We start from the raw sequence: 132504 nt of genomic DNA on the forward strand, positions 1-132504 counted from the left end.
TGCTTTCAATCTTTCCCAGCATCAGGGTCCTTTCCAATGAGTCAGTACTTCCCATCAACTGGCCAAAGTATTGGAGTTTCAGCTTCAGTGACCTCCTTGGGTAATTTGTGCTCACAGTCTCCCAACTTTAGGTCCTGTGACTCTACAGAGTCTAAAATGTAGACTGGGGAGGGACCTTTCCACCAGAGGACACAGCCAGAATCCCATTAAATTTAGAGGCACATCTGCCGCCTGGTCACTTGGGTCTCCTGCTGCCAATAGACCAGCAGGCAACAAAAGGACATGCCATACTGTTGCAGGAAGGGGGACACCTTCCAGGACCCAAGAGTGGGCTCTTGTCTGACATTCGGGAATGAGTTGTCTAAGGAGACGCACGAGCTGAAAGAGTGACAGACTGTATTGGGAAGGGGCACCGGGCAGAGAGCAGAAGTTCAAGAGTACCCCGAAGAATGGATCTACCATGTGGCTCCCAGTGTGAGTTTTATGGTGATGGAATTAGTTGCCAGATTTTCTTTGGCCAATCTTTCTGGTTCAGCCTCCTTCCTGGTAGTGCAGGTATGGCTCAGCCAAGATGGAAGCCAGTAAGAAGGATTCTGGGAGGTGGTAGAATGCATGGCATCTCCTTCTGACCTTTCCTGAACTCTTCCGGCTGGTGATGGCTTCTGAGTTCCACTTTCCTTTCTAGGACTTCCTACTGAAGAAGAACTCACGCCAATGGTTACTATGGTGTCTGGCTAGGGTAGGCGATTTTGGTCAGTGTGCTTCCCCTAACAACATGGATGGGCAGAGGGTAAGAGACTATGGTCAGAACAGGGAGCAGGACCACCGCCATGTACTGGGGGACAGCAGGAATGTGCTTAGCATTCAGGTGATCCACTGGAATATCTCCAGCTACCCATGCTGAGGGTTTTTTTTTTTTTTAACAATTGTATTTATTTATTACTATGTGTTATTTCTGGCTGTGCTAGGTCTTCATTGCTGTGTAGGGGCTTTCTCTAGTTTCAGAGAGCTGGGGCTATTTTCCTGTTGGGGTCTGTGGGCTTCTCATGCGGGGCTTCTCTTGTTGCAGAGCACAGGCTCTTGGTGTACAGGCTTCAGTGCTGGCTGCCCATGGACTCCGTAGTTGTGGCTCTCAGACTTAGGTGCTCCGAGGCATGTGGGATCTTCCCGGACCAGGGATCGAACTGGTCTCCCCTGCATTGCCAATAGATTCTTAACCACTAGACCACCAGGGAAGCCCCCATGCTAAGTTTAATTGTAAGTGAGCAAGTGCCATTGGCACGGGCTCATAAAGCATGCTAACTGGGGACTCAGACCCTTCAGAACTGAGGGCCAGGCTCCATCCCCAGACAAAGTGTAGAGAGCAGCAGAAACACTAGCTGAAGCCAGGAGCAGAAGGGAAGGGGTGGGCTAGAATGAGTGGATGTAGGGGAAAGAGCTGAGAGAGATCAGTTGTGTCTCTAGAACTAATCTTCCTTTCCTAAGTTTACCCAGAAATTGTGATCAAGCAGAATCCTGGGGAAGTTGTACTGTGATGAAGAGAACTTAACAGGAGAAGCAAGTATATCTGAACAGTGCATAAGTGGACTGTAGGACATTGTTGGTGCCCCACCAGACTCTTTTTCCAACGGTACACCCATCCCCCATGTCCCCCACCTCTGGAGAACTGCCCAGCACCTCTCCTCCTGGAAGAATTTGGCCAGTGGTGAAATTAACGTGGTGATACAGTTTTGGCTCCAGAACTTTCTTTAGATCAAATGTGGTCAGTTGAGACCACATTCTTGCTCAGCTTTCTATCACTGACGTACCTTGATAACCCTATTCTCCTTCTGAGAACATTTCCCCAGTCACTTGATCCAGAATTTCCATCTTGGCCTACATCAAACTCAAAATCTTCTGCATGGCAGAAGAAATAATTAACAAAATGAAAAGACAGCCTATGGAAAGGAAGGAAAAAGTTTGAAAAGCAAATATCAACGGGGATTAATATCTTAAAATGTAAAGATCTTAGTCAACCTAATAGCAACAGGAACAACAAAAAGACAAGAAAAAATAAAATGAAAAGGCGGGGACTTCCCTGGTGTTGCAGTGGATAAGAATCCGCCTGTCAGTGCAGCGGACTTGGGTTCAATCCCTACTCCAGGAAGATTCCACATGCTGAGGACCAACTCTGCTCTAATAGCCATAAATAAACAAATATTCATTATTTTAAAAGTACAATAAGAATCACTTCATACAGGTGAGAAAATTGAGTTTCTAAGAGGTGATGTTTCACAATGCCCCAAAGCTAGAGATGATGCTGAAAGCTCAGCATCTTTGCACACCAATGTCGAATAAAATCTCAGAGACAGAGGTTTGGGTAAAGGAGAAAAGGAGTGCTTTATTGCTTTGCCAGGCACAGGGGGACACAGTGGGTTCATACCCTCCAAACCATCTGTTCCCCATTTGGGGAAGATAGTGAAAAGTTTTCTAGCAATTGTTCAGAGAGGGCATGATCAACTTAACTTTCTTCTTCTCTTTTTCTTTCATTGCATTGTGATATTCTGTTAGCCATATATCAATAGCATGAACATTCTTCTGATGGGTTGGTGGTGAGGTAAGTAGGGGTCCATGGTCTCAAACTTCAGGTCCAACTGGTCAGGTGTCTACATGCTTGTGGGCAGGATACCATAGTTAATCATCAAATTCTCCCACCTAGATATCTGCACAATAACTCCAAGGTATTGGGTGCATCCCTTGATGGGGCATCAGGCTCTTACCCCAAGGCTGCTGTTAATTTTCTTGGCTTCTCCCTGGTTTTGCATCCCTGCCCTTCTCTAATGAACAACTGCTTGAATCTGCCCATTAGCACTCAGGGAAGGCCATGGAGCCTGAATGAAGGCCATTTCCTATAATCAAAGAAATGGAGGAGGGGACTTCCCTCGTGGTCCAGTGGCTGGGACCCCATGGTCCCAGTGCAGGAGCCCCGGGTATGATCCCTGGTCAGGGAGCTAGATCCCACATGCTTCAATCCAGTGCAGCCAACTAAATAAATATTAAGAAAATCTTAAAAAGGAGGACACAAAGTCCTTGTGTCCAGGAGCCCCACAGGGCCCTGCACTGAGGGAAGGCCAGATCTCGTCACTCTCATTCTAGACTTCAGTGGAGAAAAGAATCCCCTGGGTTACTCTTACAAATGGAGATTCCTGATTCCCACTCAGACATTCCATAGCTCCTAAGGAGGCACTAGTGATAGTGAACCCCTCAGCCAATGCAGGAGACTTTGAGATGTGGATTTGATCCCTGGGTCGGGAAGATCCCCTGGAGGAAGGCACAGCAACTCACTCCAGTATTCTTGCCTGGAGAATCCCATGGACAGAGGAGTCCAGTGGGTTGCAGTCCGTAGGGTTGAAAAGAGTTGGACACAATTGAAGCGACTTAGCAAACATGCCCCAACCACTAATGCCGAAGAAGTCGAAGTTGACTGTTCTATAAAAACTCACAAGATTTTCTAGGACTTACATAAAAAGAAAAAAAAAAAAAAAAAAAACCCAACCATTGTGAATTGGAATGCAAAATAGGAAGTGAAAAGATATCTGAAGTAACAGGAAGTTTGGCCTTGGAGTACAAAATGAAGCAGAACAAAAGCAACAGAGTTTTGTCAAGAGAACACACTGGTCATAGCAAACACTCTCTTCCAACAACACAAGAGACAACTCTACACACGGACATCACCAGATGGTCAGTACTGAGATCAGATCGATTTTCTTCTTCTCAGCCAAAAATGGAGAAGTTCTATATTGTCAGTAAAAACAAGTCGTGGAGCTGACTGTGGCTCATATCATTGCCTCCTTATTGCAAAATTCAAGCTTAAATTACAGAAAGTAGGGGAAACCACTAGGCCATTCAGGTGTGACCTAAATCAAATCCCTTATGATTATACAGTGAAAGTGAAAGTCGCTCAGTTGTGTTTAACTCTTTATGACCCCATAGATTATACAGTCCATGGAATAATACTGGGATGGGTAGCCTTTCCCTTCTCCAGGGTGTCTTCTCAACACAGGGAACGAATCCAGGTCTCCCCCAAGGCACGTGGATTGTTTTCCAGCTGAGCTATCAGTGATTATACAGTGGAGGTGATGAATAGATTCAAGGAATTAGATCCGATAGACAGAATGCCTGAAGAACTATGGACAGAGGTTTCTGACATTGTACAAGGGGCAGTGACCAAAACCATCCACAAAAAAGGAATGCAAGAAGGCAAAGTGGTTGCCTGAGGAAGCTTTACAATTAGCTGAGGAAAGAAAAGAGGTGAAAAGCAAGGGAGAAGAGAAGGAAAGATATACCCAACTGATTGCAGAGTTCCAGAGATCTGGAAGGAGAGATAAGGCCTTCTCAAATGAACAGTGCAAAGAAATCCGAAAACAATAGAATGGGAAAGACTATAGAGATCTCTTGAAGAAAACTGGAGAGATCAGGGGAACATTTCATGCAAAGATGGGCACGAACAAGGACAGAAAATGTAAGGACCTAAGAGATGCAGAAGAGATTAAGAAGAGGTGGCAAGAATACACAGTCGAACTACAAAAAAGGTCTTAATGACCCAGGTAACCACGATGGTGTGGTCACTAACCTAGAACCAGAAATCCCGGAGCATGAAGTCAAGTGGTCCTTAGCAAGCATGCCTATGAACAAAGCTATCGGAGGAGACAGAATTCTAGATGGAGCTATTGAAAATCCTAAAAGATGATGCTGTTTAAGTGCTGCACTCAATATGTCAGCAAATGTGGAAAACTCAGTAGTGGCCCCAGGACTGGAAAGGGTCAGTTTTCATTCCCATCCCAAAGACGGGCAGTGCCAAATAATTTTCAGATTACAGCACAACTACACTCATTTCATGCGCTAGCAAAGTTATGCTCAAAATCCTTCAAGCTAGGCCTCAGCGGTCTATGAACTGAGAACTTCGAAATGTATAAGCTGGATTTAGAAAAGGCAGAGGAACCAGAGGTCAAATTGCCAACATTAGCTGGGTCATAGAGAAAGCAAGGAAATTCCAGAAAAAAAATCACTTTTGGCTTCAGTGATTACTGGAAAGCCTTTGACTGTGTGGATCACAGCAAACCATGGAAAATTCTTAGAGATGGGAACACCACACCAACTTACCCGTTTCCTGAGAAACATGTATGAGGCTCAATAACAAACAACTGGCTGGTTCAAAATTGGGAAAGGAGCACAACAAGGCTATATAGTGTTCCTCTGTTTATTTTGCTTTATGCAGAATACATCATGCAAAATGCAGGCTGGAGGACTCACAAGCTGGAATCAATTTTACCAGGAGAAATATCACAAACCTCAGATAAGCAGGTAATACCACCGTACTGGCAGGAAATGAAGAGGAACCAAAGAACCTCTTGATGAGGGTGAAAGAGGAGAGAGAAAAAGCTGGCTTAAAACTCAACATTCAAAACACTAAGATCACGGCATGCGTTCCCATCACTCCATGGCAAGTAGAAAGGGAAAAAGTGGGAGCAGTGACAGATTTTATCTCCTTGGTCTACAAAATCACTGTGGATGGTGACTGCAGCCATGACGTTAAAAGATGCTTGTTCCTTGGAAGGAAAACTATGACAAACCGAGACAGCATATTAAAAAGCAAAGACATCACTTTGCTGACTAAAGTCCATACAGTCAAACTATGGTTTTTCCAGTAGTCATGTATAGATGTAAGAGTTGGACTGACCCTTGCTTAACCAAATCAAGTGGAATTCTGATCATTCTAATGGAAGAGAGAGCTTTAGGCAGCTGAGATCTAAGCCCTCAGGGCTTCCTAATATCTGTGTATGACCAGTTAAGAGTTTAGGGGGTCAAATCCCGGACGAGCCCCCAAAAATAAAAATTAAAAAAAAAAAAAAAAGAGTTTAGGGGGCTGCCCTGGCTTCCCAGATGGCGCTAGTGGTAAAGAACCCGGCTGCCAATGCAGGAGATCTAAGAGATGTGGATTCCATCCTTGGGTGGGGAAGATCCCCTGGAGGAGGGTATGGCTTCCCACTCCCGTATTCTTCCCTGGAGAATCCTATAGACAGCGGAGCCTGGTGAGCTGTAGTCCATATGGTCGCACAGGGTCTGGCATGACTGAAGTGACTTAGCACCCATGCACTCTGGGCCTGGGGTGGGGTGAAGCTAAGCACATTCCAGGAAGGGCATGAAGGCAGGAGGGCTAGTAGCAGCTGCTGGAAGATTTACATGAGGATTCAGAGTTTCCATGGAGCTCTGGATGAAGAATATTTGGAAGATTTGGAAGAATACGGGTAATTGGAAGAATACAGTATTGTGCAGGAGGCCATGGTCTCAGAGATCCTAGATTTTTGGAAGACTAAATCTCAAATGCTCATCTCTAAATTGACAAAGGCCTGAGGCTCCCAGCTCACTGTGGATTAGGTGAGGAAGTTTCCATCATAGCTGCCTAGCATGGGGCTTCCCTGGTGGCTCAGACAGTCAAGAATCGGCCTGCGATTCTGGAGACCTGGGTTCGATCCCTAGGTTGGGAAGATTCCCCGGAGGAAGAAACAGCAACCCGCTCCAATATTCTTGACTGGAGAATCCCCACCGGCAGAGGAGCCTGACCGGCAACAATCCATGGGGTCTCAAGGAGTTGGACAAGACTGAGCAACTAAGCCCAGCATAACACAGCTGCCCAGTATCGGGTTTGATGCCCAAGAGGTGCTTAACATCCATTCATCTGAGCTACTGGGGTGCGTCCTCAACCAGAATTTCCAGAGAATTTGTAAGATCATTTCTTTATAACTGTGTGGGGTTTCCTTGCAAAGGTAGTCCAGTCATGTGTCTGGTTCAATATTCAAAAGGGTCAAAAAGGGAACTTCCTTGGTGGTCAAGTGGTTAAGAACCTGTCTGCCGAAGCAGGGGATATGGGTTCAATCCCTGCCCCGGGAAAGATCCCACATGCTGAGGGGCAACTGGGCCTGTGGGCCCCAAAGCTGAAGCCCATGAGCCCTACAGCCTGTGCTCCACAACGAGAGAAGCCACCGCCACGAGAAAGTAGAGCACCACAAGGAAGAGTAGTGCAATCGGGAAAACCACATGCAGCAAGAAGACCAGCACAGTCAGACAGAGAATCACCACACTGCTGCTTTCAAATGCCTTTAAGAGAGAGAGAAACGTTTACAATGTTCAACGCCCCTACTGCAGTAACACACTGATAGCATCCATCCCAGCTCCCAATTAGAAGGGTGCATGCTGTGTGCTAAGTTGCTTCAGTCCGTGCTAAGTTGTTTCAGTAGAGTCCGACTCTTTGTGACCCTATGGACTGCAGGCCACCAGGCTCCTCTGTCCATGGGATTCTCCAGGCAAAAATACTGGAGTGGATTCCCCTGCCCTGGTCCAGGGAATTTTCCCCACCCAGAGATTGAACCTGAGCGCCCTACGTCTCCTGCATTGACAGCTGCGTTCTGTACCACTAGTGCCATCTGGGTAGGCCCATCAGAAGAGTACATCCCTAAAAAGAAATGTGATCGTATCTATATGATAACTTTGGGGAGATCTGGGCAACACCCACTGACAGTAGAAACTCAACTACTGTTGACATCAGACCCTCTAGGGACACCGGACAAGGAGCTCTCCTGAAGTCTTCTGTGACCATTTGAAGCCACACCCATGGTTGGGTGTTTTACTTCTGGAGCTTTCATTAACCAGACCTGGCAACTTCTGTCGAACCTTGTTTTCAGTGATTACTAATGGCAGGGGTGATGGTCAACTTCTTAGAGGCGTTTTTGTTCACTTGCCCACCTTACTTCAGTGTAAATTAAACTCCTCTGCTTTTTTTAAAAATTATTTATTTATTTGGCCCTTTGAGTCTTAGCTGTGGCACACTGTCTCTTTCATTGCAATGCAGAGGCTTCTCTCTAGCTTTATTTATTTGGCTACTTTGTCTTAGTTGGGGCTCGCAGGCTCTTTCATTGCAATGCACAGGTTTCTCTTTAGCTAAAGCACATGGGCTGAGTAGTTGGAGCCTGAACTTAGTTGCCCTGTGGCATACGGGATCTCAGTCCCCCAATCCACCACTTCACCTGCACTGGAAGGCTGATTCTTAACCAATGACCCACCAGGGAATGCCCTCCTCTCTGCTTTCTGTGTGGTGTCCCATGTGACCAACAAAAGAGCTCCCTCAGTGCCTGTCTTCTAGTGGGCGCTTGCCCACATAATCCTCTACATGACGGCTGTCCCTTCCACTAGGAGCCACAGAAAGCTGTGTTTGTCATTAGGGCTGTTTACAGGCATTCCCAGGGAGTGCTAGTGGTAAAGAATCCGACTACCAACACAAAGGATGTAAGAAATGTGGATTTGATCCTGTGCCGGGAAAATGCCCTCGAGGAGGACAAGGCAACCCATTCCAGTGTTCTTGCCTGGATAACCCTATGGACAAAAGAGCCTGGCGAGCTACAGTCCATAGAATAGCAAAGACTGGGACATGACTGAAGGACTTAGCACGCACTCACAGGCATTCTAGTTCTTTTCCTTCCAGGCAGAAAGTGGAAAGAGTTCCTGTCTCTGCTCATTTTGAAATTAGGGACGACTTTCACTTTCACACATTGGAGAAGGAAATGACAACCCACTCCAGTGTTCTTGCCTAGAGAATCCCAGGGATGGGGAGCCTGGTGGCCGGCCGTCTATGGGATCACACAGAGTCGGACACGACTGAAATGACTTAGCAGCAGCAGCAGCAGCAGCAGCATGGATTAGTGAATACAATGTGAGCACAACTGTCCTGTGTCAATTCTGGGCAGAAGTTACAGAAGCCAGGCCATGTTTCCAGGTCCTCCTCCCTCTATTCATCGTTGATTGGATGGTGATTATGGAAGCTCATATCCAGGTGGAGCCTCTTCCCTTGGCCTTAATCCCTGGGGAACTAGAGTGAGCAGACCTCTCCCCACTGACCAACACGAGACACACAGCAAGAGCCCGAAACAGACCTTAGCTGCTGTAGCCACCCAAACCTGGGTGTTCTTTGTTACTGCAGCATAACTTCACCTACCCTGACGGATACAGAAGCTGTGACCCTCTACACAAATCCAGGAGAGATCTGGATCCTCTAGAAGAGCATTCACTGCTGAAAAGGAACTTCATGATGAATGGGCTGCTTCAGCTCCTGAATTCAGTGAGCTCAATCCAAGGTTGTGGATGGTTCTGAGAGCCGGCAGGAGCCCTCCATCCCTTTTCAGCAGCTCCCCACAGGAGACTGAATGGTGCACCTGTTTCTCAATGTGGTCTGTAGCCCCAGTTCCTCATATAGGAAACCACCATCCCGAGTGTCATAAGCCATCTTTCCAATGGTTCTTAGACAAAATGTGTAAATAAGGTGGGCAGAAGACAGACATTTTTTTGTGCAAATGAAAAGGGACTTGTGTGTTCTGTAAACCCTGAGTTCACTTATGACTGAGAATGTCTGACTGTTGTTTTTATAATTTAATGTCAATGTGGCTGGATTATAGTATTTGCAACTCATATTCTAAGTAGGCCTGCTCAGTCCTTTCAGCCCTGTCCAACTCTCTACGACCCTATGGGCTGTAGGCTGCCAGGCTCCTCAGTCCATGGGTTGTCTAGGCAGGAATACTGGAGTGGGTTGTCATGCCCTCCTCCAGCAGATCTTCCCCAACCAGGGGTTGAACCTGTGTCTTCTGCATTACAGGCAGATTCTTTACTGCTGAGCTACTGGGGAAGCCTGTTTTAAGTATAAATGTTCAAGGTAAACATGTCAAAGTGTAGAGTAGGTTATAGTGAAAAGCAAAAGTTGTCCTCTATCTCTGTATGCAGTCACACTCAGCCATCTCTGTATCCAGCCAGCTAGGGGTGCAGGCACACCATCTGGCCCTGAGGTGCTCTACAGAGTGTGAGAAACGGCCTTGACCTTCAGTGGCTTATGTTTGGGTTCCAGTTAATGAAGTGAGGCCAGTAGTCCTTCTGCTAGGACTGAAGCAAGCTGGATGGAGACTGTGTGAATCTAGCGAGCACTTGTCTCATCCCAAACGGGCAGCAACAGCTCTGCACCAGCTGTTCCTTGTTGAAGGAAACAAAGAATGCAGACTCACCGTTTCTGGATTCCAAGTGAAAGTAATGTGTGGTTCCTCTGCCAAACTTCACACACAGAGGCTGGACATGGTCAACTGGCAGATACTATAGTTCTGAAGATGGCTCTGAGGCCTTTGAAAACTAGCTTTCTTAGAAAAATTATTTTATGATACTAATTATTTTTCTTTATACTTTTATATGCCTTTCTAATCTTTATTCATTTATTTATGTATTATTTATTTTGGGCTGTGCTGGGTCTTTATTGCTGCATTCGGGCTTTCTCCAGTGGCTTGGGCCACTCTTTGTCGCGATGAGCAGGCTTCTCATTGGGGTAGCTTCTTTTGGTCCGGGGCACAGGCTCTAGGTGCCTGGGTTCTATAGTTGTGGCGCTGTGGCTTTCTTCCTCTGCATTATGGGGGATCTTCCCAGACCAGGGTTGAAACCCGGGTCTCTCACATTAGCTGGCGAATTCTTTACCACTAGATACCCCCCCAGAGAAGCTCTGAATCCTAGCTTTATCAGTCAGTCATTCCCAGTTTCCTTATCTATAAAATAAGATCATCAACAGGATTCTTTTACGAATTTTTTTTTTTTTTTTTTTTGCTACACCATGTGGGATCTTAGTTCCTTAACTAGGGATCGAACCCGTGCCCCTGGTAGTGGAAGTATGGAGTCTTAACCACTGGACCACCAGGGAATTCCCCATCAACAGGATTCTTATGAGGATCAAAGGAGATGCTGAAAGTACGTAAGACACGGACTCTTCATATAGCTTATATCCAGGGGAAGAGTCAGCTGAATCTCATCTGGGAGTTAGACACATGAAGGCTTCCTTGGGACACAAACCTGAAAGATGAACAGTTCACTGGGTGCAGCGGTGAGAAGGGTGGAAGGGAAGAAGCTAATCGATAAAGGGACTGGCTCCAGAAAAATCCCTGGGCAATCATGCAAGCCCAAACTAAAGCAGTGAGGCCGAAGAGCAAACAATCTTCCGGGAGTCAAAGATTTCCTAAACACACTGTGAGCTAGAAGGAGCCTTTCAGTTCAGCCTGAGGCCAGTCCCTGCAAAATTAGGACTTCCCATCACACCAGCCAGCTTGCGTTCAATTCTCTGCCAGAAAAACCACACTCACAATCTTCCGCAGGGCCCTCGAACCACAGGGCTCAAAAGTGAATCGTTTTGCAGGCAGAGGAGGAAGACTAAGAAGGCAGGTCAGAAGGTGCAGTGGGAGGAAGAAGGCCGGTTTGCCTGGCAGCTGAGGTGTCTAGCGGGGACCGGGAGGGGGGCGCGGCGAGGGGGCAGGGGTGCCTCCAAGACTGGTTGGGCAATTTGCAGCGTCCACAACTTCAGGTTGAGGAATCTGATCACGATGTCAGACCTCAGTCAAATGGAGAATGGGCGCCCCCTAGGAGCAGTAATCGGTAGTGGACAGCGAAGGACCCAGATGAGGGGTGGGGGAGGAGGGGGTGCGGCTCAAGATGAGGTAGACTGCCTGGCACAGTTTCCTTCTCCCAGGAGCTAACTCCTTCTGGCACGACGGACACCTGCGATCCCAAAGCAGCTGGAAGAGCCCTTGAGAAAGGAACTACCAACACGTGCCCTGTGTCAGCCCCTAAAAGGTGGGCATTTTCATGAACATTGTCATAATACTTTGCTTCGAGGTAGGTATCATTATCCCCATTTTTCATATGAGAAAAATCGAGGTTTGGTGACTTTCCAAGGAGGGGTGGGGATTTTGCATGACTCCAGAGCCTTTTCCCTGGAGCTCTCCCGACTTGGAAGCTACCGATTCTCTGAGGTTTGGGGGAACAAGCATCAGGTGTGAGGAGCCGAAGCTTTCCAAGAATCAACGGCGTGACAGCACTGTCGGCAAGAACCACGCCTCCCCTGTCGCGACCATACTGATTTCTGTTGCTTTCCTTTAAGAGCCTTCCCCTGAACCATGAAGTCCTCGCCATACGGGGAGTCGGACATTATATATTACTGGATTTCTCGGACGTCTTTTCTCCCTCACCCGCATTGATCCCCACTGGCGACAGAAATTCTTCCCCTCCACCAGCTAGTGAAGCCTTGAGACTACATGTCCTGGCAGGTCGTCAGAAGCAGGAGGCGAGGAGAGAAGGAAAGAGGCTTCGTTTCCGTCCGCTCTCAGTTTGGATTGTCGGAGGTGATGCACATTTCGCCAGCCCACGTCCTTTCTCTGGTCAGCTAAGGAAGGGACTACGTCCCCCAGCAGGCACTGCCGTAGAAGTTGGGCCGCCATCTTTATTGTAGTCCTTTCTCCTTTTTCCACAGGGAGTATCCTTAGCGAATGAACAAGTCCCAGGTCTCCACATTCCTCCAGCGGCCATCTTTTCGGGTAGACCCCGCCCCTTTCCCTTCCATTGTCTGGTCGAAGATAATAGAAGGGAGCCGGGAAGACTGCAACTCCCGTCAAGCTTTGCGCCGACAGGAGGGGAATTTCGATATTACAGCCGGGCGAGGCCACTGTGAGAAGCTAGGTTGCCTGCCATTTTTATGGTAGTCTCCTTATCCTCTTGGCCCTGTCATTCTTAAGGAACTGTAGAAGACTAGGAAACTACTATTCCCATCGCACCTCGTAAGATGGACTTCTAGTCAGGTGTCTCCCCTCTTCCGCCATCTTGTTTGTAGTCATCATTCGCACGCGTCTACGCTCTGAAACCCGGAGCCTTGGGGCAACGGGACTGTATCTCCCGGCATCCACCACTACCCGTTTGGCACGTCCTACGCCATCTAGTTTGTAGTTCCCACTGACCACCCCCGCCAGCATCCCTTTAATCCTATGGTAGCACCGGCGCCCGCAGGACTACTACTTCCGTCGTGCCCTGCGCATTTTATTCCTGAAAAGTGGAGGTGGAGGGGTAAGGAGGGGGCAGGAGTCGGGGTTCCTTTCCGAGAAGGAGGAGGAGGAAGGAAGGAGGAGGAGGAGGGGAGGATGAGGGATAGAGGAGGGACGGGATCGGAGCGGAGGGGAGGGGAGGGAAGGGGAAGAGAGGAGAAAGGAGGATGCAGCTCTGGAGGGAAGAGCGAGGCAGCCAGGGCCCCGAGCGGAAGCAGGGCTGAGCCGGCGAACCAGGGGGCCTGAGGCAACGCCGATTGCCCCTTCACCGCTTTCATATCCCCTTCCATCATTTCTTTCCACCATCCAGCTTGAGGAAGGGGATTTATTCAAATTTTATTTAACTCTATCTCCCGAGGGTCCCGCGCAGGGGGGAGGGGGAGAGGGCGGGGGCGCGCGCAGGCTGGGAGGGGCGGGCCCCAGAGCTTCCTTCACTCCCCTCTGCTCACCCCTTAGCAGTAGCGCGGGGGGCCGCAGGCCAGGGGCGGGCCCAGGGAAGGGGGCCAAGTTGCAGGAACCCCCCCCCCCCGCCCCCGGGAACCGGCGGTGAGCGGGGCTTGAACCCCGGAAACGGTAGGGGTCCCAGGCCTGGCCCTGGACCCCTGGGTTGTGGAAATCGGGAAGGGGCCAGTTAAAGGGTCGGGGGCGCTGGGGAGAGGTGGGGCGGGGACTCGGAGGAAGGGAGCTGGGACTCGGACCCCCTGACTGAATGGGACCCGGGCAGAAGCTGTGCATCCTGCGCCCGAGGAGCCCTTGTTGGCCTGGGGGGACTGAGGGACTGAGGCCCCCAGAGCTGGACCTTCTTCTGGAAGGGCCGCGCCCCCGGCGCCCCCTGTCTGCACTCGCCGCCGTCCAGGCCTCCGCCCTTGGGAGGCCATGGACCCCGGCGTTCTGAGCGTTCCGCGCCCCGCGCTGCCCGCCCCCCCCCCCCCCCCCCCCCCCCCCCCCCCCCCCCGCCGCCGATGGCCACCGACCCTCCGGGAACTGCGGAGAAGGGAAAGATGGCTCCTGGGACAAGTGTGAGGTGGGTTCATGCGGCTCCTACTCACCCCCAGACCTGGGCAGCTCCCAGTCCATTCATCCTCAGCCCGGCCTCTCTCTACCTTGCCTGCCCCCAGCCTCACCCTCTCTTTGCGCCAAACTCCTCATCTCCAGCCCTCTTTCCTGTTACCTCTCAACCCTGGGGAACTGGCCTTCCTTCCTCGACCCTGCTTCGCCTTGCAGACCCCCCATTCCCGCCTGCAATTGCTGCCCTCCAAGGCCCCTCCCCTGGAGCACTGGAGGCATCCTCTGCCCTAATGGATGGGTCTGGAAAGGGGGAAACTGGGGTAAGACTCTGGATATGAAGAGACCCTCCAGGCCTTCTGCATCTGTGTGGGATCTTGGAGGATCTGGTTTGCCTGGGAAGAGAAGCCCAAGGGATTCCAGACAATTAGGGATGGAAAGCAGCTTGGGAAGCTGGGAGGCAGGGGGTGGTGCACATGAGCCCATCTTGAGTTCTATGGAGATGTCAGGCTGGATTCTAGAATCCCAGGGAATCTGGGAGATTGCCCAGGTTGACCTGAGTGCCCAATAAGAAGTCTGTGTTGGAGCAGAGGGAGCTCTGTGTGGAACAGAGTTGACATTTGGGGCCACGGAGGCGTTCTGAAGCAGCGTCTCAAAGAAGGTCTTTGAGCGCTGGGAAGTTGGGCAGCCTGGAGGATCTTTAGGGGTTAGATTGGGTGAGCAGGTTCCCATTGAATCTGAGGAGGAAATCTAGGCTTTAGGGAAAGAGGAGTTGGGAGTTAGTTGTTTCTGATGGAAATGAGAGGTCTGGATTTGGTGATCAGGAATCTGTGGGGATCTGGGAGGTAAATTTGGAGTGTTTCAGCTTGGGGAGAGCCTGGGATGGAGCACATTTGGAGAACAGGGCAAGAGTTAGGACCTGTCTCAGGTGACTCCACAGACAAGGAGCCCCTGGTTTTCCCAGGAGCTTCGCTGCGGGGATGTCTGGAGAGGCCCTTGTCCCTCTCGGTGTCCCTTCGTCCCCGTGGGCCCCCCTGACCTTGCCACCCTCCATGCATAGCCCTTGGTGTTGCTTATGCCCCTAATGTCGTCGAGTAGCGGGGTGGCCGAGGGCCAGAGCAGGGTGATGCCAAATCCACTGCTGGCACTGCCGGGCCTGTGTGCGAACTGAGTGCGGGGACTGCCACTTCTGCCAAGACAAGAAGTTTGGGGGCCCGGGCGCATGAAGCAGTCGTGCCTGCCGCGGCAGTGCACTGCCGTGAGTGCTGCCCCCCTTCCGGGGGTCACCCTTCCCCAGCTGGCCTAGCACCTATCTGGGGGGCTGAGGGTGACTCTGTCAAGGGTCATGGAAAGTTGCTATAGGTTCGCTCATTCATTCACTGGCTGGTTCACATATCCGCCAGGCTCATTTCTGTCCTCAGCTTCAAGCTGGGGCCAATGTTAGGGTCCACTGAGGAATCCCTCCCACTCCCTGCCTTCAGGCTTTCCCCAACTTTAAGAGGCAGAGACCCACAGAAAGCTCGGGACCCCTTGGACCCCCTCCCCAGAGCCAGGAATGGGTCTTTCCTTCTTTGGCCTCCGTTTCACCTGTGAGGGTGGTCTCGGATTTGAAGCTTGTCTTACCCGCTGTATGACCTTGGGCAAATCACTGTGACCCTCAAGGTACCTCCTCCGTTAATGTTTCCTTTGCTGAGCTGTAAAGGTCAGACAGCATGGGTAAGAATGTACCTGCTGCCAGGCGCAGCCCACAGTGGGAATCCAAGAACCTTGGGGCTGTGCCTGCCTTCCTCATCCTGAGAGCTCCCCAGGACCGGTGGCATCCTGTGCTCCCCGTGACCCCACCTCTCTTTTTCCCTGCAGTCACCCTTTCCTGGTTGGTCTCTTTGCCCCACAGCCCCTCCTGTGCTGGTGCGCCGCCTCCAGTCCTACCTGAACCCGCGCGCGCTGCCCCTGCTGCAGGGCTTGGAGGACGCGGCCGGCCAGGTCCCAGCTCTGGGCGCTGCGTTAGAGGCCATGCTGGCTGCGCTGGGGGCTGAGAGCCGCTAGCCCCGTCCCAAACCCATGGCCGCCGCCGTCACCACCACCACTGCCTCCACGGGCGTTTTCCTGGCCAAGCTGCTGGGGTTCCCTGTGTGGGGCCTCTACCTCGAGCCGCATGAGACAGAACTGGGCCAGCTGGCGTCTGGGGGCCCGCCCTGCGCGCTAGGTGCGCGGCCCAACTCGTGGTCTCCTCCCTGGCCGTCTCCATCTCTCCCCATCTCTGTCAGCATCTCTGTGTCCTCTGACTGTGTCCGTCTCTCTGTTTTCTTCGTTCGCTTCTCTATCTTTTTCTCTCTGGGTCCTTCTTGTCTCTCTCTACGACTTCCCGTATCTGTCGTGTCCTTGCTTCCCCATCGCTCTGGTCTGCCTCTCGGAGCGTCTTTTTGTCTTCCCGTCTCTTGTTTCCTCTGGGCCCCCTGGGAGTCTCTGTATATGTCCACCTCTTCTCAAGGAAGGGACACCTGTCACTCTGTTTGCCTCTGTCCTTCTCTCTGTCGTTTCCTGGCCAGGAACATGCCTGCTGGCCCTGTGGTGGAAGGGCTCCTCCAGACACATTTCAGCCCCCTTCCCGCAGGGTCACTCCACCTGCTGCTCTCCCTGTCCCCATCCCAGCCCTTGTGACCCTCCACCCTCTCCCTTTGAGGCCCTCCACCCCTTCCCCTCCCTCTGTCCTAATCCTACACCTTCCCTTCTCCTCAAGTCAGGTTTTTGGAGACAAAAGAAAAGAAAAGTCTCACTCCTTTGAAGAGTTTTATTTACGAGAATAAATTAATTTTTTGTAAATAAAATGTTTAAAAACAACTTTGAATTTACCAGTATATATAGTCGTTGAAAATGGGGAGACAATTTAAGGAGAATAAGATCCTTGGGTATGGCCTGGTCCCCCCAATCATCCGCAAAAGCCACACTATAAAGGGGAGGTTCAGGAGAGCCCCGGGCCACGGATGCCATCTGTCATCCCGAAGTGGATGTGTCCTGAGCAAGAAACAGATGTGACTCCAGTCCTTAGCTTTTCAAGAGTCAGACATCCATTGACTAGGAAGTGAAGCACCTGAAGATGGGAAGTTGGAGCAGTGGCCACACTCAGAGAGGTAGTCTCGAGGAGGAAATGAACCCCAGGGAAAAGGGGGCCTTGTTGCTCAGAATGTCCATATCTTCACAGAGGAAGTGAGGTAGGTAGAGACAAGAAGGCAGTCCCTGGACCTCCCCTAAATGACAGGAAGGGGACCAACTGTACTCCCCCCTATAGAGTGGGAAGTGAAAGTGAAGAGTGTTAGTCACTCAGTCCTGTCCGACTTTTTGTGACCCCATGGACTGTAAGTGAAGCGTCTTCAAAGAGGTATTTCTTTCCACCCGGGAAGTGAGCAACCAGTACGACGGGAATGGGAATTCATGACATGCTGTCCATGGAGTCCCACCCAGATCTCGAAGGGAGGACACAGGACCTGGGCAGGAAGGTCCAGGTATAAGGACTAGTGGCCGGGTCCCCAGGAAATGTTCCCAAGTATGTGGTACACAAGCCCTGTCTGCTAGACAACACGTGTCTCCTTTCTAGCCAAGAGCAAGGCAGAAAAGAATCCCTTGTGAGAAGAAAAAGGGGGGAACAATCCGCTGTGAAATGGAAAGGGTTGCAGCCTCTAACAGGAAGTCCCACCTCCTCTATTCAGAGTATTTGGCCTTGAGCTCACCCAAGAAAGTCACAGCTCGGTCTGTCCAAAAGCTGTAGTCCCGGATTATTACATACCCTCGACACTTCCTCTCAAAGACCGAGTCCCCTAAAGGGACACTATCAAGGGGGGTGTTTGCTGGGGGGGTGGGCAGGTCCAGGGCAGTCATGATACCAGCCAAGTTGCCTGCTAGGCCTTTGGCCTTGAGCCTTGCTTCCTCAAGCTGATCCACCACAATGGAATTGCCAGGGTTCAGGTCACTCTGGTCATCCTTCACAAGCTGGAAGTGCTGGCTGAAGGACCAGAAGGCCTCCTGGGTGAGGCTCAGACATTCTCCATCTTCCAGGCCATGCCAGATCTCGAAGGGCATGTCGGTCGAAGGCAGGGTTCTGAGTGAGAGTCCCGGGGATGAGAAGTCGGGATCACTAAAGGGAGTGCCTTGGTGCTCGAGCTGCACGAGAGACAGAGGCAGATGAGAGTGAGGGGAGCCAAATGCTGCCCTAAGGTGCCCCTGAATTCACATCTGCCTTCCATGAGACTGGCCTCCTCCTAGGGGAGTCAGCATTCCCTGCCTCTCAGGGAGTTGATGAAATGTGCTAGCACAGAGCCCAGGACTGTTAGGCTTCAACTCAGCCTCCTCCACATACAAGTTGTGCAACTTTGAATCACAGCTTCAGTAATTCCCACATGGCACTGTAATGGGGAAGATGATAAGATGTAATAGACATACAGCACTTAGCACTCTGCATATGATTAGACTGTTAATATCATTTACTAATGACATTTATATTAATATCATGAACACTATGATTATGTTACTTATTGCAGTATTTGCAAGCTAAATATATTAGTGACAATGTGGTTAAAGCCGTATTTCCTTTTTACTCACATTCTTCAGTAGATAATAGTTCAGTTTTAAATAATCATTAATATGCAATTATTAATATTGAATTATATTATTTAGCTAATGCCTTCTCCATTAAATTTCTCACCTCCACAAACCTAGACCCACAGGATTTTAGTCTACACTAATCAGTTCTGTAACTGATAGATCACCTAGTCCTACATCCCCATTTTACAAATGGGGAAACTCAGGATCCTCAAAGTTACCCAGAGGATGGTGGCAGATATGAGACTAGAAATTAGAGGAAGGGACTTCCCTTATAGTTCAGTGGTTAAGAATTTGCCTGCCAAAGCAGGGGACATGGGTTCGATCCCTGCCCCAGAGAGATTCCCCATGCCGTAGGGCTCCTGAGCCTGGGGACCACAACTCCTGAGCCCTCAGTCCTAGAGCCCATGCTTCATGACAAGAGAAGCCACCGCAATGAGAAGCCCAAGCGCCGCAAAGAAGAGGAGCCCCCGCTCGCTACAATTACAGAAAGCCTGAGCACAGGGACAGGGACCCAGAACACCACACACGAGAGAAACTCGACTTTAAAAAAGAAAAATGAAACTAGGTTAGGTAACTTCACGTGGACCTAGAATGTAGTTCAGTGGAAGAGTCACAAAACCAGGGCCTCCAGGGGCCAGTAGATCACATCACCTGGACAAGAGGCAGATGGGGTGGGGGTGGGCCACAGTGACTGGAGGCCAACAGCACCCCTGTGACTGTTTCTGACAGGTTTTCATGTGCAAAATTTGAACAAGCATCGCATGGCCTAGACAAAGCATCTGTGGGCCAGACCCAGCCAGCAGGCTGCTGCTTTGAACTTCCAGACAGTTTTGTGACGTCAGGAAAATTATTCCCCCGCTAAAGCTCAGTTTCCTGGCCTTTCCCTCCTGGTCCAGTGGTTAAGACTCTGCCCTCCAAAGCAGGGGTTGCAGGTTCAATCCCTGGTTGAAGAGCTAAGATCTCACATGCCTCGCAGGCAAGAAACCCAACGGGTAAAACAGAAGCGGTATTGTGACAAAGTCAATAAGGACATTTATACATGGTCCACATCTGAAAGTCAAAAAGAGGGCTTCCATGGTGGCTCGGTGGCTAAGAATCTTCCTGCCAATGCAGGAGACACGGGTTCCTGATCCAGGAAGATCCCATGAGTCCTAGATCAGCTAACCCCGTGGGCCATAGCCTCTGAGCCTGTGCTCTAGAGGCAGAGAGTTGCAACTACTGAGCCCTCGCGCCAGAACACCTGAAGCCTTGTGAGCCCTAGAGCCTGTGCTCAGCAACGAGGGATGCCACCGCAGTGAGGAGCCTGCAAACCGCAACTTGAGAGTAGCCGTCACTCACCAAAACCAGAGAGGTGCTCAGAGCTCAGTCACTTCAGTCGTGTACGACTCTCTGCGACCCCATGGACCATGGCCCGCCAGGCTCCTCTGTCCATGGGATTCTCCAGGCAAGAATACTGGAGTGGGTTTCCCTTTCCTTCTCCAGTGATAGAGTGTGAAGTGAGTGAAGTGAAGTCGCTTAGTCCTGTCCGACTCTTTGCCACCCCATGGTCTATAGCATAATTGCTCCTCCGTCCATGTATTTTCCAGGCAAGAGTACTGGAAAAAGTTGCCATTTCCTTCTCCAAAACTAGAGAAGAACCCAAACTAAATAAGAAAGATCCAGCACAGCCAAAAATAAATAAAATTATAAAAATTAAAATAAAAATTTTTTAATCTAAAAAAGCCCCCTCAGTTCTCTTATCTGTAAAAACAGGTCATAATTCTACCTCTTAGGGCTCTCTGAGGAGCCAGTAAGATCATGAGACTGAGTCTCCCAGCAAGGCATAGGCTTAGGAAAGCATAGGGCAGGAGGTGATTATGGAAAGACTCGTGAGCCTGGAAAAAATTTCCCTCTAGGTGCTTCCTTCGAATCTTCTAACAGTCTTGAGAGGTCAGCCAGGGCACAATCACCATCCCATTTGGCAGATGAGGAAGCTAAGACAGGGAGAGAAGGAATGACCTGCCCAAGGTCACCCAGCCATCAGTGGCATCATTCCTGTGGGCGTGTCTCTAGCTGGCCGAGCCTCTGTACCCCAGGACCCACAGAGGAGGCTTCTTCCAGCCTTGTTCTGCCTCCTTTCCCCAGGGCTGGGCCAGGAGGGGGACAGCCTCCTCCCATCACCCCCTGCTCATGCCCTGTCACTCACATAAGTCTGCAGCAGGGCTGAAGTCTGCAACTGCATGTCGAGCGCCAGGTTATAGGCTTGATTGATAGACTCAGCTGTGGACGTGGGGGCTCCCAAACTGAGAGGTGGCAGCAGCAGGGTCAGCAGGCAGAAGGGGGCTGGCAGGAAGAAAACAAGGTCAGCACCAAGTCCCTGACCTCACCTGCTGATTCACTCATTCATCAGAACAGCCCCTCATATGGATACAGCCCTTGTGGTTACAACGGCCTTATGTGTGCAACTCAGGGCACAATCACCCTGTAAGCAGATTATTTCCAGCCCAGAATATTCCCTTGGGACTTCCCTGATGGTCCAGTATCTAATGACCTCAGCTCCCAAAGCAGGAGGCTTTGGGTTCAATCCCTGGTCAGGGTTCTAATCCCACATGCCACAACTGAGAATTTGCATGCCGCAACGACTAAGAACCAGCACAGCCAAATAAGATAAATTTTTATTTTTTCTTTTTAAATGCAATTTTATATAAATAAATATTAAAAACAAAGAAAAAATTCCACTGACCTTCAGACCCAGGTATTCAACTTCCCACTTGACATTTTCCCTTGGATGTTGATAAGCATCTCAAGTCACAATATCCACTGCTCAGCTCTAGCTGCCCTGTGCCCCTCCTTCCCTGGTCTTCCCCATCTCAGAAAAGTGCATGTCCATTCTTCCAGATGCTCAGGTCAAAGTCACGGGATCCTCTTGGACGCCTCATTCTCTCCTTCCTATGTTCAACCCACACAATCCTGTTGGCTGTGTCCTTAAAAGGTGGCCATGAGGTCTGTGGGATTTGGTGTTTGTGTTTGGTCACACCGTGACACTTGCAGGATCCCAGGTCCCTGCCCAGGGACTGAACGTGGGCAGTGAAAGCCCAGAATCCTAACCACCAGACCACCAGGGAGCTCCCTAGGTCTGTGTTTCTGGATCCGAGTACTTGTGACAAGTATGCCTAGACTCTGTGAAAGCTTATTGAGCTATATGCTTAGGAGTTGTGCACGTTTCCCTATACCTATCTGCTATTTTCATACAAAGTTTTCTAACATGTGGATTTCCCTGCTGGGTCAGCGGTAAAGAATCCACCTGCCAACGCAGGAGACACGTGTTTGATCCCTGGTCTGGGAAGATCTCACACACCATGAGGTAATCATTAAGTCGTGACACAACTACTGAGCCTGTGCCCTAGAGTCCAGGAGCCAGAACTACTGAAACCTGTGTGCCTGGAGCATGCAACAAGAGAAACCACTGCAAGGAGAAGTCCACGCTTCTCAGCTCAAGAGTATCCCCCACTCACTGCAACTAGAGAAAGCTTGAGCACAGCAACGAAGAGCCAGCACAGCCATAAATAAATAAAAGGTGTTTCTAGAAGCTATTTCTCTCCCCGCTGCTGTCTCTGCCTCTACCCTTGTCTCCCTCTGCCACCTGTAAGCTCTTCAAGTCCAGCTAGATCCCTCATTTGTCCAAACCTTCCCATGGCTCCCACCTCACACAGTGACTAGTAAAGTCCTCACTGTGGACTGCAAGGCCTGTCCTCTCTTTTCCACAGCATCCGCCTACTCAGACTTTGCCCTTGCTGGGCCCTGCCAGGACCACCTTGCAAACCCATGCAGGGCTTCTTCTGAGTCTTCAGGGCTCAACTCAAAAGCCCCTCTGGGTACGTCCCCGGTGGTCCAAGGCCTAAAACTGCACTGCCAATGCAGGGTGCTCAGATTCAATCTTTGGTCAGAAACTTGATCCCACCTGCCCCAGTTAAGACCTGGTGTAGCCAAAAAAAAAGGAAAAGAAAACTTAGAGTCACCAGCAGTGATGGAGATGAGAGGTTGACCAGGACGGCTTCCTTAGCTTCCCTGTCTACATTCTGGAACTCCCAGAAGTTCAGAACTTAAGGGACGGCCTGAGGTGAAGCCCTGTTCATTCATTCATTCAACGAACTTGGATCACTGTATACAAATTCTCACTTCTGTGTGGGTGCTCAGTCGTGTCCAACTGTTTGTGACCCCATGGAGTGTAGCCCGCCAGGCTCCTCTGTCCATGGAATTTTCCAGGCAAGAATATTGGAGTGGGTTGCCATTTCCTTCTCCAGCGGTTCTTCCCAACCCAGGGATCAAACCCATGTATCATGTCTTCTACATTGGCAGGCAGATTCTTTACCAATAGCGCTAACTGGGAAGACACACTGGCATGATAATTTACTTATGATCACATGTACTGTGTCTCTGCAGAAAGAAATCTCATTTTGTCTGTTTTTTTACTGCCGTGTCCCCAATGCTTGGGTTTCCCTGACAACTCAGTAGTAAAGAATTTGCCTGCCAATGCGGGAAACGTGGGTTTGATCCCTGAATGGGGCAGTTCACCTGGAGAAGGAAATGGCAATCCACTCCAGTATTCTTGTCTGGGAAATACCACGGACAGAGGGCCCTGGAGGTCTACAGTCCATGGGGTCACAAAAGAGTTGGACATGACTTCACAACTAAACAACAACAATAGCCCCAATACTTAGACTACTGTGCGTGTGTGCCTAGTCACCTCAGTTGTGTCCAACTATCTGCTACCCCATGGACTGTTCTCAAGAGGAGCCTCTGTTCATGAGACTCTCCAGGCAAGAATACCGGAGTGGGTAGCCATGCCTCCTCCAGGGGATCTTTCCAACTCACAGATCAAACCCAGGTCTCTTCAGTTTGCTGCATTGCAGGCAGGTTATCACTAGCGCCCCCTGGGAAGCCCACTTAGACTGGTACCTAGGATCCAGTAGGCACTCCAGAAGTAAGTCTTGAATGAATGAATGATGAATGAAGTCCTCTGTGTGTAAGCTTCGGAGGTTCCCAGCAGATGCAAGAGCAGCCAGGTCCCTGAGTCAGATGGGCCAGGGGGCCCAGGCGGTACCCCTCACTCCTGGTCTCAGGACCCTTGCGCCCTGTCTCCCTCACTCACCCATCAGATGAGAAGTCATGGTCTCTCCTGGATCCTTCCTCTCTGCAGTCTCTCGGTGGGTCTGGGACACCTGTCCTCTAGCCCCTCAGGTGGCTATATACTTGGGTCTGAGCCCTCGGGCCACCCATGAGAGAGGGAAAGTCATACCTTGGGGGTTGTGGGGGGAGGTGCAGAAGCCCCTGAGGCAGGGGACAGCTAGGGAAGGGGGCATTGCAGTGACACCCTAGTCCCCTCAGCCCCCAAATCTGACCTCACTCTACAGTTCCTGGGAGAAAGGGAGCCAGGCAGGGAGGGGATTATCTGGGGGGGACAAAGGGGCCGCCCTGCTCCCCGCGGCTCTGCACGTCCTGGAATCTAGTTTCCTGGGAGGAGGCAGCCCCCTGCTCTGGCCCACTGGGACTCAGCGTTTGGGGCCTGGACTGGAGGATTTTGGAAATGTGACAGGGGGATGGTGTGTAAGCAACATCACCCACACCCTTAGACATGGGAGCATGTGATATGGTGCACAGCCCTGTGGGTCTCCTTGTCTCAAGGCCTTTGTGGCCTTCATTTCTGTTTTTTTTAAGGGTTTCTCTGAATGTATTTTTAATATTATATATTTATTTATTTATTTTTGTCTGTGCTGGATCTTTGTGGCTGCGAGCGCTTTTTCTCTAGTTGCAGCGAGTGGGGCTACTCTTCGTTGCAGGCACAGGTTTCTCACTGCGGTGACTTCTATTGTTCCTCAAGATCCCGGGCTCTAGAGTGAGGGCTCAGCAGTTGTGCACACAGACTCAGTTGCTCTGAGGTCTGTGGGATCTGCCCAGATGAAGAAGTGAACCCATGTCTCCCACATTGGCAGGTGGATTCTTTACCACTGAGCCACCAGGGAAGCTCCCACCCACCATTCATTTCTCTGATATTGCAGGAGGCAGCCTTCATGCAGACTCCATGATCTTCCCTGAATTGATATGGGCAGCTGTTAATTAGCTGTTAATTACAGATGGGAGGAAAAGCAAAACTAGAGAAAAATTGATTTTAATCAAGAGCAACCTTGGGGCAAGGGGCTGATTCCCAGATCATGAGATACATACAACGATATCTTTGAAAGATTTTGCAGGTACTGAAACCCCCTCCGGGTGGAAGAAGTTGTGGTATGCTGCCCTCAAACATGTAGAAGGCAGGCCAGTTGGACCTGAAGGTTGAATATGTTAATTTGTATCTGACACCACCAACGCATCAGGAAAATGTTCACAGGCCGATCACATCTTCTTTTACTAGAAAACTTTTCAATATCTTTCCCAGAGAGGACATGGTTTTGAGAACAAGAGACTGCTGTATCCCCCTTTGCCTGGCAAAGCAGTAAAGCTCTCCCTTTCTACTTCACCCCAATCTTTTATCTGAGGTTTGATCAGGCACCAGTGTACAGAGAAGCTAAGCTTGTGGCATCACCATGTACATGTCTTGGGCTTCCCCAGTGGCTCAGGCGGTAAAGAGTCTGCCTGCAGTGTAGGAGACCCGAGTTCGACCCTGGGTGCCGAAGATCCCCTGGAGAAGAGAATGGCTACCGACTCCAGTATGCTTGCCTGGAAATTGCATGGACAGAGGAGCCTGATGGGTTAAATCCATCGGGGTCTCAGAGTCAGTCATGACCGAGTGACTAACACTATACTGTACTATATGCACAGGTTGCAACGTGGACCCACACCAGATGTGTGTATATACTTTCATATGTTTTTACAATCAAGGATGTATTGAGACTAGCCACATGATTGTCCCTGTTCCAGATAGAGCTGGGATAGAGCAGGAAACAAGTCAGACACAAATTCCTGCCCCTGTGAAGCTGACACCCTAGTGGACATGCCCACAACTGTGTTATACCACACACGCTGCCAGGGAGCGCCAAACACAGGAGTGCACGTGCGTCCGCGCTTGTGAACAAACAGTCATATCCAGAGCCCCACCACAAGGCAGGAGCTGCATCTGTTCCTTCATTCACACATGTAGACCTTTAGTCAGCAGGTGTCAGTGGATCCCCTCCTGCGTGTTGGCACTGGGGTGAACAATAATGGCCACACAGTCCAGTGGTCCCCAACAACCAACCTGTGAGCTCATTAAAAATAAAATAAAATTTCCTAAAGCTCCAAGGTGCTGAGAGGAAGCCAGAACAGGCTGATGTGAATAACTGAGGGTAGAGGGGATTTAGACAAGGAGACTGAGGCCCAGAGAGGGCCAGCTAGTTACCCGGAGGCACACAGCAAGGCCAGGACAGATCGTAGGCTTGGCCCCCTAGTTTGGGACTGACTCTAGGGTGTCCTCAATTTGAACTGTGATCTGAAGGAGGGAAGAGGCTGAGGGAAGACATAGTTCTGAGGTGGGAGATCCTAAATTGGGTCTCTGAGCGTGGGGGCTGTCAAGGCTGCCAGGGAGGGCCTGTGCTGGGCAGGCAGTGATGTCAGAGGATTAGACTAGGCCCATTGAGTGGGTGCACTGAGGCGTGGGCAGGGCCAGGTAGTGGAGGAGGAGGAAGAAGAAGAAGAGGAGGGCGGGAGGGGGGGAGGGAGCCAGACACGCGATCTTGAGCTATTCACATGTGGGCAGCGTACATAGGCCGAGCCTCACCCCAGAGGGCAGGTTCACTCTGACCCAACCCCACCGTCTCCTGCTCCTCTTGTGACTTCACTTTCTTTCTGGACCCTTCAGGGGCCTCCACAACTGAAGCATTTCCCCCCTATCCCAGGCCCAGTTCCGTTTTTCCAAGGCATTTGTCTTGGCAGATAGCAGAAGCTCTCCCGCCTCGTCCTGCCCCGCCTTGTACCTCTCATATCTCCATCTCTGTTTCAGTCTCAGTGGAAGCTGATGCCTGGGAAATCCTAGCAATTTAAGAGTCAGCAGTCCCTGGGTGGGGAAGATCCCCTGAAGGAGGGCATGGCAACCCACTCCAGTGTTCTTGCCTGGAGAACACCATGGACAGAGGAGCCTGGGGGGCTTCACTCCATGGGGTCACAAAGAGTCAGACACGACTGAGCAGATAGCACTCAGGTTACTTTCAGACTTGGGTAAAAATCCTACCTTTGTCCATCACTAGCTTAGGCAAGTTACTTAAACCTCTCTGAGCCTCCGTTTGTTTCCTCATCTGAGGACCAGAAAAATTATCTTGGCATCTTAGGGTCTCACTAACTTCACCCACCAGGTGCTTTGACCTCTGCTATGAGACCCTCTCCTGACCACGTCAAGAGTTGCTGATATGGAATGTAATGCCTCCAGTTCAGTTCAGTCACTCAGTCGTGTCTGACTCTTTGTGACCCAATGGACTACAGAACACCAGGCTTCCCTGTCCATCAGCAGCTCCCAGAGCTTGCTCAAACTCATGTCCATTGAGTTGGTGATGCCATCCAACCATCTCATCCTCTATCGCCCGCTTCTCCTCCTGCCTTCAAACTTTCCCAGCATCAGGGTCCTTTCCAATGAGTCAGTACTTCCCATCAGTTGGCCAAAGTATTAGAGTTTCGGATTCAGCATCAGTATTTCCCATGAATATTCAGGACTGGTTTCCTTTATATTTCACTTATTTGAGCTCCTTGCCTCCAATGTAACACCTCCAACCAGTGGCAAAAGCCTCAGTGTCCCACTATCTCAGGCTTGGAGCCCAATCCCCACCAGCCATACTAATGCTAATGCTAAGCAGGGCCCTGTGGGACTCCAGGCGCAGAGGCCTTTTTCTCCACCATTCCTTGTAGGCAGGCCTCCGGCCTCCATGACCTTCTCTGAGATCCAATGGGCAGAGCAAGTAAAGAAGTGAAAGTCGCTCAGTCGTGTCCAACACTTTTCGACCCCATGGACTATACAGTCCATGGAATTCTCCAGGCCAGAATACTGGAGTGGGTAGCCTTTCCCTTCTCCAGGGAATCTTCACAACCCAGGGATCCAAATCAGGTCTCCCACATTGCAGCAGGATTCTTTACCAGCTGAGCCACCAGGGAAGCCCAAGAATACTGGAGTGGATATGCTATCCTTTCTCTAGGGGATCTTCCCGGCCTAGGAATTGAAACAGGGTCTCCTGCATTGCAGGCAGATTCTTTACCAGCTGAGCTATGAGGAAAGCCCAAAGGGCAGAACAGTTGTTAATCAAAGGTGAAGCAGCAGGTGAGGCTGAAGCTTATTAAGATGAGAGACAGACCTTCTAGGACCCTGCACACACCATAATCTTGTCCCCATGCTATTGAAATTGCAGAAGAGAAAATACAACACTGTAGCTGCCTTGATCCTTATCACATACTCCTGCCTGACTCGGTACCCTTGCCCTACTCACCAGGGAGGGGGTGGGACACATTTCTTGAGGCACTAGCCTACTGTTCCTGGATCAGGTATAAAGCTGCTCTTTCTTTCTCCTCCATAGCTCTGTCTCCCTATTTCTTTTTGATATTGGTGCACAGAGAGCCGAGATTTTGGCAACAGTGTTCCCAAGAGATCTGTCTGTCTATCCACCAGGTTGCTCAGTCATGACCCTATGTCATCCACCAGGTTCCATCATGAGCCCCATTCAGAACAAATGAACAGGAATTCAAGCCAGAGCCTCTGACTCCAATGTGGAGCCCAATCTTGAGCAAATCTTCACGTTACCTCTCCAGGCAAAGAGAAAAGCCAGTGCAAAGACCCTGAGTTTGGGTATATCTTTGGCAGGTTTCAGGGACAAACAAAGCTGCTAGATACAGCACAGAGATGGGTTGTTGGTAACATATGACAGGATAGGAAAGAGCAAGGGCACCTTGCCCCCTCCCACCACCCCCTTACCTTTCCTTGACTCCCTGCTGCCCACAGGACAAAACCCCAACTCTGTAGTCTGGCTTTTAAGGCCTTCAGTCCCCTAGTCCCTGTGCAGCCTTGAACCTTACTTCTTGCTTTTCCCTACCTTCTGCATCACCCATGTGTCCTACTCTGCATGCCTGCTCAGCACTACCCTCTCTTGTGACTGTCCCTGCCTAGAGAGTGAGCCTGCTCCTCCTTCACTTGACAATCCTTCTCATAATTTAACCTTCAACTAGGGTTTCACCTAAGGGAATCTTTCTCTGTCTCCTCTGCCCCTTGAGGGCTCCCAGAGCCCCCATCCTCCCCTCGTCCACTCACTGATAACCATGCACAATCGTTCTCCACATGTTGGTCTCTCTCTCCCCATGACAGGAGGCAGGGTGTTCTCCTTAGCCCCAGCAGCACGCCACGCAAAATGGAGACACCTTTACGAGCAGTGGGTGAAGGAAGGCAGGAACATACTTGTTCCAACTGGGGGGCTCTGCAAAACCAGGCCAAGGAGTCTGATCTGCACCTGATCTCCAGGAGTGCCTATGTCAGTGCCTTGTCTTGATAGAGTGATGGGCCATCGAGCAGTGAGGCCATGGGGGCCCGAGGCAGGGACCATCAGAAGGAGCAGAACAGTCCAGTCCATTCATTGAATCTGTGAGCCTTACAGCACTGTTACAGAGACTGGATGTGGGTGAGCAAGCCCCAGGAGCATCCTGCCTTTCTGGAAGGCACAGTCTTGTGGCTCAACCGTCTTCATCATCATCATCTCTAGTACTTTTTTTTCTTTTCCAGCTGTGCCACATGGCTTGTGGAATCTTAGTCTCTGACCAGGGATTGAACCCAGGTCCTTGGCGGTTAAAGGTCGGAGTCCTCATTACTGGACCGCCAGGGAAGTCCCATGACTAACATTGAGCACTGACTGATGGCCTGTTCTAAAATCTTTCCATATAATAACATATCCTTTCCAAAACGCAATGGAGTGGCTAGCACTGTTTCCCCATTTCACAGATGTGGAAAATTGAGGAACAGCAAGGTTACATGATTAGTTCTGAGTCACACAGCTAGGATTTGAATTGGGCTCCTAAGTTAGAGGTCTTTACCATTATCACCATCTCTAGCCGCCAGGCCTGATGCTTTCCAATCTGGGACTTTCCACAGTCCTTGTCCCCTAGGTTCTTTTCAGGAAACTCAGGGAACTACATTTCATAGATGAGGTGCAGAGGAAGGACATGAATCCGATTTTTTAGCCTCGATTATGTCACTGGTCACTTCATACATAGATATCACCTCATTTAATACTTGAAATGACCCTGGAAATTAGGTCTCATGGTTTTTATTCCCACTTTTACAGATGAGGTTCAATGACTTGTCAAGATCACACAGAATAAATTGTAGAGGCCTTGAACTCAGGACAGGCTCCGATGTCTGGGCTGGTCCCGGTCATCCCATAGTTCCTTTCATGTCCCATTCGGAGGACACATGGTTGGACACCACAGTGAGAATGGGAGGCACGGAGTCAGCACTGCTCTGTGTCCAGGGTATAACCTGGCTCAGTCTGGTGCTTGGCACCCCTGGAATCCAGCTAAGTTTGATCTCTGCTTCTGGAGCAGCTCTGGGCTTGATGAGGAGGGCCAGAGGAAGTGGAAGAGCACAGATGGGAAACTAGGGTGTCGTTTCAAAATGAGAAGAAAATGGAAGTTTCCTGGTGGTCTTGTGGTTGGGATTCAGGGCTTTCGTTACTGTGGCCCAGGTTCAATCCCTGGTCGGGGAACTGAGATCCCATAAGTTATGAGGCTCAGACAAAAAGAAAAACAAATATACCTGCACTTTCCATTATTCCCAGTGACCTCCTTGGAAATTTGTGCTCACAGTCTCCCAACATTAGGTCCTGTGAGTCTACAGAGTCTAATTCCTAGATTGGAGAGAGACCTTTCTACCGGAGGACACAGCCAGAATCCCATTAAATTTAGAGGTACATCTGCCGCCTGGTCACCTGGGTCTCCTGCTGCCAATAGACCAGCAGGCAACAAAAGGACATGCCATACTGTTGCAGGAAGGGGGACTCCTTCCAGGACCCAAGAGTGGGCTCTTGTCTGACATTCGGGAATGAGTTGTCTAAGGAGACGCATGAGCTGACAAAGCGACAGACTGTATTAAGGAGGGATGCCCAGGCAGGGAGCAGAAGTTCAAGAGAACCCAGGAGAACGAATCTGTCACATGGCTCCCAGTCTTGGGTTTTATGGTGATGGGATTAGTTTCCAGATTTTCTTTGGCCAATCATTCTGATTCAGCATCCTTCCTGGTGGTGCACGCATGGCTTAGCCAAGATGGAAGCCAGTAAGAAGGATTCTGGGAGGTGGTAGAATGCATGGCATCTCCTTCTGACCTTTCCTGTACTTTTCTGGTTGGTGGTGGCTTCTTAGTTCCATCTTCCTTTCTAGGCCTTCCTATTGTAAAATAACTCACGCAAATGGTTACTATGGTGCCTGGCTAGGGTAGGCGATTTCGGTCAGTGTCTTTTCCCTAACAACAAGGATGGGCAGAGGGTAACAGACTATGGTCAGAACAGGAAGTAATACCAACAATATCTAATTGGGGACAGCAGGATGTTCTTAGCGTTCAGGTGATCCATTGGAATATCTCCAGCTACCCATGCTTAGCTGTATGTTTGTTGTTTAAAAATTGTATTTTTTATTTTTGACTGTGCTAGGTCTTCATTGCTGTGTGGAGGCTTTCTCTAGTTTCAGAGAGTGGAGGATATTTTCCTGTTGAGGTTTGAGGGCTTCTTATTCTGGTAGCTTCTCTTGTTGCAGAGCACAGGCTTTAGGTGTACAGAGGTATGTGGGGTCTTCCCAGACCAGGGATCGATCTGGTCACCCCTGCACTGCCAGGTAGATTCTTAACCACTAGACCACCAGGGAAGCCCCCATGCTAAGTTTTATTTGTAAGTGAGCAAGTGCCATTGGCATGGGCTCATAAAGCATGCTCACTAGGGACTCAGACCCTTCAGAACTGAGGACCAGGCTCCATCCCCAGACAAAGTGTAGAGAGCAGCAGAAACACTAGCTGAAGCCAGGAGCAGAAGGGAAGGGGTGGGCTAGAATGAGTGGATGTAGGGGAAAGGGCTGAGAGCTATCAGTTGTGTCTCTAGAACTAATCTTCCTTTCCTAAGTTTACCCAGAAATTGTGATCAAGCAGAATTCTAGGGAAGTTGTATTGGGATGAAGAGAACTTAACAGGAGAAGCAAGTAGATCTGAACAGTGCATAAGTGGACTGTAGGACATTGTTGGTGCCCCACCCAGACTCTTTTGCCAACAGTACACCCATCCCCCAGGTCCCCCACCTCTGGAGAACTGCCCAAAACCTCTCCTCCTGGAAGAATTTGGCCAGTGGTGAAATTAACTTGGTGATACAATTTTGGCTCCAGAACTTTCTTTAGATCAAATGTGGTCAGTTGAGACCACATTCTTGCTCAGCTTTGTATCACTGATGTACCATGATAACCCTATTCTCCTTCTGAGCACATTTCCCCAGTCACTTGATCCAAAATTTCCATCTTGGCCTACATCAAACTGAAAAGCTTGTGCAAGGCAGAAGAAACAATTAAGAAAATGAAAAGACAGCCTATGGAAAGGAAGGAAAAAGTTTGAAAAGCATATATCAATGGGGATTAATGTCTAAAAATGTAAAGAACTTAGTCAACCTAATAGCAACAGCAACAACAAAAAGATAAGAAAAAATAAATAAAAAGGAGGGGACTTCCCTGGTCTTGCAGTGGATAAAAATCCACCTGTCAGTGCAGCGGACTTGGGTTCAATCCCTACTCCAGGAAGATTCCACATGCTGAGAACCAGCTCTGCTCTCACAGCCATAAAAAAACAAATATTCAGCATTTAAAAAATACAATAAGAATCATTTCATACAAGTGAGAAAATTGAGTTTCTAAGAGGTGATGTTACACAATGCCCCAAAGCTAGAGATGATGCTGAAAGCTCAGCATCTTTGTACACCAATGTCGAATAAAATCTCAGAGACAGAGGTTTGGGTAAAGGAGAAAAGGAGTGCTTTATTGCTTTGCCAGGCACAGGGGGACACAGTGGGGTCATGCCCTCCAACCCATCTGTCCCCCATTTGGGGAAGATAGTGAAGAGTTTTCTAGCAATTGTTCAGAGAGGGTATGATCAACTTAACATTCTTCTTCACTTTTTCTTTCATTGCATTGTGATATTCCGTTAGCCATATATCAATAGCATGAACATTCTTCTGATGGGTTGGTGGTGAGGTAAGTAGGCGTCCATGGTCTCAAACTTCAGATCCAACTGGTCAGGTGTCTACATGCTTGTGGGCAGGATACCATAGTTAATCATCAAATTCTCCCACCTAGATATCTGCACAATAACTCCAAGGTATTGGGTGCATCCCTTGATGGGGCATCAGGCTCTTACCCCAAGGCTGCTGTTAATTTTCTTGGCTTCTCCCTGGTTTTGCATCCCTACCCTTCTCTAATGAACAACTGCTTGAGTCTGCCCATTAGCACTCAGGGAAGGCCATGGAGCCTGAATGAAGGCCATTTCCTATAATCAAAGAAATGGAGGAGGGGACTTCCCTCGTGGTCCAGTGGCTGGGACCCCATGGTCCCAGTGCAGGGGGCCCAGGTTTGATCCCTGGTCAGGGAACTAGATCCCACTGTTATACCCGATGTCCGAATCCCCGAGCGGGAAGAGAGAAGGCTTCCAAGACAATGCAACTCGCAGGAAGGGAAGTTTATTACTGACTCGAGTCAGGACTCCCTGCCGCAACCAACGCAGTGGTGCGGCTCAGAGAGCCCCGAGCCCAACCTGTTACACAAATTTATAGAGTGAGAAGCGGATTGGTTACACATTTGCAAAACAATTTCGTTGGTCAATACTTTCGCGCAGACGGGACTTTCCTGGGGGTTTCCGCCCCGTTCCTAATTTCCTAATTGGCAAACATCGGTGAAAGCTAATTGGTCCTAATTGGCAAACAGTGGTCATTGTTAAGCGAAAGCTACCTGATAGTAGGAAGGCCTACTCCTAATCTAAGTTGCATTACTTCTGCTCGCCTCACATTCCCCCCTGTCTGTTGTTCAAGTAGAGGAATCTTCCTCTTCTCCATTTTGGGCCACTGACACTATAAGTGGACCCAGGAGGGTGGATTCCTGAGGTCTCGTTGAGCAGCTCATGAGTCTTCCCGTCGCTGATCAGCAGGAGAATTAGGAGACCTCCCGGCGGACCAGTTTCAGTACGGGTGAGGACTCGTCTTCCATTCTGCTCGCGCTTTTTCCTGTTCTTCCGGTGTGGCTTGCCGCACGTGATTGCAGTGAACCCAGGGTCCAATCCCATCGACCTTTACAGCAGTAGGAGTGGTAAGGAAAACAACATAAGGGCCTTTCCATCTAGGTTCTAATACACACAGGAGGGGTCTTCCATACAGAATCTCAAAAGGGCAGCTTATAAGGGGTGCTACGTGCCTGAAAGAGTGCGAAGAGAAGGAGGATCACCCAGTCCCCGCCAGTCTCTATTGTCAACTTCATTCTGATTCATTTTCTCAACCTGTCCTGAGCTCTGGGGATTATATTCACAATATAACTTCCATTTCATCCCCAGAGCTTGGGCCAGCCCTTGTACCATCTGACTCACAAAGGCAGGTCCGTTATCAGAGCCCATAGTCACCGGCAGCCCATACCTAGGCACTATTTCCTCTAAGATCTTTTTAGCAACCACTATTGCTGTCTCTCCCTTAGCGGGGAAGGCTTCCACCCACCCTGAGAAGGTATCTACCAGAACCAACAGACAGCGATACCTGTACTTGCCTGACCTTACCTCAGTGAAATCTATCTCCCAGTGTTGCCCTGGCTCTTCCCCTTGGTACCTCGTTCCCGTGTGCTGCTTTTTTCCTGTCCTCATCAGCTGGCACGCTTTGCAAGCCTGGATTATCTCTCGTCCAGTTGTATTTTATTCAGTCCATACCCAAGCTTCTTCAGAGCCTCTGGCATCTCAGGGGGAGGAGGGCGAGGGAGCCTGAAATAGACCTTCACAGAATCATAGATAAACCACTGTAGTGCAGTCAGAGTGCCGATCATGATGATGCGGGCAAAGAGTCTCTTCCATACAACTCTAAATCCAAGTCTCTTGAGGACCTGAGAGGTTCTGCTACCCTTCTCTTTATTCAACACAGACACCACGGAATCAGCAACAGTACGTTCAAAGCAGGATCTGTCTCATCCAAAGAGGAGCAACCCTCTTGTATACATTTTGGGAGCTGCATCCCTCAGAGTGTAACCTGGTTGGGTTTGAATTCGAACCTTAGCAGCTTCCATAGGATCCAGAGCAATGTTCAGCACTGGCAGAGGCAGCCAAATACAGTGATGTGCGCCACAGATAGGCATTTTCCTCTCCAACATGTTGCTGTACAAAACCTTGAAGACTTCATAAAAACCAAACTTGCAGAGCCCCTGCAGGGAGTAGCCAATGAGGGTCGGGGCCCATCCTTTGGCCAAACCACGGAACTGAAAATCCATTAAGAATGCCCTTGTACTTCTGTGGGTCCGCCTGCATACGGCATTTCACCAAATCCAGAGGAACAGCAGCAGTGTGTGTAGCTGCTCCCATCGGTGAACCATACTAGCTCACTGTTGTTTAGGGGTACATCAGTTAAGTCTTTTCGTGCCGCCAGGGCCTCCGCCAGTATCTCGCTGCAATCATGGAGCTACAAACAGCTGGAATGGCTTATTTGGGTTAGACAGGGCAAGGGCTGGGGCTTCTAGTAGGGCCCATATGAGTGTCTGGAAAGCCTTTTTCATTGGCTCAGTCCAAGTCCAGTTTGGGGTCTCTTTACTTCCCTCATACAAGGGCCGGGCCTTCTCAGCAAACCCCATAATCCACAGTCTGCAATATCCAACAGTCCCCAGAAACTCTCACCTGGCGGGGGGTCTTGGGCTCTGGTATCTGCAATATTGTTTCCTTCATGGCGTGGGTTAGCCACCTTTGCCCCTGCCTGATCTTATACCCCAAACAGGTGACCTCTTGCCGGGCTATTAATTGTGTAGCAGAAGGACCTCTGGGTGCCAAGTCCGATATTCGTAGAGGTCCTCACTCAGAGCCTCTTGAACCTCTGTGGGATTACCAGTTGGCCTTCCTCCTCGGTCCACTCGAAGGCAAATACCTCCTGGCTCTGGGCCGCCAGGGGTAGGCTGAAAAAGGCATCTTCACTCAGGCAGCAAACTGCTCAGGAGGGTGTATGGGTTAGAGACAGTGGGGTGTATGTCACTCACCCGTATGTTGACTTCTCGCAGGTAATCTGTCCCCCCTGGCTTCTTCACAGGCAGTAAGGGGGTGTTTCAAGGGGATTGACACCGCTTGAGAATTCCAGCATCCATGAGACGTTGAATGTGGGGAGTGATCCCCCGCCGAGCTTCCTGGCTCATGGGGTACTATCTCACCCTCACAGGAGTTAACCATTCTCTCCCCAAGAGTTCTCACCTGCTTAAGCCTCTCTAGAAGAGAGATGTTTTCAATAGCCCACCACTGATCAGCAAAGTAAAGTGCCACAGCTGTGAGTGAGTAACTTTCTGGGTCTGATCTCCACCATAGAGAGGTACGCTAATTCCAGATTTTCAGGGTCCCCGTACCTCAGATCTAACATGTAATCTTCAGCAGAATTTTCCAGTTCCTCATGACTGCATCCACAGAGAATGCCATCGGCCACAACAAGTCTCTGGGCATTCTGGTATCACCAAAAACGAATGGGACACCTGGTGGGTCCCCAGATCTACTTTTCGTTACCCAGGACTTGGGGAGGGGTGCTGAGTCTTGACTCCCCTAGTCCCTGTCTTCCCCCGCATATAGAACTTAAGTTCCAGGGGAGATTCTCTGTCTCTGGGTCGTACCTCTCCTCAGGTCCCTCTTAGGGCACTCGTTTTTCCAGTGCCCCTGTTCTCTGCAGTAGGCGCACTGATCTTTTTTTAGGGCCTGCTTTTTTTGGTTTCTCCTTTTCTCTCGTCCAGGGGTCTCGAGGTTCCCTCAATTCTGTCTGGGCTAGCTCCCTCTGGTTCTTCCGCTTTTCCCTCATTCTATATTCTCTATCTTCCTTCCTGATCTTCTCAGCTAATTCCCTTTCCTCCAGTCGAATTTGTTCTTCCCTTTCTTCTGGGGTCTCCCTATTATTAAATACCTTTTAAGCTGCTTTCAATAAATCCTGTATCATCTGTTCTCCCAATCCCTCTATCTTTTGTGCTGCCTGATTTACAAACACTAACAGGACTGCAGCACGTGACTCCTCAGCCTGGGGGTCCATAGGTGTATATTGCATGAAAGCTTCCATTAGCCTCTCTAGGAAGGTTGCCGGGCTTTCAGTGGGCTCTTGCCTTACTAAATTTACCTTCGCCAAATTTGTCGGCTTTCTTGCTGTGGCCCTCAGGCCAGCAATCAGAGTCTGGCGGTACACTCGGAGACGCTCCCTACCTTCCGCTCGCTCAAAATCCCAGTTAAGCTGCAACAGAGAAAACCCCTCGTCCAAGAGATGAGGCTGGGCGATTGGCCTCCCGTCGGCCCCTGGGACCCGTTTCCGCTTCTGCCAAAATTCGCTCCTGCAACAGCTGCTGACAATCGTAGCGAAAGGAGAGTTTCACCTGGTTGGGCTCTAGTTACTGAGGCTCACTTATTGTAGGGCCTTCAGAGTCCGCCAGAGTGTAGCCCTGGCCGGGACTCATCAATTGCGCCCACAAACGTTCGCCTGTTCACTGAAACTCGAGTCAGAGTAGGAACGAGACCAGAGACAATGCCAGCACACACACAAACACGGACAAACACGGAGAGTAGAAGGCAAACACACGGACAGACAAACGTCCGCCGATAACAGCGCTGAGTTTTTTCCGGGCCCCCTGACCAGACCAGACCAGACTTGGGATCAGGAGAGAAGCTCTCCTTCCCACAAAGCCGGCTGCCTTCCAGCGCGCTCGCTGGCCTTGGCCTTAGGCCGGCTAGAGAAAGCTTTCTCCTGTGCCAGATACCTCCCTTGCTTTACAGCAGGGCCCCAGAATTACTCTGGGCTTCCTGTCCTGCCTCAGACAATGCCGACACGCACACCAAAGACAAACACACGGACAGCTAACAACACAGCGCTGGGTTTTCGGGCCCCCTGAGTTTTCCTGAGCACCGGTGCTATTATCTATCCTTCCCTTCTGTCCTGGAAGTGTTCTCTTCCCCCGGTAAAGGGATCCCGGACGAGCCCCCAAATGTTATGCCCGATGTCCGAATCCCCGAGCGGGAAGAGAGAAGGCTTCCAAGACAATGCAACTCGCAGGAAGGGAAGTTTATTACTGACTCGAGTCAGGACTCCCTGCCGCAACCAACGCAGTGGTGCGGCTCAGAGAGCCCCGAGCCCAACCTGTTACACAAATTTATAGAGTGAGAAGCGGATTGGTTACACATTTGCAAAACAATTTCATTGGTCAATACTTTCGCGCAGGCGGGACTTTCCAGGGGGTTTCCGCCCCGTTCCTAATTTCCTAATTGGCAAACATCGGTGAAAGCTAATTGGTCCTAATTGGCAAACAGTGGTCATTGTTAAGCGAAAGCTACCTGATAGTAGGAAGGCCTACTCCTAATCTAAGTTGCATTACTTCTGCTCGCCTTACACCCACAAGTTTCAATCCAGTGCAGCCAACTAAATAAATATTTAAAGAAAAGAAAAAGGGAGGACACAAAGTCCTTGTGTCCAGGAGCCCCACAGGGCCCTGGACCGAGGGAAGGCCAGATCTCCACACTGAGTCTCATTCTAGATTTCAGTGGAGAAAAGAATCCCCTGGGTTACTGTTACAAATAGAGATTCCTGATTCAATCAGACATTCCGTAGGTCCTAGGGAGCCACTAGCAGTAATGAACCCGCCTGCCAATGCAGGAGACTTAAGAGATGTGGATTTGATCCCTGGGTCAGAAAGATCCCCTGGCGGAAGGCACAGCAACCCACTTCAGTATTCTTGCCTGGAGAATCCCATGGACGGAGGAGTCCAGTGGGTTGCAGTCCGTAGGGTTGAAAAGAATTGGACACAATTGAAGCGACTTAGCAAACATGCTCCAACCACTAATGCCAAAGAAGCTGAAATTGACTGTTCTATAAAGATCCACAAGATTTTCTAGGACTAACGGCAAAAGAAAAAAAAAAAAACCAGATGTAAAGATGTCCTTTACATCATTGTGAATTGGAATGCAAAATAGGAAGTCAAAAGATATCTGAAGTAACAGGAAGTTTGGCCTTGGAGTACAAAATGAAGCAGGACAAAAGCAACAGAGTTTTGTCAAGAGAACACACTGGTCATAGCAAACACTCTCTTCCAACAACACAAGAGACAACTCTACACACGGACATCACCAGATGGTCAGTACTGAGATCAGATCGATTTTCTTCTTCTCAGCCAAAAATGGAGAAGCTCTATACTGTCAGTAAAAACAAGTCGTGGAGTTGACTGTGGCTCAGATCATTGGCTCCTTATGCAAAATTCAGGCTTAAATTAAAGAAAGTAGGGGAAACCACTAGGTCATTCAGGTGTGACCTAAATCAAATCCCTTATAATTACACAGTGAAAGTGAAAGTCGCTCAGTTGTGTTTGACTGTTTGTGACCCCATAGGCTATACAGTCCATGGAATAATACTGGGATGGGTAGCCTTTCCCTTCTCCAGGGTGTCTTCTCAACACAGGGAACGAATCCAGGTCTCCCGCAAGTCACGTGGATTCTTTCCCAGCTGAGCTATCAGTGATCATACAGTGGAGGTGACAAATAGATTCAAGGAATTAGATCCGATAGACAGAATGCCTGAAGAACTATGGACAGAGGTTTCTAACATTGTACAAGGGGCAGTGACCAAAACCATCTGCAAAAAAGGAATGCAAGAAGGCAAAGTGGTTGCCTGAGGAAGCTTTACAATTAGCTGAGGAAAGAAAAGAGGTGAAAAGCAAGGGAGAAGAGAAGGAAAGATATACCCAACTGATTGCAGAGTTCCAGAGATCTGCAAGGAGAGATAAGAAGGCCTTCTGAAATGAACGATGTAGAGAAATCTGAAAACAATAGAATGGGAAAGACTATAGAGATCTCTTGAAGAAAACTGGAGAGATCAGGGGAACATTTCATGCAAAGATGGGCAAGAACAAGGGCAGAAAATGTAAGGACCTAACAGAAGCAGAAGAGATTAAGAAGAGGTGGCAAGAATACACAGTCGAACTACAAAAAAGGTCTTAATGACCCAGGCAACCACGATGGTGTGGTCACTAACCTAGAGCCAGACATCCTGGAGCGTGAAGTCAAGTGGTCCTTAGCAAGCATGCCTATGAACAAAGCTATCGGAGGAGACAGAATTCTAGATGGAGCTATTGAAAAGGCTAAAAGATGATGCTGTTAAAGTGCTGCACTGAATATGTCAGCAAATGTGGAAAACTCAGCAGTGGCCCCAGGACTGGAAAGCGTCAGTTTTCATTCCCATCCCAAAGACGGGCAGTGCCAAAGATATTTCAGATTACAGTACAATTGCATTCATTTCATGTGCTAGCAAAGTTATGCTCAAAATCCTTCAAGCTAGGCTTCAGCAGTCTATGAACTGAGAACTTCCAGATGTATAAACTAGGTTTAGAAAAGGCAGAGGAACCAGAGGTCAAAGTGCCAACATTAGCTGGATCATAGAGAAAGTAACGGAATTCCAGAGAAAAAATCACTTTTGGCTTCAATGATTACTGGAAAGCCTTTGACTGTGTGGATCACAGCAAACCATGGAAAATTCTTAGAGCTGGGACTACCACACCAACTTACCCGTTTCCTGAGAAACATGTATGAGGCTCAATAATGAACAACCAACTGGTTCAAAATTGAGAAAGGAGCACAACAAGGCTATATACTGTTCCTCTGTTTATTTCATTTTATGCAGAGTACATCATGCAAAATGCAGGCTGGAGGACTCACAAGCTGGCATCAGTATGGCCAGGAGGAATATCACAAACCTCAGATAAGCAGATTATACCACCCTAGTGGCAGAAAATGAAGAGGAACTAAAGAGTCTCTTGATGAGAGTGAAAGAGGAGAGAGAAAAACCTGGCTTATAACTCAACATTCAAAACACTAAGATCACGGCATATGGTCCCATCACTTCATGGCAAGTAGAAAGGGAAAAATTGGGAGCAGTGACAGATTTTATCTTCTTGGGCTCCAAAATCACTGTGGATGGTGACTGCAGCCATGACATTAAAAGATGCTTGTTCCAGTCGGGGTCACTGTGGCGGGTTGATTGCTTTTGGACTCTACCTGAGAATCCGCCGCCGCAGCAGCCCCCTCTCTGAAGAACGCAGCCCTCCTGTGTCCAGGGGCATTGCAGGCAGCGAGGATCCTGCACACAGGGCATCCAAGTCTTGCCCCTGTACCACCTCTTCCTGAACATGGCAGAAAAGTTCGGTTTGGGCTGATCCCTGAGGAGTTCTTCCAGTTTCTTTATCCTAAAACTGGTGTAACAGGACCCTATGTGCTTGGAACCGGGCTTATCTTATATTTACTCTCCAAAGAAATATATGTGATAACTCCAGAGACCTTTTCTGCCATATCAACAATAGTGCTCCTTGTCTACGTGGTTAAAAATTATGGTGCCTCTGTTGGGGAATTTGCTGATAAACTCAATGAGCAAAAAATTGCCCAACTGGAAGAGGTGAAACAGGCATCCATCAAACAAATCCAGATGCTATTGATATGGAGAAGTCACAGCAGGCACTGGTTCAAAAACACCATTAGCTTTTTGATGTCCAAAGGAATAACATTGCTATGGCATTGGAGGTTACTTACCGGGAACGGCTGCATAGAGTATACAGGGAGGTAAAGAATTGCCTGGACTACCACATCTCTGTGCAGAATATGATGTGTCAGAAGGAACAAGAGCACATGATAAACTGGGTGGAGAAGTGTGTGGTGCAGAGCATCTCTGCACAGCAGGAGAAGGAAACAATCGCCAGCTGCATTGCAGATCTAAAGCTGCTCGCAAAGAAGGCTCAAGCTCAGCCAGTTCTGTAAACACATCTATCCCCATTAAGACAGCTAGAAACAGTTAACTGACTAAATGGAAACTAGTCAATGTGATAAAATCTTTCTATATTGCTATCTACTGAAGTTACAGTTTACCTTTACTATAAATGAAAAGTTTTGAGTCTGATATAATGAGAGAATTACAACAATCTGTTGGCCAGTAAGATTTTTCTCTAATCCCTCTTGCTGTACATTTTGAGTTGTCCTGTGATCACTTTTAAATAAGCAGTTTCTTTGAATAAAATTTGGTACCTGGCTAAAAATTTTCAAAATTAGAGTTAAAATTTGTAATTAGTTCAGCCATCTTAACAATAAAATGACAGCTGAAAAAAAAAAAAAAAAGATGCTTGCTCCAAAAAATAAATAAATAAAAAATAAAAGATGCTTGTTCTTTGGAAGGAAAACTATGACAAACCTAGACAGCATATTAAAAAGCAAAGACATCACTTTTCTGACTAAAGTCCATATAGGCAAAGCTATGGTTTTTCCAGTAGTCATGTATAGATGTAAGAGTTAGACTGAAAAAAAAAAAAAAAAAGAGTTAGACTGACCCTTGCTTAACAAAATCAAGTGTAATTCAGATCATTCTAATGGAAGAGAGAGCTTTAGGCAGCTGAGACCTAAGCCCTCAGGGCTTCCTAATATCTGTGTATGACCAGTTAAGAGTTTAGGGCTGCCCTGGGCTTCCCAGATGGCGCTAGTGGTAAAGAACCTGCCTGCGAATGCAGGAGATATGAGATATGGATTCTACTAAAACATCTCAGCATGGACTGAATAATAGTGCGAACTTAGTTGCTCTGTGGCATATGGGATCTCAGTTCCCCAATCCACCACTTCACCTGCACTGGAAGGCTGATTCTGAACCAATGGCCCACCAGGGAAGGCCCTCCTCTCTGCTTTCTGTGTGGTGTCCCACGTGACCAACAAAAGAGAGCCCTCATTGCCTGTCTTCTAGTGGGCGCTTGCCCACATAATCCTCTACATGACGGCTGTCCCTTCCACGAGGAGCCACAGAAAGCTGTGTTTGTCATTAGGGCTGTTTACAGGCATTCCCAGGGAGTGCTAGTGGTAAAGAATCCGACTACCAACACAGGGGATGTAAGATATGTGGATTTGATCCCTAGGTCAGAAGAAAACGACATGGAAAACGACATGGCAACCCATTCCAGTGTTCTTGCCTGGAGAATCCCATGGACAGAGGAGCCTGGAGGGCTACAGTCCATAGTTGCAAAGACTCGGACAAGAGTGAAGTTACTTATCAGGCACTCACAGGCATTCTAGTTCTTTTCCTTCCAGGCTGAAAGTGGAAAGAGTTCCTGTCTCCGCCCACTGTGAAATTATGGAAAGCTATGGATTAGTCAATACACTGTGAGTACAACTGTCCTGTGTCAATTCTGGGCAGACTCTATAGAAGCCAGGCCATGTTTCACCAAGTCCTCCTCCCTCTATTCATCGGTGATTGGATGGTGATTATGGAAGCTCATATCCAGGTGGAGCCTCTTCCCTTGGCCTTAATCCCTGGGGAACTAGAGTGAGCAGACCTCTCCCCACTGACCAACACGAGACACACAGCATGAGTCCGAAACAGACCTTAGTTGCTGTAGCCACCAAAACCTGGGTGTTCTTTGTTACTGCAGCATAACTTCACCTACTCTGACGGATACAGAAGCTGTGACCCTCTACACAAATCCAGGAGAGATCTGGATCTTCTAGAAGAGCATTCACTGCTGAAAAGGAACTTCATGATGAATGGGCTGCTTCAGCTCCTGAATTCAGTGAGCTCAATCCAAGGTTGTGGATGGTTCTGAGAGCCGGCAGGAGCCCTCCATCCCTTTTTACAGCTCCCCACAGGAGACTGAATGGTGCACCTGTTTCTCAATGTGGTCTGTAGCCCCAGTCCCTCATATAGGAAACCACCATCCCGGGTGTCATAAGCCATCTTTCCGATGGTTCTTAGACAAAATGTGTAAATAAGGTGGGCAGAAGACAGACATTTTTTTGTGCAAATGAAAAGGGACTTGTGTGTGCTGTAAACCCTGAGTTCACTTACGGCTGAGAAGCTCTGACTGATGTTTTTATATTTTAATGTCAACGTGGCTGGATTGTAGTATTTGCAACTCATATTCTAAGTAGGCCTGCTCAGTCCTTTCAGTCATGTCTGACTCCGTGCGACCCTATGGACTGTAGCCTGCCAGGCTCCTCAGTGTATGGGATTGTCTAGGAGGGAATACTGGAGTGGGTTGTCATGCCCTCCTCCAGCAGATCTTCCCCAACCAGGGGTTGAACCTGTGTCTCCCGCATTACAGGCAAATTCTTTACTGCTGAGCTACTGGGGAAGCCTGTTTTAAGTATAAATGTTCAAGGTAAACATGTCAAAGTGTAGAGTAGGTTATAGTGAAAAGCAAAAGTTGTCCTCTATCTCTGTATGCAGTCACACTCAGCCATCTCTGTATCCAGCCAGCTAGGGGTGCAGGCACACCATCTGGCCCTGAGGTGCTCTACAGAGTGTGAGAAACGGCCTTGACCTTCAGTAGGGTTATGTTTGGGTTCCAGTTAATGAAGTGCGGCCAGTAGTGCTTCTGCTGGGACTGGAGCAAGCTGGATGGAGACTGTGTGGATCTAGCGAGCACTTGTATCATCCCAAAGGGGCAGCCACAGTTCTGCACCAGCTGTTCCTTGTTGAAGGAAACAAAGAATGCAGACTCACTGTTGCTGGATTCCAAGTGAAAGAAATGTGTGGTTCCTCTGCCAGACTTCACACACAGAGGCTGGACCTGATCAACTGGCAGATGCTATAGTTCTGAAGATGGGTTCTGAGGCCTTGGGAAAACTAGCTTTTTTAGAAAAAATTATTTTATGATACTAATGATTTTTCTTTATGACTTTATATTCCTTTGTAAACTTTATTCATTTATTTATGTATTTATTTTTGGCTGTGCTTTGTCGTTATTGCTGCATTCAGGCTTTCCCCAGTTGTGGTGCGGGCTACTCTTTGTTGGGGTGTGCAGACTTCTCGTTGGGATAGCTTCTTTTGGAGCACAGATAGGTGCTCAGGCTTTGTTTCTCCGCATTATGGGGGATCTTCCCAGACCAGGGTTCAAACCTAGGTCTCTTGCATTAGCTGGCGAATTCTTTACCACTAGACACACCCCCAGAGAAGCTCTGAATCCTATATTTATCACTCAGTCATTCCCAGTTTCCTCATCTATAAAATGAGATCGTCAACAGGATTCTCATGAAGATCAAATGAGATGCTGAAAGTACATAAGAGAGGACTCTTCGTACAGCTTATATCCAGGGGAAGAGTCAAATGAATCTCATCTGGGAGTTAGACACATGAAGGCTTCTTTGGGACACAAACCTGAAAGATGAACAGTTAACTGGGTGCAGCGGTGAGAAGAGTGGAAGGGAAGAAGCTAATCAGTAGAGGGACTGGCTCCAGAAAAATCCCTGGGCAATCATGCAAGCCCAAACTAAAGCAGTGAGGCCGAAGAGCAAATAATCTTCCGGGAGTCAAGGATTTCCTAAACACACTGTGAGCTAGAAGCAGCCTCTCAGTTCAGCCTGTAGCCAGTCCCTGCAAATTTAGGACTTCACATCACACCAGCCAGCCTGCGTTCAATTCCCTGCCAGAAAAACCACACTCACCAAATCTTCCGCAGGGCCCTCTGACCATAGGGCTCAAAAGTGAATCGTTTTGCAGGCAGAGGAGGAAGACTAAGAAGGCAGGTCAGAAAGTACAGTGGGAGGAAGCAGACCGGTTTGCCTGGCAGCTGAGGTGTCTAGCGGGTACGGGGAGGGGGGCGCGGCGAGGGGGCGGGGGTGCCTCCAAGACTGGTTGGGCAATTTGCAGCGCCCATAACTTCAGGTTGAGGAAACTGATCAGGTTGTCGGACCTCAGTCAAACGGAGAATGGGCGCCCCCTAGGAGGAGTAATCGGTAGTGGACACTGAAGGACCCAGATGGGCGGGTGAGGAGGGGGTGCAGCTCAAGATGGGGTAGACTACCTGGCACAGTTTCCTTCTTCCAGGAGCTAACTCCTTCCGGCATGACGGACACCTGGGATCCAAAAACAGCTGGGCTGGAAGAGCCCCAACAGAGGAACTACCAACACGTGCCCTGTGTCAGGCTCTGAAGGTGGGCATTTTGGTGAACATTGTCATAACACTCTGCTTCGAGGTAGGTATCATTATCCCCATTTTTCAGATGAGAAAAATCGAGGTTTGCTGACTTCCCAAGGAGGGGTGAGGATTTGTATGACTCCAGAGCCTTTTCCCTGGAGCTCTCCCGACTTGGAAGCTACCGATTCTCTGAGGTTTGGGGGAACAAGCATCAGGTGTGAGGAGCCGAAGCTTTCCAAGGGACAACAGCGTGACAGCACTGTCGGCAACAACCACGCCTCCCCTGTCGCAACCATACTGATTACTGTTCCTTTCCTTTAAGAGCCTTCCCCTGAAAGATGACAACCCCGCCACACGGGGAGGCGGATATTATATATTCCTGGATCTCTCGGAAGTCTTTTCTCCCCCACCCGCATTGATCCACACTGGCGAGAGAAATACTTCCCCTCCACCAGCGAGTGAAGGTATGAGACTACATTTCCCGGCAGGTCGTCAGAAGGGGTGGCGAGGAGAGAAGGAGAGACTCTCGTTTCGCCCGCTCTCAATTTGGACTGTGGGCAGTGATGCACATTTCACCAGCCCACGTCCTTTCTCTGTTGAGCCAAGGAAGTGACTACGTCCCCCAGCAGGCACTGGCGCAGAGGATTGCTAGGCCGCCATCTTTATTGTAGTCCTTTCTCCTGTTTCCACAGGGAGTAGCCTTAGCGAATGAACTACATATCCCAGTTACCGTCTCTCCTTTCCTCCAGCGGCCATCTTTGCTGGTAGATCCCGCCCCTTTTCCCGTCCATTGTCTGCACGAAGATAATAGAAGGGAACCGGGAAGACTGCAACTCCCGTTAAGCTTTGCGCCAAGAGGAGGGGAATTTCGATATTACAGGAGGGCGAGGTTCCAAGGTGGTAGAGTGAGGCCACCGCCTGCCATTTTTATGGTAGTCTCCTTATCCTCTGGGCCCTGCCATTCTTAAGGAGCTCTAGAAGGCTAGGAAACTACTATTCCCATCGCACCTCATAAGATGGACTACTAGTCAGGTGTCCGCCCCTCTTCCGCCATCTTGCTTGTAGTCCTCGTTCCTTTTCACCTTTCCATTGTTCCTGAAGAGTAGAAATGGCAGCGGGAAGGCAGCAAACGGACTGCGACTCCCGTCAGGTATCACAGACGCGGAGGGTTGTGGACAGGAGGGCGTGTGAGTGCCTGGGAAGGAGGTCGGACCGGGGTAGGAGGCCATCTTGTTTGTAGTCATCGTTCCCATTCCTCTGTACTCTGCAAGCCGGAGCCTTGGGGCAACCGGACTATAACTCCCGGCATCCTCCACTCCGAGTTTTACACGTCCTCCGCCATGTTGTTTGTAGTTCCCGCTGACCACAGCATCCAATTGATCCCACGGTAGCCCCAGTGGCCGTCGGACTACTACTTCCGTCGTGCCCTGCGCATGTTAGTCCTGAAAAGTGGAGGTGGTGGGGGAAGGAGGGGCAGGGGGCGGGGTTCCTCTGGGAGAAGGAGGGAGTAAAGAGGAGGAGGAGGAGGGAAGGAGGAGGGAGGGGAGGGGAGGGGAGGGGGAAGAGAGGAGGAAGGAGGAAGGAGCTCAGGAGGGATGAGAGAGGCGGCCAGGGCCCCGAGCCGAAGCAGCGCGGGGCCGGGGGACCAGGGTGGCTGAGGCACGCCTATTGCCCCATCCCCCTTTTCCTGTCCCCTTCCATCCTTTCCATCCACTCTCCAGCTTGAAGAAGGGGATTTATTCAAATTTTATTTAAATCTCTATCTCCCAAGGGTCGCGCGCAGGGGGGAGGGGGAGAGGGCGGGGGCGCGCGCAGGCTGGGGGGGCGGGGCCCAGCAGCGTCCTTCACCCCCCTCTGCTCGCCCCATAGCAGTAGCGCAGGGGGCCGCAGACCAGGGGCGGGCCCAGGGGAGGGGGGCAGGTTACAGGGACCCCCCCCTCCCCGGGAACCGGCGGTGGGCGGGGCTTGAACCCCGGAAACGGTAGGGGGTCCTAGGCCTGGCCCTGGACCCCTGGCCAGTGGAAATCGGGAAGGGGCCAGTTAAAGGGCCGGGGGCGCTGGGGAGAGGCGGGGCGGGGTGGGGGGAGGGGAGCTGGGACTCGGACCCCCGCACTGAGTGGGGCCCGGGCAGAAGCTGTGCACCCTGCGCCCGAGGAGCCCCCGTTGGCCTGGGGGGACTGAGGGACTGAGCCCCCCAGAGCAGGACCTCCCCCTGGAAGGGCCGCGCCGCAGCCCGTGGGAGGGCCTCGCCCCCGGCGCCCCCCATCTGCACTCGCCGCCGTCCCGGCCTCCGCCGGAGGGAGGGGCCGAGCGCCCTCGGGGGGCCGTGGACCCCGGCGTTCTGAGCGTTCCGCGCCCCGCGCCGCCCGGCCCCCCCGCCGCCGATGGCCGCCGACCCGCCGGGAGCTGCCGAGAAGGGAGAGATGGCTCCCGGGACACGTGTGAGGTGGGTTCATGCGGCTCCTCCTCACCCCCAGACCTGGGCAGCTCCTAGTCCATTCATCCTCAGCCCGGCCTCTCTCTACCTTGCCCGCCCCCAGCCTCACCCTCTCTTTGCGCCAAACTCCTCATCTCCAGCCCTCTTTCCTGTTATCTCTCAACCCTGGGGAACTGGCCTTCCTTCCTCGACCCTGCTTCGCCTTGCAGACCCCCATCCCCGCCTGCGGTTGCAGCCCTCCAAGGCCCCTCCCCTGGAGCGCTGGAGGGCTCCTCTCCCCCCATGGATGGGTCTGGAAAGGGGGAAGCTGGGGTAAGACTCTGGATATGAAGAGACCCTCCAGGCCTGCTGAATCTGTGTGGGATCTTGGAGGATCTGGTTTCCCTGGGAAGAGGAGCCCAAGGGATTCCAGACAATTAGGGATGGAAAGCAGCTTGGGAAGCTGGGAGGCAGGGGGCGGTGCACATGAGCCCATCTTGAGTTTTATGGAGATGTCAGGCTGGATTCTAGAATCCCGGGGAATCTGGGAGATTGCCCAGGTTTACCTGGAGACCCATAAGGAGGCTGTGTTGGAGCAGAGGGCGATCTGTGTGGAACAGAGTTGACATTTGGGGCCACGGAGGCGTTCTGAAGCAGCGTCTCAAAGAAGGTCTGTGAGCGCTGGGAAGTTGGGCAGCCCGGTGGATCTTTAGGGGTTAGATTTGTGAGCAGGTTCCCATTGAATCTGAGGAGGAAATCTAGGCTTTAGGGGAAGAGGAGTTGGGGGTTAGTAGCTTCTGAGAGAAAAGAGAGAGGTCTGGATTTGGTGATCAGGAGTCTGTGGGGATCTGGGAGGTAAATTTGGAGTGTTTCAGCTTGGGGAGAGCCTGGGATGGAGCACATTTGGAGAACAGGGGAAGAGTTGGGACCTGTCTCAGGTGACTCCACAGACAAGGAGCCCCTGGTTTTCCCAGGAGCTTCGCTGCGGGGATGTCGGTGGAGAGGCCCTTGTCCCTCTCGGTGTCCCTTCGTCCTCCCTGGATCAGGCGCGGGAGTATGAAAGAGTAGGAGTGAGGTCAGGAAGCTAGTTCTCAGGGCTCCCGGAGGAGCCAAGTGAGCTGCTTCAGGAAGAGGGTGGCCTTGCCTAGAGGGAGGGGAGTTCCTCTGACCTTTTGCAGGAGGGGCACCTCCTTGTTCCTTGTCTCCCTGGGTAGGAAGCCAAGCTCTGCCTGCCTAGGAGTGGGGGCAAAGCTACCAGGAGTCTTGCCGCCCAGGGTCCCTGTGGGCCCCCCTGACCTTGCCACCCTCCACCCACAGCCCTCGGCGTTGCTGACGCCCCCAATGTCGTCGAGCAGCCGGGGGCCGGGGGCCGGAGCGCGCCGACGCCGAACCCGCTGCCGCCGCTGCCGGGCCTGTGTGCGAACTGAGTGCGGGGACTGCCACTTCTGCCGAGACATGAAGAAGTTCGGGGGGCCCGGGCGCATGAAGCAGTCGTGCCTGCTGCGGCAGTGCACCGCCGTGAGTGCTGCCCCCTTGCAGGGGGTCACCCTTCCCCAGCTGACCTCAGCACCTATCTGGGGGGCTGGGGGTGACTCCACTGGGGATCATGGAAAGTTGCCATAGGTTCGCTCATTCATTCACTGGCTGGTTCACATATCCGCCAGGCCCATTTCTGTCCTCAGCTTCAAGCTGGGGCCAATGTTAGGGTCCACAGAAGAATCCCTCCCACTCCCTACCTTCAGGCTTTCCCCAACTTTAAGAGGCAGAGACCCACAGAAAGCTCGGGCCCCCTTGGACCCCCTCCCCAGAGCCAGGAATGGGTCTTTGCCTTCTTTGGCCTCTGTTTCACCTGTGAGGGTGGTCTCGGATTTGAAGCTAGTCTTACCCACTCTTTGACCTTGAGCAAATCACTATGACCCTCAAGGTACCTCCTCCGTTAATGTTTCCTTTGCTGAATTGTAAAGGTCAGACAGCATGGGTAAGAATGTACCTGCTGCCAGGCGCGGCACACAGTGGGTATCCAAGAACCATGGGGCTGTGCCCGCCTTCCTCATCCTGAGAGCTCCCCAGGACTCCGAGAGTGGTCCTTTCCCAGTAGCCGTAGGACCGGCGGCATCCTGTGCTCCCCGTGACCCCACCTCCCTTTCTCCCTGCCGTCACCCTTCCTGGTCTCCTTGCCCCACAGCCCCTCCTGTTTTCCTTTGTCCCCTGACCCTTGCCTCACTTTTCTTCTTCCCCACCTGCTGCCTCCCTGAGCCTGCCTCACAACTCTCTTGATATGACTCAGTATTACCCCTGATTTTTTTCCTAAAGTCATATTGTCTGAGAGCTGCTCTCCCTTCCCTAAGATCAGCCAGCTGCCCTCAGTGTTCCCAGGGGTCTTGCCAAAACCGGGTTCATTGTGGGGTCCAGGGCAACCCCCATACGGCTCACTGAGCAAACTCAGACTCACCCCAAGCTGTCTCCATGTTCCCTCCAGCTCTCTCTGAGTTTGCTGTCACCTTATCATATAGTCTTCCCTCCTTTCCCAAAGCCAGCTACCACATCAGGTTACCCAGGCCCTGGATTCAGATGCAGCCATCAACAGTGACAACTGTGTATCTACTACCTTTTCTGCATTATCTCATTTTTATGACAGTCCTGCAAGGAAAAACTTCCTAGCCCCATTTGACAGATGGAGAAAGACATAAGGGGGTTAAATCAGTTCAAGGTCCTACTGCCAAAAAGGAACAAATTCAGGATTTGACCCAGCTTGCCCCCCTGGGTTCTAAGCCTCATCTCGCAGCTGGCCGGGGTCCCCAGAAAGAACAGTCTTACTCCTGTGGCTTGCTTTTGGGGTCCCTGACACCCCCCTTTCCCCCAACAGCCCGTGCTCCCACACACAGCTGTATGCCTCTTGTGTGGGGAGGCTGGGAAGGAGGACACAGTGGAGGGAGAGGAAGAGAAATTTGGTTTGAGCCTCATGGAGTGTACAATCTGCAATGAGATCGTCCACCCTGGCTGCCTGAAGGTGATGGTCCTGGCGACCCTGGAGGCCGGGGTGGGGCTCGGAATGTCAGGGAGTACGGAGCTGGGGTAGGATGCCTCTTGAGTTTTTTGACACCTGACATCCACTCCCTGCCTCTGTCTACAGATGGGGAAGGCTGAGGGTGTCATCAATGCAGAGATCCCCAACTGCTGGGAGTGCCCTCGCTGCACCCAGGAAGGCCGGACTAGCAAGGTAGAGGTTGGGGCTTGGGTGGGTGCCAGGCTCTGGGTAGGCAGGAGGTCGGGGGTTGGTGCAGAACCTCACCCTCAGCTTCCATCTCCCCAGGATTCAGGTGAGGGACCAGGCCGCCGCAGGGCTGACAACGGCGAGGAGGGCGCCAGCCTGGGGAGTGGATGGAAGCTGACGGAGGAGCCGCCACTTCCACCACCTCCACCCAGGCGCAAAGGTCCCTTACCTGCTGGGCCCCCCCCAGAGGACGTGCCTGGGCCCCCCAAAAGAAAGGAGAGGGAGGCAGGGAATGAGCCCCCTACCCAAAGGAAAAAGGTGAGCCAGGGAGCATGCTCACTCGATCCAGCCTGAGGGATTTTGGGAGCTGTAGTCTGTTGCTTTTGGGGGGAACCTGGGACATTCAGCTTCATGGGTTCCCCCAGGGGTTGTTGTGAGATGTAGTTCGGAATTTCAGGTGGGAGGATGGCGCATGTTCAGTGTGGAGGAGAGGTACAGGTGAGAAGCTACTGGCGCTGGATAGGGAAGCTTTGGGTGCTTTAGGGAGGAGGGAGAGAGCATGCTCAAATTAGCGACTGCAGAGGAGGAAGGAGGGGCTGGAAAGGGCCTGAGGGGGAAGAAAGCGGAGATGAGAGCATGCTCAGTGAGCCAAGACACTGGTTACCAGATGAGCATGCTCAGAGTTCTCTCTGAGGTGGGGGCTTCTGGGATTTGTAGTTTTAAGAGGCGAGCATAGATCTTAGTTTTGTGGCCAACCAGGGGCTAATGGCATTTCTCCCTTGCCCCCTGTCTCCTTCTTGCCCTGGTAGGTGAAAGGAGGCCGAGAGAGGCACCTGAAGAAGGTGGGTGGAGACGCCTGCCTCCTCCGAGGATCGGACCCAGGCGGCCCCGGCCTTCTGCCCCCCAGGGTTCTGAATCCAAGCCAGGCTTTCTCGTCCTGCCACCCTGGGCTCCCTCCCGAGAACTGGGAGGTGTGCCGGGGACCTCCTCCCTCCCCTTCCCACTTTCCTTTGCCCCACCCTCTATCCTAGAGAAAGAAATCTGTCCTTTCCTGCCTACCTTGTCCTACCCACCCCTTCTTGGCCATGATGGGCAGGCAATTGGGCCCCTGGGAAGAGTAGAGGGGAAGAGTGGGTTGGGGCCAGGCCACAAGAGCCCTAGACTTGCCAAGAACCCTTGGGGTATCGTTTGACCCATTTGCCTCATCTTTCCAAACCTTTAAGGGGAAAGAACTGAGTTCAAATCCCTGTTCAACCATTGACTTGCTGATTGGTCTTGGCAGCTTATCAGCTGCTCTGTGCTTCAGTTTCCTCAGTGAAATAGACATGATACCACTTTCCTTACCCGGTCTATGCCACAAAGCTGTTTAATGACATAACTGAGTTTTGTAAACTGCAAAGGGACTAGATTTGAGGGAAGTAAGGCCCAGAGAGGTTTGAAGACTTGTCCAAGGTCACACAGGAAAACTAGCATTCAGCTGTCACTTTGCACTTTGCACATCAAATGCCAGGGTCTGCTTGACTGCGTTCAAATTCTTCCTCTGCCATTTGTCAGTTTGTCACCTTGGGCAAGTTCCATAATCTCTCGGAGCCTACATTTCCTCATATCTGGAAAGAGTGGGCCAAGTAGCCACTGCATCCCAGCCCTGTGAGGATGTCATGAGTCAGCGAGGGTGGGAGGCTCCGCCCAGGGCCGGATGATCGTTGTTACTCTCGTCTCATTGCAGAGACACTCGAAGTTGTTTGGTCCAGTTTTCAGTGTTGTAGATGATGAGAAAGGGGCTTCCCAAGGTCACGGAGAGAATTGATAGCCAGGTCAATATGCAAAACTAGATCTGTAACTGTTCTCCACACCTCACTGCTTTTGGAAACTCATAAGCTTTCGAGACACATAAGTCTTTGAATTCTTTGCATCAGCACCTTCCTGTGACAGATAAGGAAAGTGAGAAGTTCAGAGAGGGGCATGACTTGACTGAGGCTCCACAGGGCAGGAACTCAGGACTGTCCCTCTGGCTATTCATTCTGCCGGTGACTCCTCGGGGGTCGGGGGATGGGAAGGCAGGTGCCAGGCCCTAGAACAGCCTCCATCTCTCCCTGCAGAAACCAAAGCCGCCTTTGGCCTCTGCTGAGGGCCCGGCGGTGCCTTCCCCGTCACCCCAGCGGGAGAAGCTCGAGCGCTTCAAGCGGATGTGCCAGCTGCTGGAGCGGGTGCCCGACACATCCTCATCCTCCTCGGACTCCGACTCAGACTCCGACTCGTCAGGCACATCGCTGAGTGAGGATGAGGCTCCTGGCGAGGCCCGGAATGGGCGACGGCCAGCCCGGGGCAGCTCGGGCGAGAAGGAGAACCGCGGGGGGCGGCGAGCTGTGCGCCCTGGTGGCGGAGGGCCCCTCCTCAGCTGGCCCCTGGGCCCCGCACCCCCGCCCCGGCCCCCACAGCTGGAGCGGCACGTGGTGCGGCCCCCGCCTCGAAGCCCCGAGCCTGACACGCTGCCTTTGGCTGCTGGATCCGACCACCCCCTGCCCCGCGCCGCCTGGCTGCGTGTCTTCCAGCACCTCGGGCCCCGAGAGCTATGCATTTGCATGCGAGTATGCCGGACTTGGAGCCGCTGGTGAGTGGCCTGGACAGGCCTTGGTTCCATTGCCCACACGCTCCTCACTCGCTGGGTGACCTGCAGCAGGTCCCTGAGCCTCTCTGGGCTGGGTGCTTGTACTGATGATGCTTCTATAGGATGTACATACTGTCGTTGGTACTTCTGTATTGAGTGTGCCCAGGCTGCTTTTGATTTATTTGCTCACTGAACCCTCACAACAACTCTATGAGGTGGGTATTGTTATCCTCATTTTCAGAGGAAGCTGAGGTCAAGGTCACGTGGAGAGGAAACAGTAGAACCAGGAATTTGAACCTGGTCCTTCTGACTCAAGAACCTTTCTCCTTAAAATTATTACTTATGAGTGTTTGATATGTGCCAAGTATAGTGCTGACTGCTGTACCCGCATCCTCTCACTTGCTTTTCACCTCTCTCTTCTGAGGACAGTCTTATTGATCCCACTAACACATAAGAAGGGGCTTCCCAGGTGGCTCAGCAGTAAAGAATCTGCCTGCCAGTGCAGGAGACTCAGATTCCATCCCTGGATGGGGAAGATCCCCTGGAGGAGGGTGTGGCAACCCACTCCAATATTCTTGCCTAGAGAATGCCATGGACGGAGGAGCCTGGTGGGCTGCAGTCCGTGGGGTCGCAGAGAGTGGGACACGACTGAAGTGACTTAGCACACATGCATGCACACCTAAGGAAGCCCTTTACGGGGCTTCCTCCCTTCCCACTGCCGAGGGCATGAGTTCAATCCCTGGTGGGGAAACGAAGATTCTGCAAGCCATGTGGCACAACTTAAAAAGCAGAAAGCCTTTTGCTGAGCGGCCCCTGCTCCCCAAGTGGCAGGCATGTTTGGGCCTCCTCATTATGCTTGGAACTTCTTTGTGGCCTGGAGCCACCACCAGCACCTTCCACTTACCCTCCTCCCATCTCCCCACTGCCTCCTGAGTCTTGTTTCTATAGGAATGAGGGTCAGCCTCTCCAACCCCTGGTCTTACTCTTCGGTCCCGTCCCTGACAAGCCCCACCCCCAGCTCTCCTCCAACACTCCCCCCACACCCCAAAAGAGCACATAGAGGCTTTCTGCATGCTGACAGCCTTCATTCGTTTTCATGTTCCCATGTGAGTATTTGGGGCAAATACCATATCTCTTTTATCTTCATGTTCTCAGCACAGGACAAAAGGTAATGTGTGTTAGTCGCTCAGTCGTGTCCGGCTCTTTGCCAACCCCATGGACTATAGGCCGCCAGGCTCCTGTCCGTAGAATTCTCCAGGCAAGAAAATTGGAGTGGGTTGCCATTTCCTTCTCCAGGGGATCTTCCCAACCCAGGGACTGAACCCCTGTGTCTTGGATTGCAGGCAGATTCTTTCCTGTCTGAGCTACCAGGGAAGCCCAAAGGGTAATGTAGGTGCTCAAAACACATTTTTTTAAGTGAATAAATCCAGGTTTTTCCCCCAGGCCCTTCCTGTGGCCCGGGCATCCTGTTGGGATGTGCACACATTAGTTGATACGTTCCTCATACTAACAGCAGCCCTGTGAGGGGGGTCGTGAGAAGTCAGTGCAGTCAGTGGCTGACCTTAAACCCCAGTCCTTTTCCTTAGGATTCTGGTGTACTTGTTCACCCTTGCTGGTCTGTGGAGGCTACAGAGCTACGAGGAGGGGAAGGCAGGCTCTGGAGATAAATTACCCATAGTTGAATCTTTTTTTTTTTTTACATTCTTGTTTTATTTGTTTGTTTGTTTGGCTTCACCAGATTTTAGCTGTGAGCTCTTAGCTGGGGCATGTGGGATCTAGTTCTCTGACCAGGGTTTGAACCTGGACCCCCAGGAAAAGTCCTCCATAGTAGAATCTTTGCTGAGCTGTATGCTATCAGCCTATTTCCTTCTCTGCACATCAGTTTGTGCATGTTTCTTCATCTGTTAAAACAGGAACCAAGGCATTTACTTCATGAGTGTTTTTGTGAGCTGATAGAATAAAGAATTGAGGTCAGTACCTAGGAAATAGAAACTTCTTAGTGCCTTAACAGCAAACATTATCACTGGTTCAGCTACAAATGTTTACTGAAAGCACAGACTTTTAACATTCTGGGAACTCAGATCTGTGCCCTTGGAAGGGTTTTCAGTCAACCTGCAACATAGTAGAAACAAGTAGTTACAGCAGTTGCTGGGATCACCTCCTCCACCTCTAGAGGTTTGCCAAGGCCTCTTGGTCAGGGCCAGCCCTGTGCTTGGTGCATGGGACCCAGAACTGATGAAGACCCAATTTCTGTCACAAGGGGAGACTCATGACTGCAGGTGGATGAAGCAGAGAAGCTGGACTGGATGGTGGTTTTCTGCTTGGGCCTAGGCGTCTAGTCCCCATGGGTTTCGTTACCTGTGACTCCTGTACTTCTTGGATGAGTGGCCACAGGTGGATTGCTATACCTATCAGGGCCTCAGTTTTCTTATCTGTAGTCTGGGTTCATATCAATACCTAGTAGGGATGAAATGAGGTGATTCTTGGAAAATATTTAGCACAATCGCTAAAGGGTGCTAAATGCTCAACAAAATGGTGGTTTTGGATGAGCAGAATGACGGTAGGGCTGAACAAGGGCCTGAGGGGGGCACAGTGGGACTAGTCCAAAGGCTCTGTCAACCTGGGCACAGAGGCAGGGCCTGGGGGGATGAAGAGGAGGGACTGGAGTTGAGAACTTAAGAAGCAGGATGACTTGGATTTGGTGGCAGTAGGGTGACAGGCAACTGGGTTTCTGGTCCATGAGCCTGGATGGGCAGCAAGATCATGGCCCAAGCTTGGGAATACTTAGCCGGGGCAGGTTCCCGGGTCAAGTCAAGTGCTCACATTTGCCAGGTTTGGTCTGAAAGGCCTTTGGGCCCATCAGGAACTAACAGGAGAGCACCTGGAGGTATAGGTCTGTTGCTAAAAAGAAAGATCCAAGTTCGGGAGTTTTTAACCTATAGATAGCAACTTCAAGGAAGAGGGCAGAAATCAGAATGTCAGCACTTGTGAGTTAGAGAAAGGACTGCAAGAGACTTGGAGGGGATTGCGAGCAGAGTGTGTCCTGAAGGAGAGATTGAGGAGAGAACAGGGTTGGGTGTTGGCGAGAGGTCATGGGAGATCAAGGACCAGAAGTGTCAGTTGGATTTTGCTCCAAGTAGGCCTGGCTATCTTCTGCTGTGCTGTGTGGGGGTGAGGGCACTGGAACCAGGTCGCCTAGAATTGAGGTTAGACTTGATCTGTTTGTTCTCTGCCATGTCCCTAGTTTCTAGGATACCCGGCTTACAGGAGGTACTGAAAAAACACTTGTCGAATGCATGAAAGTGAGGAAGTCAGGATGGAGTGTGAAAAAGAGGCAGCGAAGGTGGAACTGGATAGAAATTTGTAGGTGGGAGAGCAGGAAGTTGCAGGCTTTCCCGTCGGATGGCTGCCATCTTCTCTTGAAAATGGGAGGCACAGTGATCTGCCCAGGTCAGGGGAGGGAGGTGGGGTGGTGGGGGGAGGCGAAGCCTGGGGGAGTTGCAGAGTCCCAGGGAAGAGGGTGGAGACTTCACTGGAAATGAGCAAGGAAGGGACTACACTGCCTGGTCAAGTCAGCTGGATTTGGGACTAAACACTGAGGGATGGATGGAAGGACCTCAATGCCAGCAAGGAACCCAGAGAGCTGATAAGGAAGAAGTGGCTTGGGTTGGAGCCTGGGAAGCTGTGAAGTCCTTACGGGTAGCAGTTTGGGCTGGTCTAGCTCTGTGGCTCCAGAGGGCCTCTGCAAGAGGGAGGTTTTGGACTCAACTTTGGAGGTGGGGTGAGTTGGTCAGGGGTGTCTGGAGTCAAGGGAAAAGGGAGTGGGGTAGGGCATTTGGCCATCAGGCTTGACCTCCCCTGGGTGATGGATGCCTTGGCCTTGGACTTCTTCCAACCTATTACTAAGTGTCATTCTCTAGTCTAGAAAGAGGGCTTCCCAGGTGACTCAGTGGTAAAGAATGTGCCTACCAGTGCAGGAGATGTGGGTTCGATTCCCTAGATCAGGAAGATCCCCAGGAGAAGGAAATGGCAGCCTGCTCCAGTATTCTTCCTTGGAAAATTCCATGGACAGAAGAACCTGGTTCATAGGGTCACAAAGAGTCAGACACGACTTAGTGACTGAGCGTGCATACCCTAGTCTAGGAAGAACCTGTCTATGGCCCCCTGTCACCCTCGCAACAAGCTTCCATGGTCCTGTTGGACATTTGGACAAGAACAGTGACTGCACTAAACACTTCCTCTGCATCGTCCCCCCCCTTCTTTTAAAAACATTTTTCATTTAATTATTTTAAATCACTGTTTAAAAAAAAATGAAACTAGAGTTAATTTACTCTCCCTTCATTTTTGCAGCAAACCTGTGAAGTCAGTACTGCTTTTACGCCATTTTATGGTTTAGCAAATGGAGGCCCAGAGAGAGCAAGTGACTTGCTTAAGGTCACTCCGAGCACAGAGGCGGCAGAGGTGGGGCTTCAGTCCCCACCGCTCACACTCCGCACCTCGGAACTCTGTGCCCATGTTCATCCAGCCTGGCATTCCAACCTTCCTGGCCAAGACACCCCTACCCTGGGCTGGCCGTCCTCCGTAGCCTCGCCCCTGCCTCTTCTCCATGTTGGAGCTCTCGATCCAGACCATGTAATCAAAGTGGGACCTTGAAATCAGTCTCCTTACCTCCCTGGACCTCATTTTCCTGACCTCTAAAAAGGAGATGGCGATTATAGTATTCACCTCCTAGGGCTGTTGTGAGGTTAAATGTGTAAGGCGTAGAATGCAGTAAACCCTTGGTGAACATGGGTTTTCATGGGTGAACATGAGGCATTCATGCTGGAGTCATCGTCTTCGTCATCCTCATTGTCAAGGTGAGATGATGAATCGCCTTTTGTTCCTACTGCCTAAGGTTCTCAGAGCTCTCCCATTTTTTTTTTTTTTTCCTGTGTACTTGGCCAGGACGCTGGTTCTTCCTTATCTGAACTCAAATCTTCTTCCTCCTCCCCTCGCTAGAATTAACTACTGCTGTGCATCATGCAGGATCTTAGTTCCCTGAGCAGGTATCAAACCTGTGCCCCCTGCAGTGGAAGCGCAGAGTCCTAACCACTGGACTGCTAGGGAAGCCCCAACTGTTGCCTGCCTTCAAGTCTCAGATCTGGCACTGCCTCCCTGGGAACCTCCCCGTCCCAGTTTCTCACCGGCTCTTATCATGTCCCTTGTTGCCCCAGTTACTGTAAGACTCGGCTGCCTCCCCCGTTTCCTTACTGTTCAGTGTCTCAACACTTAGTATCAGTAGGGGGCCCTCAGTGACTGTTGCCTGCCACTCTGAGATTTTAAACCCAGTGTTCTGGTCGTCCAAGGGCAAAGGGACAAATTAGCTGCAGCCAAGAAAAATCAGGAGAGACTTCCTGGAAGAGGAAGCACTGGAGCTGGGCCCTGAGGGATCCTGGTTGGTTGGCAGTTCCATCAAAGACAAACACGTGCCAAAATGGGTTGGCACCAGATAGCAGGTGTCTGTTGGTAAGCAGGTGGTTTGGCCTGACTCTTGTGGAGTGCAGTATACAGATACAGCTGGTGGCCTGTGTGTGCCCTTGGGGGACAAGGGTTCCCTACTAGCCACGTAAGATCCAGGAGGGCTTCAAGTTGGTGGTGACAGTTGAGTTGGAACTCATGACTGGGTCAGAGTGAGCAGAGAGAAATTTTGGATGGAACGGGATTTCACGGAGTGGAAGGAGATAAGGGACAGAACCTAGGGGCAGAAGCTGGATTGAAGGTGGGTAGTTTTTTTTTTTCTTTTCTTTTCCTGTTTAGAATCAGAGAGATTTGCAAGTGTTTATTGTTTGAGTGGGTGGAACCAGGAGAGAGAGGCTAGAATGCTAGAAGAGGAAGGGAAATGGTAGGAGGTGGGAGGTGGGACAGAGGGTGGAGTTTTTTGGATCAAAGCCTTGGTGTATGTGTTTCCAGCTTTCCCTAATATGTCACCCAAGGGTTCCCAAGTTTGCCTGAGAGTTGCAAGTGGCACAAAAATTTGGCTTGATCTTTCTATTATTAATAGTTTTGAAAAGAAAGTTCCTCCATTGGGTGCTATTATATCTTTCGGATGCTTGCATGCTCAGTTGTGTCCAACTCTTTGGAACCCTATGGACTGTAGTCCACCAGACCCCACTGTTTATGGAATTTTCCTGGCAAGAATCCTGGAGTGGGTTGCCATTTCCTCCTCCAGGGCGTCTTTCTGACCCAGGGATCGAAGCTGCGTCTCATACATCTCCTGCATTGGCCAGCAGATTCTTAAACACTTGACAACTTTTCTAATACTTATCTCTCTGTTTAACAAAAATAGTCTTTAGATGGCAACCAAAAGCCGTAGCAACACCTAGCTAGAATTTAATAATCCTAGTCTGTTTTTGTGGTGTTTATGTCTTAAGTGTAACATATGTATGTGAAACTATACTAGTTTTCAGTGCAAATGCTGGTTTTAAGAATTGATTTAAAGATAAATTTACGTTCTGCAGATAAGTGGATAGTGAATGACTGGAGTTTGGGCATCTCTGCCCCAGCCCAGGGCTTCCTGAAAGGAAAGCCTCCAGAAGCGGGACTGGGAGAGAGATAAGAGACAGCTTCCTGGTTCCCCTCCCCACCCCTGCTGCTTCTGATACAGTTCATCTTACCCAGTGGGAACTTTTTTGACATGACTTTGAACTACTGTACTGAAAGAAACTTTTCAAACCACATCTCAAGGAACTTTAGTGTATTGGGTTGGCCAAAAAAAAATTGTTCGATTTTCCATAACAGCTTATGTGGAGGGAAACCTGAATGAACTTTTTGGCCAACCCAGTACTACAGTGTGTTAGTAGATGACTTCGGCAGAGATGGGGAAGCGTTCCCTGGTAACATCAGTTTGGGAAGCCCTTCTCCAGTTCCCTGCATGTTGGTCTCATCAAGACTGTCAGAGTTGCTGGGGACCAACCTGTTTCACTTGATGCAGGCCTCATTCATCTTTGTAGTTTCAACGACTGGGACCTACTAGGCCTTCCATAAACACTGACTGACCGAATCACTGGGAAGCCATAAATGAAGTGTGTGGTAGGGGTGCTCCGTGGGAGCTTTGGGTGGTCCACGCTCGGCTTGGGATCATCCATTCATGCAACAGATGTACAGCAGGTCACCTACACCTGGCCGGTGCTGGGCACCCCTACACCAGGGGTGCTGAGAGGAAGAAGCCAGGGCTGCCCTGGCGAAGTCTCCATTCTGGCTGGAGGCTCACAGTAGTCACAGACTAGTAAGTCAAGCCCTGGGCAGCTGGTCCTCAGGATGAGCAGACTCAGATCACGGGCAGGAATTAGTAGAGGCTGAGAAGTACCCACAGCCACCATAACTGGTGAGAGGCCCAAGGCAGAGGATGGGGGCTGCTGCTGGATCTCTTGGGGTCTCCATCAAATACAGTGTGTAGAGTGCGTGTGTCTTTGGCACAATGCTTTGAAAGCTTTAGGCCCACTGATTATAGATTTTTTTTTGGTTGGGCTAGATCTTCACTGCAGGGCGAGGCCTTCTTTAGTTGTGATGCTCGGGCTCTAGAGCACACAGCCTCAGTAGTTGAAGCACGCAGCTTATCCAGGTGCCCCGTGCTGGCTCTCTAGTGGCAGTACATGGGCTTAGGTGTCCCACGGCATCATGTGGGATCTTAGTGACCTAAGCAAGGATCAAACCCATGTCCTCTGCATTGGAAGGCAGATTCTTAACCACTGAACCACCAGGAAAGTCCCTGTAAGGTCCACTAACTATAATCCCGTTTGATCTTAAAACCACCTCGTGGGCAAGGCCCACCTGTTGACTATCATCTTTTGTGTTATAAACAAGATCTGAGGCCCTGGGAGAGGAATGGGCTTGCCTAAGATCTCACATCCAATTAGTGATGGAGTTGAACCCCAAACGCAGTGTTCTTGGCCTGGGACCTGGGGCTTCCTGCCCACCCTTGCTGTTTGGTATGGACCAGGAGAGAGCTGGGGTGAACCAGGGTGGGGACATAGGTTCCCTGAGACTGTGAGCTGAGGACTGAGGTCTCTGTCTCCCCCTTGTGGCCAACAGGTGCTACGACAAGCGTCTGTGGCCTCGAATGGACCTGAGCCGGAGGAAGTCACTGACCCCGCCCATGCTTAGTGGTGTGGTTCGCCGCCAGCCTCGAGCCCTGGACCTCAGCTGGACAGGTGTCTCCAAGAAGCAGCTCATGTGGCTTCTGAACCGACTGCAAGGTAGTGCCGGGTGGTGAGGTGGGGCGGGGTGAGGGAACGGAACAGACCTGGGACGGACCCCTCCTAGCACCTGTTTCCGGGGACCTCCCCGCTCCCCCAGGCCTGCAGGAGCTGGTGCTCTCTGGCTGCTCCTGGCTCTCTGTTTCTGCCCTGGGCTCAGCCCCACTGCCGGCCCTGCGGCTCCTGGACCTCCGCTGGATTGAGGATGTTAAAGACTCCCAGCTCCGCGAGCTGCTGCTGCCTCCGCCAGACACCAAGCCAGGTGTGGCCTCTCGGCTCCTTTGTAGGAGGGTTTGGACAGGCTGGGGGATGAGGCCTCCACGGTCTCTTCCGATTCCTGCTGGGTGTTAAAAGGATTTGGAGGACGGATAGAGCTTGTGAGGTTGAGGAGACAGACCCTGCTTGGCCCATGTTCATTCGTTCACTTTCCTACTGTGTGCTGGGCCCTGTGATCAGAGCTGAGGGGATGGGATGAGGAAGATGTAGCCCCTGACTTCCAGAGGGGAAGATAATTAGGGGATGAAACACAGTGTGGGACAGGAGGATGACACAGAATTCTAGGAGAAGCCAGAGGATTGTGAGCAAAATCTCTGGGTGTGGTGGGCACTATTAGGGGAGACTTCTCCCAGGGGAGCAGCAGGACTGCTGTGGAAGAACGCAGGCCTGGGGTGGCTGGTCAGTTCCATTTGTCAAGAGGAGCCAGACAAAGGATCTTCTGCGAAATATCCTGGTTTTTAAATGATGGCGCGTAATTCAGATTCTTTTTAAAATTCATGTGTTGGCCCAGCAAAGATATGATTGAGCAGTAGAATTGGCCCCTAGATCTTCTTGCCCTGAAGTGAAACGATGAGGACTTTTCTGAGGGAGCAGAGCAGAAACAAGGGAACCAGCTGACTTGCACGGTTGTGTGGAGGTGGTGGTTTCATTTCCTGAGTCAGACCCCAGCCACCTCTTCACCCTGCTCTGGCCCTGGCCCCTGCCACCAGGTAAAGTCAGCTTCATGGCACGTAGCCTCTGGGCCCGGACCTGGGTAGAGCCCTGGAGACCTCACTGAGTGAGCCCCATTCCCCACACTGGTAGAACCCCAGTCATGCAGAAAGAGAAGGGCATGACGTGGTAATGGCTGTGGTCGGTGAGAGGGTGGCGGGGGTGGGGAAGGAGGGCAATGAGAAAAGCCCTCCTTAAGGAGGTGCTATTTGAATTGAGTCCTGAAAGAGACAGGGTTTTCCCAGGGAGTGTGAAGGAATAAGCAGTTTTGTGAGGCCTGAGAACCATATTGGCAAAGAGGGGATGCTGGGAACTGGGACTGGTCTGGTAAGCACCAACCTGGTCACTTTGGGGGTCCTATTGAGGTGTGAGGTGGGAGTGCTGAGGCCTGGGGCTCTTCGTCTAGTTCTAGCAAGGAGCTGGGATACTCAGCATTTTCTCTGGTCCCCACCAGTCTGTTCTCCATAATGAAACCAGGGAACCACCCAGAAGATCAGGTCTGTCCACATCACCCCATGCTCTCCACTCGTTCTTGTTGTTCCCTGGTGCTCTTTGGATGCAGATCAGTATTTTACCACGGTCGAAAAGGCCACTGGTCTGGCTCCCACTGACCTATGCTATCCTCACATTTCAGCCACCTCAGCCTCCTTGCCAAGTTTCCTCCAGCCCCAGGGCCTTTGCCTGCTCCTCTTTGCCTAGAATGCTCTATCCTCCTTCACCTAATACCCAACCACTTTTTAGGCCTCAGCATCAATGTTACTTCCTCCTAGAAGCCCTCCAAGATCTCCTCCATTGAGATGAGAGTCCTTCTTTCAGAGAGCAGTCCCCTCCTAGCATACTGATTTGGTTAAAATCTGTCTCCTTCTACAAGGTTCTTAAGTTCCATGAGGTCAAGGACTGTCAACTCACCCCAGCACCTTGCTTTGGGAGCTCTCTCTCTCATGGCTCCCTTCTTGCCACCCCATCCCCCTCACAGCAGTCTTGGAAGGGGAGTAGAGAAGGAACTAGGATTTCTGGGTGAGGCCCCAGAGGGCTTGAGTGAAAGCTGCAAGTCACACAGGCCAGGCCAAATCTGAGCACCCACCGGTGGCCCTCTCTTCCTGGAGCTGGACTGAGCATTGAGAGCAGTGCGTTCCATGAGGTGAGAACGTGCCGGTTGCCTGGCAGACCAACTCCATCTCCTCCTGCTTGAATTGACTTCAGTCTAAGCCCCTTTATCAGGAGCTCCCAAAGGTGAGCCGTCCAGGCCCCCCCCAAGCCTAATATGCTCCTTGAGACTCTCCCAACATTCCCCCCCCCCTTGGCTACACTAGGTCTTTGTTGCTTCACTCTGGCTTTCTCTAGTTGCAGCAAGCGGGAGCTACTTTTTGTTGCAATGCACAGGCTTCTCATTGCAGTGGCTTATCTTGTTGTAGAGCAGGGGCTCTAGGGCACACGGGCTTCAGTAGTTTTGGTGCTTGGGCTCAGTAGTGGCTCACAGGCTCAGTTGCTCCTTGCATGTGGGATCTTTCTGCACCAGGGATCGAATCCATGTCCCCTGTATCGGCAGGCGGATTCTTAACTGCTGGAGCACCATGGAAGTCCTCTACGCCCACCTCTATCCCCTTGGCTTCCTGTCCTCGTATGGCATCCCTGGATCAACACTGCAAGTTTTCCCACTTCCTTGCTTTTGCCCCTGCTGTTCTCTGCCTGACTACGCTTCCCTCCCCCATTCCTTCTTATTCAAATAAATCCCTGAAGGCCCACCTCAGTGAAATCCTCCTTGAGCCCACTTGCCTTGCCCCAGCCACACGAGACCTCTCTCATCCGCTTCCCTCTGTTGGCCTTTAGTTGTGGCCTGAGGGTGAGGGCATCAGCAGGTATATCTCCGCTCCAGGCTGTCAGCTCCTCAAAGTGAAAAGGAGAGAATTCAGAGCTCGCCACGTAGGTGCCCAGAGGTGGCCTGGCAGGTTACAGAAGTGGTGAGCTTAGTGCAGGATGTTAGGGACTACACCTTGCCACCCAGCTTCAGCATCATCATGGGGTGAATGGGGTAGCCCAGTGATGCTCGATCTTACAATTTATCAGGGAAAAGCTCCATATCAAAGTTTCTTTATAAAAATGGCCTTCTATGTAGCATTCCTGGTGGCTCAGATGGTAAAGAATCTGCCCACAATGTGGGAGACCCGAGTTTGATCCCTCAGTCAGGAGGATCCCCTGGAGAAGGGAATGGCTACCCACTCCAGTATTCTTGCCTGGAGAAGTCCATGGACAGAGCAACCTGGTAGGTTACAACCCATGGGGTCGGACAGGAGTGAGCGATTCACACACACCTCTTACGTAGCATCAGTCATTAAGAAAAATGTGAACACTTTGCGGATCCATAAAACACTCCTGCAGGCTAGTTCCCTGACTTGGTGGTGTATGATCTAGTTTATTTATCTCAGGGTGAGGCCAGGGCCTGGAAAGCTGATAGCATTGTGGTTAAGAGTTAGGACTCCCAAGTCACAAGGCCTGGTGTCTTGGCTCTGTTCATCCATAATCATGTGATCTTGCGTAGCTGGCTTGGGGATGTAAGCCTGAGTGTTCTCATCTATAAACAGGAATGATGCTCAGAAAACTTGTCTCCTGAGGCTGTGGTTCTTAAAGTGTGGTCTTGGGACCAGCAGCTCAGCGTTGCTGGAAAACTTGGTTTTTCCTTTGTCTGGATTTTTTTTTTTGACCATGCCATGTGGCATGCAGGATCTTAGTTTCCCAACCAGAGATTGAACCTATGCCCCATGCAGTAGAAGCACAGAGTCTTAACCTGGGCCTCCAGGGAAGTCCCAGGAGAACTTGTTAGACTACCTGGGGGCGGGGCCAGCAATTGGTTTTACCCAGCAGCCCAGGGAGATACAGAAGTTAGTCTCTGTCTGTCTCCCTCTCGTTTTTTCTTTCTCTCTCTCTCTCTAATTGGAGAGCCACTGGGCTAGGGGCAGGCTGCCACTTAGCCGCTATCTGGCCTACAGTGTGTGGTTAAGCATAGATAAAAAAATGGAAATGCAGGATCATGGTAGATACAATATAAAGGAAAGCTTTAGGGGCAGAGATGAAGGGTAGGACCTCTTCTACCCCAGAGCTGGAGGAAGGGGAGGCCTCTGAGCTCAGATGGGAAAGCCAGGGACCCTGGCCAGGCAGGGGACTGAACACAGGTGGCGTTGGGCAGGGTCCCCTGTGGAGTCTGACTCAAGTGTTTCTGAAGGAGGGAGAGGAATTTGGAGCTGAGACAGGGGTGAGACCTTGTAGGAACGCGAATGTTCTCCCAAGTAGATTAGACTTCTCTGAGGTGCCCTTGGAGAGTTTTCAGCAGAAGAGGGATGTGGTCTCACATATTTGAGAACTGCTCTTTTTTTAAATTAATTTTTATCGGAGTATAGTTGCTCTCCAATGTTGTTAGTTTCTGCTGCACAACAGAGTGAGTCAGCGATATGTATACAAACATACATCCCCTCTTTGGGGGATTTCCTTCCTGTTTAGGCAGCAGGAGATTCCATGAGCAGTACAGTGGGTTCCCATTGCTTACGTGTTTGATACACAGTATCAGTACTGTGTCTGCGTCAAGCCCCCTCTCCCAGTTGTCACCCCGCCCCCCTTTTTCCCTTGTGAGAATCTCTGTCTTTTGATGAGTGAGGAAGTGGGACAGGAGGCCGTCCTGTTGGGAATGTCATTTGTTGGATGAGTGACTATATATTGACAAGCATCTATGTCCCAGGTCCTATGCACAGATCAAGAACAAGACAGACAAAAACTCCTGCCTTCCTGGAAGTGGCATTCTGGTGCAAGGGTCCCCAACCCCCAGTATCACTCCCCATGGCTCCCGGTCACTCCCATGACCACCTGGACCGTCCCCCCCCCCCCACCCCCCAGCCCTGTCCGTGGAAAAATTGTCTTCCATGAAACCAGTCCCTGGTGCAAAAAAGGTTGGGGACTGCTGTTCTAGTGGGAGAGGAAAAAATATGTCAGTGAGAAAAAGAGGAGAAGGTGCAGGGAAGGAGTTGGAGTACGTGGAATGTTATGGTTCCGAATGGCATAATCGTGGAAGGCCTCCCTGAGGAGGCAGTGTGAGGAGACAGATGAAATGATGGCGGCTTGTGTGGGTTTGGGGGAGAAGGGCAAGCCATGAGCCACACAGAAAATGCAAGCTGAGGTTCCCTTAGAGTGGGAGCAGGTCAGGGGGTGGTGAGGGAGGAGGGTGGAGACATAGCCGGTGCAGGAATGGGAGCGGCCCACAGTGGTGACCTCTTCTCTGCCTGCCGCAGGGCAAACGGAGAGCCGAGGCCGGCTGCAGGGGGTAGCAGAGCTGCGCCTGGCCGGCCTGGAGCTGACGGACGCCTCCTTGCGGCTCCTGCTGCGCCACGCACCCCAGCTGAGCGCCCTGGACCTGAGCCACTGCGCCCACGTTGGGGATCCCAGTGTCCACCTCCTCACGGCCCCCACCTCCCCGCTCCGAGAGACCCTGGTACACCTCAATCTCGCCGGTAAGCGCCGTCCCTTATCTCTCCATCCTTCCAGCCTCCTGGGCCCTGTGGTCCGGGTGGACCCCCTGCTCACATTCTGGTCTCAGCTGCCGTCGCCCCACCCCCAGGTTGTCACCGCCTCACGGACCACTGCCTCCCGCTGTTCCGCCGCTGCCCGCGCCTCCGCCGTCTCGACCTGCGCTCCTGCCGCCAGCTCTCCCCGGAAGCTTGTGCCCGGCTGGCAGCCGCCGGGCCCCCTGGCCCCTTCCGCTGCCCAGAAGAGAAGCTGCTTCTCAAGGACAGCTAGTTGGGTGCCCCCCACCCTCCCCCAGGACTCATCAGGAGCCTGGACCTCAGGCCTTCATTTCACCCCTGCCAGGAGGCCAGGTCACCCACCTCATGACTTGGGACTCCTGAGTTTTACGACTTGGGGTTCCTGCCCAGGGACTCGAGCCAGCCTCCCCCACTCTCTACCCCCTGCACTGATATCTCTGGGGGTCTCTTCTTCCCATCCCCTCCCCCTTCCACCTGCTTCATCGACCATCCCCTGGGGGAAGCGGGTCAGAGGTACTGGGGGGCGCTGAGCCAAAGGGCTGGTGGGAGGGGGGTTGAGGTGCAGTTTGAGGGGGGGATGAATGGGGAGAGTATCTGCACACAGGATGCTGGGAGCAGGGGGCTGGGGGAGGTGGAGGATGGGCTGGGGGGTGGGGGGTGGGCAGAGAGCAGACCATCAGGGGTTCAGGGAACAAAGACCAGATACTTGGAGTTGGGGGGGGTAGGGTGGGGGGGCCAAAAAGGGAAACCAGAGGAGCAATTGGGGATCCAGGTGTCGGAGATGAGGGGACTCGGGGAACCAGGGGAAAGCAACAGGACTGAGTGAGGGGCGGGGGGCAAGAGCAGGTGCAGGCAGGGAGGGTGGTAGTAGCCCCTCGGGGTCACCCCTCTCCTTCCTCCCTCCCCGGATTTCAGTTCCTTCTCCCCAACCCTGACTCCTTGAAAGTCACTGACAATGGCAGCTATCTTGAGGAGTGGGGCCCGCGGGCCTGCCCGCTGTTCAGCGCGCCCTGGGGAGTGGTGAGGGGTACCCCAGCCCTCTACCCGCCTCCCCGCACTATACTTGAACATTCATCTGTACTGAAGTGTTACTTGAACCGGGGGAACCTCGGACCTGGGGGAGCCAGAGCTTAAGGGGACGGGACCAGCTTGGACTGAGACTGGACTGGTGGACCACCGAGTTCGGACTGGACCACGCCAGGCTCTCTTGCTTTACTGTATTGAGCAGCTCCACCCCTCCTGACCCTGAGGTGAGGGCAGGGGGTGGTGGGCAAGCCCAGTGATGGGGAAGATGGGACTCCTCCAGCTTGGCTCTTCCCACTCTTTCATCGTCATGGAACCTTGTATCCCATTTGCCCAGGGAACTGCCACTCCTGGTTGCCATGGAATTAGCAGCCAATGGACACCTCCCAAAGCCAGTGCTAAGGCTGGAAATGGCCCCTCTTAGTTGCCATGGGAACTTAGTAACGACTCGGCCCTCTCCTGGCCCTTCCTCTGCGGGGGCGGGGCTTTGGGAGCCAGGGGTAGGGGCAGGGGCCAGCTCCCGCCCCTCAGCCCGGGTCTCCCTGGGGAGCCAGACTGGACCATGTTGGGGAGGGGGGAATATCCACATACCTCAGGTAACAGGGAGGTGCGCGGGTGGGGGGGAGGGACTGGGTGGACCAAAGGCCGGAGGGGAGGGGGTCCTGGGGATTCGCAGAAGGCTTGAGGATGGGGCCGCTTGGGGGAGGGGGAGGAGGCAGCCCAGCGAGGGATAAGTGGGGGACCCAGCCGGGCTGGGCCCCTGGGCCCCGGGTCTGTACTATATGGTTTGCTATAAAACTCAAAATCTTCCAGCCGGGGCCGCTGAGTTCGTGTGTGGTTGTCTGCGGCGTTGGGGATGCCGGGGGTGGGGGTTAGGGGAGATGAACTGAGTATTCTTTGAGGGTCTGGGAGGACGGGGCTCTTTGGATGGGTCTGGGGGACCTAAGGTCTAAGTGGACCTCCAGAAATTGAGGTTGCAGGGCCTCCTGCAGTCTTCAGGGTGAGACAGGGTGTCACTTCCCCTGAGTTCACCGTTCAGGTGAGAGTTAGGAGTCTGGACGTTCGAGGTGTGCAGGTGTACCTGGAGTGGTCCAGGATCCGGAACTCCCAGTCACGGGCTCGGCGTTCATCACAGCGGGGTTGAGGCACCCAGAGGACATCCTAGGTGGACTGGGGTCTCGGGGTCCCTTGGGATCTCTGCCCACGGTCCCCCGGCTCCACCCCATCATGTGGCCGCCTCAGCTCCGCCTCCGCCCCAGTTCCTGTTTCGGCCTCGTCTTCAGCCCCTAGGGCTCCCCGCAGTCGCCTGCTCTTCCTGCTCCGCCCGGGCCACGTCTTCCTGGGAGCTCGCCGCCCGCATCCCCGCTCGTCCCGCCGGGGCATGGGGCCTTCCCCAGACCTGGGCCCGCCCTGCTGGGGCTCCAGAGGCGACTCGGCCCCGCCTTGACGGACCAGCCCGCTTGGTGCCGCGGCCCCAGGATGAAGGGCGGCGAGGGGGACCCGGGCGAACAGGCCCCGCTGAACCCGGAGGCCGAGAGCCCCGCGGGCTCGGCCACGTACCGGGAGTTCGTGCATCGCGGCTACCTGGACCTCATGGGGGCCAGTCAGCATTCGCTGCGGGCGCTCAGCTGGCGCCGCCTCTACCTCAGCCGGGCCAAGCTCAAAGCCTCCAGCCGCACGTCTGCCCTGCTCTCGGGCTTCGCCATGGTGAGGGGAGGGAAGGCGTGCACAGGGTGGGGGTGAAGCCCATGGCGGGGAACGGGGGTCGGAGGCAAGGTGAACAGGTACCTAAGGGAGACAGGGGCGAGGAGTGGGAAAGACCGGTCTTTCAAAGGGAAAAGTGGGGGGCGCAAACAAGGTCCCAAGGGACTACACAAGTCTCTTAATGGGTGTGGGGGTGGCTCCTAACATAAGCTGGGCCTGGGGAGGATAAGCAAATTCTAAACGTGTCACTGGGGACACACATCACGGGGGATACACATGCAAGGACAGAGCACAGAGCTCCCCGAAGGGACAGAATCCAGCAGAAGTGGTTTCTGGGTCTCCACCACAGGCTCAACAGCAAATCCGAGCTAGTTGGGGGCTGAAGAATGACCTCAAGGATGCAGGGGGTGAGAATAAACTGAATGGAGTGGTCACCCAAAGAAAAGAGGGTGGCCAGGCCCTAGCAGACATGAAGGGTGCTTACTGGTGGCCTGGGAAAGCTCTGAGAAGAGAAGATACCTGTGAGGGAGTCTCGGGAGAAAGCTGTCTAGGAAGCCTGATGCACGATTCTGGAGATGATAACTCCCAAGTGTGGGCAGATTCTAATCAGCTAACGGTCCAGCAGAGGCCTCACAGGAAGCAGGCTGAGGGAGGTCCCAGGGTGAGGAGGCGTCAGCAGACACAGGTCCTAGCTCCTTCCTGCCTGTGGCCAGCTGTATGACCCTGGACAGGCCTCTGCACTGACCTCCCGCCACCATCGCTGGCCAGTGGGAAATTGTGAGATCATGGAAGGGCGTGCCCTCTGTAGCTTGCCAGGGAGCCACCCCAAGATGAGCTGATTCTTGTCATCGGATCCTGGATCCAGGCACGTCAGAGCAAGACTTGAATCAGAATGGCTGAGACTCCCTGTTGATGGAAACTGAGGCCCAGAGGGGGGCGGTGGCCCTGCCAGAGCTCTCACCAGCTGAAGGGTACAGGAGGAACTGAGACCCGGGGTCACTGGACTGTTCATCCAGGATGTCCTATCATCATGACAGGAAAAAGGAGAAAATGGGCTGGAGGGGGGTCCTCATGGAAACATAAGGGGTATATCAAGATGGGGATAAGAAGGGGCCATAGCCCTGGGTGATTTGAGTTAGTCCCTGCCCCTCTCTTTGTCACAGCCTCTGTATTTGGATGACTGGTGGGAACATTTCTATCCCTAAGGGTCATCCTTAGGTCTATGGTTTTCTATGTGAGGGTCCTGGATCCACAGGCCAGCTCACCCTGCCCGATGTGGGGTCATCTCGGGACAGGGAATGCTCCCCTTCACCTACCTGTACAGACTACAGGGTCCACACCTGTACAGCCCTGGGGACCCAGCTGAGGGAGTTGCCCCACCCCCATGCCCCCATGGTCCAGCGTGTTCTCAAGGAGACAATCCCACCTGCTGATGAACTTGCAGGTTGCTGAGGTGACAGCTTAAGGGACAAAACCTTCTCTGCAGGATCAAGAGGCCAGATGAGTAGGTTCTGGGGGTTAGACTGGCCCCAGTCCTGTCAGGGGTGAGCAAGGTTGAATCGGGCTCCGGGAGAGACCAAGACCGGGCCTGGCCCAGATTGCTGTCTGTGGAAAACTCCTGCTAACATCCGCCATGGCCCAATTTCCCAAAATACTCAGCCTTGCCTTCCTACTGCCACCCTCCTGGCTCTGCAGTTTCCTCCTTGCCCCAGCCCAGAGCCATCTAATGGATCCTGCAAGAACCAGGCCTGGGGAAAGAACCTGATCCTGGAATTCAGGTGACCTGGGTTAGAATAACATTATATAAATTGTATTGAACCGTCACTATCAGGCACTATGCTTAAGGTTTTAATGTGTATCATCTTCCTATCACCCTACAAATTAGGTACTACTACTAAGACTATTTTATAAATGAGAAAACTGAGGGTCAGAAATATTAAGATCTGCCTGTGATTCCACAGCAAGTAAGTGGCAGGATTTGAATCTAGTCAGTTTAGCTCTAGAATCCAAATTTATACAACCCTAGAACAAGATCATCCACTCAAATATGAGCAAAGACCACACAGGTGGTAATGGATATCAAGTTGGCTGGGTGGGGACTGTGGCTTTCAAGAGACCCTCATTACCTGTGCCAAGGGAGCAGCCATGACTCAACTCTGACTGATAGTTGCCATGCAGGAATATGGGCCTGGTGTAATCAGATCCTCCACATTTCCAGGAGGATCTGGAAATAGGGATATTTACATGAAGTCTCTTGAGTTTTAGAAGTTGGCAACAATTCTTTAAAAAAAAAAAAAATGCACTGTCTGAGCCAAGCAAAACATGTTTGCAAGTTGGCTTGGGTTGTGGTGTGCCAGTTTGCAAACTCTGGCCTTGAACTTCAGTGTTAACTCTAATAATAACAGCAAACATTTACTTGAGCATACTATGTACCTCACACTATTCTTATCACTTGACGTATCTCTAAATGTATCATTAAATTTTCACAATAACCCTATAAGGCAGGCAGGTGCTGTTATCAATCCCTATTTTCCAGACGAGGAAAGGGAAGCACAGAGCTAAACCACTTGCTCAAGATTACAGTTTGTACAACTGAAAATGAACCTAGGCAGCCCCACTCCAGAATCTGTGCTTTTTTTAACCCCTATTTTTTTAAAAGTGAAAATTATGTGCATCTTTTTAAAAATTATCTTAAACCTATTTATTTGGCTGCATTGGGTCTTAGTTACAGCACACTGGACATATTGCTGCCCACAGACTCTCCATTTGCAATCCGTGGGCTTAGTTGTTCCAAGGCATGAGGGATCTTAGTTCTCCCTCCAGGGATTGAGCCCATGTCCCCTGCATTGCAAGGCAGATTCTTAACCACTGGACCATCAGGGAAGTCCCGGGCCCCTATGTTATAAAAGATAAGATGGTCAGAAACATGCCATCCAACCCTCTAGTTTCCCCCCAGGCGGGGAAACCAAGGTCTGGAACAGGACAGAGCCTTGCCAAGGTTGTCCATCTATTCACTTAAAGCATGGGGGCCTTCTTTGTACCAAGAACTGTTGTGGGTCTTAGGGATACATCAGTGATGTACAGGCCAAAAAACCCTTTACTGTTGAGGTTACTCAACCCATCCCCTCTTGTCCCCACAGGTGGCCATGGTTGAGGTACAGCTGGAGAGAAACCACGAATACCCGCCGGGCCTCCTGGTGGCCTTCAGTGCCTGCACCACCGTGCTGGTGGCTGTGCACCTCTTTGCACTCATGGTCTCCACCTGTCTGCTGCCTCACATTGAAGCTGTTAGCAACATCCACAACCTCAACTCGGTCCACCAGTCTCCACACCAGCGACTCCACCGCTACGTGGAGCTGGCCTGGGGCTTCTCCACTGCCTTGGGCACCTTCCTTTTTCTGGCTGAAGTTGTCCTAGTTGGCTGGGTCAAGTTTGTGCCCATCGGGGCCCCCTTGGGCACATCAGGCTCAATGGGACCTGCCTCCCAGCTGCCTGAGACTCTGCCGCCAGTGGCCACCTCCCTTAGTCCAGCTTCCAAGCCATCGTCCACTTCTGTAGCCCCGTCACAGGCTGAGCCCCCTGAGGCCTGCCCCCCACGGCAAGCGTGTGACAGTGGTGTGGCCCATGGACCAGGCTGGCAAGCCGCCATGGCCTCCACGGCAATCATGGTACCTGTAGGACTAGTGTTTGTGGCCTTCGCCCTGCATTTCTACCGCTCCTTGGTGGCTCACAAGACCGACCGCCACAAGCAAGAGCTAGAGGAGCTGAGTCGCCTGCAGGGGGAGCTTCAGGCTGTGTGAGGCTGGTGTTAGCCCGAGGCTGAGAGCACTGCCTCCCGCAGAGCTCAGTCAGAGGCCCTGGATCTACCAACCCCATTCTGTGGCCCTGCCTGCAGCCACTTCCTGTGGCCACTCTCAGGTAGAGAACAGATTCCTGCCCTTAGGGTCCTTCGGGCTGGACCTAGGTGCAGCTCCCATGTTCCCAGGGATTGTCCCTGTCTAGTCTGTCCCATGGGATTTAGAAGCTCTACTCTACACCCATGAGGCTGGGAGGAGCATGAGAGTTAAGTGGAAGGTCCTCGGTCTAAGCTCCTGCGGTAGGTAGAGAGGAGGCAGGGAGACCCCGGTCAGACCTTCGGTGCTCTTAGCCACTTGCCCCCATACAGAATGAGAACGTCAGAAGGATACACGCCCACCCAGTTGCCCCAGAAGGCAGCCAATCCTTATTTTACTTTTGTAGAATCTGTTTTATGGTTGGCTTTTTTTTTTTTTTGAAGCTTTCCCCATCCTCAGATTTTGATTTCCACGCTCTCGCTTTGGCATTTGGGTAGAGAGGGATTTAGGTGGTTCTCCCCCAGGCACAGGTACAGCCTTTCCAAGTCTCCCTATTTGGAGGAGGTTCAAATGCCTGCCGCACTGCCCTAGACACACACTCATGCTTCTATAACTGATTCCTACTCTCCTGGTCCAGGGCTGGGGGGCCGTGCGCCAGCCTGACTCCCTAGCAAGGATTGGGGTGATAAGGGAGAAGGTCCATTCCATAGCCCTTAGAATACAGAACTATTCTGACACTGAATTTTTGATGCACCTAGTTTTGTATAATAAATTGTGTTTTACACATGTCGCTGTGGCTGTGAATGGAGTGAAGAGGGCGCCTCCTCGGGAACAGGGACTTGTTCTTATGAGCCAAGTGGAGGCAAGTGTCCCTGGGGGCAGGGTAGGGGTGGAGGAGAGAAGGTTCCAGGCTTGACTCCCTTCTGGTGCTGACAGGGCCCAGTAGCTTCTGAATGTGGAGACTGAGTTAAGCTAAAGGGTTTTGCAATCTTGCTACTGAGTCCAGGGTCTCTATCTCTTCCATTGAACATGGGAGTGAAAAAGCTGTTTTAAAACTCAACATTTAAAAAACTAAGATCATGGCATCCAGCCCCATCATTTCATGGCAAACAGAAGGAGGAAAAGTGCAAACAGTGATAGATTTTCTTTCCTTGGGCTCCAAAATCACTGCGGACAGTGACTGCAGCCACGAAATTAAAAGAAACTTGCTCCTTAGAAGGAAAGCTATGACAAACCTAGACAGCATATTAAAAAGTAGAGTCATCATTTTGTCAACAGAGGTCCTTATAGTCAAAGCTATGGTTTTTCCAGTTGCCACGTGTGGATGCAAGAGTTGAAGGCTAAGTGCTGAAGAACTGACACCTTCGAATTGTGGTGCTGAAGAAGATTCCTGAGAATCCCTTGGACTGCAAGTAGATCAAATTAATCAGTCCTAAGGAAATCAACCCTGAATATTTATTTATTGGAAGGACTGATGCTGAAGCTGAAGCTTCAGTTCTTGGCCACCTGATGTGAAGGGCAGTGGAAAAGGCCCTGATGCTGGGAAAGACTGAAGGCAACAGAAAAAGGGGCAGCAGAGGACGAGATGGTTAGAGAGCATCACCAACTCAATGGATGTGAATTTGAGCAAACTCTGGGAGATCGTGAAGGACAGGGAAGCATGGCATGCTGGAGTCCACGGGGTTGCAAAGAGTCAGACACGACTTAGCAACTAAACAACATAAGTTCATTTTAGTTTAAGTTTCTTTGTTGAGTAACTACTACATACTAGGGGCTTCTCATAGGTCATCTTATTTAGCCTATTTAACTGATTTATTACCTCAAGAGACAAGTCTTTATGGCTACTATTTCAGAGATAAGGAAGCCTCAACCTAAGAAGGTTGAGGATCTTTCCAAAAGCCACACAGCCAGTCAGGGAAAACTTGGACCACCTTTACTATTACAAGGGGAATCTTTCGCTTAAGAAAAGGAGTATCTTTCAACTAGGACCAGAGAAAGAATCTGATTTCATCACCCGTTTCCACTGTAAATTTATTTCTTCAGCCTCATTTTCCTTAAATTTGTAAAGGGTCCTAAGCCTCTCCCAGAAGGATTCTTTTGGTGTTGAGATTTTGGACAAATCGCTTTTCCTATTCCTTAAAATGGTGAATTTACATGAACCAGGCCTCAGGGGCCTTTCCTGCACTGTTTTAATGCCTACAGTAGTTCTGCATAACAGTAATTAACATCTATTTTCAGAGGAAGAATCTGAAGCTTTATGAAGTTAATGACTTGCGCAAGGTCATACATCAAGAAGTCTGGAACTTAGGGCATCCCCTCAGCTCTGACAGTGCCTGGGAGTGCCATTACCCTGAGACCAAGATACCTGAGTCCCAAGCCTAAGTGGGTGCCCAGCATCAGGGCGACCTCAGCCTACGTCTCAGGTTTAAGCCTGGGCTGGTGCTGCCCTCGAGCGGCGGGACTGCGTAAGCGAGGCGGGGCAGAGGTTTGCACAATTGAAAACGGCGGGCACTGAGACCATGATAACCTGGGAAATCGACCAGCCCACACTAGTTCAAGTACGACCGAATTTACCCTTTTTTTACAGGACCGGTTCAAGATCCTTTAGGACCCACCTTTATCACATAACTTTGACACAGACTAAGATTTAATCACTAATGGCGGGCCAGTACAGGCAAAGTGCGGCACCCTCTGCCGGCCTCAGCGTCCCCCATCTGTCAAATGGGCATCTTAATGAGCTGCCCAAAGAGGATAATGGGAGGAAAACGTTCCCTGCAATACGTGCGGCGCCAAACAGCCTGAGTCACCGTTATTGGTGGTATTTTTCCATCTCCTGGGCGCCCCTCCTACCCCGCCCCGGTTTCCGAGGGTCCTACAGGAAGCGCCCCGGCAACGCCGGGCTCCGCACGCTGACCACGCCCTCTGTGCGCGGAGCCTTGGCCCCGCCCACTAAAGAATTCGCAGATTCGCTAGGCTGGCTCCTCCTCCGAATTTTTCCGGCCCCTTCATACTCGGCTGAAAATTCTCATCGGACTCCGTAACCATTTCCCCCAGGTCGGAACTGAGCAGTCCTCTGAATTGTGATAGTAAGAAAGATCCAGGAGAAGTGGCCGACTCTGCCAACAGGGCTTGGCTAACCAGGCATTATTTTCTTGACTCCACCAAGGCTGGTGAAGGGAGGCAACAGCTGAGGCCAGGACTTGTGGCGAATCTGCAGCCTTTCAGACCTTTGGTCGCTTAAGGAAGGGGCAGGAAAGAGGAGCAAAGGAGCGCGCATCCTGTCTACCGATTCGCCCCACCCGCCTGACGAATCTGCGCCTGTTCAACGCGCCACTCAAATCTCCCCAGCTCTGGCTGGCCTCCTCCCCTTCGCCCCGCCCCCTTTTCCTCTGGGATTAGTCGCTGCTTTCAACGCCGCCGATTCGTCAAGGATCCCAGGCCAGAGCAGCTGGATAGTCGTGGTGAAGTCCACTCTCCGGGGGATGCGGCCAAACTCCAGGCTCACTGGGCCGCAACTCTTGAGCTTCATAGGCCGCCGGCCGAGGCGAAGCCGCTATCCTCGGCCCCGTGGGTCTCCCGGAGTCGCCCGTGGCGAAAGTGCGAATGTAGAAGCTGTGCCCGCTGGGCCTCGCGCAGGTGGCGGTGGTGTTTGGTGCGCGCGCCGGGGAGGTGGTGGTGGGGGGGCGCCGCCGCCGCCACCGCTGCGGGGCCGGGTCTCGCGCTGTCGCCGCCGCCGCCGCCTCGCGCCGCTGAGGTGCCGCGCGGGGTGGGGGGAGGGGGAGCCGCTCGCCGCGAGCGGGTGAGTGGGGCCGCGCCGCGCGTGCGCGGAGATGGGGGGGGCAGAACGCGCCGGGGCGGGAGGAGAGGGCAGCGGCGCGCGTTTCCCCCACCCCCCCGCCCGGATTCAGGGCCGAAGCCGGGTCTCGGGCTCGGTCTCGCGGTGTTTCCAACGCCCCGAAGAGGTGCCACTTCTTGACCAGAGGATCGGGGCGCGGGGACGGGAGCGGGTGTGTGGGAGCGGGAGCCGGGCTTGGCCTGGGCCGCTGGCCGGTGAGGAGGCGGGAGGGGGCGGGGCCTGCCAGGGGGCGGGGGAGGGGTCTTGCGCCGAGGCCAAGTGGGGCGCGCGCTAGGGAAAGCGGGAAGGTAAGGGGGCGCGAGATGGGCCTGGGGGCCAGAGGGGAGAGTTGGGAGGTGGAGAAAGGATGGGGTGTTATGGTGAAAGAAGGTACTTGGGAGAAAATCTGGGGGAGCCTCCGGTCATGGTGAGTGAGGTATGGAAGCTGAGGTAATGAGAGTTACCTGGAGTCGGGGCTAGTCAGTGAGGGGCAGCAAGGGAGTTGGGCCTAAGTCGTGAACCCCTTTGCTTATCCCTCTTTCCTTGCAGTGTAAATGAGCAAAGATGGATCAGGAAGGTGGGGGAGATGGGCAGAAGGCCCCGAGCTTCCAGTGGAGGAACTACAAGCTCATCGTGGATCCTGCCTTGGACCCTGCCCTACGCAGGCCTTCTCAAAAGGTGTACAGATACGATGGAATCCACTTTAGTGTCAACGTGAGTGTCCCAGGCCTTCCCCAGATCTAGGGAACTCAAACCCGATCTTCTGTGTTACCTCTGCTCGTCACCTAGAACTTGCCTTCTTTAAAGTGGACAACCAGAACCCAGCTCTTTTGCTCGTGGGACTCCAGAGGGGCTGTAGAGATCAACACTGTGGTTTCACCTTGAGCTGTCTCTGTGTTCCTGATTATTTTCCTAGGACTCAAAGTATATACCAGTGGAGGACCTCCAAGACCCCCGTTGCCACGTCAGGTCCAAAAACAGAGACTTTTCCCTCCCAGTCCCTAAGTTTAAGGTACGTTTCTGCTATTCTCTTGGTGTGGTGGCCCTTGGAGGGTGTGGAGGATCCATCCTGGTAGTCTAGTCTTAATGTAGCATAGGGAAAGGGGGTTTTCCTAGTGAAAGAGTAATAATAGATTTAGTAATCTCTGAGGTTGTGAGACTGAGTTGTTGTGGACAGGAGGTGTGTTTATTTTCTAGAAAGGTATAGGTTAGGTGTCTAGAAAAGGGTGTTAACTTTTTGAAGGGTGAAGACAGGTCTAGCTGCTACACCAATCATTGTACTTCTAGACTGTCCATAGTAAAATGTATCCTGTGTGTTACCCTAATTTCTCAGTTAAGGGGAGTGACAGCACCAGGGACTCCATCCCTGGAGTCCTCTGTTCCTCTTGCTTACTCTGTCTTTTTTCCTCAGAGGATTCCCATGTCTCTGTCCAGGCAGGGTACTCATCAGTCCTTGGAGGACTGGGTCTAGAAAACTGGTGGTTCTTAATCTCCTTTGTTAACTCTTTCTTCTTCCTTTTAATAACTCACTTGTGGGGTTCCCGCATCCCTTTTTTTTCACTTTGTATACTTTTCCTGGACAGTGTCTTTCCCATCCACAACTTTGACTATTACTGAAGTGTTGATGACTTCCAGATCTCTTGAAACTCCAGACTTATTTGCCTGGTGGAGGGACAGCTCCATCTGGAGGCCCCACAAAAATTTCAAGCTCAGGAGATGTAAAATAATTATCTTCACCCGCTTCGTCCAGCTTTTCTTTCCATTTTCCTTTTGCTGTTGAATGGCAACACCGTGTACTCAGCTGCACAAGCTAGAAACCTGGGTGTCATCCTATGGTTCTTCTGTCCTTAATCTGTCACCAAGTCGTGCTGACTCTTTTTCTAAACACATCTCTTTTTTTTTACATTAATTTTTCTATTTCTGTTCCCGTTCCTTTAATACAGAGTCTTATGTTCATTTCCCCTGATTTCCCTGCCTCTGTTCTCTTCTCCATTTATTGCTGTCATTTGTCTCTTTGGTTTTACTGTCATCTTATTTTATTTTTGTTGGCAAGTCCACATTGTTTGTGCATTGACATGTATGATTACTAGTCTGGCCAGCCTCATCTCTTGCCTCGATAGTGCATACCTGTGTTCTCTCATACTGTGTGCTTTGGAGTTTCTAGGCAATGCCAAGTTATTTTATAGTCATGTTCCCTACAGGTCTTGTCATTATGGTGAACTTCTGTTTATCCGAAAAGTCCAGTATGAATGACACCACCTTTATGAATTTTTTCCTGCCTCCTCTCTGAGCAAAGGTTTTGTCCTCTGGGCTCCCAAACACCCTGTCCTACACCTTTGTTGACACTTGTGTCAGGTTGTGATTGTGCGTGTCTGTTTGTCCTGTCTACTTTTCTGCATAAAACTCTCTTTTCTCCATCTTTGTATTCCGAGTGCCCCGTCCTTGGGAATCACTTAGTGAAAGCTGAGCTAGTGAATTATTTCCATATAACTGGTTCCTTCTATGAATGTTTAGTTCTCACTTTGTACATTTCTTTTTCTGGTTCTTGCCATCATTCTGTGTAGAGAATTCAGGGAAGAGAGGGGTCAGGATAGATGTATCCTTTATTGGGACCCCCTTCCCTATCCCCTTGCCTCTTGATTTCCCCATTCTCTCCCTCTTAGCCTCATGGATCTCACTAAAGTTTCCCAATGGGGCAAGGCGTGGTGATCAGTAGTGAGACCCCAGACTTAACTCCTGTCCCCTCCACAGCTGGATGAGTTCTATATCGGACAGATCCCACTGAAAGAAGTGACATTCGCAAGGCTGAATGACAACGTGCGGGAGACCTTCCTGAAGGATATGTGCCGAAAGTATGGTGAGGTGGAAGAGGTGGAGATTCTTCTCCACCCCCGTACTCGCAAGCACCTGGGCCTGGCCCGTGTGCTTTTCACCAGCACTCGGGGAGCCAAGGAAACAGTAAAAAACCTCCACCTTACCTCCGTCATGGGCAACATCATCCATGCCCAGCTCGACATCAAAGGTGAGGGCTCCCTCACCTGCTGCGCAGGGTTGGGTTCTGACAGAGATAGTACGCACAAATGCCTCTTGGGGTCCGGCAAGTAGTCAGGTCTGTGTGATTTCTCCTCTGAAACTCTTGGGCCACGTGTTTCTTTCTTTCTTTTTTTTTTTAATTTTTTTTCTCACATGTTTCTTATGTCAGAATTTTATAGAGAGATTATGGTACAGGTACGGGCCTTTGTGTGTTGTCTCTGGCAGGGTTGGGGCAGCTATGGTTTAGTGTATGACTGTATTTTGTGAGAAACAATCTGAAGAGTCACACTGCGTAGGATGAATAAAAACGATGATAAATAGCCTCAGATCAGGTTTGGGCACCAAGTTCTAAAAAACACTGGGTTTTGAGTTTTTCTGGTTTTCAAATTTTAGATGGAGAATTAGGGACATATATAGGTGAGTGATGGGCTTCCTTGGTAGCTCAGATGGTAAAGAATCTGCTTGCAATGTGGGAGATCCGGTTTTGATCCCTGGATTGGGAAGATCCCTTGGAGAAGGGAATGGCAACCCACTCCAGCATTCTGCCTGGGGAATTCCATGGGCAAAGGAGCCTGGTAGACCACAGTCCATAGGGTCCTAAAGAGTCAGACATGACCGAGGGACTAAGCAGCAGCAACTTAGGTGAATGAAGCAGCCTGGACTTCTGCGCTAAGTAGCGGTAGGGAGGGGTGGGGACTGTGGCAGCTGTGGCATCTGAAGGTGGTAGCTATTAGCTGACACTAGCCAATTTGTACATGGGGCTGAAGAGTAGCAGATTTTTTTTAAGCCCAAAATCTAGTTTTTTGTGTGAAATCTCGTGGGTTTTGTTTTTGTTTAAAATATTTATTTATTTGGCAGTACCCGGGTCTTAGTTGCAGCATGCAGGATCTTTAGTTGTGGCATACAAACTCTTAGTTGCAGCATGTGGGATCTAATTCCCTGACCAGGGACCAAACCTGGGCCCCCTGCCTTGGGAGTGCATAGTCTTAGCCACTGGACCACTGGGGAAGTCCCAAACTAGTGGGTTTCTCCCTTACCCTTCCCAATACGTTAAGTGAGTGTGTAGGGCAAATAAATCACAACGGTGGGCTGAGTTTAACCTTCAGGCTGCCATCGTACTGCTGTAGTTAATAGGACGAAGAGGATGGTGGGGTCCAGCTTGAGATGACTGGGTTTGAATTCAGGTTTCACCACTCTGTGCAGGTCAGTTTTCTTTAAGCTTGTACAACAGAGTTATGGATGCTTTTCTCTGCTGGTGATTGTCAAACATAGTAACAGACATTAGAAGTATTTTTGTAAACTATTAAGGGTCACTTGATACGTTGTTTGTAGTAGCTACCGAGTAGAGACTAGGTAGCAGAACTTAAAGGCCCTAGACTCCAGGAAATCTTAGCAAATTGAGGCCTGAGAAAGAAGTGGGAATACAAAATCTGAAACGAGTTGTTCCTCCATCTGACTCCATCCGTTCCCATTCTCTTCCATCCAGGTCAACAACGAATGAAATACTATGAACTGATAGTCAACGGCTCCTACACCCCTCAGACGGTGCCCACTGGGGGCAAGGCCCTGAGTGAGAAGTTCCAAGGCTCTGGTGCAGCCACGGAGACGGTGAGAGGCTCATAGTTGGTGACGCCCTCACTCTACGGGCTTGGTACTTAGACACCAGGGGCAGGCTTTGGGCAGTTCTGGACTTCACTGTTAAAGTATTAGAAGAGCCAAAGAAAGGACACCTCACTGCTTTCCAAAGCCGGGGGTTGGGGTTCCTGGTTTGGTGAAGGTCATGTTGTCAAATGGTGCTTGATCTCTTCTCGATTCTCCCTGCCGCACTCTCTTCCCCCCAGACTGACTCCCGCCGCCGCTCCTCGTCTGACACAGCTGCCTTCCCGGCGGGCTCGGCTGTGGTGGGCACTCCCGGCAACGGCACCCCCTGCTCCCAGGACACAAGCTTCTCCAGCAGCCGACAGGACACCCCGTCTTCCTTCGGCCAGTTCACCCCTCAGTCCTCCCAAGGAACCCCCTACACGTCTCGGGGCAGCACCCCCTACTCTCAGGACTCTGCCTACTCCAGCAGGTGCAACGGAAAGCCCCTCTGGGACCCTCAGATGTGGGGAGCTGCCTGGGAAGAAGGAACCCAAAGTCTCAAAGAGGGAGTTGGGAATAATTGGTCTTGGTTCCTTGTGGATTCAGCCAACACACCCCGTCCTCGGGGAATTTACTCTGTGACTAGGAACCCAACAGCCATTAGATCTCCTTTTGGGGGCAGTGTAGAGGGCTTTGGGTCCTGATGGCCGGGGCGGTGGGGTTTGGTCATACAGAGCTGACTCCACTCACCGCTGCACGTTTCCTCCAGCACCACTTCAACCTCCTTCAAGCCCCGGCGGTCAGAGAACAGCTACCAAGATTCCTTCTCCCGCCGCCATTTCTCCACCTCTTCGGCCCCCACGACCACCTCTGCCGCCATCTCCGCCACCACTGCAGCCACCGCCGCCGCCGCCTCCTCTTCTTCCTCCTCGTTGTCTTCGTCCTCTTCATCGTCCTCTTCTTCCTCGTCCTCTCACTTTCGCAGTTCTGACTCAAACTACCCAGCGTATTACGAAAGCTGGAATCGCTACCAACGCCATGCTTCCTACCCACCCCGCCGGGCAACTCGGGACGAGCCCCCCGGGGCTTCTTTTGCTGAAAATACCGCTGAGCGCTTCACACCATCCTACACCTCCTACTTGCCCCCCGAGCCCAACCGGCCTGCTGACCAGGACTACCGGCCTCCTGCCTCCGAAGCTCCGCCCCCAGAGCCTCCAGAACCTGGTGGAGGGGGAGGCGGCGGGGGGCCCAGCCCCGAGAGAGAAGAAGCTCGAACCTCCCCGCGCCCAGCCTCACCTGCCCGTTCCGGCTCCCCAGCCCCAGAGACCACCAACGAGAGCGTGCCCTTTGCTCAGCACAGCAGCCTGGACTCCCGCATTGAGATGTTGTTGAAGGAGCAGCGTTCCAAGTTTTCCTTCCTGGCCTCTGACACCGAGGAAGAGGAAGAGAACAGCAGCACGGGCCCGGGGGCTCGGGACACAGGGAGCGAGGCCCCTTCTGGGCCGGGTCACGGGCCCTGCACACCCCCTCCGGCCCCGGCGAGTTTTGAGGATGTGGCACCTACAGGGAGTGGGGAACCAGGAGGTACCCGGGAGTCGCCCAAGGCCAACGGACAGAGCCAGGTGAGTTTGGGGTCTGCCCACAGAAGTGCCTGGGATCTGGGTGAGCAGGCTTGGGCCTAGGGGTGAAGGATGGGAACTGGGCAAGGGAACAGAGACTTGGGGAAAGTCCACGGAACTGGCGGTAGCCTCCTGTGACCGTCCTCTGCGCCCCACAGGCTTCTCCATGCTCTTCTGGAGAGGACATGGAAATCTCCGACGACGACAGGGGCGGCTCACCCCCTCCGGCCCCGACACCCCCCCAGCAACCTCCACCCCCTCCGCCGCCGCCTCCCCCGCCCCCTCCTTACCTGGCTTCCCTTCCCCTTGGTTATCCTCCCCACCAGCCTGCCTACCTCCTCCCCCCACGACCCGATGGGCCGCCGCCTCCCGAGTACCCCCCTCCTCCTCCACCACCCCCCCACATCTATGACTTTGTGAACTCTTTAGAGCTCATGGATCGACTCGGGGCTCAGTGGGGAGGAATGCCCATGTCCTTCCAGATGCAGACCCAGATGTTAACTCGGCTCCACCAGCTGCGGCAGGGCAAAGGATTGACCGCAGCTTCAGCGGGTCCCCCCGGTGGGGCCTTTGGGGAGGCCTTCCTCCCATTCCCACCCCACCAAGAGGCAGCCTATGGCCTACCATATGCTCTGTACGCGCAAGGGCAAGAAGGCCGAGGGGCATACTCCCGGGAGGCCTACCACCTGCCTTTGCCCATGGCAGCCGAGCCCCTGCCCTCCTCAGTCTCAGGAGAAGAGGCGCGGCTGCCCCCCCGGGAGGAAGCAGAGCTGGCCGAGGGCAAGGCGCTACCATCGGCAGGCACCGTGGGCCGTGTACTGGCCACCCTGGTCCAGGAGATGAAGAGCATCATGCAGCGAGACCTCAACCGCAAGATGGTGGAGAATGTGGCCTTTGGAGCCTTTGACCAGTGGTGGGAGAGCAAGGAAGAGAAGGCCAAGGTGAGGGCCAGTGCCTGGGACTGGAGAGACCAGGGCTCCGTTGGTGGAAATAGACCTCTGGCGGCTTCAGGCTTCACAGTTTAGAAAAGAGAGGTGGTCAGGGCGAGTGGAGAGACTAGGCGCTCAGTGGTCCATAGAGCTGAGCACAGGGGAGTTGGAGGGTACACATAACAGTAGAAAACGTAGGAATCAGAAGAGCTTTGTCCTGGTTCCACCACTGCCTTGTGGTAGACAAAGCCCTTAAATCTCTCTGGGCTTCACTCTTCAGTGTCTCCATTTGTAGAGTGGGAGTAATAGCAGCAGCTTTGTAAGATTGATAGATGGAGTGAGTGGACTTTTGAGAAGGTGCCTGTACAGGGGCTGGTGGAGGGAGGTGTGGCGTAGATGTATGTCAGATGGAGAAATGAGTGGACGCCTTTCTGTATTCCTGGGGCCTGGGAGTAGTTCTCAGGCAGGAGGCAGGAGGGAGCGCCTGGGTTCTGGGGCTCAGTCTTCCTTCTGCTTGCAGCCATTCCAGAATGCAGCTAAACAGCAAGCCAAGGAGGAAGATAAAGAGAAGACAAAGCTCAAAGAGCCAGGCCTGCTGTCCCTCGTAGACTGGGCCAAGAGTGGCGGTACCACCGGCATCGAAGCCTTCGCCTTTGGATCAGGATTGAGAGGGGCCCTGCGGCTCCCTTCTTTCAAGGTACCCAGAACTATGATCTTGCCTCGTTGGGTGGGGAGGGAGTTGAAAGCGGAGTTCCCTTCCTTAGAATAAGGGTGGTTGGGAACCATGAGTGTTTGGGTTTTAAATGGCCCAATCTCTTTTCATCTTGTAGGTAAAGCGAAAAGAGCCTTCGGAAATTTCAGAGGCCAGTGAGGAAAAGAGGCCCCGGCCTTCTACTCCAGCTGAGGAAGATGAAGATGGTGAGTAGGTCAGGTGAAGGAAAAAGGGGGAAACAGTCTGCTTAGATTCTAATGGCCTTCCCTGGTGGCTCAGATGGTAAAGAATCTGCCTACAATGCGGGAGACCTGGGTTTGATCCCTGGATAGGGAAGATTCCCTGAAGAAGGGAATGGCTACCCAGTCCAGCATTCTTGCCTGAAGAATTCCATGGACAGAGGAGCCTGGCAGGCTGTAGATTCTGATAGAAAAGCAAGAGGCAGGGGTGAAGGGTGTGAAGGTGTCTTGAGGGCAAGAAACCAAGTGAAGATTTGAAACAAAGTTATAATAAAGTAGCTCTTTGAGATGTGAATTTAGATAGACTGTCCATCCAAAGTTACCATTTAATGCTTAAGCATGCTTGCACCCTTCTTACCCATCTGTCTTAAGTCTGAGCTATATAGCTTGACAGCTTCCGTGGCTGGGAAACTTCCTTTCTAAATCTGATCTGCTTCCCTGGAGACCTGTTGACTTTAGTAGGGGGTGCTGCCCCGAGACTTTTTTGGGCCAGATATTAAAAGAAATCACCTCCCTCTTTCACCCAGCCCAGAAAAAGATGAAAGATAAATGGGTCTGGTGTGTCTAAAACTGTGTGAAGTGTGAAGGAACTCTGCAGTTTGTGTGTTTCTCTGCTGAGCCTCAACTTCTTGTCTATAAACAAGGTCTGCGTGGTGGGACTGTAAGAAAGGCCGGTGGAGGTGTGTGCAGAGTTCCTTTCACCAAATGGGGCTGTTACTGCTGGTGGTAAATTGCACTGCCTACCCCTCTTCTGGGCCTAGATGCTGAGCGAGAGAAGGAGGTTGGAGAGCCAGGCCGTCCGGGGACCAAGCCCCCAAAACGAGATGAAGAGCGAAGCAAGAGCCAGGGCAAGCACCGCAAGTCCTTTGCTCTGGACAGCGAGGGGGAGGAGGCATCCCAGGAGTCCTCCTCAGAGAAGGTGAGGAGCCGGCATTCTGAGTTCCTGCCGCCATAGCCAGCTTCTCTCTGCACTGGGGCCCCGGTGGCCACGCTTCCTAGAGGACCAGCTGTCCTTCTCCTGTTAATTCCCAATTATCCCTTTCCCTAAGGATGAGGAGGATGAAGAGGAAGATGAAGAAGATGAAGAGCGTGAGGAAGCCATGGATGCTGCAAAGAAGGAGACAGAAGCATCAGACGGTAAGCATCCAGGGTGTGCAGGTGAATTCTGGGAAGGGAGAGATTCACCCACCCATCCAGCCCTTCCCGTGCCGTGTGACCCGCCCACTGATGGACTGGCCGTCATTGCCTTCCCCACAACAACTGCCTTTTAGCCTCATTCTTTGGAACCCTTGGGCCACTGCAAACAACACCCAGAATACTCCCTCCTGCTTTCCTCAGAAACAGGCCCTCTCATGAAGACAACCTAGCACAGCCTATTTCTCTTCCCAAGATGAAGGGGCTGCCTTCTCCTGCGGCCCCTGCTGCTGCCACGCCATGCCTTTCCCCCTTCAGGCACTGCTCTTCCCTTAAGGCTGGGCCACCGAGCTCTGTCAGCTTCTTCCCCTGCCTGCTGCTGCTGTCACTGAACCCAACTCTGTTCCTCAGTTGAACACGTGTCTATTCTTCCACATTTACTGAAACCTGGGTACATGGGTCAGTCTCTCTCTTCATTCCTTTCTTCAGAAATAGATGCTGAGCCCCTGTTCTGAGCCAGGCACCGTTCTAGGTATTAGGGACGTAGCAATGACCAAGGCAGAGGTGCTTCCTGCTTTTCTGAAGCTGGCGATTAGCCTGAGGGGAGGCGGGCACTTGACAAACAAGTGGACAAATAGCAGCAGTTGCAGTGGAGAGGCTTGCTTTGAAGAAAATGAACTAGATTAGTGGGGTCAGGAGGAACAGGCTCAGGGAATGGGGGAAAGATGGGCTCTGTTATAGCTGATGGTGAAGAAATGCCTCCTAGTGGTGCCATTTCAGAGGCCAGAATTGTAAGAACGATGGTCTGAGAGCCTCCCTCTGAGGAGAGTAGAGGGCAGAGTCATCTGCTAAGAGTGAGGGGTGCAGACCCCTTCACATCCATGTGGTCACCAGTTCCTGTCAGTCTTACTGCCTCAGTATCTCTTCCAAGGGCACCATCGTCTCTTACCTATGACATCCCCACTCAGCCCCCGGGTCTGCTGGGTGAACTCTTCCTTGTCCTTCTTGATGTCAGCATTTCCTTCGCAGAGATGCCTTCCCTGATTTGATCCACCAGGCAGAATCCGGGCCTTCCCATTGCTTGCACCGTGACCCCCCCCCCCACAACCAACCCTTCATACTGGAGTTTATCACACTGTAGGCAAATTGTGTGCCTCTCCAACTCCTTGTGGCTAGGAGTCCCCAGCACCTAGCACAGAGCCTCACATATCCCTAGTAGTGACTCAGTGAATGAACCCACAGCTTAACTAAGTGAGGGGTCTTCTCACCTCGCCTGACTCCCCCTTCTGGATTTCCAGGCGAGGACGAGGAAAGCGATTCGTCCTCCAAATGTTCTCTGTATGCTGACTCAGATGGTGAGAATGATAGCACGTCGGACTCTGAGAGCAGCAGTTCCTCCAGCTCCTCGTCTTCTTCATCCTCTTCGTCTTCATCCTCGTCCTCCACCTCCTCATCTGAGTCCTCCTCGGAAGAAGAAGATGAAGAGGAGCAGCCAGCAACCATACCCGCAGCATCGTCGCCTCCCAGAGATGTCCCCACGCCCCTGTCAGCACCGGCAGAGGAGCCCGAGCCAGAGCGGGTTGAAGACTCCCCAGTCACACCTCTCCCCGAACAGGAGAAATCTCCTGCGAGACCTGCAGGTAGGTGGTGGGGAGCTGCTGTCAGAGTCTTTGTGTATGTGTGTGTCTGTCTTCATGGGAACGGTGGGGTTGACATTTATTAATTGTATGCATACGTGTGACTTCGTTGGAAAACATGCAAAGTTGGCCAGGAGTCACCTTCTCCTGTCACTCCTCTCTTGGAGACATTTATGGCCTGACACGCTCAGATCACACTGCCAGAAACCATTTTCTTAGCTGTACCCGGTGTTTGGCTACTAAAAACAGAATGGTCTCTTCTCAAATAAGTTAAGGAGAGGATTCCCAATTTAGCAAATTTCTCCTTCTCGTTTTTTCTTAAGCCTCTTCCTTAATGTGCAGTATATACCTGGGTTTAAATGGACAGATTGGATAGGTGATAACTATTAACAACGTGAACTCAGAATTTAATTCTATCTTTGCTTTTCTTTGTGGATTTGTACGTTCAGTTGTCATTTTATATCACACATGTAATATATTTTGCTGAGTGAACTGTTGTTTTAGGCAGTAGATACTTATTTATTGAATGGGGATGAGGGATAGGATAAGTGTGCACAACAGGCCCTGTTTTCACCCTCGTGAAACTTACCATCTGTAGGAAGAGACATTTAGTCTCTCCTTAAAAAAATAATTAAGAAACTCTGTGACTACAAACTGTAAGAGCAATGAAAGAAAGTCTGGGTACTTAGAGAACCTGAGCACATCTGTGAGGAAGTCTTCCCTGCTGAAGCACCACTGGGCTAGAATCAAGCCAAGGCAGGCAGGAGAGCGTGTGCAAAGGCCCTGAAGCAGAGGAAATGGCGTGCTCGAAGATAAAAAGGAAAGCTAACCTGGAGAGTGAGAGTAAGGGGGAGCTAGGGTAGCCTAAACTGAAGAGATGAGCAAGGGCTGAGTCATGGGAAATAAATAAGCCTCTCTAGGAATTTGGGCTTGATGTTGAGGGCAGTGGAATGCCATCAGAAGACTGACGTGATTATATCCATGTTTTGAAAAGACACAGGGCTGGGAAAACTTGGAGAGGGGCCAGAGTGTATGCAGGGAGATTAAGAGGCTATTGCAGTAAGTAAGGTAAGCAGTGGTGGTAATTTGGGTTACTCTCATGACGGAATTAACTCAGTTTTCAAGTAGAAATGTGTGTGGCCTTCCAGAGATCTCATTCGAACCTTGTTGGGAATTTGTGGTCTGAGACAGGCAGTGAGCACAGGAAGACCTTTCAGCATTGGTGCACTCTGTTCTTGTCCAGATCCCGTGAGAGGAGGAATCGAGGCATTGATTAACCCTAAGACACCTTTCAGCCTCTTGAAGTCCTTGGGTGGCAGAAGAGCTGATGAGGTCGCAGGTCAGGGGGTATTAATCGTAGTACTCTTTGGGAGGGTAGGAAGAAAAAGCGGATGTGATCAGATCTACATGTCAGGAGGATCATTTTGGCAAAAGTGGGAGGATTTCTAAGAGGTGAAGAAGGAAGTGGGACAGCTCCTGAGAAGGTTTGATGGGATGCGGGTAAGCGAAGGGCCTGAACCAGAGCAGGGTGGTTACAGTGAGGATGGGATGCAGGGGGCGGAAGTGGGGAGGAGGGTTTGAGAGAAATTTAGGAGCTAGAACCTCTCGGTTAAACTACTTACCAGGAAAGGAAACTCAAGGAAAACCAGAACTAGGGAGAAGTGTGATGCATTTAATTGGGGTCAAGTTTCATGTGCCTCTGGGACCTCCAGGTAGGAACATTCAGTGGGCAGTTCAATCAATAGATCTGAAGCTCTACACCTGAAACTGTCACAACCTTGTTAGTCAACTGAACTCCAGTATAAAATAAAATGTTAAAAAAGAATAGATCTGAAGCTCTAGAAAACAGTAAGTGGGAAGTGCAATAGGTATGTGTAAGTATGGGTGTGAGTACATGTGTATACCTTGGAAGGATGTATGGAATGAGAGAAAGGGACCAGAGCCTAACTGTTTTATAAGAGATTGTGGGCAGAGTGGAGCCAGAGGAGACTGAAAAGGAATGACCAGAGAGGTGGGAAGGAAACCAGAAAGCTCAGGGTATCAAAAGGAGAGTATGGCCTGTATTTTTGGAAGGCCTCAAAAGGAAAAGCGAGTGTTGGATTTGTCAGTTAGGAGGTCACCAACTTATGAAATTGATAAGGTTACCTTATCAATTTCAGTAGTGTGGCTCAAGTTAGAAGGTGTTAAGGAGTGAGGGCAAGTGACAGATAACCATTCTTTTGGTAAGGGTAAGCTATGCTTGTGGAAGAAGAGAGTTGGGGGGGCGTGGTACCTAATGTTAGTGAACGTTTCTCGAGTAGGTCCCGTGTGCCAGGCTCTAGGCCTAGTGCACTGCAAATATCACCTCATTTACTCCTCACAGCATCCCTGCTCCTCCCATTTTACAGATGAGGAATGTGAGGCTTAGTGAGATGGTCAAGGCTTCCCAGCTGGTATTGAAGAGATGACAAGAAAGTTCAGGGTTGATGGAGGGTTAGTTTTTCAAAGTAGGTGAGACTTGAGTGTGTTCATACATTGAAGGGAAGAGAGAGCAAGTGGAGGGACCAAGAGAGAGAGGAATACTTGCTGGAGCGGCCCACCTGGGGAGGCGGAGGATGGACTCTGTAGGTCAGATGCAGATCTCTCTGTAAATAGGGAGACGGGAAGTTGTGGGGTCTTAGCCTAAAGGCCACCTTTTCCTCTCTTTAGTAGGAAGGCAGGACATTTCTTTTTACTTTATGTGTGTGTGTGTAATTTATTTATTTGGCTCTGCTGGGTCTTAGTTGCAGCACTATGGATCTTTAGCTGTGGCATGTGAACTCAGTTGTGGCATGTGGGATCTAGTTCCCTGACCAGGGATTGAATCTGGCCCCTTGCCTAGGCAGCACAGAGTCTCAGCCACTGGACCACCAGGGAAGTCCCAGGCAGGACGTTTTTGAGCGTGAGGGGGCACGGGTGGAGCCTGGAGCGTTGAGGTTGATGAGGAGAGATGGAGGAGGAGGAGAGATGATTGGGTGGATTCCAGGTTAGGTAGAGGTAGTGGAAGGCTTCAGAAAGTAGCGTGATAGGAGAGGACAAAGCGAGGGCCCCTATGATCTGAAACGACCAAGAGTGAAGTTAATTTAGGGGGAAAGTGATGGGCTGGAGGATGATAGAACAGGTATGATGGGGTGAAAGGACCTGGAGAACTGTGGCCAGAGGGTAGGGGTCAGAGTCACAGTCTGAGGTGGAGGGGGGTGATGAGGTCAGGTGTGGGATGGTGGAGGGTAACTGAGGATGAGTGACTGAGAATCTGGTGAATAGGTGGGCTGTCAGAGCCCTCTAGGTAGATAGATGGCAGAGGAGAGAGAGGAGAGGAAGATGAGGCCTTTAGAGAATGGTAGGAGAATCTGAGCTACCAGGGACGACTGGATAGAGTCCTGTGTGGTCTGATGGCCGGAGCCTGAAGAGGACTGGTCTGGTGGATTCCAAGGACAGGGGCCTTGACACCTTTAGACCTTGACTTTCTTGTCTTCCCATCTGGTTCATTCTCTGCTGCACATGGTTGTTCTCTCCTATCCATTCCAGCAGAATATGTCTGCCCCCCAGGCAGACCCCCTCCTATCTTGAATCCTTATCCCCCGGGAAGTTTCTCGTTGGGTTGGCTTGGGTCACACAGCCATCAGTTAATGCTGGCCTGGGGGCAGGAAGTGGGGTAGGTCATACAGTGGAAACAGTGGCTTCTGGGAGTTGTATCGAGTGGGCAGGTACCCCGAAAGTTGTCTCCCAGAATTCTGAAAGGCATGGCCAGCTTTCCTTCAGGATGGGGAGCAGAAGGGAAGTCTCTGGAAGAAGCTGCGTTGGGGGAGGGATTGGGTTTTCTCTAGAACCAGGCTGCCAGGGGCACAGTAGGCTAGGGTGGGAGGTTGGGGCAGAGGAGAGGGCTGCCCTGGAGCATGGGAATGGATTAGACGGAGAGGATTTGTAGGAACTAGGGGACTAGAGACCAGCACCCAGGGCCTCACTAGCTTCAGAGTGTGGGTTGCTCCTGGCTGACAGCCCGGGGGTGTCTGGAGCCTCGACAGACAGGAGGCTGGGGGCATGTTGGTTGAGGCAGTGGAGGCATGTTGATCACTGCTCAGGCCAGACCTGGTGTCGGCTGCCCTTGAGCTCTGTGGATGGTAGAGTCAGATGTGCAGCCACGGAGTTGCAGGCCAGGAGGTGCAGAGCTGCATGGAGCAGGAGATAAGATCCCAAACTCAGATCCCAGGCTGCCCTGGGGCACAGGCCTTGTGCTGCCACTTGCTAGCTGTGTGATTGGGCAGATTATCAACCTCTCTCTGCCTTGACTTTGTATCTGTAAGATGGTTTTAATAATAGTACTCACATCATTGGGTTGTTGGGAAAATGAAGTGAGTATTTACTATAGTGAAAGGCTTGAATTACTGCTTGACACAAAATACTAGCTATTAATCTAGTGCAGCAAATTTGAAGCTGACAGTTGAGAGCCACCAGCCTTCTGGTTCTGAGAGGAAGACACTAGCACTACCTGAGGAAACTGGGTAAGTCTTCACAACGGTAGTGGCCTTGAGCTGGATTCAAAAGCTGTGTGCAGGCTTTCTGGATGGGCGAAAGGAGTGAGGTATTCTGAACAAAGGGAGCCATGTGAGCAAAGGGCCAGGGCCTGAAAGACCGTGCCTCTTGAGTGGCTTCAGCCTAGGATGAAAGGGCAAGGCCATGGACTGGCCTCACAGGGATGGGTCAGGTCTGCAGGACAGCCCCCGGGAGAGCACTGTGCCTGAGCAGCCGCAGCTCGGGGGGTCCCCACCGAGGGGGGATGTGCTTCCTGTCCCGTTAGCCAGGAGAGATGGGACCACCTGCTCGCTCACTCACCCCTCATCCTGAGGACCTTAGTCCACTCTCAGCCTCTTTTTTTTTTTAATGTATTTATTTTTTAATGTAAGTATACTTCACTTACAGTATTATATTAGTTTCAGGTGTACAGCATAGTGATTTAGCATTTTCACAGATTATTAAAAGTTATTACAAGAGAATGGCTGTAATTCCCTGTTAATATAGCTTTTTCTATTTATGTAATTGACATGTAACGTTGTATTACTATTTTATTTTAGACAAAGAAGTTGCAGGTTGGAGGAGGTTAATACCTGTTTATTTTAAAAACCTGCACAAGTAATACATGAGCTCTCTCATGTTAAAAAAAAAAAATCAGAGAATACAGAAAAAGCAAAAGCCCCACCCCATTTGGCACAACCCTACCACCCCTGGCGGCCCCAGTCTCTGTCCCAGTGTCCTCCAGTGGTAACTTCCGCCAGTGCTGAAGGTGCCCTTCTTGACTTTTGCAACGGCATACGCATTTGTATATGTACATTTAGAAAAGGTTCCCAAAGCCAAAAAAGTGTAATTTCATTGGCGTGAAGGAAAAGCCCGAATAAAGTGCCACCTCAGCTCCTTGAGGGGGACTTCCTGACCCTTCTCACTGGGGTGAGACTCCAGTGCAATTTATAAAGCCTTTTAATACAAGATTCAATTTCTTACACTGTATATATATTTTAACCTCACAGAACAAAGAATATTGTTTGTGGTCAAAATCATGGATACTTTAATTCTGGGCAGATCTGGGCAGTTGCATCCTGATTACAAAATGCAGTTGGCAAAAGAAGTTGTCTGATGTCTGTCTGATTGTTGGATGAGGTTCTGTCACCACCAGTCTTGGTTAAAAAAAAAAAGACTAGAGTCTAAGAGTTAAGTTTCCTCAGAGCGCCACCCCTGCCCTTCAGAGTTTGGGCTGCCCTGTGTTTCTTGTGATTGTCTCCTTGGACTAGAAGTTCTAGAAGGGCTTCAAAGGTGTTTTCCTCATACCTGACATAGTTAAAAGTAAAGTCGCTCAGTCACATCTTACCAGGCTTCTCCGTCCATGGGATTTTCCAGACAAGAATACTGGAGTGGGTTGTCATTTCCTTCTCCAGGGGATCCTCCTGACCCAGGGATCGAACCCAGGTCTCCCACATTGCAAGCAGATACTTTACCATCTGAGCCACTAGGGAAGCCTTCCCATAGTTCAGTTCAGTTCAGTAGCTCAGTCGTGTCCGACTCTTTTGTGACCCCCATGGACTGCAGCATGCCAGGCCTCCCTGTCCATCACCAACTCCTGGAGTTTACTCAAACTCATGTCCATTGAGTTGATAATGCCATCCAACCATCTCATCCTCTGTCGTCCCCTTCTCCTCCCGCCTTCAGTCTTTCCCAGCATCAGGGTCTTTTCCAGTGAGTCGGTTCTTCACATCAGGTGACCAGAGTATTGGAGCTTCAGCTTCAGCATTAGTCCTTCCAATGAATATTCAGGACTGATTTCCTTTAGGATGGACTAGTTGGATCTCCTTGCGGTCCAAGGGACTCTCAAGAGTCTTCTCCAACATCACAGTTCAAAAGCATCAGTTCTCCAGCGCTCAGCTTTCTTAATAGTCCAACTCTCACATCTCTACAGGACCACTGGAAAAACCATAGCTTTGACGAGACGGACCTTTGTTGGCAAAGTAATGTCTCTGCTTTTCAATATGCTATCTAGGTTAGTCATAACTTTTCTTTCAAGGAGCAAGCGTCTTTTAATTTCATGGCTGCAGTCAACATCTGCAGTGATTTTGGAGCCCCAAAAAATAAAGTCTGTAACTTTCCATTGCTTTCCCACCTATTTGCCATGAAGTGATGGGACCAGATGCCATGATCTTAGTGTTCTGAATGTTGAGTTTTAAGCCATCTTTTCCACTCTCCTCTTTCACTTTCATCAAGAGGCTCTTTAGTTCTTTGCTTTCTGCTATGAAGGTGGTGTCATCTGCATATGTGAAGTTATTGATATTTCTCCCAGCTGTTTTGATTCCAGCTTGTGCTTCATCCAGCCCAGCATTTCTCATGATGTACTCTGCATATAAGATAAATAAGCAGGGTGACAATATACAGCCTTGACGTACTCCTTTCCCGATTTGGAACCAGTCTGTTGTTTCATGTTCAGTTCTAACTGTTGCTTCCTGACCTGCATACAGATTTCTCAGGCGGCAAGTCAGGTGGTCTGGTATTCCCATCTCTAAGAATTTTCCACAGTTTGTTGTGATCCACACAAAGACTTTCCCATAGTGCTCAGGAAGTGTTTGCAGAAGGTATGAATGAGCAGATGCAAAATCCCATCCCATCAGGGGAACCCCTCTTAATGACAGGGCAGGTGGGAGAGGCTGGAGTGTCTGGCGGAAGGTGAGGAGCGTGGGCGGCTGGGGTGTGGACTCCCAGGGGAGGCTGGCGGGTTGCCTGCCCCCAGCGAATTTCCATCATCAAATCCATCTGATCACTTTGGCCGAGAAGCTGACACTTGCCCTTCCTTGTGCTTCCCTCCCCAGGTTCCACCGAGGAGCCGCCTCCCAGTGCACCCCAACCTCCGCTAGAGCCAACTGGTCCAGCTGGACCCCCGGCCCCCACCCCCCGCCCTGACGAGCGCCCCTCCTCTCCCATCCCTCTCCTGCCCCCACCCAAGAAACGGCGGAAAACTGTCTCCTTCTCAGCGGTGGAGGAGGCACCGGCCCCAGAGCCTCCCCCCGCAGCCCCACCACAGGTCAAGTCTCCCGGCCCTGCCTCCCGCAAAGCCCCCCGGGCTGTGGAGCGGACCATTCGCAACCTGCCGCTCGACCACGCCTCTCTGGTCAAGAGTTGGCCGGAGGAGGTGTCCCGAGGAGGCCGGAACCGGGCTGGAGGCCGAGGCCGCCCCGCCGAGGAAGAGGAGGCTGAACCGGCCACAGAAGTGGACCTGGCCGTGCTGGCTGACCTGGCCCTGACCCCAGCACGACGCGGCCTGCCCACCCTGCCCACCGCCGACGACTCGGAGGCCACGGAGACACTGGACGAGGCGGAGCGCCCAGGCCCTCTGCTCAGCCACATTCTCCTGGAGCACAACTACGCCCTGGCTGTCAGGCCGCCGCCGCCGCCCCTGCCGCCACCCTCCACGCCTGCCCCTCGGCCCCTGGAACCCGTTCCGGCCCCTGCGGCCCTCTTCAGCTCCCCGGCAGACGAGGTCCTCGAGGCCCCGGAGGTGGTGGTGGCCGAGGTGGAGGAGCCAAAGCAGCCGCCACAGCAGCAGGAGGACGGGGAGGAGGAGGAGGAAGAGGAAGAGGAGTCGGAGTCATCGGAGAGCAGCAGCAGCAGCAGCAGCGACGGCGAGGGCGCCACTCGGAGGCGGAGCCTCCGCTCGCACACCCGGCGCCGGCGGCCGCCCCCACCACCGCCCCCGCCACCGCCCCCCACCTTCGATCCCCGCAGCGAGTTTGAGCAGATGACCATCCTCTATGACATTTGGAACTCGGGCCTGGACTTAGAGGACATGAGCTACCTGCGGCTGACATACGAACGGCTTCTGCAGCAGACTAGCGGGGCCGACTGGCTGAACGACACCCACTGGGTCCAGCACACCAATATCCTGAGCCCCAGAGGCTGGTCTCCTCGGGACAGGGAGATGGGCCTGGGGGTGGAGGTGGGGTCCTCCCTGGGGTCGCTGACCAGGCACTGGCCTCCTGCGATCATTCCTGGGCCTGTGTTTACGTCCTTCCCTGGCCCATTCTCTGCCATGTTCAGCTTGGGTATTTCTCCTCTGGCTACCAAGTAACCATTTCTCTCTGCTTCATGCCTGTTTTTTGCCTTCTGAAGTTTTGGTGGCAGAAAAGGTGGAGTCTAAGACATTTCTGTCTGTTTTTCTGTCTTAACAGTGAGTAAGCTCAGGACTTCCAGCTAAGGCCAGTCACCCGTTCCATGGGCTGGGACTGGGTGGGGGGACAGAGGGGAGCAGAGCCCCAGGGATCTGACTGGGGAGCACCCCGTTCTCTTCCTTGACACCCTGCACTCACCAACCTGAGCACTCCAAAACGCAAGCGGCGGCCCCAAGATGGGCCCCGGGAGCACCAGACAGGCTCAGCCCGCAGCGAAGGCTACTACCCCATCAGCAAGAAGGAGAAGGACCGGTATCTGGACGTGTGCCCCGTCTCGGCCCGGCAGCTAGAAGGAGCAGATACTCAGGTGAGGCTCTGCCTGAGCACCTGCCCAGTGGCAGCATCTTCTTTCCGTGAGTTCTCATGTCACTTACCTCCTCCCTGGCCTGCTCCTCGTAGGGGACTAACCGTGTGCTTTCGGAGCGCCGGTCAGAGCAGCGGCGGCTGCTGAGTGCCATCGGCACCTCTGCCATCATGGACAGCGATCTGCTGAAGTTAAACCAGCTCAAGGTGAGGGAGGAGTGGGAGCTGAGGAGGGCAGGGGCACTGTGGGAAGGGGTCATCATGGAGACCCCTGGGGTGGTCCGGGCACGAGTGGCCAGAGCACTTCTGGCCCGGAGATCTGAGGAGTGGCCAGTGGCTGGGTTGAAGGGGATGCCCAGTGGCACAGTCTGCCTTCTGCCCTCTAGTTCCGGAAGAAGAAGCTTCGATTCGGCCGGAGCCGGATCCACGAGTGGGGACTGTTTGCCATGGAACCCATCGCCGCTGACGAGATGGTCATCGAATACGTGGGTCAGAACATTCGCCAGGTGAGGCCCCACCCCTCGCCCCTGACCTGACGCGAGAACCACGCAGCCTTTGGGTGAAAGCCCATGCTCTCACCTGGCTCCCAGACTTAGCCAGTGACACCTGCCTGTTTTGTTCCCCTTCCTTCCTTCAACAACTGGTCATGGATCCTAGTAAACTAGCTTCCCTGGTGGCTCAGCAGTAAAGAGTCTGCCTGCAGTGCAGGAGACGTAGGTTCCATCCCTGATTTGGGAAGATCACCTGGAGAAGGAAATGGCAACCCACTCCAGTATTCTTGCCTGGGAAATCTCATGGACAGATGAGCCTGGCAGGCTGGGGTCACAAAGAGACACGACTGAGCAATTAAACAACAGCTAGTAAACTAGATGTTAGTGATCCAGCACGAAATAAGACGAATATTATGTCTACCTTAAAGAACATCACAGTTCAGTGGGCAAGACAGGTACTGAACAAGTAACTCCAATAAAGACTGGTGCTTGGTTGATATGAAAGGAGATGTTCAGGGAGGCAAGAGCAGTAGGGTGACATTTAAAGCAGAAGCTGAAGGATGCTGAGGCATTCCCAGGCCTGAGTAAGAGGAAAGGATGCTCCCCAATGTAGGAGGCATATGCAAAGGCCTGGAGGCAGGACAGTCTTAGGAGCAGAGGAGGTCAGTATGGTCACTTGGAAAACTCGGGCCAGTGGCAGCAAAGTGAGGCCAAGGGGCCAGTGGAGGCCAGATGCCACAGAGCTTGGGAGCCATGTTAATGAGATTGGGCTGTTGGTGAGAAAAGTTACCTTGAAGCAGTAAGCAGGAGAGGATTTGGAGGTTAGTAAGCTCCATCTAACTGCTGAAGAGAGAACTAGGTGGGGCTATTGCAGAGATCCGGGCTGATGGTGGGGGTGGCCTGGACAGGCAGTGGGTTTCAGGTAGCTGGCAGAACCAGGCAGCCAGTTGGTTCTGAAGATGGAGGGCAAGGGCTGAGGCAAGACAGTTTCTCCAGGCACTGCCTTTAGCAGCTGGGAGTAGGAAAGGCTGCCAGGGAGGAGGAGGAGCGGGTGTGTGGTCAGAGGCCTCTGGTCAGGACAGTGCCCAGGGGATGTCTCATGGGTGACGCCCAGCAGTTCCACTGAGGTGGATTTTGGCTGGAGGTAGGAGTTTGGGAGGAGTCCCCCCACTTAACTGGCTGTTGAAGGCCTGGAAGAGAGTGAGTTTGCCCAGAGGGAGAGTGCAGAGGGTGAGGGTTTATCGGGCTGTTTACTGGGAAAGGAGTTACTCCTCCTCACATGAGAATGTGGGCCCTGATGCAGACAGCGGCAGCTCTAGGTCCCGACGTGAAAAGAGGGTCCTGGGAGAAGAGATGCATAGGGTTCAGTCCGTGAAATAGGCACTGTCATTTCAGGAACCATCCCAGCCCCTAAGAGTCTGGGGGCTCCCCCATGGATCAGGCAGACCCCCCCTGGGAGGAGCCAGTGGCTGCTTCTCCTGCCCCGTGGCCAGTTCATACTTCCCTGGGTCCTTCCTCTGGGTGCCTCTGTCATGACAGCAGCCAAAGGTATTGGGAGGTGTTCATCAGAGGAAGTCCTAGAAGCAAAGTCAGAAGTCAGCGCCTTGGGGTAGTGGGTGCTGGAGGGAGATCTGTGGATTCAGGACAGGCCGGCGTGGCTCCCGGGCTGGCAACTGGGGGACCGTCCAGACCCCTGATTGCAGGGGCCAGTGGAGTCCAGCCTGGCCTGGCAGGAAGCTGAGGGGCAGCCCCCTGACCATCACCCCCTGTCCCATTAGATGGTGGCCGACATGCGGGAGAAGCGCTATGTGCAGGAGGGCATTGGCAGCAGCTACCTGTTCCGGGTAGATCACGACACCATCATCGATGCCACCAAGTGCGGCAACCTGGCGAGGTTCATCAACCACTGCTGCACGGTGCGCGGGCGGGGCCGGGCAGGGCGCGGGGGAGGGGACAGGGCGGGAGCTGGGGGCGTGGGGGGCGGCCGCCACTGACGCTGCCCTCGGCCCGCAGCCCAACTGCTATGCCAAGGTGATCACCATCGAGTCCCAGAAGAAGATCGTGATCTACTCAAAGCAGCCGATCGGCGTGGATGAGGAGATCACCTACGACTACAAGTTTCCGCTGGAAGACAACAAGATCCCGTGTCTGTGCGGCACGGAGAGCTGCCGCGGCTCCCTCAACTGAGGTGGGGCAGGACTGGTGCCCTCACCCCTATTTATTCCCCCTCGCCACCCCGAGCTCGCAGCGCTCCCAGCCTTAGTGGGCTCAGGGGGGCCCACCTGCCCCCTCTTGGAATGCGGGCTTGGGGACCCTGAGCCCAGCGAGGGGGCCTGAGTCCCTTGAGGCACCTTCTGCGGGACCCCTCTTGCCCCTGCCCTCCCTCCCATACCCCCCAATTTTTTTTTTCTTTGCGGAGAAGAAGCTGTAAATGTTTTGTAGCTGCCAGCAGCTGTTTCCTGTGGAAACCTGGGGTGCCGGCCTGTACAGATCCTGTTCTTGGGGGGCCGCCCAGCCCCCATGCTTTGTGTTAATGGGGACTCCCCCTCTGTGCCCTGAGTGCACCCCTCCCCAGTTTAGGGGTCTCTAGGGGGCAGTGGCCATGTTCTCCCCCTGGAGGGGGCCCTGCGCCCCCAGTCCTGGGGACTCCGTGCCTGGAACCCTGCCTCATCTTCTGTTCCTGCCAGACCCGTGGGTCACCCTCCCACCTGGTGTCTGGAAGCTCTGGCTTTGCCAGGCCAGGATGGTGAGGGGCAGGCCCTTCCTGTTGGGCTGGACTGTACATATGTTAATAGCGCAAACCCGACGCCACATTTTTATAATTGTGATTAAACTTTATTGTACAAAAGTGCTTGGTCAGTATCTTTGGGAAAAGGGTGGGATGGGGATTGAGGACAGAGGGCGGGACAAGCAAAGATCGTGGGGGAACAGGTGGCCTGCAGTTTGGGGTGGGAAGAGGGGCTTTGGGGCCAGAGCCCAGACCTGCAGACTCAGCCCCCATCACTTTGGGCCACCTGATAGTCTGGACCAACCATCCAGAAATCCCCGCCAAGACCAGCCAGAGCCGGGCCAAGGTCAGGCCTCCCTTCCCTTCCCAGAGCCACAGCTGCTGGTTCTCCTGGGAGGTCCACCAAGAGGGAAACACTGATGTCATGCGCCGGGAGTGAGGTCACCCTGCCTGCCCAGTTCTGCAGCTGCCAAAAAACCCCTACTCAGCACCCACCCAGCAGGTTCTGCTCCCCCATCCCCATTCCACAAGCTCTGCTGGAACCAGAAGCCCGTGCAGCACAGAGTGACCACCAGAGGGTGCCCTGTGGCAAGGCTGGGAGGTGGAGAGGTGGAGGCTGGGCTGGTCTCTGTTCCTGGAATGGGCCAGGAGGGAGGAGGAGCAAGCGGAAGGGAACTGTGTGGCGCTGGCCCAGGAGACACACAGGACTGCCTCGGTGCCTAGTTTGGGCGCCCTAGGACTCTGGCTGCAGGTAGGTCCCTTCCCCCAGCTCCACCTTTCCCGCCTTCCTCTACCCTGCTGCCCCAGCTCCCTGCCAACCACCCTTCGTTTTTGGCCCCCGAACTTCTCCCTCTCCCTCAAACCCTGACCCTTCCTTTGTGCCAAGCCCGCCCCCTTATCTCGGGAACTGCAGCTGGCAGGGTCAGAGGGCAGGTAGCCTGGCCACTGGCACCCACAGCCACAGCCTCCAGAAAACGCTCCGGCCCCTGGATCACTGCTCTGGGCCACTGAGCCAGAAGCCCCTTTTAGGAGGATAGGGGCAGCCCGTGCTGGGGCAGTCGGCGGCAGGCCACCCAGGTGAGGCAGGTTGTCTTTCCCCAGCCAGGTATGGCCAATTCTGCCCAAACCCAGGAGCTGGTGTACCTGGTCACAGGTGGCTGTGGCTTCCTGGGGGAACATGTGGTCCGAATGCTGCTGCAGCGGGAACCCCGGCTCCGTGAGCTGCGCATCTTTGACCTACACCTGGGTCCTTGGCTGGAGGAGCTGAAGACAGGTGACTGGGGGGAGGGGTGGGGGAGGGGCAGCAGAGGGTGGGGAGGATGTGGACTCCCTTCTGAGTGGCGGAAAAGATGATGCCTGTTATGTCTCTCCGACGGGAGCGGATAGGATGAATGAGTCATTAGGAAAATGTGGCTCCTGAGGGTGTGGGCCGAGCCCAGCTGCTGGCTGATGGTCTCAGCTCTGACATTGCCTCCGGCTGCCCCTACCCGCTCCCAGGGCCTGTGCAGGTGACTGCCATCCAGGGGGACGTGACCCAGGCCCATGAGGTGGCAGCGGCCGTGGCCGGAGCCCACGTGGTCATCCACACAGCTGGGTTGGTGGATGTGTTTGGGAAAACCAGTCCTGAGACCATCCACGAGGTCAACGTCCAGGGTGAGCTGCTCCCTACCTATTCTGACCGTGTCCTCAGTACTCCCTGGCCCACGACCTGATCTTGGCTGTTTGTTCCCTGCTCCCTTTTTGACCCTGACCTCTGTGATCACCCTGTGACGATCTGTCCCTTCTGCTCCTGTGGTGGCAGGCTGGTCCTCGCTGACCTCTATGATTCTCCCCAGGCCTGGGGAAGTCGGGCATGTGTCCTCGTCCAGTGTTGGGATGGGGAGGGGAAAAGGCGGATGGGGAGGAAGTTTCAGTTTGGACACACAGCCCCCTTCCTCCCTCAGGCACACAGAATGTGATTGAGGCTTGTGTGCAGACTGGAACACGCTTCCTGATCTACACAAGCAGCATGGAAGTTGTGGGGCCCAACATCAAAGGCCAGCCCTTCTACAGGTGAGTTGAGGTCCCCCCAGTCCTTCCAGGGCCCCACCTCCCCTCAGCATTAAGAATCTTCCCCTCTCCCCCTACTAGGGGCAATGAGAACACCCCCTATGAAGCCGTACACCGACATCCCTATCCTTGCAGCAAGGCCCTAGCTGAGCGGCTCGTCTTGGAAGCCAATGGCAGGGAGGTGAGACTCGAAAAGATGAGATGTGGGAGATGGGGCTGCCTGGCAGAGGCAGAACCAGAGCCTGTGGGCTTCTTTTTTTTTTCCATCTGGCCATACTGCATGGCATGTGGGATCTTATTTCCCCAACCAGGGAATTGAACCCTCACCCCCTGCAGTGGAAGGGTGGAGTCTTAACCACTAGACCTCCAGGGAAACCCCTGGGGTTTTTGGTTTGGTTTGGTTTTTGTTTTTGTTTTTCTCACCATGGGCTTCTTTGCATCCTGCCCTGGTTTCCTTCCCTCTCCAACCCAAAGGGACCAGGGCGGAGGACAAAGCGCCAGATCCTTGGTCTGAGCAGGGCATGCCTTTTTTGCCCCCAGGTCCTGGGGGGGTTGCCCCTAGTGACATGTGCCCTGCGTCCCACTGGCATCTACGGCGAAGGCCACCAGATCATGAAGGACTTCTACCACCAGGGCCTGCGCCTGGGGGGCCGGCTCTTCCGGGCCATTCCAGCCTCCGTGGAGCATGGCCGGGTCTATGTGGGTGAGGCCCGGGCTGGGTGGTGGGGGAGGCTAAAGAAAAACAGGGCAGGACTTGTGTGTGGTTCTCGGGGGTGGGAGGTGTTATATACTCTAGCTAAAAAAGGACAGCTTATACATGGGCCAGAGCAGACTCTGATATATGGGCATCGTCTTCATGGGCCATAGGGGAAACAGTATCCTTATGAGTGGGGAAGGCTGACATAAACACTGCTCAAAGTGTTGCAGTTTTGAGGTTAGCATCTCCTCAGGAGAGAAGAAGGGGGAGCATCTCCCCAGGACCAAGAGAAGAAGGAATTGTACCCATACAGGCTGGCCTGGGGGAGCATTTGGCTAAGGTGCCTGCAAGAAAGCAGCCTTCAGCAGGGCGGTGGTTATGTGGGCGATATCTTCGCGGATGCAAGGAGGGGGTGGCTTGTTCATGCACTGGCCCAGAAGACAGCAGCATCTATGTGGTTGCCAGGGCACTCAAGGACATATTCCCCCCCATTCTCTCCTCGGCACCCCTACCCCCACCCCACAGGTAACGTGGCCTGGATGCACGTGCTGGTGGCCCGGGAGCTTGAACATCGAGCTGCCCTCATGGGCGGCCAGGTGTACTTCTGCTACGACAACTCGCCCTACAAGAGCTATGAGGACTTCAACATGGAGTTCCTGGGTCCCTGCGGACTGCGGCTGGTGGGCACCCGCCCACTGATGCCCTACTGGCTGCTGGTGCTCCTGGCCGCCCTCAACACCCTGCTGCAGTGGCTGCTGCGACCGCTGCTGCTCTACGCACCCCTGCTCAACCCTTACACTCTGGCCGTGGCCAACACCACCTTCACCGTCAGCACCGACAAGGCTCGGCGCCACTTCGGCTACGAGCCCCTGTTCTCCTGGGAGGAGAGCCGGACCCGCACTATCCGCTGGGTGCGGACCGCGGAGGGCTCAGCCTAGTGACGGTGCAGCCGGGCCTGGAGCCTGGCGTGGCGCGGCATCGTCGGGTCCCAGAGCCTTCAGACCCTGGTGGGGAGGGCAGGCTGAGCCAGAGGAGGGGTCTGATGCCAGACTGGCAGTCCCAGAGCCCTCCACCTTGGAATCCAGGAGCCTGGAGCCTGTATCTTAACGTCCCTAAGTTCTAGGGCAGGGTTTGGGGGCAGGCGTGTCTGTGTCTTCACTCTCAACTCAGGCCTCATGGCTAATCAGTGAGGATCTGACCGCCCTGATGCTCTCAATGACGCCATCCCATTTTTGGCGTTCCAAGCAGAAGTGGGTGGAAGTCCCGCAGGCCCTCATGGCGGGCCCTTGGATGTCCTTTGTGATCCTCAGGCCTGATTTCAGCGTGAAGACGCTCTCTTAACTCTTCCCACCACCTTAGTCCCTGCTTGGGGGGTCACAGTCCCATGATTTTAAACATGTATTATCTTTGGACATTTATTTCTTAATACTCGTCAATAAAGGCTGAGGAAGTCTGTGTATTGTCCCTTCTTGCCCCCCACTCTGCCTGAGGTTGCCCCAGTAATGCATACCTGTCCAAGCCCTGGATTAAAACTCCTCCGAGCCTGTGCCCATCTGCCCGGCCAGCTCCCCCACCCACCTCCCACCAAGTCTCTGCCACCCCCACGGCGCCCGTCCCGGGTGGGGACAGAAGGAAGTGAGCACACAGCACGCCCGCTGTTGGATTGGTTGCTATTTCTCCCGTCCCACGGGGCCCGACCCGGCCCGGGGTGGGGGTGGGGGGCTCTGGGGACAGGACATGCAGGGCGGGGGCGGGGGGCAGAATTTTCCTGTATTTTATCCATTTGCAACTTGGTCACCAATAGAGAGAAGTGGGACTCTGAGGGCTAACAGGAGAAGATGACCTGGCTCTGGGCCCCCAGCCAGGCCCCAGGAGTCCTGTCCCCTCCAGGGAGGAGAGGGAAAGAGCTCTAGAAACCAACGGAGAAACAGAAGGGGCAGGGGCTCATGTCAGCAAACACGGCTACATCACGTGACACGCCAGCGACACAGAAACACACGCCAACGCACACGGCTGCACAGCAGGCAAGGGGGGGCAGGGGGGGAGGGAGCCGGGGGCCACCCATCTTGTCCTCTGCGGGGCAGGCTGGGGGTGGGGCAGGGTGAATGCATAGAACACATCATGTACACACGCTCGGGGCGTGGCAAGAGCGTGCATCAACCCACAGGCACATGGGATGGACACGCAGTGTGCTTCGTGAAAGGCAGGGCTAGGGAGAAGGGGAGGGGGAAGCAGCGAGCCCTGGCCAGGCCCAGGACCACCCACGGGGCACACAGGGGCTTGATGGTGGGAGGGGCTTGGTGAGAAGGTGGGCAGCACACACTCATCTGGGAACATGCAAGAGACACCAGCCCCCAGACAACAATTTCGGGACACGCACGGACACAGCAGCTGACAAGCAAACACATCCTGCGGTGGGTGGGACTTGGAGAAGCAGGCCCTCAGGGATCCTTCGGTCCATCTGAGGCCCAGAGATGGGCAGTTACAGGCCTAATGCCACTCAAGGAGGCAGCAGCATCTCTCCAGCCATGGCTCCACCCTTCTCCTTGTGGCCCCAAGGCCATGGGAATTCCGGAAACACCTGGGCTGAGAGGGTATCCTGGTGGGCGGCCGGAAGGAAAAAGGGTGGGGTGGGGTGTGCTGGGGCCTGCTCTGACGTCCCCAAAGAAGCCTGAGTGGGAGCAAGGGGGCTACAGTCAGATCCGGGGGCAGACTTCCTGTCTTGATGAAGGGCCCTGTGGGAATGGCCAGGCAGGCGCCCCTCCTGGGAACAGTCCACCTTAGGGGTCCCATGTATCCATGGGCCATACACACAGACAGGGCCCAGCCAGGTAGGGAGGGGACAGGCTATCTGAGCTGAGGCTGGGCCGGGGTGGGATACTATGTCCCAGAAGGTCACAACTGCATTGTCTCACGCACACATGCTTCACATGAAGAGGGCCTCCAGGAAACCGTGTGTACACACACCAAAGTCCTCCGCCCTGTGCACACGTATGCCAGACCCCAAGGAAGGGCATTCCTGTACTTGTGTGTTCAGTCCTGCACGTGTGGGTCTGTGCTCCTGGGCCAGTGGAGTGGGAGGCTTCTGACACTGCTCTCTGCCCATCTACCCCCTCCCACCTGCCACCCACTGCACAAATCCACCCACGCATGTGTTGTCTGCACAGCAAGGGAGGCGCTGGCCCCTTCCTCACCATCACAAACCCAGACCTGTGTCCCACTCTCAGACTCACCCTGTGGGGCAACAGCTATTGGTGACACTGCAGCAGGAGTCACGTCCAGGGAATGGGTCCCATGACTCAGCCCACTCCAGTACGTCTGAAATAAGCAGTTCCCTAAACCCCAAAGGCCATTGCATCAGACATGGTAGGGACCATCGCCGGCCTCTTTTCGGTTCTGAGGTAATTCTCAAGAATGTTCTCACTCTGACAGCCTGGGGCAGCCCCTGCCATTCCCCTGATCAGTAGCGTTTCCCACCAATAACCTTTCCAGGAGACACTGGTGTGTCCTGGTGCCAACCTCTACAGGCTTCGTGCTGGTGCCAGCATGCACTGGGCTCCTGTGTGCATGTGTGTGTGCCTGGGTGTGGCCTCATCCCCGTGGCAGGTAGGAGAACACTGAGGTGTCCCAGCTTCTACACGTCCAGGCCTACGTGACAGAGAAAGATAAGCATGTGGGCTTGTGTGCACAGGGGCTTGGACCACTCAGGGCAGGAAGTGGCCATTGCACAATGTTGATGGAGTCATGAGTGGCCACACCCGACAACGGCCAGCAGCTCTGGGGAGAGAGGGAGTGAGCAAATAACTTGGATCCACAAACTTGGACGGGGCACAGGTCCTTGCAGGTGAATGGATGTGGGTATCATACACAGGGGGGCAGAAACACACTACATAGAAATCCTCTACACACATATACACACACACTTGCAGACGTACCCAAATAGCGTAGAAATATAGATTTCTGTGCCCACCCAAAACAGGTGTCCCACGCAAAATGTAGAGGGTTCTATCTCAAAAGAACACCTACCAACACTTTAGACACAGCCTAGATATGCACAAATGCACACACACACACACGTCCCTCACATCACTTGCCGGGGGAAATGCACACAGATACACAGGCTAAGCTAGATTATTTACACGTGTATGCATCCACTTGCTTGCCTCGGCTGAACCCCATATGCACACACGTGCTCCCTAGGACACAGGCTAGCCCAGGGGGTGACTAAGCCAGGAGGGTTGGCTCCACACCATGCTGGGGTGTCTGCCACAACCTGTGTGTATTTGGGCCAACCTGGATCCTCAGGGGATGAGTGTGAACCTCTGCACACATACAACCTGCCCCATTTGTAGCAGACTCGGGGGAAGGGGTCGTGTCAAGGGAGGCGGTGCTGTCACATTGGATCGAAACACTCAAACACAAAATTCCACAGACACAAACTGTGTATCCATGGATCTGTGACCACACACACACACACACACACACACACACACACAAAACCCTGTTTACAGAAGACAGAAGAGTCGGGCTCAGTGGGCTGCTGTGTCACACCCGGCCACAGTCCACACAACAACCCAGGTGAAGGGGGAAAGCTCAGACAACACACAGACTTGAGGTGAGGGGGCAAGAAGGGTGATCGGGTGCTTGTACACGCAGCTACACACGTACACACACGCACACACGCTGGGGTGTCCACACGTCTCGAGCATGTGCCGGCGGCATGCATGTTGGTGTGCATGTGTAATCACGCCTGCTGCTATCTACGTGCGGGGGCGAGGGTGGTCCGTGGTCGGGGGAGGTCCAGGGACTCCAGGGTCTGACGGGCGGTAAAGGTTAAGGGGGGCTGCCTGTGTTGAGGGTGAGCCTGGAGCAGGGGATGGAGTGAAGGGGCGGTGGGGGTATTGCTCCCGATGTGGTGGGGGAAAGGTCTGGGAGGGATAGGGTGGGGGAGGCCTACAAGCCCAGCGTCCCCCCAATGGATGACGCCAAGACCACCCCCAGCACCACACAGCAAATGATTATCATGATTTTCTTCTGCAGGCAGGAAGGCCGGGGGGGAGGGAGGGGACAGGGAGACCGAGAGATAAAGAGACAGACACACCGACAGACGGATGGGGAGGACGGTGTGAGGGGAAAGAAGAAGGGAGAGAAAACAGAAAAAAAGGAAGAGGTCAGAACCCGAGATAAGGCCTCACTTCATCACTCACCTCAGCCCCAGCCTGAGCCCAGCCCCGCCCGCTCGGCTTCAGCCCACCTGCTCCACAGGCCCACCCACCCCGGCTCACCCTCCGGGCCTTGCTCTGATATTTCACAGCTTTCTTGGTGTCAGACACAGCTCGCTCCACGTAGTCCACGGAATGTTCCACATTGTACTCAATGCGGTCAATCATTTCGCCCTGCGGAGGAGACGTGCATGGGACGGGGTGGGAACTGGGGCTGGAAGAGGGGACCCCCAGGGGACCTGGGCTAGGCTCCCCGAGGCAGTACCTGGCTCTCCACCAGCATGGCCATGTCCACAAACATGTCATGCAGCTCACGGATGCTGGTTTCCAGCTTGATGATCTCGTTGTGCCTCGTCTCGATTTCGTTCAGCGCCTGCTTTGTCATCTGCGAGTCCATTTTGATCTAGGGTGATGGGGGCAGGAAGGGTGAGTTTGGGGCATGGGAGGTGAGCTGCAACCCCTTCACTCCCAGGAGAGCTTGGATTCTGTAGTCAGAGCGTCTGGGTTCAAATCTGGCTGGTGTTCACTAGCTGTAACTGTGGATAAACTGCTTAAGTTCATGGAGTTTCAGTTTCCTCACCTAGAAAAGTGATACTAACAGTGCCTGCCTCACATGGCTGTGTGAAGATTGAGTGACTATGTGTATATTGATTAGAATAGTACCTGGCACACAGAAAGCATTAAAGAGACATGTGTTAAATTACAAAAAGTAAAGCTTGGGGACTTCCCTAGTGGTCCAGTGGCTAAGATTCTGTGCTCCCAATGCAGGGGTCCCAGGTTCGATCCCTGGTCAGGGAATTAGATCCCATAGGCTATAACTGAAAGATCCTGTGTGCCACAACTAAAGACCCAGCACAACCAAATAAATGAATATATTTTCAAAAAGCCTCTAAGCACACACCAGGAAGGGAGATGGGGGTCCTGGACCGCCACCAAGATTGGGAGCCACCATCTGGTCAATGGTGGACACGGTAACACAATCAGGTATAGTGCCTCCCCACTAAAGCCAGACCACTCATTTTCCAAACCACTCACTGTTTAGAAAGCCACTCTTCTGCTCTAAAACCCTCCAGCGCTTCCCACTACCCACAGTCTACACACCTTTTGCTTTAGCAATCAAGATCCCATCTTCCTTTCTGTCCTTATCTCCCAAATCATAACAGCCCACACAATGGCTCTTTGGCAACTAGTTCACTCTCCCTGTCTTTGTTCAGTCTGTCCTCTTTGTCTGGAATGTTGTTTGCCCATCTTCCCATGTCCAAATGATCTTTGTCTCTTAAGGCACACAGCTCAATGCCACTTCCCCCAGGAAGCCTTCCCTGACCCTAGAAATGAATACTATTTTAGAGCCCATTTGCATCCTGTTTAGCCTTCAGGCAAGGTACCGGCAACCCTGCACCGCAATGATGGGGGGTCAATTGGCAGGGATCAGCTCTATATCCTGAGAACCACTCATCAGTTTTCCCTCTACTCTTCAGGCAGACTGACAGGCATCCTGGGCAGAACTGTTTGGGAGGGCTCCAGGCTAACTGGCCCACGAGCGATTTTCTCAAAGCTAATTTAACAAAGATCAATTCTCTAAATAACAATTTGCTGAAAACTGCTAGACAATCAGTGAACAGACTTTAATTCTGGTCTAGAAACCTAAACCAGAGTCATTCTGCCACCCACCAGAAGCAGAAAGAGAGCCAGAACCTGTCAGCCAGGGCAAAAATCAAGAAAGAGAAAGAAGAACTACAGTGGTAGAGGTACAGCTGGGGAAAGTCCATCTATTTCACATATAAGATGACAAGGGCAAAACTTCAGCAAAACTAAAACTAGTTTTTGGTTTTTTTTTAATCTTTAAAATGTAGGCGAATTAGTCACTGGGTGAAATGACCTGTGTCATTAGGGAGAAGTATATCCTAGTGCTGAAGAGTCATGACTGGACTGCATCCTTGCTCTGCCTCTAGTTGTGTGACCTCAGCAAATCATTTAAGCTCTTTGTTTAAATTTGGGTCAGATTTCCTCATGTGTGAAATACAGCTGCTTCAGAGGCTTATGGTGAGGGGTAAAGGAGTTTAGTAGGTAAATGTAAATATGTACAGTGCCTACAACAGTGCCCACTCCCTTCTGCCATTTTTATGAGGGTGCCTTCCTGCTCAGCCCCCATGGAATTCCCCAGTTCCAGATTCAGACTTCCAGACACTTGCGATTTCAGGGTTGACTTAGGACCTTGAGTTCAACCTAAGCCTGGGGAGGAATGATGAATGCTCTGCAAGTACAGACCCCACCCCTGCGCGGGGCTCACATCGTCCGTGAAGATGGCCAATTTTCCACTCTCCAGCATGTCTTCCAGTTCTTCGTTTGTTGTGGTCCTTCCGGCTGTGGGGAGAAAGGGCTCTCTGTTCAGTGACTGGGCCAGCATGGGGGGCCTAAGGTGATGGGACCCCGGAGACCACCCTCCCACCTGGCCTAAGGCCCACGGAGGGGAAGGGCCTGCCTGGAAGGAGTACGCGAGAGCAGGGGTGGGAGGTTAGGGGCAGGGGTGTCACACGCACTGATCTCCAGCTGCCGCTGGATCCGGTCCTTGCAGCGGTCCCGGTACTTGGACTGGGTCGCGTTATATTCAGTCATTACTTCCACGAACTTCCGGGAGAGTGTGGAGTGCTGTGGGGGTACAGACACATCAGGAGGCAGGGAGCAGAGACCGTGGAGGGATGGAGTGGGCAGGAGGGGCTGAGTAGGCCTATGGCCCCTTCTTCAGCTCGTGCCACGATCCCAGCCTCTCACAAGAGCGCAGTCCCTTAGGCCCAACACCTCCATCCTTCGCCCAGACCGACCAAGGCAGCCAGGTGAGGGCACGGACTTGTAGCGCATCCCGCCCTCCGCCGTAGCCCCGCCTGCCCGCCCCGCCCCGCCCCGCCCCTGCCCCGCCCAGTCTCCTCCTCGGCCACGCCCCCATACCTACGCCTGCTCTGGGCCGCCCAACCCCAACAGGCAGGGCTCCAGCCTGGACTCCTCCCCTGCCAGCTCCCTTCTGCTTTGGTCCTGGCCCTGACCCTGACCGTGCCTGGCCGCTGCCTCCCACCTGGGTCTTGCGGATGCGCAGGTCCGCGGAGGAACGGTTCAGTCCCTCCTCCTGTTCAATGCTTTGCTCGATCGCTGTGGGACAGAAGACGCAGTGACTGGTGGGCTGGAGACCCGGGGCGTGTGGGGCGGAGGCTTGGGACACATGAAGGGGTTGACACCCTGAGGCAGGCCGCAGGCCTGTGATCAGAGGTCACACCCAGGCGAGGGCAGGCAGTAAAGACTGCAGGGTGGCGAGGCAGGAGGCCGGTAAATAAAGGGACCAAGGTTTGAGGGGGCCTTCCAGGCCCAAGTAGGAGGAGAGATTGACTGTCAGTTGGTCATCAGACAGAGGGGAGCTATTTGTTCTGATGGAGAGACTGGGTCTTTGAAAGTCTAACTCCTGCCCAGCCTCCCAGTCGACATCCTCCGTATGAATGGGAGTGGAGGGTACTCTCCACTTTTTGCAATCTCAGCAAAGGGTCAGGAACCCATCGAGGGACTTTCTGGTGGACTGCAAGGAGTTTCAGGCTGGTCAGGTTCTAGTGGCTGCCCTTTCCGTGGAAAATTCCAGGGTAAGCAGATGCATGTTTCAACAGAGGAAACAGCTCTCCTCCTTCCCAGGTGGCACCAGTGGTAAAGAACCCACCTATAGATGTAGGAGACATAAGAGATGTGGGTTTGATCCCTGGGTCAGGAAGATCCCCTGGATGAGGGGATGACAACCCACTCCAGTATTTTGCCTAGAGAATTCCATGGACAGAGGAAAACGGTGGGCTACAGTCCATAGGGTCACAAAGAGTCGGATATGATGAAAGAAATGACACGACTGAGCACACGCACATACACTGCCTTAGAAAATGACCCCTGTCCCAGGAATCCCCACTGCTAAAGGATGTTCTGGACAAGCACACAGATTAACTGGGATTGCTGCTTCTAGATCATGCACTCCCCACACTTATTCAGATTTTCTATAAAAGAGCTTGTGAGTAAGATCAGCTGGGCTCCGGAAATGCAGCCTGAATGAAACACAGGCCCTCTCAAATGGGGAAAAGCCTCCAGGCCATTCCTAAGAACATTGCTTTGCTGTTCCTGGCAGCGGTGGAGGTATGAGGCTGGATGGCACCCCAACGCTTCCCTGCCAGCCATGGCGGGCCAGCAAATGAGTGACACTTCTGTTCCAGCTGCTACGGGAAAAGTCCAGAAACACACACCCAAGGAGGTTGGAATCGCTGGCCCCAGACTCGGACCTTATTGTCAGACTTGGGACTGGGACCAAACCCCGGAGGAAGGGATCCTTTAATAATGTCTCAATGACTTTTTCCAGCAATCCTGGGAGTTCAGTGATAGCAGTCCAGATTTCAGACTAGAAACTGAGGTTGAGATGGAGAAAACAACTCATTCGAGGTCACAGACAAAGCCAGAGGTCATGGCACCACAGAGCTGGAGAAAGATGGAGAAGACTATCTCTCTTTTTCTGGAGCTCTGAAAGGTCAGCTTCTCTAAGGCACTGCCACTTTTCCTAGTTTCTTTCTCAGCTGAAGTCCTAAGCCTAAACTATACAGCCCTCCTCGTGGTCTCATGTGTGCTAAGTCACTTCAGTCATGTTCAACTCTTTGTGACCCTATGGACTGTAGCCTGCCAGGCTCCTCTGTCCATGGGATTTTCCAGCCAAGAATACTGGAGTGGGCTGCCACACCCTTCTCCAGGGGATCTTCCCAACCCAGGGATCAAACCCATGTCATGGTCTTATAGAGCGTGTTAATGTCAGAGTTCTACGGGCTCAACGAAATCATTGAACACAAGGATTTTTAAACTGTGTTCCATAGATCCCTGCTTCTGAGAAGGAACCTCAGAGGGTGCTGTTGCTGGGAGTGATGGGAAGCCAGGTGCATAGGTCTCTGGGACTCTCAACCCCAGGTCAGTCAGAACAGTCTGACATTTATGTGTTGTATATAACGGAATTTGGGGTAAGATTTCACCTAGGAAAAAAAGATTTTGCTACACCCCCAAAAAAGAGAAAGAAAAATGAACAAACTTTCCCCCACCCAGCTTTGAAATTGCTTCAGTAGTTCTTACTGTATTGATGAGGAAGCTGAGGGTAGGGTACTTGTCCAGAATGAGTTAATGATGGAAGTGGGATCCCTATGTCTGGATTTGCAATCAGTGAGCTCCCAGTTTGGATCATTCTGCTTTCCAGCACACACTCCTGAGAGCAAAGAACTTACAGATCAGCACCAGAGGCTCACATATGACCTCCTGTTGAATCCGGGAAAGCATGGAGTCCCTGTCCTCATCTCCCTGGACCAAGGTCATTGTGCTCAGGGCCAGACATCTGACATGATTCCTTTCCCCCCAGAGCCCAGAAACCTTGCCTCAGACAGAGGAGTGCTTGGCAAATGTTTTCTGATGCTGAATTACCAGGAGCATACAAATTAACATCATGGTAATGCTGCTGAATTCCCCTGGCACCAACAGACAAGGAGGTTCCCAACCCACAATGCTTTGGGGGAAGGTGGTTATTACCAGCACCCAAGTCCTTAAATTAGAGTGAATACATGAGCATTTGGCAAGTCCCTCCTGCAAGCCTGCCAGCCCCCTGGTGTCAGCCACACAGTCCAATCTGTCCTGAGCTAAGGATACCAATTCAGAAGCATTTGCTGAGCCCACCTACTGGGTGCTGAGCGCTATGTCCGGCACCTGTTCGGGAGAAATGAGGCCTCCATGAAACGAAAGCCACCTGGAAGACTGTGTTTTCTCAGCAGACCTTTCTGCCGATGGAACCAGCAGAGCTCAGATGCAATTTGGACAGAAACCCTCCTCTCTCTCATTTCCCTGTCCAGTCTGTATCGTTCTCTGTGGAATCTGGAGCAAATTAGAAAATCTGGGATTTTATGCCTTCTCACTGTTTAGGAATTTGACTCCTGTAAGCTTGTAGACATTTGTCATGGTTTAGTCCAATGGAAGGCTGACTTGTTTCCCTCCTTGGTCAGGGGAGGGCATTTCTCACCTTTCAACTTGGATCGAACCTTGTTGGCCGTCTTCTTGATGTCTGTAGTGAGGTCCTCCAGCTCCTGTTTGGTCTCTGAGGGGGAGGCGAGGGGAAGAGAGGGAGAGGTGAGACGTCTGGGTGGGACTCCAGCCTCCTTCTGCCCCCAGCTCCCAACCACCCAGCAGCAACACTTACTCTCATCCGGGTTGGGGGCGGCCAGGATAGCACTGTGCTGTTTTTTCACTTGTTCCACATCCTCTGACAGCTTCTCAATGCAGCCCCGGATCTCTTCCACCTGGGGCAGCAAATTGATACCCAGCCAAGTCATCGGGCCGGACAAAGGGATTCGGGGGGGCGGGGGTGCTCAGTCAGGGCTCAGGGAAATGGGCCAGACCCAGAGGGGTTGGTAAAAGGCCAAGGGGATGGAGGAGTAGAGAGAGGGATGGGGGTGCGGAGGGCCAGGAAGAAGGCAGTTGTGGGCTGGCGGTCAGGTTCTGTTACCTGTTCAAAGAACTCATCCATGAAGTGGTCTCGGTCCACATGGACCACTTCTTCCTCATCATCGCTGTCTTTCGCCTGGGAGGCAAAGAAAGGCAGAGTCTGTGAGCAGTCCCGATGCTCCAAGCTCTAGGCTCAGAGTGGGGGTCCTGGGAAGGGCTGCATGAAGGGGGCCCAGAAGCCATAACAAATACTGAGGGTCTTGTGGCCCAGGGTCCCGGAGGCCGGGTAGCTGACAGCCCAAAGGACACCTGGGAGGGAATTAGCCAAAGGCACCCTTATGGGATAGAAATGGTCCTGGGAGCGCTGTCACCCTGGAGGCGGGTGGTGCTCTGGACAGATGCTTTATCTAACCAGCGTGGAAGCATTTCCATATTGTAACAACCGGCCAAATGTCAACCTGGCAGTAACTGGCTCTGGGCTGTGAGAAGGGGTCTGACGTGGAGTCCCGGCAGCCTGACCCCCTCACCATGCCCCCAGCCGCTCCTGCCAGGCTTCACTTTGTTCCCTTCTCTTCCCCTCCAGCCTCCAACGCGACCAGCCACGTCCCCTATGCAAGGTCACTTCACTGCCAGCGGCGGGCATCAAGTTAAGCAAGCACAGTCAGGCTTGGGGAGGGCTGGATGCGAGACACAGAGAGCACCCCGACCTTCCTCCTCCCACCCACTCTCACCCCTCCCCGACTTTCCTCTGTGCAGTCACTTGCTTTCATCCAGCCTGTTCCAACTTCACACCCACCTACTCTCCCTTGCTTGGATTTCCCAGTTGCAACCTGCAGCTGCTCAGCCCTCCACCCCCAGGGCTCAGAGACACAAAGGGATTCACCCTCCCACACCGCCACCGCGGCCACCAGACAGGCCAGTGACATAGACAGAAGGGCTGACAAACAAGGCACACAGAAATAGGCCCCCTGACACCCACACTGCGCTGACGCGCTGACGTTCACCCTCACACGGGCCCACAGCAGAGCTGCCTTCTGAACATGTGGACACGCAGACGTGCAGCGCTCACCACCCCCACGCCCCCTGGGACATTGGGGAGGACCCCCTGGGGCTGTGCTCCCAGCCTCTCTGAGCCTCAGCTTCGCATGCTCACTCAGATCTAGGAAGGAGGAAAGGGGGGCAGGGAGGGCTCCCCAGTGCTTCACACTCCCTACTCAAGACCCTGCTCGGGACAGAAGTCTGAGGGCCCATTAAACTTAATTACATCTGGAGCCCTAATCAGCCTCCACGGAAATTTAAACAGAGTTCACCCTGATTTCCAGAAAGAAAGAAAAAAACAAGCCAAGACTCAGACAGAATCTCACGACCACAGCCTGAATGAAATCAAGACAGGAGCCAAAAGTGTCTAGCAGGGGATGTTGCCAGATGAGATAGAAAGAGGAGAGCTTGCCCAGAACCTCGACAGGGTCCCAGCAGACCGCAGACAGGACCCAACAGAAACCAGACAGCTCAGACCCAACCAGACTCACGCAGACAGATCGCAGACAGCTGAGATCGAACCTAGACAGAGCCAGATGGGAGCTAGATGCGATCTAGACAGCCAGTTAACTTGGAATCAGAGAGCCCCGACAGCACAAGGAAGAGACTGATGGAGACGTCCAGCTAGACCCTCTCAAAGGCACCCCAGCTTTCCACCAAAGCCCAGCGGTCCCCAGGGATCCTCCCCATGCCATGTCAGAGAGTAGGTTTGGCACTTCCATTTCATCTCCAAATATCTCCCGAAAAAGGGGGGCTCCTCTTCTTGGCCCACAGCTGCCCCCAGAAGGAGGGGTGGTACCTGGTGGGGCTTGGGGACCCCCAGGGGACTTCTGGCTCCTCAAGTCTCCAGCTGACCCGGAACCACACCCGCAGACCTTGGCCCCAAGAGGCTTTGAGCTGCCTGGCTCATCTCTGAGGACTCACCGGCTTCCCACGAGGTGCTAGCCTCAAAAAGCTGGCTGCCCCATGACGGCATGTTCCTTCTCTGCCTTCAAGCTCTGGGCCTGCAGCCTGGCTGCCCACAAGTCTCACCGGCGCAGGTGTCTGGAAACTTTCCTGTTCTGTCTTTTTCCCCTCCCAGGTTGACTTTCTGTGCATCTTAGTACCCCACCAGGGAAACCCAACGCTGACTTCAGACTTCCTCAAGTCTCATTCTCTCCTCCTCTCCTGTGGTCCCCAGGGACAGGGGACAAGTCCTTTATTCTGCCCTGGGGCATCCTTGGTGGCCTGTTTACTTGCCCTTGAGAGAGGAGGAAAGGTACAGGGCCCAAGGATGACTTAGTTGGTGCACTAATTACAGGCAACTGAGAGCTAAAATCCTCTCCAGTTTCCAGACACTTCTCCATCTATAATCTCGTCTGATCCTTACCACCATAGCCCTCGAAAAAGCTGTCCCCATTTCACAGATGAGGGAACAGAAGGCAGTGGGGGAAGAGAAAATGGACTTGCTCAAGGGCACCCAGGCTGAAGGGCTGGAAAACCAGAGGCATAATCTAAGACATGCCTCCTCCCAGAGCCTCTTCTGTGGCTCAAGGCCACGCTGCCTCCTGCCAGCCACTCCATCACCAGAGGGTTCCCTTCTCAGGTCCCCTCCTGACAAGGCCCAATCTGGGCAAAGCTCTGTGCCCTGAAAGCCTAGCAAAATATCAGCATCTGACAATGCCTTTGGCCTTGGTCTTGCATTCTTGTTATCTCATTTAATCTTCACTGAAACTCTTCAGTTGACCATTGGTCAGTGAAAGCTCATGAAAGTGTCAGTCACTTAGTCGTGCCTGACTCTTTGCAATCCCATGGACTGTAGCCTGCCAGACTCCTCTGTCCATGGGATTCTCCAGGCAAGAATACTGGAATGGGGAGCCATTCCCTTCTCCAGGGATTCTTCCTGACCCAGGGATGGAACCCAAGTCTCCTGCATTTCAGGCAGATTCTTTACCATCTGAGCCACCAGGGAAGCCCAGTTATGGCAAATGCTTACACAGCATTTGAAGATGTGCTAAGCACTGTTCTAAGTGCACTGCCTTTATTTATCCATTTCGTTCTCACAATAGCCCCCTTTTATAGGTGAGGAAACTGAGTCACAGAGAGGCGAACGAGCTTGCCCAGGTCAGCAGCTGGAGGGCTACATGCCTTCTTCCCTCTGAGCTTCAGTCTCTGCATTTGCTGAATGGCAATAAAGTCAAGAAAGTAAAAGTGTTAGTCGCTCGGTCGTGTCCGACTCTTTGCGACCCCATGGACTGTAGCCCGTCAGGCTCCTCTGTCCATGGGGATTCTCCAGGCAAGAATACTGGCGTGGGTTGCCATTCCCTTCTCCACGGTATCTTCCCACCCCAGGGATGGAACTCGGGTCTCCTGCACTACAGGCAGATTCTTTACCATCTGAGCCACTGGGGAAGCCCGAGTCCTCCCTTAATGGTGGGCTGGAGGAGGCAATGAGACCTCCTCCAGGCAGGAAAAAAACGCCAGATGCTGCCAGAAATAATTACTGCTCAGGGAGGGTTGGTTGGTCCCCACTGCCCTTCCCCTGTTACAGATGAGGAAACAGGCTCAGAGAGGTTGCCTGACGCTGCCTAAGACTTCACAGCAAATAAGGTCAGAGGTGAACTGAAGTGAATTTAGCCCTTGAACTGTCTGGTACTTAATCTCAGGCTCTTTCCCTCCTGTCCCTCTGTTTCTTCCTGGCTCCTAAAGAGTTGTCTCTGCTGTGTCCTCAGCACTGCTGAACTCCCATGGCTGGGACAGAAAACCAGGAAGAGGTGCCAGGCTGCAGGAAGAGCCCAGACAGGAAGCCAGGTGTTCTAGCCTCCATTCAATCTGCTGGGTGACTCTAGGCAATTCGCGGCCCCTCTCTGGGCCCTGGCTTATCTATGCAATGGGTGGGCCCTTCTCGCTCTGAGGTGTGCGTACTTCATCATGAGCACAGCCTACATTTCTGGAAGAAGCTAACCAGCCTAAAAGAAAACAGGCTGCAGGCAAATGAGAATACCTCAGAAAAGGTGATCACATATGCCCTTATCCACCTTATGGACAATTGAAGCCTCAGTTTCCTCCTGGGTGAAATGAAGATAAGAATTATATGCATCAGACACATAGGTGTTAATAACGAGGCATTGGGCTCAGTTACAAGTGCTTTGCCTCAATGAATTTAATCCTTACAGCCACTCCATGAAGTAGATACTCTTTTTATTCCCATCTGACCAATGAGGCAGAGAGAGATTAAGTAATTTGCCTAAAATCATACAGCTGGTGGGGAGCCGACAGGGTGGGGCCTGGATTGGAACCCCGGCAGTCTGCTCTTTACCGCCTGACGACTCCTCAAGTGCCCAGGAAGATGAAATGGGGGAGTGTGGAAGCCCTGAGCACCTTCTGGAACTGCCCTGGGGGCTGCGGACATCAGATCCAAGCCTCTGGATTCAGCCCTTCCTGATCAGAGACACCCGGGGCCCTCATGGGTGTGTCAGAGAGGTGGAGACAGCACAGATGCATGGACAGAGGGAGTGGGGCAGTGTGAGCCAGCGAGTCCAGCACGGAGACAGACAAGAGGGTGACTAAACCAGAGGTGGAAAGAGACTGGAACAGGGTGATAGAAAAGTCATAGAGTGGGGTCTTCCCTGGCAGTCCAGTGGTTAGGACTCCGAGCTTCCACTACAGGGGCCGCGGGTTCGATCCCTGGTTGGGGAACTAAGATTCCTGCATGCCACATGGTGCGGCCAAAACAATAAAAAAAGAAGTCATAGAGTGGGTATGTGTGTGGGTAAACACGTATGCATGCCCACACACACACAATGTACACGTGCTCACACTTGCTTCTCAGGGGCACATGCATCCTTTGATCTAGAGGCACCAGCCTCTCTCCACTGCACCCCCTGCTTCGGTCCATCTGTTTCCCTGACCCGGGCCTCTGCTCGATCCCAGCATCTAGCCCAGCCTTCCCACCCCTACCTCTCTCTTCCGCCTTCCCCACCAACTCCTTCTTCACTCTCCCTCTGCCCCACAGAGTCGTCATTTATCTAACAAATGTATCTGATCAGTGTCCACTTCTCTCCTGGGTGCTGCGGAGAACAAACCAGGAAGGTGGCCTGCCTCCAGGTAGCTGACACTCCAGGGGAGGGAGACAGACTGTGCAAAAGAAGCAAGACAATTTCAGACTGGGCTCCGGTACATAGCAGGAAGGAGATAAAACGGGAGGTGTGATAGAAACGGCCGCGGGGGAGGTTTGATATCTGAGCTAAGGCCCAGGGAGTTAACTGCACCACAACCTGGAGGACACTGAATTCAAGGCAGAGGGAACAGTGTTCAGGCAGAAGGAACAGCATTCACACAGAGGGACCAGCAGGTGCAAAGGCCCTCAAGCCGGGGGGAGCTTGTGTGTCTGAATGGCAGAAAACAAGCCCCATGCTGCGGGGGGCTATCAACCCATCACCCAGGGTTCTCCTGGTCCCTGATGGAGAATGTGGGGCCACTCTTTCCTTCTGCTGCATCAGGTCTACATTTCTAAAGCATCTACTATGCCTATCCCATCACTGAGGGCCCTCAAATTCCTCACCTCAGGCCCCCCTCCCCCATTTCCCAGTCTCCCCAACCACCCCCACACCCGCCTTCCCACTCCAGAGCTTCCTCACAGGCTCTGCCCACAGGCTCTGCCCACAACGCATCCCCTTGTGGCTTCGCTCTGTAACCTTTCTCTCCACCTCACTTGCTCTCTTTCTCTCCTTTTCAGCCCATCCCTGGCCCCACTCCTTGGACCCTGGGACACCCATCCAGCCAACTGTCTCCCTCCTGCAGCCTCCACTCCAGCTCAGCACCTCCCAGTTGCCAACCAAAGGTGCCTGGTGATGTGGAAACAGAAAACCCTAATTCAATGCTGGCTCCGCCATCAACAGCTGTATGACCTTGGGCAAGTCAGGTTACTGCTCTGGCCCTCGATGTACTCCAAAATAAATTAGGGGCCACATCTTGCCCATCCCAGAGGGCTGACAGGAGACTCCAGAGAAATAAACGAGTCAGCTGTAGAATAACATACACTCGTGGAGCAATGCTGAGCCCAGGCCTCCTTCTAGGAGCCTCTGGCATAATTTCAATCCTCAGGATAGCCTTCCGAAGCAGGTCCCATTGCTACTCCCAATTCACTCATGAAGAAAGTGAGGACCAGAGAGGTTAAGCAATTTACCCAAGGTCACACAGGAGTAGCAAAGCTAGGATTTGAACCCAGATAGTCTGACTCCCAAACCTGTGCCCTTGAGTGCTATGTGATAAACCCCTTGGGACCTCTTAAAGTGCTATTAGAAAAAGACAATCAGGACCCCCCAGGCAGACCTCCCCTCTGATCACTGACTTTCTGATCCCTCTCAGCCTCTCAGCGGCCCCTTTCCCAGGCCTCCCACACCCTGCCTGGTTTCTCCAGGCTTCCAGCCTCCTCATTCTCAATTCTGGGGGGGAGACCCCCACACTCCTTGCATCTGGAAGCTTTTTCCCACCCCACACATGCCCTTCCAAATCTCCAGTTTCCTGGAGCCATGACTAACACCAGAGCCATCAGCATTCCGTCAGCCCCCTTCACCCCTCCGCCCCTGTCCCACCTCCACCACCGGCTGCCCCCAGCAGCCCCAGCAGACTGGATGCCTTCCCTTGGGGCAGTGGGTCCCTGACCCACTCAGATGAGGACACTCATCACTGCCTTCACTGTATCTTGCTTTGCCTTTTCCCTCCCCTTCTCTAATCACACCATGATTCCACTATCACCTCACCCCCACCTGCTTTCCATCTCTCTGGGTTTTGGAGTCATGGCACAGTCTTGGCAACAGCAGAGCTGGGTTCAAATCCAGACTCCTCACTTGCTAGTGCTGTGACCTTGGGCAAGTTTTAACCACTCTAGGCCTCAGTTTTCTTCACCATAAAATGAAGCAGTCTCTCAGTCTGCCTGCCTTACCAGGTGAAGGTCTAATGAGATTACGGATGACAACCTGCTTTGGATGAAAATGGGGAGAGAAGGGGAATTAAGAGCATCAGTGCTGGAGCCAGCCTGCCTTTAAATAGCTATGTGAATTTGGTCAAGTTACTTAACTTCTCTGGGTTTCAGCTTCCTCATCTGTAAAATGGAATAATGCTAGCACCAGTCTCTAGGGTTGCTACAAGGATCAAAATGAGTTAATACATATACAATACTTAGAATGGTGTCTGGCACATGAATGTTGGTTATTTAATCACTCCCAGTTTCCTGATGCCTGAGTGTATAACTCAAAGTTTAATTGAAAAAGAAAAACAAAAAACCACCAACCTTCAAAATTCCCTCTCTCAACCACCAGTTTCTCCTTCCGTCCCACCTGCCAACCCATTTCTCTTAGAAGCAGCAGTCACTTGCCTCCAAGCTCCTTCCTTTTGTCTTCCTATAACCTGGTTCCCCATCCCCAAATCCAGGGGGCCCTCTAAAGACAGAGCTTTTTACCTCCAGTGTTGAGACTTCTCTTTCAAAGGCTAAAAAAGCAGAGACACATGTCAACTTGGCAGACGGGAAACCCAGATTTCTGCCTGATCTTCCCACCCACTTGCTTGGTGACCTTGGGCAAATTCCTACCCATCACCAAACCTCAATCTCCTCATCTGTCAAATGGGATAATAACCCAGGGGGAACAGCCAATAGGCTCCTAGTCAAGTGCATCAGGCTACATCAGTTGGGTCCAGTACTTTATTAGCATAACCCCCGGGGCCCTGAGCACACCGCAAGCTGTCAGCTCTGCCTCCTTGGGCCCCAGGTCATTTCTCCAATGCCCCTCGCCTCTTCCCAGTCCCAGAACCCCCACTCCCCAGCCTCTTCCAAATGGCAGCGTTCACTGCAGACATCAGTGCCACCCTCCTCCTCCGTCACCCAAATCCAACTCACTGCCTGGCGGGACTCCTGGAGCCGGGCCTCTTCAGGCCTGCAGACCAGGGGCCCGCGGTCAGCTCACGCCTGATCGTTCAGGATGCACCAGTTCCCCCCAGTGGGGCACAGTCCATGGCTCACAACTCAGTTCCAGGGCCCTGTGCACGAACCCTCCTTCCGGTCTCCCCTGCAGCCCCCTTCTCCCACCTCTAGGATCACTCTCTGTCCGGCCCTGGCCTCTGGCCATCTCCTGAGGCCACCCCTTCCCTCCTGTCTCTGAGAGGTGCCCCCTCCCCACGGACAGCAACACACACACATTCCATTCACTGCTCAGTTAGCATCTCAGTCTCAACCTGTGTCCTTCCCCCCTGGCTGCCCCCAAATCTGGGTCCCGCTAGGCTCAGCCTGGCCCAGGAACTGCCCACATCCTCTCATTCAGCAAATCTGCCCAGAAGATAATAGCACCCTCCAGTTCTCTCCCCACACTCACTCTCCCATCCTCAGATGAGACCCCAGGGCCCTCCTATGGACTGGGGTGTCCAGGGTCCCTGAGACATCTCCTGCCCGCCGTGTGTCTTAATGGCCTCAACCCCTTCTAGCCACTGGCCCTAAAATGCAGGTTCATTGGTGACAGCAGGTGCCTCCACATCTTGGGGCGCCCCTGCCACCAACCTCCCGCCTCATCATTTGCCCCCGCGTCCCAGCACCTCCTCCACTCCACCCCCACGCGTCCCCCAATATTGGGGTCCCGCCCCCCCATTCTCCCCACCCCCAGGCTCACACTCCGCAGCTCCTGAGTCCGATCCTTCATCCTGCGACGGCTCCTCCTCCTCCTCCTCCTCCTTCTCGTTCTCCTGTCTCTGCTTCTGCTCCCTGCCTCCTGCCTCGGTTCGGGAGGCCGGAGTCTGGGGGCGCCGGGGGGGCACCGGGGCCACTGGCTGGGGCCCGCGGGCGGGGGCGGGGTCGGGGGCGGCGGGCTGAGGGCTGGGCAGAGGCAGGGGCCTGGGCCGGGCTCGGCTCTGCCGGGGCTGCGGTGGCGATGCGGCTGCGGCACAGGCTCGGATGGAGGGATGCGGGAGAGCTGGAGCGCGGGGGAGGGGGGCGGAGGGAGGTAAGGAGGAAGGGAGGGAGGGGGGGAACCAGGAGGGGGCGGGGAGCAGGGGGCATGCGCAGCGCCGGGGGCTGGGGGCGCCTGGGGGTTGTAGTCCGGGGAGGGGGACCCTGGAGGGAGGGAGACGGGAGAGGCCTAGAGGGGGGTGGGGAAGGGCAGAGCCACAGAAGCAGGGAGGGATGCGGAGAGGCAGGAGATGCGGCTGGAGGCGCAGAGATGCTGGTGTGGGGTGGGGGTGGCGGTTGGAATGGCAGAAAGAAGGGGTCAGGGAATGAATTAGGGAACATCCTGGGGAGCAGTGCTGTGGATGCCTTTACATCAAGAGATGTAGATAGATTTTATATTTTGTGTTTGGGAGTATCCCTTGAGTCTGTGCACGACCACCTCTGTGTGTGTCCCTGCGGGGAGCTTTCTGGACACTAGAAATAGCGAAAGTGACCCTCTAGGTGGCTTTTGTGATGCAAGAAATCAGCCAAGCTTAGCTGAGAAGGACATGGGGCTTGTTTTTCTTTTTTTGCACGACCTTCCCCACTCTAAGTGTGAGAGTCCCCAGACAGCGTGGGTCTCAGAGCTCTGCTTGTCTACCTCCAGGGACAGGGAGCTCACCACCTCCGGAGACCTGCCATATCTTTAGGTGGCTCCGTCAAAACAAAATTGGTGCTTGTTGGGAGGGGATTTCTGGTAACCCCAAGGGTCCAAGAACCCAGTCCTGTTCATTCATGGCCACCTTTCCTCTCTCCATCTTCACGTCTTAACATTACATCAACTTCTCTACCCCTGCAATGGGGCCTTGGCCACCAAAAGGCCTCAAACCTGCTTTTTCAAAGGTCCCCAGTGACCTCCTCAATGCCAGATCCATCAGTTGCTCACCAGGCTTTATCCTCCGTGATCTTTCAGCGATGCATGACCCCGAGCACCCCTCTCTTCTTGACACCCTGCCCTCCTTGGCTCCCACCTGCCTCCTGCCTTCCACGCCTTCCCCTCCAAACTCTGGAGGTTGTTTCCCAGCCTCCATCCAGACCCCCAGCTTCTTCCACCTCCCCTCAGCAGCAGGATTTCCTGGGCCTCCGCCCAGGGTCTCCTCTTTCTTTACCCCCTCACCTCCCCAGGTTCAGCCACGCCGACATGACTACAATATCCACGCTATACCTGCATGCCAGGTCCTCAGGGCAGCACCTACTATGTGCCTGAGCACCGAGTGAACACCAAGACCAGGAACCAAAACTGCAGTCTCAGATGTGGGCATCCGTAACTATTGTGAGTGAGGCCAGGGCTTTGGCACTGACCACTAAGACTGGGGCGGCCCCCCCTTCTCCCAGTGAGCCCCTTCCTGTGCTCGCCATCAGAGAGGGCATCTCTGTCCGTCAGTCCCTCAAAGCAGATAAAAAGCCTCTTCTTGGCTCCCTCCCCCATCCAAAGAATGCTGCCATGTTCCAAGCATCTGCCAAGTCCCTGGTGTGTCCACATCAGAAAGCAGGCTTGAAATGCTTACATAACAGCAAAGGGCAGGGCTGGGGCTCTTGCCTGCAACTTTTTTATTTTAAAATTTTATTTTCTGCCTACATGCCACATACGGAATCTTAGCTCCCCAACCAGGGATTGAACTCCCACCCCCTGCTTTGGAAGTATTGCTTTGTTAATGTTGTTAACATTAACAGAGTTTAATGGTCCAGGGTTTAAACCGCTGGACTATCAGGTAAGTCTTTGCCTGCACCTTTTTTTTTTTCTTTTTTAAAATTTTATTTATTTATTTATTTATTTTTTATTTTTCAGTGGGTTTTGTCATACATTGATATGAATCAGCCATAGAGTTACACGTATTCCCCATCCCGGTCCCCCATCCCACCTCCCCCTCCACCCGATTCCTCTGGGTCTTCCCAGCCCACCAGGCCCGAGCACTTGACTCATGCATCCCACCTGGGCTGGTGGTCTGTTTCACCACAGATAATATACATGTTGTTCTTTCGAAACATCCCACCCTCACCTTCTCCCACAGAGTTCAAAAGTCTGTTCTGTACTTCTGCGTCTCTTCTTCTGCCCTGCATATAGGGCCATCGTTACCATCTTTCTAAATTCCGTATATATGTGTTAGTATACTGTAATGATCTTTATCTTTCTGGCTTACTTCACTCTGTATAATGGGCTCCAGTTTCATCCATCTCATTAGAACTGATTCAAATGAATTCTTTTTAACGGCTGAGTAATATTCCATGGTGTATATGTACCACAGCTTCCTTATCCATTCGTCTGCTGATGGGCATCTAGGTTGCTTCCATGTCCTGGCTATTATAAACAGTGCTGCGATGAACATTGAGGTGCACGTGTCTCTTTCAGATCTGGATTCCTCGGTGTGTATGCCCAGAAGTGGTATTGCTGGGTCATATGGTAGTTCTATTTCCAGTTTTTTAAGAAATCTCCACACTGTTTTCCATAGTGGCTGTACTAGTTTGCATTCCCACCAACAGTGTAAGAGGGTTCCTGCACCTTTTGATGACAAAGCCCATTCCTGTAAAACCACAAGACTCCATCCCCTCCCTCCACTGTCACATCCAGAGCTGTCTCCTGGATTCCGTCCATCCCCACCACCCTTGTCAGTCTAGGCCTTCACTGGCTTTTATCTGGACCATCAGAACAGCCTCCTCTTGGGGACTTGCCTGGTGGTCCAGTGGTTAGGACTCAACACTTTCACTGCCAGGGATCAGGGTTCAATCTCTGGTCAGGGAACTAAGACTACGTAAATTGGGCAAAGTGAACATGAAAGTCGTTCAGTCGTGTCCGATTCTTTGCGATCCCATGGACTATACAGTCCATGGAATTTTCCAGGCAAGAATACTGGAGGAGGTAGCTTTTCCCTTCTCCAGGGGATCTTCCCAACCCAGGGAACAAACCCAGGTCTCCCACATTGCGGGTGAATTCTTTACCAGATGAGCTACCAGGGAAGTGTAAACCCATGCAGCGTGACCAAAAAAAGAACACCCTTCTTTCTGCTCTTCCCACCTGCAACCCTCTCCCTTCACATCCTCAGATGCTAATGCTCCCCAAATAAATGAGATAATGTCAATCCCCAACATTAACAAAGTCAATGCCCCCCCCACAGCTTCCCGGATTGTGCTCAATAGCTGCTGTCTCATTTGGTCCCCATCCCACAACCTCATCTCTCCCATTACTTCCTTCCCTGCTGCATGGACCCCCGGCCTTAATGACACCAAGGACTCCAGACACCTTGGCATCTTTGGCTGTGTGGCTTCCCCTGCCAGGTATGCTGTTTTGTCCCTTCATTGATGGTCATCCTTCTCATCCTTCTCATTGATGGTCTCATCCTTCAAGACCCAGTTCCAGCCTCTCCCAGCCATCCAGACAGATAGCCTCACGAGGTGTGGGCCAAGTCTGCTTCCACCTTAGACCAGCCTGGGCCTGGCTCATTTCTGCTTCTCCCTAGCAATCAACATGCTGTGAGGCACAAGATACATGTTCACTAAAAACCTGAATGGAGAGATGAATGAATAGCATATTCCCTCATACCATTATCCCAGTATAAACACAATGGAAATAAGTTCCATGAGCAAGGATTTTTAAAATTGAAATATAACTGATACACAGTATAATTTATAGGTGTACACTATAGTGTTTCACAATTTTTAAAGGTTATATTCCATTTGTAGTCATTATAAAACATTGGCTATATTCCCTATGGTATATAATACATGCTCATAACTTAGTCATTTTATGCATAAAAGTTTGTATCTCTTAATCCTCTTCCCCTATATTGCTTCTCTCCTACCCTCTCCCCACTGTTAACTGCTAGTTTGTCCTCTGTATCTGTGACTTTGCTTCTTTTTTGTTATATTCACTAGTTTATGGTATTTTCTGGATTCTACATACAAGTGACATCATACAGTATTTATTTTTCTTTGTCTGACTTATTTTACTTAGCCTAATACCCTCCAAGTCCATTCATATCGTTGCAGGTGACAAATTTTTTTCTTTTTTATGGTTGAGTAGTATTCCATTGTGTGTGTGTGTGTGTGTGTGTGTGTGTGTGTGTGTGTGTACATCACACCTTCTTCATTTGTTCATTTGTTGATGTGCACTAAGGTTGCTTCTATATAACTGTAACTGTAATATAAAAATGCTGCTATTAACATTGGGGTGCATATATCTTTTTGAATTAGTTTTTCTTTCTTTTTTTTTTTTAGATACATACCAGGGAGTGGAATTGCTGGGTCATAAGGTAGTTCTATTTTTAGTTTTTTGAGACACCTCCATAATGTTTTCCTTAGTGGCTGCAACAATTTACATTCCTATAACGGTGTATGAGGATTCCCTTTTCTCCACATCCTTACCAACAGCTATCATTTATGTTCTTTTTGATGACAGTCATTCTGAGTGGTGTGAGATGATTTCTCATGGTGGTTTTGATTTGCATTTTCCCTGATGATTAATGGCATTGAGCACCTTTTCATGTATCTGTTGGTCATTTATGTATCCTTTTTGGAAAAATACCTACCTAGGTCTTCAAGGCAGGGATTTTTGCTTGTTTTGTCCATTGCTGGTTCTCTAATGACACTATGGCACCTAGCACATAGTAGGTGCTCAATAAATACTCATTAAATGAAAAAAAAAACCACCAGGGACTTTCTTGGCAGTCCAGTGGTTAAGACTCTGCACTTACAATGCAGCGGGTGTACAATGCAGGTTCGATCCCGGGTCGGAGAACTAAGATCTCACATGCTGTGTGCTGCAGTCAGAATTTTTAAAAATAAACTAAATATTGATTAAATGAGTGAATGCATGAAAGATACACAACTCAAACCTGGCTGCGGCTCTAAGGATGGACACAGGCACACACAATATGATGACAATGATAGTCTCCATCATGGGTCAGTGATTGTGACCTCAACATATCCATGATCACTTAGAGTCTACTCAATTACCCGGTGAGGTGGGTTGCCTGGACCACACATCAGCCTCTCTGCCTAAGTAGCCTTTCTAGAGCATCAGCATCACCAGGTCACCCCCTGCTATGAAAACCTCCCCAGTTCCCCATTGCTGATGAGATAAAATTCAGACTTCCTCACCTTACTTTCCACTTTAGCATCCCCCCATGTACCTGATTTCAGTCTCAAGCTAGTCCTCATGTCTCCCCACCTCTATACCTTTCTTCATGTTATTCCTGACTCTTGGAATACCCTTCCCTCTCCCATCCCTAGTTCTAATTCCTACTCTTCCTTCCACGTTTAGCTGCAGGAGTCTTTCTTGACCCTCCTGAAGCCGGAGAGCAGCTTGTTACATATACAGATGACCAGGTCTCTTCCTCGGAAATTCAGAGTCAGTAGATCTGGGTTTTTAGCACAGACCTCTGGCAATTCTTATTTTCAGTCAAGTTTGGGAACCATGGTATATCAGATAAGCAAGGTTAAGGCTAGGTTATGCTACACAACAAACATCTCCCAAATCTGAATGATATAATACAACAAAGGTTTATTTTTGCCATGGGCTTGAGTTACTTCCCAGAGCACCTGTCCTTCAAGGGAGACGCAGAGACTTATCAGCCCACTGGGCTCTGGGTACCTCATATTGAAGGACTCCATCTGATTAATCTCTGCCTCCCCATGGTACCTGGCATAGGACATAACGCACCTGCTTTCTCAGGAACAGAAGAAGAAATACCCATTTGACCTACTCATACATTAACCATTGTTAATTGAGACCCTGTTGTTTGTGCCAAGAGCTTCCTGGATAACTCAGTTGGTAAAGGATCCGCCTGCAATGTAGGAGACCCCAGTTCGATTCCTGGCTCAGGAAGATCCACTGGAGAAGGGATAGGCTACCCACTCCAGTATTCTTGGGCTTCCCTGTGGGGCAGCTGGTAAGGAATCCACCTGCAATGTGGGAGACCTGGATTCAGTCCCTGAGTTGGGAAGATCCCCTGGAAAAGGGAACAGCTACCCACTCCCATAGTCTGGCCTGGAGACTTCCATGGACTGTATGGTCTATGGGGTCGAAAAGAGTTGGACACGACTGAGAAACTTCCACTTTCACTGCTGTTGGTGCCAGGTCTGTGCTCTGTGGCTAAAGACAGAGGAGGGCAAAACAAACATCGACCTGTCCACGTGGAGCTGGTCACCTAATTTCTCTAAGCCCTATTTTCCAGATTTGTAAAATGGGCTCCAATCCTCACCTTTTAGGCACACCATGAGGATTTACTGAGAAAATGAGCGTGGAAGCCATTTGTAAATTTGAAAAATCTCAACTCAAGCAGATGTGGAAGAGCACTGTTATTCTGGTGTGTGCCCCTCCCTGTTCCTCCACCCCTTCAAATCCAGCGCTCAGGTTATATTCATTGCCCGCGTGCTGTCGCTTCAGTTGTGTCTGACTCTTTGCGACCCTATGGACTGGCTTTGCGACCCTCGCCAGGCTCCTCTGTCCATGGGATTCTCCAGGCAAGAACAGCGGAGTGGGTTGCCATGCTCTACTCTGGGAGAACTTTTCTACCCAGGGATCGAATCTGCATCTCCTGCACCTCCTGCATTGCAGGCGGATTCTTTACTGCTAAGCCACTGGGGAAGCCCTTATGTTCATTAGGCCTCGGGAATTTGGTCCACATGCTGTTTACACTACCTGTTCAAATCATTCTGAATCTGAAAGTGAATATAATGTTGATCACTTACATAGTCCTTATCGTGTGTCAAGCTAAGTTTAAGTGGCTTTGTTTTTAATTTTTTGGCTGCACTGTGCATCCCTGACCAAGGATCATACTCATGCTCCCTGCATTGGAAGTGTGGAGTGTTAACCACTGGGCCACCAGGAAAGTCCCTGTTTATGTGTCTCATATGTGTTAATTCATTTAATTGTCACGGATAACCATCTGGAGTTACTGTTAATATTGTTTCTATTTACAGATAAGGAAACTGAAGCAAAAAGTTTAAGTAACTTACTCGAGACAGGAGCAGGGATTCAATCCAAGCAGAAATTGTGGAGTATTGAAACATTCTTCTAATCAACTGGTCAGTGCCTCCCAGGGGGCTCTGTTTAGCCTTTCTCTCCATCAAAACCAGAGTCAACATCATCAGTAGAGACTAGAGCGTGGTACTGACTTTGTAGATGTATTTTGGGAGAACTGATGGCATTATAATATTGCTGCTGCTGCTGCTGCTAAATCGCTTCAGTCGTGTCTGACTCTGTGTGATCCCATAGACGGCAGCCCACTAGGCTCCCCCGTCCCTGGGATTCTCCAGGCAAGAGTACTGGACTGGGTTGCCATTGCCTTCTCCATTACAATATTGAGTCTCCTCCTATCCTGGTACATGTTATATCTAGCCATTAGTTTAGGATTTCTTTAAAGTCTTTCAATAAAATTAAAAAATTTTCTCTCATAAAGGCCCTTCATATATTCTTTTTTTTAAGGATTTTTTTGATGTGGACCATTTTTAAAGTCTCTATTGAATTTGTTACAATATTGCTTCTATTTCATGTTTTGGTTTTTGCTTCGAGGCATGTGGTCTCTGAGCTCCAAGACCAGGGATCGAACCCACATCCTCTGTTAAAGGCAAATTTTTAAACCACTGGACCGCCAGGGAAGTTCCAAGGCCATTAACATATTTTTAAAAGATTATTTTTAGGCATCATGTATTTCTGCAAATGGTGTTTTTACATTTCCTAACAGTTTGTTGCTATGATGTATAATGGCAGTTTATTTTAAGGTATTTCTCTTATTTCCTCCAACTTGCCTCCACATTCAGCCAGAGCCAGAGACTCAGGAGTGATGTAGGACCCTCCTCCTCTCTCACCTTCCCTTCAAATCTGATGGATTCTGTCTTTCTCTTTTTTAAATCTTTATTTTTATTTATTTATTTGCAGCACTGGGGTCCTAGTTGCAGCATGTGAGACCTAGTTCCCTGACC

At 52.1% G+C, this 132504-nt stretch overlaps 5 protein-coding genes and 1 pseudogene across 14 annotated transcripts; 5 read left to right on the forward strand and 1 right to left on the reverse strand.

Moving 5' to 3' along the window:
• Window positions 1-36133: 36133 nt before the first annotated feature.
• On the forward strand, window positions 36134-41856 carry LOC136159059 (ATP synthase F(0) complex subunit B1, mitochondrial pseudogene; annotated as a pseudogene).
• Window positions 41857-47753: 5897 nt separating this feature from the next.
• FBXL19 (F-box and leucine rich repeat protein 19) lies at window positions 47754-68221 on the forward strand. Of its 4 annotated transcripts, none has more exons than XM_065924681.1 (11): window positions 47754-48081; window positions 49369-49569; window positions 50918-51061; window positions 51185-51271; window positions 51365-51583; window positions 52075-52236; window positions 53365-53876; window positions 61944-62107; window positions 62175-62369; window positions 67372-67590; window positions 67698-68221. In XM_065924681.1, the coding sequence occupies exons 2-11, from the start codon at window positions 49393-49395 to the stop codon at window positions 67874-67876; spliced, it is 2058 nt and encodes a 685-aa protein (XP_065780753.1). In that variant the 5' UTR covers window positions 47754-48081; window positions 49369-49392; the 3' UTR covers window positions 67877-68221. The 4 variants fall into 4 exon arrangements, with proteins under 4 accessions (XP_065780753.1, XP_065780754.1, XP_065780755.1 ...); XM_065924682.1 differs by having other exon boundaries at window positions 62208-62369; window positions 67698-68220; XM_065924683.1 differs by having other exon boundaries at window positions 52075-52107; window positions 62208-62369; window positions 67698-68219.
• A 1676-nt stretch (window positions 68222-69897) lies between these two features.
• ORAI3 (ORAI calcium release-activated calcium modulator 3) lies at window positions 69898-74974 on the forward strand. Its single transcript, XM_065924692.1, has 2 exons — window positions 69898-70353; window positions 73491-74974. Exons 1-2 carry the CDS (start codon window positions 70126-70128, stop codon window positions 74148-74150), a joined length of 888 nt encoding a protein of 295 aa, XP_065780764.1. The 5' UTR covers window positions 69898-70125; the 3' UTR covers window positions 74151-74974.
• A 2560-nt stretch (window positions 74975-77534) lies between these two features.
• Window positions 77535-101260, forward strand: SETD1A (SET domain containing 1A, histone lysine methyltransferase). 7 transcript variants are annotated; one of them, XM_065924686.1, is made up of 19 exons: window positions 77535-77835; window positions 78568-78732; window positions 78935-79030; window positions 80770-81040; window positions 82538-82659; window positions 82893-83122; window positions 83402-84254; window positions 84410-85192; window positions 85701-85877; window positions 86011-86098; window positions 86893-87050; window positions 87181-87268; window positions 88564-88905; window positions 96267-97331; window positions 97757-97929; window positions 98022-98132; window positions 98312-98431; window positions 100195-100332; window positions 100430-101260. In XM_065924686.1, exons 2-19 carry the CDS (start codon window positions 78583-78585, stop codon window positions 100601-100603), a joined length of 5139 nt encoding a protein of 1712 aa, XP_065780758.1. In that variant the 5' UTR covers window positions 77535-77835; window positions 78568-78582; the 3' UTR covers window positions 100604-101260. The 7 variants fall into 7 exon arrangements, with proteins under 7 accessions (XP_065780758.1, XP_065780757.1, XP_065780761.1 ...); XM_065924685.1 differs by having other exon boundaries at window positions 77535-77819; XM_065924689.1 differs by having other exon boundaries at window positions 77535-77780.
• A 536-nt stretch (window positions 101261-101796) lies between these two features.
• On the forward strand, window positions 101797-105345 carry HSD3B7 (hydroxy-delta-5-steroid dehydrogenase, 3 beta- and steroid delta-isomerase 7). The gene is made up of 7 exons (XM_065920364.1): window positions 101797-101895; window positions 102246-102417; window positions 102642-102797; window positions 103088-103196; window positions 103275-103374; window positions 103734-103896; window positions 104416-105345. The coding sequence occupies exons 2-7, from the start codon at window positions 102252-102254 to the stop codon at window positions 104826-104828; spliced, it is 1107 nt and encodes a 368-aa protein (XP_065776436.1). The 5' UTR covers window positions 101797-101895; window positions 102246-102251; the 3' UTR covers window positions 104829-105345.
• Window positions 105346-108843: 3498 nt separating this feature from the next.
• On the reverse strand, window positions 108844-124300 carry STX1B (syntaxin 1B). Its single transcript, XM_065919302.1, has 10 exons — window positions 124271-124300; window positions 115654-115728; window positions 115348-115447; window positions 115171-115245; window positions 112183-112256; window positions 111653-111761; window positions 111403-111476; window positions 109378-109515; window positions 109176-109286; window positions 108844-108924 (listed from the first exon to the last, which is right to left on the reverse strand). Exons 1-10 carry the CDS (start codon window positions 124298-124300, stop codon window positions 108844-108846), a joined length of 867 nt encoding a protein of 288 aa, XP_065775374.1.
• Between the last annotated feature and the right edge of the window lie 8204 nt (window positions 124301-132504).

The sequence above is a fragment of the Muntiacus reevesi genome, chromosome 2 (assembly GCF_963930625.1).
Source record: "Muntiacus reevesi chromosome 2, mMunRee1.1, whole genome shotgun sequence".
NCBI classification, from domain to species: domain Eukaryota; kingdom Metazoa; phylum Chordata; class Mammalia; order Artiodactyla; family Cervidae; genus Muntiacus; species Muntiacus reevesi.

Excerpts from the sequence above, each read along its gene's own strand:
- FBXL19 (XM_065924681.1), top strand. The coding sequence starts at position 49,393 with ATGTCGTCGAGCAGCCGGGGGCCGGGGGCCGGAGCGCGCCGACGCCGA. Across the intron at positions 49,570-50,917 it reads TGCTGCGGCAGTGCACCGCC|CCCGTGCTCCCACACACAGC; the intron begins GTGAGTGCTGCC and ends TTCCCCCAACAG. Across the intron at positions 67,591-67,697 it reads GGTACACCTCAATCTCGCCG|GTTGTCACCGCCTCACGGAC; the intron begins GTAAGCGCCGTC and ends CCCCACCCCCAG.
- ORAI3 (XM_065924692.1), top strand. The coding sequence starts at position 70,126 with ATGAAGGGCGGCGAGGGGGACCCGGGCGAACAGGCCCCGCTGAACCCG. Across the intron at positions 70,354-73,490 it reads TGCTCTCGGGCTTCGCCATG|GTGGCCATGGTTGAGGTACA; the intron begins GTGAGGGGAGGG and ends TTGTCCCCACAG.
- SETD1A (XM_065924686.1), top strand. The coding sequence starts at position 78,583 with ATGGATCAGGAAGGTGGGGGAGATGGGCAGAAGGCCCCGAGCTTCCAG. Across the intron at positions 78,733-78,934 it reads GAATCCACTTTAGTGTCAAC|GACTCAAAGTATATACCAGT; the intron begins GTGAGTGTCCCA and ends TTATTTTCCTAG. Across the intron at positions 85,878-86,010 it reads TGCGGCTCCCTTCTTTCAAG|GTAAAGCGAAAAGAGCCTTC; the intron begins GTACCCAGAACT and ends TTCATCTTGTAG.
- HSD3B7 (XM_065920364.1), top strand. The coding sequence starts at position 102,252 with ATGGCCAATTCTGCCCAAACCCAGGAGCTGGTGTACCTGGTCACAGGT. Across the intron at positions 102,798-103,087 it reads CCACGAGGTCAACGTCCAGG|GCACACAGAATGTGATTGAG; the intron begins GTGAGCTGCTCC and ends TTCCTCCCTCAG. Across the intron at positions 103,897-104,415 it reads GCATGGCCGGGTCTATGTGG|GTAACGTGGCCTGGATGCAC; the intron begins GTGAGGCCCGGG and ends CCCACCCCACAG.
- STX1B (XM_065919302.1), bottom strand. The coding sequence starts at position 124,300 with ATGAAGGATCGGACTCAGGAGCTGCGGAGT. Across the intron at positions 115,729-124,270 it reads GGACTCAGGAGCTGCGGAGT|GCGAAAGACAGCGATGATGA; the intron begins GTGAGCCTGGGG and ends TTTGCCTCCCAG. Across the intron at positions 109,287-109,377 it reads CCATGCTGGTGGAGAGCCAG|GGCGAAATGATTGACCGCAT; the intron begins GTACTGCCTCGG and ends TCTCCTCCGCAG.